The sequence below is a fragment of the Rutidosis leptorrhynchoides genome, chromosome 9 (assembly GCF_046630445.1).
Source record: "Rutidosis leptorrhynchoides isolate AG116_Rl617_1_P2 chromosome 9, CSIRO_AGI_Rlap_v1, whole genome shotgun sequence".
NCBI lineage: Eukaryota > Viridiplantae > Streptophyta > Magnoliopsida > Asterales > Asteraceae > Rutidosis > Rutidosis leptorrhynchoides.
This window is the reverse complement of record NC_092341.1, coordinates 287,359,062-287,503,240: the sequence shown is the minus strand read 5'-3', so window position 1 is coordinate 287,503,240 and position 144,179 is coordinate 287,359,062. Positions and strand designations below refer to the sequence as shown.

Sequence of the window (144,179 nt, the reverse complement as noted above, 5' to 3'; positions counted from 1 at the left end):
CCCAAACCACCGAACCTTATTTCTAAATTAGTGTTAATAACTTATTCATAAGTTCGTCTAAATCACTTGTAGTGTTGAAGCTTAATTTATATCAATAGAAATAACCTTCGCTATTTATATCTAACAAATTAAGTGAATAAGGGTTAAATATCTAATCATATAACAATGGTTCTTTTAGCTAGGCTCAATGTTAAAAATACTTAAGTTACATTTTAATATTTACGAATGATAATAATCCATTTCACTAGGGCTCTACATCTAAACAAACATTATGGGAATTTACTAACTAATCATGATAATGATACGGGAGTAAAAATAATAATACATAAACATAAACATAATAATAAGTAACAATGACAATAATAAAAATGAAAGTAACAAACTTACAAAAGGTCTTCAATTTAATGATTACAAATGGTAGAAAATGGAAATGAAAGCACCCGTACACTCGAATAATAATACCATTAATCACGAACAATACCACTTAATATTGAAACTATCTAACTTGAACTTGGAATTTAATACAGTACGAAAGTAAAAATAAATGATACGGATTAACTGGAAAATAAATTGGAAGTAGTATGTTGACTGAATTTTGTTATGTATCCTCTACTGTCCTAAACTACTACTACTTCCTAATTATTATTGAAAAACTAATTATTATTGTTACGTGTGTAACAATACGCGGAACGCGTAAATATTTGGCCAACTTCAGATTCAACTTTCACGTGGGTCGGTCAACTTTTAAGAAGAATAATAATTCCTTTTGTGCTGGATCCAGACTTCAAAGGCCACACTTTTAATTCTATATTAGCAAATGGATTAGTAGATGAATTGAATATACTACTTTATACCACTAAGGGGAGCAGTTAGCACACTATTGATTAATCTATCAATACTTTGATAGAGGAGCAGGTCAGTGGAATGTTTTAAAAAAACAATCAACTCTTCTCAAAAGAATATATATTACGGAGACAGATACAATACAAGAGAGACAGTACACAATTCACAGTTCCAAAATTCCATATACATACATACTTACAACACAAGTACGCAGAGGTTTTTAGAGAGAGATACTACAAAATTATTAGTCTTTTATTTTATCAAGTACTCTGTATTAGTATTATTTTCAGTTCCAAGTTCAATTTTTGGGATAGTTTTTATATTAAGGGTGTATTGTTCGTGATTAAGGGTATTATTGTGCGAGTAAAAAGGGTGTTATTATTGTAATTTTCTACCGCTTGAAGTTAATGAAAGTGAAGATTTTCGTAAGTATACTCCATTAAAATTATAGTTATCAATTTTTATCGTTATTATTATGTTTGTATATTTATATTTTTATGTTTACCTTAGTATAATGAGTAGCTAAATTTCCCTAGTGTTTGCTTAGATGTAGAGCCCTAGTGAAATGGATTGTTATCATTTGTAAAAATTAAAATGTAACTTAAGTATTTTTAACATTGAGCCTAATTAAAAGAACCATTATAATATACTTGGATATTTAACCCCTGTCACTTAATTTATTAGATTCAAATAACAAAAGTTATTTTTATTTATATAAATTAAGCTTCAACATTAAAAGTGATTTAGACGAACTTATGAATAATTTATTAACACTAAATTAGAAATAAAGTTCGGTGGTTTGGGTAATATCACTAGTCATATAATAGTGAAATTGTAAAAAGGGAAACCGTTATGATTTGGGTTTTGGCGAAAGTCAAAACTGGGTTGGGTCTCAATTTAAATACTTGGGAAATAGTAACTATCTAAAATAAGATCCGATGAAAATTAGACTTAATTTAGCTAGTTGAAACTTTATTTATTCGAAAGAAAAATATAAAGTTTTATACTAACATTTTAAATAAGAGCTTAAACTTAAAACAATCCATGGATCTAGAGGTGACACATTTAAGTAAATACTCCCATTTATATATTGTAAAATAATAATTATTATTATTATTTACGTATTATTATACACTTAAATTAAATATATACATCAAAATACTCAAATTTGTACCAGTACTATTTGTCACATCGGATATATCATATGCGGATCGTGTAGAAATCACGCGAAACGTGTACCTTAAAAACTATACGCGGAACGCGTATAGTTGTACGCAAAACGCGTACGTGTAATATCAGCACTGTTCCGAATTTATTTAAATGTCAAGGTTTTAAATTAAACCTTTTATTATTAATTTTAAAGTAAATAATTTATAATTAGTTTAATTATTATAATTTCCTATAATTCATCTTTAATTTAATTAAAACTTGTTATTTAGTTAATTTAAATAAATTTGTATTAGAATTTATTGCTCAAAACAAAATTCTAATCAATTAGTTTTATTAAAAGTTATTATATTATTAATTATCATTTAGTAATAAACTTGTTTTATCACAATTAGTATAGTTTCAATTAATTCACTTTTTAGTTAATAATTATAAATCATGTAATTTTGTAATTTTAATTAATAAGTAGTTCAATTAAATTAAGAATAAGTTATATTTTATTATTATTATTTTATGCTAAATATAAATTCCTAATCCAAAACCCCCTTTAAATAAGTTTAACTTCAAAGACTATTAAAAACCATTAAACACTGTCTCCCTGTGGAACGAACCGGATTTACCAACAAACTAAACTACGCGAATAGGACTAGTTGCCTATATGTGTAAAATCAACCTGAATTCATTAAAATACCACATATACAATAAATCAATTCGTGTAACAAAATAACTCAAATCCGTTCATAAATAAAGGTATTGTTTCAGATCATCAACTTTTTATCACCGCTGCCGGGGAAGCGGTTTTGTTTAAAAGATTTTAATAGACTTTAGGTTATTCGTCCTTCTAAGGAATTCATTCCTAGAAAAGCTTTTGGTGTTATGATTTCATAAATAGAAATTAATGCATGAATTTACGTTCCTCAAACACTGAATTAACTCCTCCATATCCTGAACCCGAAAGAGAATTTCACGAACGCTTAAGAGCTCAAGAAGTAGAATCACTTTCATTGGATTCTAACTCTGAACCAGATATTCAACCAATCATAGAGCCAGTTATTAAGGAAGAAGAAGAGATGGCTGTTACAAATCAAACGATGGAAGCATTAATGAAGGCGACAAGAACAGGTCAAGGCCACGCAATTATTCAACCTACGATGACTGACGGTTTTGAAATAAAAGGTCAATTCCTTCACATGGTGACTAATACATGCCAATTAGGTGGAGCTCCAAATGAGGATGCTAACGAGCATCTTCGTAAGTTTGTAAGCATTTGCAAGCTATTCAAAATTAAGGATGTCTCCGATGAAGTCGCATGTTTGAAAATCTTTCCATGGTCCCTAAAGGACGATGCAAGAGATTGGCTAGACGCATTACCAGAAGGTTATATCGAAGACTGGAATGATATGATGGACACGTTTTTGTCAGAATTCTTCCCTGCTTCAAAAGCGGCCAAATTGCAAAGTGATATAAATCACTTCAAGCAAAAGTTTAACGAGACTCTTTATGAAGCTTGGACCCGATTCAACAAAATGCTTAGGGTATGTCCTCAACACGAGTTGAATACATTCCAAAAAGTCTAAATATTCTATAAAGGAGTCAATGTGGCTACTCGAAAGGATATAGATGTTGCAGCAGGAGGATCAATCATGAAGAAAACACCGGAAGATGCTCATACAATCATTGCCGATATAGCAGCACATTCTCATAATTGGCATCAAGAGATAGAATTCTCTAGATCATCAACCGTTGCTAATATCGAAAGCAATGATGAAATTGCTTCTTTAAAAGTTCAAATGGCAAATCAAGCAAGGCAAATTGAGAAAGTAACTAAGGAAATGCATGCTATCAGGGTAGGATGTGAACTGTGCCAAGGTCCCCATCTTACTAGAGATTGTGATAAAACAACGATGGAAGAGCAAGCGAATTTATTAGGTTACTTGAAAAAGGTGAAATGAATTTCAACGATTTTCCAGCAATAGAAGCAAATAACTGAAAATATCCTCCAATTAACAACTATCAAATAGGAGGACCTTCAAGTTTAAACAATAATTACCAAGGAGGAAATCCGGTTTACCAAAATAATCGGAATTTCCCAAATCAAAATCAAAGAAATGCACCACCAGGTTACAATAATCTAAACAACCGAAATCAACCTCAACGAATTTATCAAAATAATTTCCAACACTATCTACCACAACCACCACCACAAGCACTTATACAACCACAACCTGAAAAGAAATCCGGTTTAGAAGATCTCTTGAGGGATTTTATGGTTAAACACGAGCAAACTGCGGAAATTCAAACTCAGCAAATTCGAAATCAACAAGCTACGATTCATAATTTAGAAAGAGATGTTGGAAGGATCTCACAGTTACTATCAGAGAGGCCACCAGGCGCTCTCCCCTCAAATACTCAAGTGAATCCCAACAATAATCAAACAAGGAATGAGCATGTAAATGCTATAACTACTAGAAGTGGTTTAACTGTTAACCCAGAAACTAGTAAGTCCTCAGAAGTTCCTTTGTCTCCTTCTATTTTACATGAACCTATTGATATAGATGAACATGTTGAGAAAGAACAAGATACAGATGATCCACCTGAGATCATATCGAAGAAAAGTGAAGAACCACCAGTGAAGGTGCACAAGGCACCTATTCCATACCCGAAGGCATTAAAGAAAGACAAACTCGCGAGCCAATATCAGAAATTTGCAGATATGATCAAGCAAATTAGCATTAACATGCCACTCGCGGAAGTTCTTAGGGGTATGCCAAATTATGGAAGGTTTATCAAGGATCTCATAGCCGATAAAGGTAAATATGAAGAAGTTTCAACCACATTCCTCAATGAGGAATGCTCAGCAATTTTGCAAAAGCAAAAGATGCCACCGAAACTTGGAGATCCTGGTAGTTTCATTATTCCGTGTCTAATGGGAGATTCAGTAATGTACAATGCATTAGCTGACTTAGGCGTAAGTATCAATCTTATGCCACACTCCTTGTACTTAAAACTAAACCTAGGTGATCTAAAACCAACTATGATGTGTATACGCCTAGCCGATAGAACTTTTAACTATCCTATTGGTATTGCCGAAAACCTACCGGTTAAAGTTAATCATTTAATCTTTCCTACCGATTTCATTGTCCTTGAAATGGAATAAGATAGTAAGGTTCCCCTAATTCTAGGGCGACCTTTTCTAAATACCGCTGACGCGATTGTGCGTGTTAAAGATAAAAAGCTTAGTCTAGGTGTAGGGGAAGATAGAGTTACCTTAAATATAGATAAAGCTATGAAACAACCTACCTTCTCCGATGACGAATGTTATAAGGTAGACATTGTTGATTGTTGTGTCGAAAAAGAATTGCAAGAATTACTAAATATAGACACCTCGAACTTCACCCCAATGAGTGAAAGTGATGAATTCGATGTAGAGCTTGAACTTGACGAATTGTTGAAAGTAGTCATCGATGAAGATTGCTGTGAGGAAGAAATTCCCAAGGAAGAAGAACCCTTTGAAGAAATTACCGATGGTAATAGGTTCCGAATAAAATCTTCCTTGGAAGAACCGCCAACCTTGAAACTTAAAGAACTTTCGGAACATTTGGAGTATGCTTATCTCCAAGGTACGTCACAATTACCTGTTATAATTTCAACAAAACTTTCCAATGACGAAAAGAGTAGGTTAATGTCCGTTCTAAAAACTCATAACAAAGCAATTGCTTGGAAAACAACCGATATTCCAGGGATTAACCCCACTTATTGTACTCATAAGATTCTAATGGAAGAAGATTTTAAACCCGTGGTACAAAGACAACGAAGGTTAAACCCTAACATGAAAGAAGTTGTCAAAAAGGAGGTTATCAAGTTACTTGATGCCGGGTTAATATACCCTATATCCGATAGCCCATGGGTTAGTCCTGTTCAAGTGGTACCTAAGAAAGGGGGTACAACTGTTATTCTTAATGATAAAAATGAACTCGTTCCTACAAGAACAGTCACTAGCTGGAGAGTCTGTATAGACTACCGTCATTTAAACGACGCCACAAGGAAAGATCATTTCCCTCTTCCTTATATTGACCAAATGCTAGAACGTTTAGCGGGAAAAGAGTACTATTGTTTCCTTGATGGATTCTCCGGTTATTTTCAAATTCCCATTGATCCAAAAGACCAAGACAAGATAACTTTTACTTGTCCATTTGGTACATTTGCATACCGACGAATGCCGTTCGGATTATGCAACGCGCCTGGCACCTTTCAAAGGTGTATGATGGCAATATTTCACGACATGATAGAAGGAAGTATGGAAGTCTTTATGGACGATTTCTCTATTTTTGGAGACTCCTTCGATTCATGCCTTTCAAACCTCGAGCGAATGTTAATTCGTTGTGAGGAATCAAATCTTGTTTTAAATTGGGAAAATGCCACTTCATGGTGAAGGAAGGCATTGTTTTAGGACACAAGATTTCTCGAGATGGAATGGAAGTAGACAAAGTTAAGATCGATGTAATCTCAAAGATTCCTCCTCCAACTAACGTTAAAGGAATTCGTAGTTTCTTAGGTCATGCGGGATTCTATCGACGATTCATAAAGGACTTTTCCAAAATCGCTCGACCCATGACTAAACTTCTTGAGAAAGACAGTACATTCGACTTCAATGACGAATGCTTACAAGCTTTCTCCATTCTAAAAGATAAACTTACGAATGCACCTATCATAGTATCTCCCGATTGGTCCAAACCATTCGAACTAATGTGTGATGCTAGTGATTTCGTACTAGGAGCCGTTTTAGGACAACGCCAAGATAACAAATTTCAACCAATATATTATGCAAGTAAAACATTAACAGGAGCACAATTCAACTATACAACTACAGAAAAAAGAACTCCTTGTAATTGTATTTGCTTTTCATAAATTTAGATCATATCTTATGTTATCCAAAACAATTATTTTTACCGATCATTCAGCCCTAAAGTACTTATTCAAGAAACAAGATGCAAAACCTAGATTGATACGTTGGATTCTTCTCTTACAAGAATTTGATATAGAAATCAAGGATAAAAAGGGTGCTGAAAATCTCGCTGCTGATCACTTGTCTCGTCTTGAGAATCCCGACCTAGAAAAACTAGATGAGTCAGTTATTCATGACACTTTTCCTGATGAGTTTCTAATGATAATAGAAACCGAATTTGAAGTTCCATGGTTTGTGGATTTTGCAAACTATCTCGCTGAAGGAGTGTTAATTAAAAACCAAACGTACCAGCAAAAGAAGAAATTCTATTCTGATTTAAAATTTTATTTCTGGGAAGACCCTAATCTTTTTCGAATAGGAGCGGATCAAGTTATCCGCCGATACGTATATGGTAAAGAAGCTCAACAAATATTGGAGCACTGTCATCATGGTCCAGCGGGTGGTCATTTCGGACCTAGCTATACAGCTAAGAAGGTCTTTGAATCAGGTTTTTTTTAGCCAACCATTTTCAAAGATGCACACCACATGGTTAAAACATGTGATGCATGTCAAAGATCCTGTAACATCTCAAAAAGGGACGAAATGCCACAAAAAGGCATTCTTGTATGTGAAGTATTTGAAATTTGGGGTATTGACTTCATGGGTCCATTTCCCGCATCGAATAAATGCAAATACATCCTTGTGGCAGATGACTATGTTTCTAAATGGGCCGAAGCAAAAGCTTTACCCACAAATGATGCCCGTGTTGTTGTCAGCTTTCTTAAAAATCTATTTTCACATTTTGGGATTCCAAAAGCATTAATCAGTGATCGTGGAACTCATTTTACAAATCAATTACTCGAGAAAGTACTTAAAAAGTACGGAGTTAATCATCGTTTCTCAAATTCTTACCACCCTCAAACAAGTGGCCAAGTTGAAAACATAAATCGAGGTCTTAAACGAATTTTAGAAAGAACGGTTAAAAATAATCCAAAAATATGGCATCGAAAGTTAGATGATGCGCTTTGGGCATTTAGAACTGCATTCAAAATGCCCATTGGTACTACACCTTTCCGATTAATTTATGGTAAGGCGTGTCATCTACCTGTCGAAGTTGAACACAAGGCATATTGGGCTCTAAGAGAATGTAACACCGACCTTGTGGAAGCCGGAGAAAACCGATTCTTACAACTTAATGAATTAGATGAGTTAAGACTACAAGCTTATGAAAACTCTAAAACATACAAAGAGAAAACTAAGAGATGGCACGATGCGCGATTAAAAGAAAGAAAAGAATTTGGACAAGGGGATAAAGTATTAGTTTTCCAATCACGTTTTAAGTTTTCACCTGGGAAGCTTAGATCCCGGTGGACTGGGCCATATATAATAAAATAGGTTTTTCCATCTGGATATGCAGAGTTATATAGCAAAGACGATGGAACTTTCAAGGTGAACGGTCATCGACTCAAATTATACTTTGAAGGAATCAATACTACGGAAAGAGACGAGATCACCTTCTACCCTAAGGACAAGTAAATTCAGGGTAACTTTAAGGTTTTTCAACTCCATTCTCGAACTTTATTTTCATCTTTAAGAGTGGGGTTTGTTCGGTCTTTCCCTAGCAGACCCTAAAGAACTAGTCTTCTCCCTCCATTCTACCTTTTTAATTTCTTTATTGTTTTTATTTATTATTTATTTTCAAGATGCGCAATCAACATGTCTATAACCATTTCCTTTTGATGTGCGATAAAATTTTACCAAGGGATGTGGTATTAGATATAAAGAATAGATGCAATCAGGCGAGTAAAGAAATGAGACAAGAGCTTAATGAGAAAAATTATGCAAAAGGCAAATCAAAATCAGCTAAGAAACGACGAGCGCGTCATTTGGGCAAGTGTGTAAAATGTGGAAAACCAGCTCATTACGGAAATTGCCCAAAGAACCAGACGGACTCTAATTACGAGTACGTAACCTTGTGCCGAGAAGGACCTTTTAAATGTTCAGAGGAAAACCTTTTAAACTAACGAGGTTACGCCTACGAAGCGATGGGGAGCAAAATGATGCGACTCCACTACGACGCGAGTCAACGCGGTTTCACAATCTAATTCTTTTTCTCACCAATTGTGTGTTTGTGCATTTTTGTGTGTTTGTGAATTTTTGTGTGTTTATGATTTTGGTGTGTTTTAGTTTATATTTGTTTGTTGTGTGTTTTATAAATAAGGTCTACCATTTAAAATTGATAAACCTTGAGTTTGGCCTATTTTCATTGAAAACGATAATGTTAAGTGTAACAACTGAATTGTCGTTCTTCAAATTGCACGAAATTTATTGTTGGATTCATAATATATCTTTTAAATAGTAAACCACAAAAAAAAAATTAAAATTAAAACTACTAAAAATATACTTTTTTTTTATCAATAACCGTAAAAATATATAATTTGTGAACTTTGTCGTGGGTAATGATAGGTGTAACAACCGAGATTATCTCTACCTAGTTGATAGGAAACAAAGTTTTAAGTTTGAAAATTAGTTGGTTTGAAAGTATATATATAAAAAAAAATTAGAGTGTATTTTAAATTCATTTAATTTTTATTTTTCATGTACTTGTTTTAAAATTTTAAAATATTAATTTTCTTTTAATTTAAAATTTTAAAAAGAAAAAAAAATAGAGTGTTTTGTTTTTAAGATGTTTTTGAAAAATATTAAAAACTTTAACTTTTAAAGCATTAAATTTTATAAATTGAATTTTAAAATTTATAAATGGATAAAGACTAGGTATAACAACCGAAATTTCCGTTACAACAAATATAAATTTATAAAAGATATTTTAAAATTTTAATTACTTATAAAGTTGAAAAAAAAAGAACTAACACTTACGCTAAACGTGTAGAATATACACGAAACGCGTAAAAATAAAATCTACGCGGAACGCGTATGTCTACTCGAAACGCGTAATTCCAAAACCAGAAACATATCCGATCGACCAGGCACTTGTTCTTCACACTCTACCTTATTTTATTTTTTTCAGCTGTGGACGAAAGGAAAACCCAAAAACCCCAAAAATCACACCCAAAAACGAAAGTAACACTCTCAATCTCCCCCAATTCTTCCACCTTTCAACATGCCGAGATTGGTAAGGGTCCTAAACCCATTTTTACCACTTGTTTTTCAACTTTTTCAATTATTATTTTTATGGCTTTAATCCGAATTAATGCATGATATTGTTGAATTTTGCTTGATTAATGCTATATCTATGTTGTTAGTGTGATGTTAAACTCGATTAGCATAAGAATTTGATGTTTAATTGATTATTGAAAAGTTAGGGTTTGTAGAAATTGGGGAAATTGAGGAATTGCTATTGAATTGTGTCATTTTAGGTCTAATTAGATGTTTTTAAATGTTTTGATAGTAGTAGAACCTTTGAACATAAGTTTGATTGTTTGATTTTGTGATTTTAACTTTAGTATAAATTTGATAATTTTTGTAATTGTCATGAATCAAGTATGGATTGTAATGATGATTAGGAGCTGGAATATACGCAATGTGATTGAATTGGATTATATATGCTTAGATAATTGCGTGTTTCCACTTGTGAATTAAACTTTGTTTTTGAAACTTGATTTATGATTATGAATTTTTGATTTATTGTTGTTTGTTTTAATTTTTAGAAGTAAACTGTTGTTGAAATATTGATTCCTGTGGTGTTGAAACAAGCTTGTATGTTGAGTATGAATTCTTTCTTAACATTAACATTAATATACCTAATTGGGACGATTCTCTTGTTTTAAAATGTTATGCAGGAATTATTTAGAATGAGAGTTGTAAACCAACAGCAAGGGGAAGAACAAGTAACACCGGAAATGGAACAACAACTTCAGAACCTGCACCCTAACCTGAGATTTCCTTATGATTTACCTAACCGATTACAAAAGGTTAAGGACTTACTTTCTCTGGTCAATAGAAACATCTCTCCAGTATACATTGTGGATTGGACTCCCTTAGGACACCCAGTCAACTTAGATGAACAAATAAGGGGAATTTTAAACCAAAGCTTTACAAACGAATTTGGAATGACTTTGGTTTTTAATGATTTTGAGAGGTTGTTTAATTTAAGTAGCCCTGTATATAGAGAATGGTGTTTAGAGTTTTATTCTACCGTTAGAATGAGTTTACACCCAGAAACTATCAATGACCTTAATTTTCTACAATTTCGACTGGGTGGGGTAGATAGAAGTATGTCCCTAAGCAACGTGACTGATGCATTAGGAATTTACACCATTGAGGAGATGTTGGCTCCCGGTTTTAGGGAGTATATTTTTACAGGGGCTAGATATACAGGAAATTATGATTCTTCGAGAGTCTGGCAATCTTTTACTCGAAGGAATACATATGAGCCAGGCCAAGAATCCTACCTAAAGATCACTGATGTTCGCTTTAGAATAATTCATAAATTTATAGCGAACACAATAAACCAAAGGTCATTTAGTAAGGCAGATAAAATTAATTATATCGACCTTTGGTATTTAGATGCGATCAGAGATAGGGATACATTTGTTAGTATACCCTATGGAGTTGCTTACTTTTTGGCCCATGTTGGTAAAGGTGCTAGAGGGACAAGTGACATGTCGGGGGGTCACTACATCACGTGTCTAGGAAACTGGTTCGAACTCGACCCGAGTGAATCAGAACCTCCAATCTAACCGGTAGATCAAGCTGTTAAAACTTTAGGATTGGAGGTGTATAGGACGGCAAAGGCTATAGACGTGAGGGGCGCGGTACGTAGTTTAAGGTAACAAGAAGTTGTTGCTCCCGCTCCTATAGAGGAGGATGAGGAACCCGCGAGGGAAACTAGGAGGAGACGAAGACAGCCAGATCAGTCTAGTTCATCTAATGCAGGTATTTCTGATTTCGATATGCTACAAAATTCGTTTGATTCATTGAGTTTAGACGTAAGAAACTCATATGAAACATGGGGACAGAGATCAGAAAACCAATACACTAGTTTGTCTTGACAGTTAGGGGATGTAAGGGCAACCCAATTAGATCAGGGAAATATTCTAGAAAACATCCGCTACAATCAGAGGGGCCAGGGAGCACAGTTAGAGTGGGCGCATCATCAGGCATGTTTATACGTAACTAACCCATAGACTTACACACCCCCAGCCTTTCCTTCATACCCCCATTGGCAAGCACACAGTGACCCTCTACCTCCACCTTATGACCCCAATGCTGCCCTAGCCACAAGTCAGGAAGCCTATAGGCATTTTTACGAGGAACAACGCCTAAATGAACAGCGGCAGCAACAGCAACGGGAACAGGAAGATCAGGGGGCCCTGCATGGTCTTTTTTCTAGTTTTCTTTTTAGTTTTAGAACAATTTATTTTGTATTTATTTGTATAAAATAATTTTTATGGTGTGTTAATTATTTATTTTTACTTTCATTTTTTTTTATTATTTAAAAAAATTTTTAGTGTGGGGTAAGAATTTTTGTACTACTACAGTACAACCCCATCTCGTGTGTGATTAACATATTTTGTTGACAGGTACTTACGATGATGAGATTGACATAACGAAACACGAAAGTATTATTGTGATAAAAAGGATTAGATATGCTCATACAATCAGCATTTTACATTGTCCAATTACTTAACAAAGGAAGTTCCAAATTCTTTACACTGTTTGTCCTCTCAAATTTATACATTTAATCTGATTTTATGTAATGAGGGCGTTACATAATCTTAAGTGTGGGGTAGGGAATATATAAATTCTCGAGAACTTATAACTTGGTGGTTTTTATGAAAAATTTTGAAAATTTTTAAACAAATATATTTAATCAATTTTTAAGGTAATTACGAGCAATTAAAGATTAGGTGTCAAAAACTGAAATTATTGTCTACATACATTAAAAATATATAAGATTATTTGATTAAAACCTATAAAAGAAAACCAAGTATAACAGAATTTATAAACCCATATTTTAGGAACCATTTTTCACATGTTTCTATGAAGTTTATTGCAGATATCATTGCTTTGGAATGTATAAACCTGAATATCCCATTAAGGAAGTAAAGTCTTCCAAAATGACACACTTGCTAACTTATGTTAGAAGATGTAGTCCAGAACAGCTGTAGGTTGACGAAAAATCTTGAAAAGTCATCTCTATTATCGGCTGGAAATCCACCTCACCTCAGCATCGAACAGGGTTTTTGGTGGTCAGACTTATCCTAACCATGAGATGGATCTGTCTCGTACAATGGGGGGGCACATTAAAAATTAGCTTTTAAGACTAATGAATCTAATCCCCAGATGGAAGATCTCCGTAAAGATCAACCGCATCTATGTTTGACCGCGGTCAACATACATATGCCATAACAAATTGAGGTGTGCAAACTCATGGTTCACCGATGATATTTGGACACGATATAAGTTTTTTCTAAAACTTATGCTATTTTATGAACTATATTGTGTAAAACCATTTTTAGGACATTAGGTTTCAAGTTCCATGATACTTCAATTATGGGGGCGGATAGCTTGCTAATCGCCGACTGAGAGTACGGTTTTCAGTTACCCTCGACCGGAATTTGAGGTTAAAATCGGAAAACGTGTCTAGTATAAAAACTAGCATGACATTTTTACAAATTCATAAAACGTTTTCACAAGGTCCAATTTTCCCTAAGGATCCAAATTTTTAAACCTTCATTACGAGTTTCAACTTTGTTTCTGTTGTCAGAATTTCATTTCGTGTGGTATGCGTGTGATCCAATAAATATTGTGTAGTGTTTCCAACTTATTCCATATAGCGTGTGTTTCATTTCATGTAGCGTGTGTTTTGTGTGATTTAATGTTCGATATGAAAAAAATATGTAATGTTCCGATTCTATTTAGAAGATGTAATTGCTTGAGGACAAGCAACGTTCAAGTGTGGGGTATTTTGATATTGCTTTAAACATACATATATTTCGACGCAATATCATTTATATTTCATAGTCTTTTACCATTTACGAAGACATTCAATTGTATATTTCATGAGAAAAACGACTAAAGTAAACACAAGAGTAAAGACCGAAGAAAAGAGAATAAACGTCGATTTAAACCAAATATTTATCGAGAAAACGTTTATCCAAATTCAAGAACGAAGAAGACCGAAGAAAAGAGTTAAAACAAATCGTTCAAGTTAATATATGTGTACAAGGGATCAACAGAAAACATTAAAATGAAAAAAATTGTTGTTTACTCTTACGCGAATCGCGTAAGGATCCACGCGGAACGCGTAATGTTGTGACCGTTTTCAAGATTTAGGCTAACTGCTACGCGAAACGTGTGTAACAATACGCGGAACACGTAAATATTTGGCCAACTTCAGATTCAACTTTCACGTGGGTCGGTCAACTTTTAAGAAGAATAATAATTCCTTTTGTGCTGGATCCAGACTTCAAAGGCCACACTTTTAATTCTATATTAGCAAATGGATTAGTGGATGAATTGAATATACTACTTTATACCACTAAGGGGAGTAGTTAGCACACTATTGATTAATCTATCAATACTTTGATAGAGGAGCAGGTCAGTGGAATGTTTTAAAAAAGGAATCAACTCTTCTCAAAAGAATATATATTACGGAGACAGATACAATACAAGAGAGACGGTACACAATTCACAGTTCCAAAATTCCATATACATATATACTTACAACACAAGTACGCAGAGGTTTTTAGAGAGAGATACTACAAAATTATTAGTCTTTTATTTTATCAAGTACTCTGTATTAGTATTATTTTCAGTTCCAAGTTCAATTTTTAGGATAGTTTTTATATTAAGGGTGTATTGTTCGTGATTAAAGGGATTATTGTGCGAGTAAAAAGGGTGTTATTATTGTAATTTTCTACCGCTTGAAGTTAATGAAAGTGAAGATTTTCGTAAGTATACTCCATTAAAATTATCGTTATCAATTTTTATCGTTATTATTATGTTTGTATATTTATATTTTTATGTTTACCTTAGTATAATGAGTAGCTAAATTTCCCTAGTGTTTGCTTAGATGTAGAGCCCCTAGTGAAATGGATTGTTATCATTTGTAAAAATTAAAATGTAACTTAAGTATTTTTAACATTGAGCCTAATTAAAAGAACCATTATAATATACTTGGATATTTAACCCCTGTCACTTAATTTATTAGATTTAAATAACGAAAGTTATTTTTATTTATATAAATTAAGCTTCAACATTAAAAGTGATTTAGACGAACTTATGAATAATTTATTAACACTAAATTAGAAATAAAGTTCGGTGGTTTGGGTAATATCACTAGTCATATAATAGTGAAATTGTAAAAAGGGAAACCGTTATGATTTGGGTTTTGGCGAAAGTCAAAACTGGGTTGGGTCTCAATTTAAATACTTGGGAAACAGTAACTATCTAAAATAAGATCCGATGAAAATTAGACTTAATTTAGCTAGTTGAAACTTTATTTATTCGAAAGAAAAATATAAAGTTTTATACTAACATTATAAATAAGAGCTTAAACTTAAAACAATCCATGGATCTAGAGGTGACACATTTAAGTAAATACTTTCATTTATATATTGTAAAATAATTATTATTATTATTATTTACGTATTATTATACACTTAAATTAAATATATACATCAAAATACTCAAATTTGTACCAGTACTGTTTGTCACATCAGATATATCATACGCGGATCGTGTAGAAATCATGCGAAATGTGTACCTTAAAAACTATACGCGGAACGCGTATAGTTGTACACGAAACACGTACGTGTAATATCAGTACTGTTCTGAATTTATTTAAATGTCAAGGTTTTAAATTAAACCTTTTATTATTAATTTTAAAGTAAATAATTTATAATTAGTTTAATTATTATAATTTCCTATAATTCATCTTTAATTTAATTAAAACTTGTTATTTAGTTAATTTAAATAAATTTGTATTATAATTTATTGCTCAAAACAAAATTCTAATCAATTAGTTTTATTAAAAGTTATTATATTATTAATTATCATTTAGTAATAAACTTGTTTTATCACAATTAGTATAGTTTCAATTAATTCACTTTTTAGTTAATAATTATAAATCATGTAATTTTGTAATTTTAATTAATAAGTAGTTCAATTAAATTAAGAATAAGTTATATTTTATTATTATTATTTTATGCTAAATATAAATTCCTAATCCAAAACCCCCTTTAAATAAGTTTAACTTCAAAGACTATTAAAACCATTAAACACTGTCTCCCTGTGGAACGAACTGGATTTACCAACAAACTAAACTACGCGAATAGGACTAGTTGCCTATATGTGTGAAATCAACCTGAATTCATTAAAATACCACATATACAATAAATCAATTCGTCTAACAAAATAACTCAAATCCGTTCATAAATAAAGGTATTGTTTCAGATCATCAATCATATTAAGATATATTAATATATCATAATATCATGATAATATAATAATTTAACATCTCAATATATATAATAAACAATAGGTTAACAACATTAAATGAGATCGTTAACTTAAAGGTTTCAAAACAACACTTACATGTAATGACTAACGATGACTTAACGACTCAGTTAAAATGTATATACATGTAGTGTATTTAGATGTATTAATATACTTTTGGAAGACTTCAAGAAATATATCAAAACACTCATACTTAACGAAAATGGTTACAGTTACTTTCCCATTCTTTTTTCATCAAGAATTCTAGTCGTATTCATACTCGTATTATACACAGCTTCTAGACGTACTTACTATGGGTATATTTTCATGACCCGTCCTAATCCATCCGGACGAAGTCCATATTGATTATTAACGATTCACAACAGTTGATTACATCGCGAGGTACTTGACCTCTATATGACACATTTTACAAACATTGCATTCGTTTTGGAAAGACAATCTTTCATTACATCTAAAGTTGATGACATGCATACCGTTTCATAACATATCTTACTATAATTGATTTAATAATAATCTTGATGAACTCAATGACTCGAATGCAATGTCTTTTGAAATATGTCATGAATGACTCCAATTAATATTTCTAAGATGAGCAAAAGCACAGTGAAAGATTTCTTTCGTACCTGAGAATAAACATGCTTTAAAGTGTCAACTAAAAGGTTGGTGAGTTCATTAGTTTAACATAAATAATCATTTCATAATTTTAATAGACCACAAGATTTCATATTTCCATTTCTCATAAACATATGTCCCATGCATAGAGACAAAAATATCATTCATATGGATTGAACACTTGGTATTCGACATTCACAATATGCATATAAGAATATCCCCATCATTCCGGGATCCTCCTTCGGACATGATATAAATTTCGAAGTACTAAAGCATCCGGTACTTTGGATGGGGCTTGTTGGGCCCGAAAGATCTATCTTTAGAGTTCGCGTCAATTAGGGTGTCTGTTCCCTAATTCTTAGATTACCAGACTTAATAAAAAGGGGCATATTTGGTTTAATAATCCAGCCATAGAATGTAGTTTTAAGTACTTGTGTCTATTTCGTCAAATATTTATAAAAACAGCGCATGTATTCTCAGTCCCAAAAATATATATTGCAAAAGCATTTAAAAAGGGAGCAAATGAAACTCACCATATTGTATTCTGTAGTAAAATACATATGACAAAACTGAACAATGCAGGGTTGGCTTCGGATTCACGAACCTATATCATTTGTATATTTATTAATACACATAATTGTAATCGAACAAATTTATTTGTTATATTTTAATTTATATAATATATATTTAACTTGTGTATATATTCAAAATGATTAAGATTTATGTAGTTATATATCCATATTCATATACATAATTGTTTAGTGTTATTTTAAAATCAAAAGTTTGTTATTTGTAAGTATTTATATAGATAATATTTATAGGTTTGATATATATATAGTTATGTAAAATATTGATATAATTATAATATATATATAATAGATATATTTTATGTACAAAGTATTTATCTACTTAAAAGTTAGTTTTTGATAATACTAATGAATTACTATTGATAATACTGATAATAACGTTATTAATAATAATACTAATAATGATGTTGTTAATACTTAATAACGTTACTTAATCAAGATAATAATAATAATATTAATCATAGTCTTTATGTTAACATAATGATAATAATGATAATACATCTATTACTAGTTAATAAATGTAATAATAATAATAGTAGTAATAACAACGTTCTTAGTTATAATTATAATTATAATTATAATTATAATAATGATATATGATAACTAATGATAATACTAGTAATAATAACAATAATACCAATAATTTTAAAACGATACAAGTCTTAATTTTTAATGATCTAATACTAAACTTTATTATTCTCATAAAAGTAATAAGGATACTTCTAAATATTATGATTAATAACAATTATCATAATAATAATAATAACTAAGAATAATAATAACAATAATAATAATAATAATAATAATAATAATAATAATAATAATAATAATAATAATTATAATTATAATAATAATAATAATTATAATTATAATTATAATAACAATAATAACAATTATAATAATAATAATCATAATAATAATAGTTATAATGAAATAGAGATAAAAATATATACCATTTTTAAAGGCTTCATAAAAAGAATTGCTCAAGATGAGGCTCGAACCCGAGACCTCCCGCAAACACGCAAACCCAATTAACCATTCAGCTATTCTCGTTTTTTCTGATTTCATATCCTTTTAATTATTTAAAACCTGTAATCTTTTCTGTTTACTTTCATCTTCATCACCTTCAAACCCAGACTGCCCCATTTAAAAACAATTATAACAGCAATTTAAGGACTTGATTCATAAATGAAATTGAAAAGGAAAAACGTATTTTTGTGATACTTTAATCAATTAGATAACAGAAAGGTTGTGCAGCAGAAAGAAAAAAAAAATATACTCGTGAAGAACACTAACAAACTCAAATTCTGATTTCAAAATCTAGACACTTTTAGATTAAGGTTATAACATGAAATAGATTATAAATACTTCCTAGAAACTTTCTATAACCTCAATTAAACTTTACACATTAAAACAGATTCGAATTTCACAAAGATCACTTCGTTTGACTTTTTGTTTATAAACTTTGACTTTAAAATTACGATTGAATAAGAAGAATTGGAATATGAAATTTTGCAAAGAGATCGTTCATAGGATTCCTAACAAAACTGTTATATTACATTTTGTAATTAATTTTGAAATAAAGCTTTTCAGAAAAATAAAGCATGAACAGTACACTAACTGGGTTCTTCAGCTTTTCAATTTTAATTTGATTAAATAGAAGTTGTTAAAGTGTTTCTATGGTCTGTAGAGGATAATATGAAGCTGTATGATGTCATTTAACAACTAGATTGGATTTATTAATCCAATTAAACTCGACAGGATTAATCAAATCAGAGAAAAAGAAACTAAAATAAGAATAAAAGGACACAACCCTAACAGAATTTGTTTGATACCTAAGTGGATTGGGAATCAATTTGTACGAATGATACAGTTACATATCGAATTTTAGGGATAAAAACACGTTCAGTTACAGTTGATGGTTACGTGAATTAGATTACTGCTTCCAATTCCATATATAAGATTTTATTTATGAATATTATTACTAATTTATAATTAATTATTAGATTTATATTAATAATAATAACTTAAATAAATAATTACTGATTTTCTTAAAATATATCTATCTGCATATAACAGTATATATATTGTATATATACGTATATATATATATATATATATATATATATATATATATATATATATATTTCTATATATGCATATCTATTATATTTATATATTTATTTTTATAAATTATAATTAATATCATTAATAAATATAACTAGAATAATAATACTCTTAATAATAATACAAACTTACAATAATATAATAGTAATAATAATATTACTAATGATAATAATAATAATAATCATCATAAGTGTATAACAATAATAATGTTAATAAAACTATTTATACTAATATTAATAATAATAATAATATCAGTAATAATAATATATCAATTTATATCTACCAACTTATTCATACCAATATTCATATTAATTATAATTATAAATATAACTATAATTAAACTTGCATTTGTATTTAACATATTAATATTACATTTTATTAATTATGAAATTTTTTATTAATTTAATCATGATTACATTTATTGAATATTTAATATTTATATGTATTTTACATATATTACAGTATAATTATTTTGTGTTTTATTTTACATATTTGATTATAGAGTTTCAATTATAATTTAATATTCCTAAGCATTGTATATACCTACATATGCATATATAGATACATATTTATTTACACACAATGTTCGTGAATCGTAGAGCGCAGTCAGAGGTTAAAAGGTAATTGTTTACATGAGTATATTTTCAAACTTTTCGAGACTCAACATTACAGATTTTGCTTATCGTGTCGGAAACATATAAAGATTAAAGTTTAAATTTGGTCAGAAATTCCCGGGTCATCACAGTACCTACCCGTTAAAGAAATTTCGTCCAGAAATTTGAGTGAGGTGGTCATGGTTATCAATAAAAATGTTTTCATGACGAATATGAGTTGATAAATAGAGTTTTATCATTATTGAGTAATATGGATAATATGATTAGATTAATCGAATCGTATGAATGAAGCTCTCACAAAAGATCGAGACGAAGAAATGGAGATTTTCCATAACTTTTGACGTAGTCGCGATTGAATTTAGAAAATAAGGTGCGTCTTAACTTTTGACGTTGTCTTGATTGAATTTCGAAATTTAAGGGATTTAAGGAAAATCTTGGAAATCTATAAGATCTGATTCTTCGGGATTTAAGGAAATTAAGATCTCTTTAATTAAATACGATCATCTGCCTCGATTGCTCTGTCTGATATTTCCAATATAAATTTACCTTTTCCGTTCCATTAGTGTTCACCACTTCTATACTAAATTCCTAAATTCAAAAGACTGTGAAAATGTTTAATCCAGTTTTAATCCTTGTCCTTATCCTTACTATCGCATCAATCATTATCCTTTTTCATCTACCACCAAAGGAATCTGCTTACTTCTACTTTGCCCTTGGGGTTATAGTGCATTTTAATTCTCCCGTGTCTTTATGTTGCGATCAACATTGATATACACGGTTTGTAATTTATGTGTTGTTATTGGGCTTTATATCTGCCCTGATATTTCGAAGTCCTTGCTTCTGTTTTCTATAATCATCGACATCCACAGTTAATGCTTTCTACTATTTGTTGCGAATTATACTCCAATTTCTATTCCGGAGTTTTGTCCCTTCGTTTCTTCTTCTTGCGGTTAGGCATCTCTTGTAATGGTCCAGAATTGGCAGATATAAATTTCAGAATGAACATTGTTAATGTTCTAAGAAGGGAATGGTAATGGCACGATCTTGATTGGTTAAATTACCAGAATACCCTGGAAAAGACCGAATCATCAAGAAATATTTTCTTGATATTTTAGAGGTTTAAATATAATACAAGAGTCGTGTAACATGACACATGATGACGTTAGAGTCTGTGAATCATCACTTTCCATTTAGAAACTCAGCATGACTTACTGTATGAAAGGACCCGTCCTAATCCACCTGGACGAAGTCATCAACATTTGGTCCCATTACGATGATCGCCTCCAAGTAATGTCCTTATATTGAGCAAATGTACAGCGAAAGACTTAATTCGTACCTGAGAATAAACATGCTTTAAAGTGTCAACCAAAAGGTTGGTGAGTTCATAGGTTTATCATAACAATCATTTTAATATGTTAATAGACCACAAGATTTCATAATCATAAACATAATACACTCGCAAGTGTATGTAAAGCATTCTAAGTGGTTGAGCACTTGGTAACCATACTTAACATTTAATCAACGTCGCATATTCCCTTTATTATGAAATCTCACTACACCGTACCAAGTGTAGTCACCAAAAATGAAGTACTGTGCAACCGTTGAATACTGGTCGTCCAGTCCGGTTGGGGTTGTCAGGCCCGATAGATCTATCAACAGGATTCGAGTTTACAATACCCATGTAAATAGTAGTTACCAAGCTACAGGAAAATATGCCAGTGGTACAACTCAACGTAGAATATATTTTTAAGTACTTGTGTCTATTTTGTAAACATTTATAAAAGCAGCGCATGTATTCTCAGCCCAAAAATATATATTTCAAAAGCAATTAAAAAGGGAGCAAATGAAACTCACTTTTGCCTTGAAGGTATTTAATTCGACTTGGTCTCCGATAGATATCACGAACCTAACCATATATATAATATATCAACATATTTTCTTTTTAAGTAATTGTTACATATATATATATACTTTTAATACTTTTAATATTTTCTTAATCCGTAGTTAGCAGTCCGATGTTAGTGGTCCATAATTAGTTGCTTAAATAAAATAAATAAAGACCCCATTGTATTCGTATTGATCAGAATTAATCTCGACCCATGGTACCATGTTGTCAAATGATGTGTTGCGTACATAAAGTACCGTGTTGTCAAATGACGTGTTGCGTACAATCATGAGGTCTTATGATTAATCTTCTCGTGTTGTTTACGGGTGGTCCTGAAATATATAAAATCAAATCATAAGTAATTATATATAAAATATCATATTAATTAGAAAAGATATGATTAATTTACTTTTTCTCCAAATATTTTCGTAGCTAAACTAGCTTCGGATACCCAATCTTGTTTTAGTCGTAGTTTCTTCATTACAACTCCGTTTTTGTTGGTTCAACTTGCCACTTCCTTGGATCGAGTCAAATTTTAAGAATATGAACTGAAAATACCTTAGTTTGTATTCGAAATCATAGGTTATAGGTCAAACTTTGGTCAAACTTATGAAAGTGATCATTTTCCATCATAAAAACTACATTTAATGATCATTTTTCTAAAAATACTTACACTTTGAGTTAAATCATGAAATTTTTATGTGTTAACATATTCATAAGAAATATTATTTTTCCAGAACATGAACTTCCAATTCAAAGTTCAAGATGGTTTTTAATTATCCAACCCAAAACAGCCCCCGGTTGCACTCCGACGACGTAGATTTAGTTTTTAAGATGTTCTTTGTAAAACCAAGTTATATCTTATTAGGTTAGCATATCATTATGATATATTACAGGTCTTGAAGTGTTTTAAAAATCAAGTTAGAAGGATCTATTTAGTTTGCGAACATGTTTGAAATCATTCAAACTATGTTCTTGTTGTTAAAATTTTATACCACAAAATAAGATAGCTATATGAATATAAATTGAATAAGATTATGAACAAGGTTACTACCTCAAGTTACTTGGACAAAGTTACTGCAAAAGATAATAAATAATCTTGGAATAAAAGAGTGGTGGAGTTAGATCAAAAGGTTAGAAGTAAACTTCTTCAAATGGGTGGTTATTTTGATATGTTCTTGAAAGAGTTTTCTTATGGTGTTTAAGGCTTGTAATTGAAGCTAAATGATGGGGAAAATGCTTGGAGATGATCAAGTATGAAGTTAGGAGTATTTTGAGAGAGAAATGAGGGTGTAGGTATGAGAAAATGGAGTGAAGAAATGGTGTTCATTTATAAAAACATTTTTAGTTTATACAGAAAGAAAAGGATTCCTAATTTTGTTTTCTTACTAATAATTCATACTACTTGACAAATTCTAGTTACCTCATATCTAGGGCAGTAATAATGTTGATTAGGATGTTGATTTGATGTGTATATACCAATAGTAAATACGTATAGAAGCTGGGTATGATACGGGTACATATACCCTAGATATACGTATAGAAATCTTGAGGAAACGGAACGAGAATTCAAATATAGCTATCTTTTGTGAATATACTTATATTTTTTTATGTATTTAAGTCCTTAAAAAGTGATTAAATACATTATATATACGATACATGTATAAGCATTATAGATTATAAGTATATATATCAAAGAATGTTACGTATAGTTATCGTTTTGAAAACTTAAGTTAGTAGTTTCAAAATATACTTATAACTCATTGTCATTAGTACACAATGAGATGTTAAACCATCCTTAGATCATGTTAAATATATATAAATACATATATATACACAAACGTATAATTATCGTATGTTATATAGTTCGTGATATCATTGGTCATATTGGACGGTCAAACGTTGTGTAAAACTCTTTTCAAAAACACAAGTCTCAACAATTTGGATTGCTTATCATGTTGGTATGGTTTAATTTATGTAAATATTAATCTCATAAGTATAATTTGGTCAGAAAATTTCGGGTCATTACAGTACCTACCCGTTAAAGAAATTTCGTCCCCGAAATTTGATAGAGGTTATTATGGATAACAATAAGAAGGTTTTCATGACAAATATAAGGTGATAATGGAGTTTTATCATCATTGAGTAATGTAGATAAAACGATTCGATTATGCAAAGAATATAAATGAGACTATCGTAAAAGAGTAAGATGAGTAAAATATATTCGTCTTAACCGATGACGTAGTTATGATTGATTTCCGGGATTTAAGGGATTTAAAGAGAAGCTTACGTAATAAGATTTGGTTCTTTGGTGATTAAGGAAATCAGGATCTTCTTTGATTATATGCAATAATCTGTTTCGATTGCTCTGTCGGATATTTCACTATAAATTCATCCCTTCGTTTCCTTATTTTCCACGGCTCACACCTTCTACTCTTTCTCCCTTGATTCTTACTTTAAAGCATTTATCAATATGCTCCATCCAGTCTTGATTCTTGATATACACCTAACTTTTATATCTGTCATTCTTCTTTTTCATCTACCACCAGAAGAATCTATTTACTTCTACTATACTCATGTGTTTATAGTGTTTCTAATTCTCTCGTGTCTACGGTTTGTGATTTCAGGGTTATTATCGAAGTTTATATTCTTCATTATTTTTCGGAGCTTCATGCTTTCATTTTCTCTTCCCGACTTCGAGTCAAGCGAGTAATGGTCCGGAATTCGTAGATATGAAATTCAGAATGAACATAGCTAATGCTCTAAGAAGAAAATGGTAATAGAACGATTTTGATTTGTTAAATTACCAGAATACCCTGGAGAAGACCGAGTCATCCAGAAAAATATTCTCTTGATATGTTTAGAGATTAGATAGAATGTAAGAGTCATGTAAATGGCACATGATGACGGTACTGTGAATCATCATGCTTCATTAGAAACTCAGCATGACTTACTGTAATATAATGACATTGATCAAGTGTCATTATATTATACTAATCCATGCTTCAGTTCCCAACACTACTTCAAAATATTCATATTTTAAACTCGAAGGTTTCAGAATTTAGAAACTAACACAATTTCTTTTATGTTGCAGATATTACGGGGAGATAAATGATCTCAGATAAGAATAGTTGTGAAAATATCGCCAGAAATATGGAGGATATTTATAATAGAACATACGAGAATATCTTAGAATTTCTAATATCAATGGATGATGAAGAAGATTTGTCTGTGAAGGTTTAGAATGAGAAATAAGATGTTTACTAACGATTTCAGCAGGCACGGAATCATTTGGATTCTTTGAAGGCAAACTTATTCTTTGTGATTTGTCCACGGCTTTCTTCATAGTTTCACATAATCCGCTTTTCGGTACTAAATTTTCTATCGAGCGTTCCTAACACTCCTTTCTTTATCATCAAACTTTTGGCCAGTAAGATCATCTACAACATGCTGCTTCGTCAGCATTTTCAAAGTTAACTGATCTGGGTCATCGGTTATCAAACCGAGGTAGTTTCAGGAGAATTGTGTTTTTATAATGATTAATCGCTGATGGTAATATTGTGGAATATAAAAGGTTCCCCAGTAACAATAAAGAGTACGCATATATATCGCGGTTATAATAAAGTTGTTTCGGATGAAAAGTTGGAGTTGACTTGCTGGAGTTGTGACAAAATTAGCTACTTTGGAAAGGGATTGCAAAATGATCTTCGGTAATAACAATGTCAAAGGAACTAGAACAGATACGTGTCAAACGTTTACTCAGTTTCTGAGGGTTTTTCAGGTGCATAACTATATGCATCAATCTTTTCTTCCGTAGATGAAGTGCGGTTGGTTTATCCTCTCGATTGAGGTGTTTTTAAGAATCATGATAGATTTGAACGCTGATTGTAATCGTCGAGATACAATGAGGTTTAAGATGAAATCAAGTAGCAATCTTGAAGAAATGTTTAGTTTCATATGTTATAATCAATATTTTAATTCATTTTAATTGTCCAATGTCATTAGTCCACAGTCGATAGTCCACAGTAACAGTCCAATAGTTCATATATAGTTTAATATATAATATACTAATTAATTAATACGTGTCGTGACCCGTATACCTCTCAGACTCGATCACAACTCAAACTATATATATTATTGTAGAATCAACCTCAACCCTGTATAGAGAACTCGATCATTATTGCATATAGAGTGTCTATGGTGATTCCAAATAATATATATAGATGCGTCGATATGATATGTCAAAACATTGTATACGTGTCCCGATATTTAAAGTGCGTAAAATAATTACAGAAATTAAATGACGATAAATAAAAGTGCGATAATTAAATTGCGATAAATAAACTGCGATAAATAAAATGTAATCAGTTAGCTAGGAACAGTTAGCTGGAATAGTTAGCGTGGATTCTTAACAAAATTTTTCATAGTTAATTTGTTTGTTTCTAACAGATTTTATTTTGTCATATGTTTTCTTCATATGCCACTTGTTAGATTCTGGGAAGTCAAAATCCAAATATGAAATTGAATGAAAATGGTTATTCTGCAGTGAACGGATACGTATATCGGTGGTTGTAAGTAGGATAGTAAATGACTGTTGAATCAGCTTCGACGAATGTACAATGTAACTTATTAAGATGAAATCTAATTATTCCTCGGGTATTACCTACCCGTTAAAAAAAAATTTCACCATTAATATTTTGTACAAAATAACTTTTTATTACAATCTTTATGAAAACATATATACATATATATTTTCTTCAGATGAAATCATGAATTTAATGAGTTAATATGATATTAATCTCATTTGCTTTTCGGTTTGAGCTAGAATAAGAAATCTCTAAAACTTTTTGAAACCACATATTCTTCGCAGAATATCAATGAAGTTATGGATCAATACTTCATCGTTCATTATTGTTGGTACTCCTTGGTATCTATGGTGCGTATGATGTTGATGTTTGTGGGACAGATTATGATGTCGAGACGTGTGATGCGGATGTTGTTTGTTAGTGGTGGTGATGGTATTGTTGATGTAATTGATGGTGGTGCTGCTTATGCTGCTGATGGTGTTTGCAACCTTCGCACCATGTTCTCCAAAGCCGTCACACGAGCGCGAAGTTTGTTAACTTCTGCTAGTACACCGGGATGATTGGCGGTTGGAGCGAGCGAATGAACAAGATTTGTAATATGGGATAGTATATAATCGTGACGAGATACTCTAGAAATGAGAGAAAAAATGGTGTTTCGAATAGGTTCGCCGGTAAGTGCTTCAGGTTCATCGCCAAGAGGGCAATTTGGTGGATGGAATGGATCACCTTCTTCTTGTCTCCAGTGATTTAGTATATTACGAACCCATCCCCAATTCATCCAGAATAGATGATGGGAAATTGGTTGATCCATTCCGGTGACGCTGCTTTAGGAGCCCGAATGGAAATCCATATCGGCATAACTGTCGGAATCTGAAGAATTCGAACTAGATGCGGAATCCATCTTGTATAATGGGGAAAATGAATTTTTGGTATGGAATAGATTATAAGAGTTAGATTTGGTACTCTTCAATACATAATTTACATATGTATATATAATACCAAAATCCCGTAAATTACGGAAAATCTTTGAAAAGATATCAGTCAAAGTTCGCAATAACAGATATGCTAAGATAAGAATTCGTCTATACACTATCAATGCAGTAAATGCAGTAAAACGTGTCTAGACTTATGAATGATAAGCAGGTAATTTCCTAAGGATGATAAGCAGATGATTTACGACTAGAAATGATAAGCAAAACTTTTGACATGTAGGCACGGTCGAAGTCCAGACTCATTAATGCATCCTAACAACTACTAGTTAGACACACTAATGCAAGACCTGGTTCGCTACGACCACCGCTCTGATACCAACTGAAAGGACCCATCCTAATCCACCTGGACGAAGTCATCAACATTTGGTCCCATTACGATGATCGGCTCCAAGTAATGTCCTTATATTGAGCAAATGCACAGTTAAAGACTTAATTCGTACCTGAAAATAAACATGCTTTAAAGTGTCAACCAAAAGGTTGGTGAGTTCATAGGTTTATCATAACAATCATTTCAATATGTTAATAGACTACAAGATTTCATAATCATAAACATAATACACTCGCAAGTGTATGTAAAGCATTCTAAGTGGTTAAGCACTTGGTAACCATACTTAACATTTAATCAACGTCGCATATTCCCTTTATTATGAAATCTCACTACACCGTACCAAGTGTAGTCACCAAAACGAAGTACTGTGCAACCGTTGAATACTGGTCGTCCAGTTCGGTTGGGGTTGTCAGGCCCGATAGATCTATCAACAGGATTTGCGTTTACAATACCCATGTAAATAGTAGTTACCAAGCTACAGGGAAATATGCCAGTGGTACAACTCAACGTAGAATATATTTTTAAGTACTTGTGTCTATTTTTTAAACATTTATAAAAGCAGCGCATGTATTCTCAGCCCAAAAATATATATTGCAAAAGCAATTAAAAAGGGAGCAAATGAAACTCACTTTTGCCTTGAAGGTATTTAATTCGACTTGGTCTCCGATAGATATCACGAACCTAACCATATATATAATATATCAACATATTTTCTTTTTAAGTAATTGTTACATATATATACACTTTTAATACTTTTAATATTTTCTTAATCCGTAGTTAGCAGTCCGATGTTAGTGGTCCACAATTAGTTGCTTAAATAAAATAAATAAAGACCCCATCGTATTCGTATTGATCAGAATTAATCTCGACCCATGGTACCATGTTGTCAAATGACGTGTTGCGTACATAAAGTACCGTGTTGTCAAATGACGTGTTGCGTACAATCATGAGGTCTTATGATTAATCTTCTCGTGTTGTTTACGGGTGGTCCTGAAATATATAAAATCAAATCATAAGTAATTATATATAAAATATCATATTAATTAGAAAAGATATGATTAATTTACTTTTTCTCCAATTATTTTCGTAGCTAAACTAGCTTCGGATACCCAATCTTGTTTTAGTCGTAGTTTCTTCATTACAACTCCGTTTTTGTTGGTTCAACTTGCCACTTCCTTGGATCGAGTCAAATTTTAAGAATATGAACTGAAAATACCTTAGTTTGTATTCAAAATCATAGGTTATATGTCAAACTTTGGTAAAACTTATGAAAGTGATCATTTTCCATCATAAAAAACTACATTTAATGATCATTTTTCTAAAAATACTTACACTTTGAGTTAAACCATGAAATTTTTATGTGTTAACATATTCATAAGAAATATCATTTTTCCAGAACATGAACTTCCAATTCAAAGTTCAAGATGGTTTTTAATTATCCAACCCAAAACAGCCCCCGGTTGCACTCCGACGACGTAGATTCAGTTTTTAAGATGTTCTTTGTAAAACCAGGTTATATCTTATTAGGTTAGCATATCATTATGATATATTACAGGTCTTGAAGTGTTTTAAAAGCCAAGTTAGAAGGATCTATTTAGTTTACGAACATGTTTGAAATCATTCAAACTATGTTCTTGTTGTTAAAATTTTATACCACAAAATAAGATAGCTATATGAATATGAATTGAATAAGATTATGAACAAGGTTACTACCTCAAGTTACTTGGACAAAGTTACTGTAAAAAATAAGAAATAATCTTGGAATTAAAGAGTGGTGGAGTTAGATCAAAAGGTTGGAAGTAAACTTCTTCAAATGGGTGGTTATTTTGATATGTTCTTGAAAGAGTTTTCTTATGGTGTTTAAGGCTTGTAATTGAAGCTAAATGATGGGGAAAATGCTTGGAGATGATCAAGTATGAAGTTAGGAATATTTTGAGAGAGAAATGAGGGTGTAGGTATGAGAAAATGGAGTGAAGAAATGGTGTTCATTTATAAAAACGTTTTTAGTTTATAAAGAAAGAAAAGGATTCCTAATTTTGTTTTCTTACTAATAATTCATACTACTTGACAAATTCTAGTTATCTCATATCTAGGGCAGTAATAATGTTGATTAGGATGTTGATTTAATGTGTATATACTAATAGTAAATACGTATAGAAGCTGGGTATGATACAGGGTATATATACCCTAGATATACGTATAGAAATCTTGAGGAAACGGAACGAGAATTCAAATATAGCTATCTTTTGTGAATATACTTATATTGTTTTATGTATTTAAGTCCTTAAAAAGTGATTAAATACATTATATATACGATACATGTATAAGCATTATAGATTATAAGTATATATATCAAAGAATGTTACGTATAGTTATCGTTTTGAAAACTTAAGTTAGTAGTTTCAAAATATACTTATAACTCATTGTCATTAGTACACAATGAGATGTTAAACCATCTTTAGATCATGTTAAATATATATAAATACATATATATACACAAACGTATAATTATCGTATGTTATATAGTTCGTGATATCATTGGTCATATTGGACGGTCAAACGTTGTGTAAAACTCTTTTCAAAAACACAAGTCTCAACAATTTGGATTGCTTATCATGTTGGTATGGTTTAATTTATGTAAATATTAATCTCATAAGTATAATTTGGTCAGAAAATTTCGGGTCATTACACTGTAATATAATCACGTTGATCAAGTGTCATTATATTATACTAACTCATGCATCAGTTCTCAACATTACTTCAATAACATTCATATTTTAAGCTCGAAAGTTTACAGAATATATAAACTAACAGTTTCTATATGATGTAATACTGATAGCACGAAGAGATTAATGATTTCAGATAAGAATAGTTATAAAAATATCTCCAAAATATGGAGGATATTTATAATGAGAGCTACGATAATATCTCTGAATATCTAAGATCGGAGGATTATAGAAACTATTGTATGCAAGGGTTTAGAGTAAGAAGCAAGATATTCACTAAAGACTTTAGTAGATATTGAATCATTTGGATTCTTTGAAGTTAAACTTATTCTTTGTGATTTGTCCACGGCTTTCTTCATAGTTTCGCATAATCTGCTTTTCGGTACTAAATTTTTTATTGAATGTTTCCAATATAATGATACACAGGAAGCACGAAGTGGTATATAATTTCGGACGAGAATATTTATGAAAATATCCTCAGAGATATCGAAGATATTGATGATGATATTTTGGAATTTCTAAGTTCGATGCTTGATGGAGAAAGATTTTCCGCAATATTTTAACATGACTTCGGAGCAAGATATTCACTAAAGATTTCAACGAATCCAGAATTATCTGGATTCTTTGAATATAGGGTATGGTCCTTGTATTTGTCCTTGGTCTCCTTCATGGTTAACTCTATCCGTTTTCCAGTTCCAACGTTTCTGAGCTTTTCCAACATATTATTCTTTATCATCAAACTTTCGATGATTAAGGTCATTTACGGTTGTCTACGATTTCTGCTGCTTCGTTCAGCTTTTTCAACATTCAGAGTATTGATTTGTAGACTGAGTGCTTTTCAGAATTTCAGAATGAAAGATCATAATTCTAAGAGATAAATGTTATACATATAACGGTTGATGTAGATATGCTGTGAGTTTCAAAATACTAATTGCTGATTCCCAGTAATTGGTATGGCAGTTCTCGTTACAAGATGCGGACGAGTATATGATAGGGTTTCAATGAATAAATATAATGATTTATCAAAGAGATTTAAGCCAAGAAGCAACGAGGTTGCTGGTACATCTGCTGGTAATATGGTGAAATATAAAAGAATTCTCTGGTATCAAAAGGGTAATCGTATATATCAGGATTATAGTAAGGCTACTTCGAATGAAAAGTCGAAGTTGACTTGCTGGAGCTGTGACAAAATTGGCTACTTTGAAAAGGGATCGCAAAGTTATTTTTGCTAATAAATGCCAAATGATCTGACGCGGCTACGTGTTAAACTTTTACTCATTTGCCAAGAGTTTCTCAGGTGCAATACTATATACATAAATCTTTCCTTCCGTAGATGAGGTGCGGTTGATTCATCCTCTCAATTGAGGTGTTTTCAAGAATTATAAAAGGTTTGAACGCAGATTGTAATCATCAAAATACAAACGAGGTTTTAAGATGAAATCAAGTGGAAAACTTGAAGAATTGTTTAGTTTCATATGTTATAATTAATATTTTAATTCATTTTAATTGTCCAATGTCATTAGTCCTCAGTTGATAGTCCACAGTTAGCAATATATAATATTCGAATTAAATAATACTTGTCGTGACCCGTGTACATGCCTCAGACTCGATCACAACTCAAAATATATATATTATTATAGAATCAACCTCAACCCTGTATAGAGAACTCGATCATTACTGCATATAGAGTGTGTATGGTTATTCCAAATAATATATATGTATGCGTCGATATGATATGTCAAAACCTTGTATAAGTGTCCCGATATTTAAAGTGCGTAAAATAAATACAGAAATTAAATGACAATAAATAAAGTGCGTAAAATAAAATAACAGAAATTAAATGACGATAAATAAAATTTGCGAGAATATAAATTGCGATAATTAAACTGCGAAAAATAAAATGTAATCAGTTAGCTAGGAACAGTTAGTTGGAAACAGTTAGCATGGATTCTTAACAAAATTTTCATCATAGTTAATTTGTTTATTTCTAACAATTTTTATTTTGTCCAATGTTTTCTTCATTATGCCACTTGTTGGATTCTGGTAAATCAAAATCCAAATATGAAATTAGATGAAAATGGTTATTCTGTGGTGAACGGATTCATATATCTGTGGATATAAGTAGGATAGTAAATGACCGTTGAATCAGATTCGTAGAATGTACAATGTAACTTATTAATGCGAAATCTAAATATTCATCGGGTATTACCTACCCGTTAAAATATTTTCACCATTAACAGTTTGTACAATAAAAATTTTAATTACAATCTTTATGAAAACATATATACATATATATTTTCTTCAGACGTAATTATGGATTTAATGAGTCAATGTGATATTAAACTCATCAGATTTACGGCTAGAACTAGAGTACATAATCTCTAAAACATTAGAGATTACATAATCACCATGAAGGATGAAGATAGTTTATGTAGAACGATTCGTAGAACGATGGTTATGCTTGAGGTATAGATTGCTAGGTTGAGACGTGTGATGATGTTGTTGTTGTTGATATTGGTTATGCTGCTGGTGCTGCTGATGGTGGTACTGTTGTTGTCGGTGCTACAAATGTTGTTGGTGCTGAGGTTGGTGATGATGTTGGTGTAGTAAGTATAGCTTGTAGATCATGCACCATTCTTGTCAGGGTTTCTATCATACCCTCTATCATTTCTATCCATCCACTCATCTGATTCGATAGATCTTGATTATCAATTCAAAGTTCCCTAACTTCTTCTAATATTCCTCTTCGATTGGTATTCAGAAGTAGAGGTTGAATATTTTCTGAGATTGCAGTAATGCGACCTTTGAGGCGGAATATTTTAGCAAGAAGGGTGAATACAGTGTTGCGAATAGGTTCACCGGTGAGTACATCATTTTCTTTGATGTTAGGAGGTAATTTTGGTTCAAGGTAGGGCTCGCCTTCTTCATTTCTCCATCGAGTGAGTAAGTCTCGGACCCACCCCCATCTCCTCCAGAAAGAAAAATAACTAAATGGTTGAGGCACTTCTGTTTCATTGACTTCGGAGTCTACTTCAATATACATCTCGAAATCGCTTCTGGAACTAATGGAATCCAAGCTAGGTGTAGGATCCATCTCTCACGATCAGTTAAACGGTTTTGATATGAAATGATTTTTGAATATCGAATGATATTCTAATTATATATAGAATATCTATACATGCTTCCAAAGATCCCGTGAATTACGGAGAAAATTAAGGAAACGTGTCAGATAAGGTCTACAGTGACAGATACGCTAAGATATGGATTTTGTCTATACACTATTCATGCAATCATTGCAGTAAGATGTGTCTAGACTAAGAATGATAAGCAGGTAATTTCCTAAGGATGATAAGTAGATGATTTTTGACACGAAATGATAAGCAAAACTTTTAACATGCAGACATGGTCGAAGTCCAGACTCGCTAATGCATCCTAACGACTTATCAGTTAGACACACTAATGCAGACCTGGTTCGCTAAGACCACCGCTCTGATACCAACTTTCATGACCCGTCCTAATCCATCCGGACGAAGTCTATATTGATTATAAACGATTCACAACAGTTGATTACATCGCGAGGTACTTGACCTTTATATGACACATTTTACAAACATTGCATTTTTTTTGGAAAGACAATCTTTCATTACATCTAAAGTTGATGACATGCATACCATTTCATAACATATCTTACTATAATTGATTTAATAATAATCTTGATGAACTCAACGACTCGAATGCAACGTCTTTTGAAATATGTCATGAATGACTCCAATTAATATTTCTAAGATGAGCAAAAGCACAGTGGAAGATTTCTTTCGTACCTGAGAATAAACATGCTTTAAAGTGTCAACCAAAAGGTTGGTGAGTTCATTAGTTTAACATAAATAATCATTTCATAATTTTAATAGACCACAAGATTTCATATTTCCATTTCTCATAAACATACGTCCCATGCATAGAGACAAAAATATCATTCATATGGATTGAACACCTGGTAATCGACATTCACAATATGCATATAAGAATATCCCCATCATTCCGGGATCCTCCTTCGGACATGATATAAATTTTGAAGTACTAAAGTATCCGGTACTTTGGATGGGGCTTGTTGGGCCCGATAGATCTATCTTTAGAGTTCGCGTCAATTAGGGTGTCTGTTCCCTAATTCATAGATTACCAGACTTAATAAAATTGGGCATATTCAGTTTAATAATCCAGCCATAGAATGTAGTTTTAAGTACTTGTGTCTATTTCGTCAAACATTTATAAAAGCAGCGCATGTATTCTCAGTCCCAAAAATATATATTGCAAAAGCATTTAAAAAGGGAGAAAATGAAACTCACCATATTGTATTTTGTAGTAAAATACATATGACAAAACTGAACAATTCAGGGTTGGCTTCGGATTCACGAACCTATATCATTTGTATATTTATTAATACACATAATTGTAATCGAACAAATTTATTTGTTATATTTTAATTTATATAATATATATTTAACTTGTGTATATATTCAAAATGATTAAGATTTATGTAGTTATATATCCATATTCATATACATAATTGTTTAGTGTTATTTTAAAATCAAAAGTTTGTTATTTGTAAGTATTTATATAGATAATATTTATAGGTTTGATATATATATAGTTATGTAAAATATTGATATAATTATAATATATATATAATAGATATATTTTATGTACAAAGTATTTATCTACTTAAAAGTTAGTTTTTGATAATACTAATGAATTACTATTGATAATACTGATAATAACATTATTAATAATAATACTAATAATGATGTTGTTAATACTTAATGACGTTACTTAATCAAGATAATAATAATAATATTAATCATAGTCTTTATGTTAACATAATGATAATAATGATAATACCTCTATTAGTAGTTAATAAATGTAATAATAATAATAATAGTAGTAATAACAACGTTCTTAGTTATAATTATAATTATAATAATAATGATATATGATAACTAATGATAATACTAGTAATAATAACAATAATACCAATAATTTTAAAACGATACAAGTCTTAATTTTTAATGATCTAATACTAAACTTTATTATTCTCATAAAAGTAATAAGGATACTTCTAAATATTATGATTAATAACAATTATCATAATAATAATAATAATAATAACTAAGAATAATAACAATAATAATAATAATAATAATAATAATAATAATAATAATAATAATAATAATAATAATAATAATAATAATAATAATAATAATAGTAATAATAATAATAATAATACTTATACTAATTATAATTATAATAACAATAATAACAATTATAATAATAATAATCATAATAATAATAGTTATAATGAAATAGAGATAAAAATATATACCATTTTTAAAGGCTTCATAAAAAGAATTGCTCAAGATGAGGCTCGAACCCGAGACCTCCCGCAAACACGCAAACCCAATTAACCATTCAGCTATTCTCGTTTTTTTCTGATTTCATATCCTTTTAATTATTTAAAACCTGTAATCTTTTCTGTTTACTTTCATCTTCATCACCTTCAAACCCAGACTGCCCCATTTAAAAACAATTATAACAGCAATTTAAGGACTCGATTCATAAACGAAATTGAAAAGGAAAAACGTATTTTTGTGATACTTTAATCAATTAGATAACAGAAAGGTTGTGCAGCAGAAAGAAAAAAAAAATATATACTCGTGAAGAACACTAACAAACTCAAATTCTGATTTCAAAATCTAGACACTTTTAGATTAAGGTTATAACATGAAATAGATTATAAATACTTCCTAGAAACTTTCTATAACCTCAATTGAACTTGACACATCAAAACAGATTCGAATTTCACAAAGATCACTTCGTTTGACTTTTTGTTTATAAACTTTGACTTCAAAATTACGATTGAATAAGAAGAATTGGAATATGAAATTTTGCAAAGATATCGTTCATAGGATTCCTAACAAAACTATTATATTACATTTTGTAATTAATTTTTAAATAAAGCTTTTGAGAAAAATAAAGCACGAACAGGACACTAACTGGGTTCTTCAGCTTTTCGATTTTAATTTGATTAAATAGAAGTTGTTAAAGTGTTTCTATGGTCTGTAGAGGATAATATGAAACTGTATGCTGTAATTTAACAACTAGATTGGATTTATTAATCCAATTGAACTCGACAGGATTAATCAAATCAGAGAAAAAGAAACTAAAATAAGAATAAAAGGACACAACCCTAACAGAATTTGTTTGATACCTAAGTGGATTGGGAATCAATTTGTACGAATGATACAGTTACATATCGAATTTTAGGGATAAAAACACGTTCAGTTACAGTTGATGGTTATGTGAATTAGATTACTGCTTCCAATTCCATATATAAGATTTTATTTATGAATATTATTACTAATTTATAATTAATTATTAGATTTATATTAATAATAATAACTTAAATAAATAATTACTGATTTTCTTAAAATATATCTATCTGCATATAACAGTATATATATATTGTATATATACGTATATATCTATTTCTATATATGCATATCTATTATATTTATATATTTATTTTTATAAATTATAATTAATATCATTAATAAATATAACTAGAATAATAATACTCTTAATAATAATACAAACTTATAATAATATAATAGTAATAATAATATTACTAATGATAATAATAATAATAATCATCATAAGTGTATAACAATAATAATGTTAATAAAACTATTTATTCTAATATTAATAATAATAATAATAATAATAATAATATCAGTAATAATAATATATCAATTTATATCTACCAACTTATTCATACCAATATTCATATTAATTATAATTATAAATATAACTATAATTAAACTTGCATTTGTATTTAACATATTAATATTACATTTTATTAATTATGAAATTTTTTATTAATTTTATCATGATTACATTTATTGAATATTTAATATTTATATGTATTTTACATATATTACAGTATAATTATTTTGTGTTTTATTTTACATATTTGATTATAGAGTTTCAATTATAATTTAATATTCCTAAGCATTGTATATACCTACATATACATATATAGATACATATTTATTTACACACAATGTTCGTGAATCGTAGAGCGCAGTCAAAGGTTAAAAGGTAATTGATTACATGAGTATATTTTCAAACTTTTCGAGACTCAACATTATAGATTTTGCTTATCGTGTCGGAAACATATAAAGATTAAAGTTTAAATTTGGTCGGAAATTCCCGGTCATCACATATATACCAATAGGAACTAGCATGGGATCCCACTCTTCATTATGTCATGCATGACTAATCAATTTTAACTTCTACCATGAACTAGTCAACTAACTAGAACTCCTTTTAACCCCACTCACCACTTACCACTCATCATTCACTCCATTTCACTTCCAATTCTCTTTCTAATTCTCTCTCAACAAACACACACACACACACACACACACACACACTTATGAACGAATTTTTCTAGTAGCTAATCATCATCTTCATGAAAAATTACTTCAAGAATCAAGCTATAATCATCTTAGGAAGGACACTTCAAGAACACTTCGAAAATCCTTTCAAGTTTACTAGTTTACTTCCAAGCTTTCTAATCCATTCCAAGTAATCATCTAAGATCAAGAAACCTTTGTTATTTATAGTAGGTTATCTTTCTTATTCAAGGTAATATTCATATTCAAACTTTGATTCAATTTCTATAACTATAAACTATCTTAATTCGAGTAAAAATCTTACTTGAACTTGTTTTTGTGTCATGATCCTACTTCAAGAACTTTCAAGCCATCCAAGATCCTTTGAAGCTAGATCATTTCTTGTCACTTCTAGTAGGTTTACCTACTAAACTTGAGGTAGTAATGATGTTCATAACATCATTCGATTTATATATATAAAACTACCTTATTCGAAGGTTTAAACTCGTAATCACTAGAACATAGTTTAGTTAATTCTAAACTTGTTCGCAAACAAAAGTTAATCCTTCTAACTTGACTTTTAAAATCAACTAAATACATGTTCTATATATATATATATATATATATATATATATATATATATATATATATATATATATATATATGATATGCTAACTTAATTATTTAAAACCGGAAAACACGAAAAACACCGTAAAACTGGATATACGACGTCGTAGTAACACCGCGGGCTGTTTTGGGTTAGTTAATTAAAAACTATGATAAACTTTGATTTAAAAGTTGTTCTTCTGGGAAAATAATTTTTCTTATGAATATGAAACTATATTCAAAAATCATGGTTAAACTCAAAGTGGAAGTATGTTTTCCAAAATGGTCATCTAGACATCGTTCTTTCGACTGAAATGACTACCTTTACAAAAATGACTTGTAACCTACATTTCTGACTATAAAATTATACTTTTTATGTTTAGATTCATAAACTTAAGTTCAATATGAAACCATAGCAACTTGAAACACTCAAAACGGATTTAAAACGAAGAAGTTATGGGTAAAACAAGATTGGTTAATTTTTCTTGATTGTAGCTACGTGAAAATTGGTAACAAATCTATATTAATCATATCCTAGCTAACTCATTTTGTATTATACATGTATTCTAATATATTATGTAATCTTGGGATACCATAGACACGAATACAATGTTTTGACATATCATATCGACCCATCTATATATATATTTCGGAACAACCATAGACACTCTATATGCAGTAATGTTGGAGTTAGCTATACAGGGTTGAGGTTGATTTCAAAATATTATATATACTTTGAGTTGTGATCTAGCCTGAGGCTTGTATACACAAGGTCGTGGATTGATTCGAGATAATATAATTTGCTTTATTTTCTGTACATCTAACTGTGGGCAACTAGTTGTAGGTTACTAACGAGGACAGCTGACTTAATAAACTTAAAATATTAAAACGTATTAAAAATGTTGTAAATATATTTTGAACATACTTTGATATATATGTACATATTTGTTATAGGTTCGTGAATCGACCAGTGGTCAAGTCTTACTTCCCGACTAAGTAAAAATCTGTGAAAGTGAGTTATAGTCCCACTTTTAAAATCTAATATTTTGGGATGAGAATACATGCAGTTTTAAAAAATGATTTACAAAATAGACACAAGTATTGAAACTACATTCTATGTTGAATCGTTATACCGGATATCGCCCTTGTTGAACTTGGTAACCTAAGAATTGGTGTTTATTATAATTGCCACCAATTGACGCGAATCCTAAAGATAGATCTATGGGCCATTGACAAGCCCCAGTTAGAGAATTTGAACTGCTTTAGTACTTCGATATTTATATATGGGGATATTCTAGATGCATTTGTTAATGTCAGTTACCAGGTGTTCAACCATACGAATGATTTTTATGCAGATTGCATGTTATTGAAAGATGAAATCTTGTGGTCTATTATTACAATTTGATATATAGGTTAAACCTATAACTCACCAACATTTTTGTTGACTTTTAAATCATGTTTATTCTCAGGTGATTATTAAGAGCTTCCGCTGTTGCATGCTAATATATGGACAAGATTTGGTGTCAGCATGCTTGTATAATATTGTTTAAAACTGCATTCGAGATTTACTTTGTTGTAACATATTAATATTGTAAACCAATATGTATTGGTAGTGTGTAAGTGTGATATTTTTTAGATTATCATTTCTGATAATCTAGGTGGTGTCCTTTTAACCTTGTCGATAAAATAAAGGTTATGGTTTGTTTTAAAAACGAATGCAGTCTTTGTAAAACGTCTCATATAGAGGTCAAAACCTCACAACGAAATCAATTAATATGGAACGTTTATAATCAATATGAACGAGACATTTCAATCTAGACGAATACATTACATTTGGTTACATAGCGAGGTACTTAACCTCTATATGATACATTTTACAAACATTGCATTCGTTTTTAAAAGACAAACTTTCATTACATCAAAATTTGACGGTATGCATACCATTTCCATAATATATCCAACTATAAATGTCTTAATAATATTCTTGATGAACTCTACGACTCGAATGCAACGTCTTTTGAAATATGTCATGAATGACTCCAAGTAATATCTCTAAAATGAGCAAATGCACAGCAGAAGATTTCTTTCAAACCTGAGAATAAACATGTTTTCAAGTGTCAACCAAAAGGTTGGTGAGTTCATAAGTTTATCATAAAATAATAAAATTCATCATTTTGATAGACCACAAGATTTAAATCATGCATGGTACAAATGGGCTCGAATCCTACACCCACCTGTAATGTACATGCGATATCTTTTAAAAACAGTACACCTTTCTCGTGTACGTAATCCATTTTTCATAAATCTTAGTAACCGTATACATATCTCATGCACAAAAACTAATACACATAAACTGTATATAAAAATCATTCTCTCCATACATAACATTCACATCAATTGGTGGCAATTATCATGTCCACATAATTCAATGGTGGCAATTATCATGTCCACATAATTCAACGGTGGCAATTATCATGTCCACAAAATTCAACGGTGGAAATTATCATATCCACATAATTCAACGGTGGCAATTATCATGTCTACGTAATTCAACGATGGCAATTATCATGTCTACATAATTCAATGGTGGCAATTATCATGTCCACATAATTCAACGGTGAATTATCATGTCCACATAATTCATTCGAGGAATGTTTTGCTTTTGTCTATCTCGTCTAACATTTATAAAAGCATTTCATGTATTCGCAGTTCAAAATCTATTTCAAAATCATTTAATAAAGTAGTTGTAAAAATAGCGCATGTATTCTCAGTCCCAAAAATGTAAAGAGTAAAAGGGAATCAAATGAACTCACGATACGATATTTTGTAGTAAAAATATGCATACGACGATACTGAACAATGCAGGGTTGGCCTCGGATTGACGAACCTATATCATTTATGTATATATTAACACATATAATTGAAGTCAAATAATTTATGTATTATTATTAATATAACTGTTATTTTAGTAATTCATGTGTAAATATATTTATTTTATATTCTTTAAATAATTAATTTATAAAATATAATTTTATTAAGTATATGTTATGTAACTAACCTTTATTGTAATAATAATAATAATATTAATATTATTATTGATAATAATAATAATATAGTTGTATTGGTAAAAGTAATAATAATGATAGTAATAATATTCAAAATGATAAAATATTTATAATAATGTTAATACTAATAATGATAAAAATAATAATAATGATATTTTTAATAATAATATTAATTTTAATAATAATAATAATAATAATAATAATAATAAGAAATAATAATAATAATAATAATAATAATAATAATAATAATAATAATAATAATAATAATAATAATAATAATAATAATAATAATAATAATAATAATAATAATAATAATAATAATAATAATAATAATGGGTAACAAGTAAACTACCTCATAGAACTAGCCCTTAAAAAAAATGCCCAAGTCCGGGTTTGAACCCGCGACGTCCCGCTAACCCAATAACGCCTTTAACCATTCCTTTGTCACCTCATTTCTGATTTAATTGATACACCAAATCTATTTATTCTAATTCAAATGTCTGTCTTCTTCTTCTTCTTCTTAAAAAAAATGCCACACCTCGAGCTCGAACCCGTGACCTCTTGTTAAAACCAAAAAATCCTAACCCATGAACCACTTAATACCTTCTTGGAATTAATCGCCTACTTATTAATTTCCCCTCTCAAAGTTATTTATCATTTTCATTATCATCACCTTTATACACCATCGATCCTAATCTATTACTAACATAAAATCATACTCGCTAGATACTCGGTTCAAACCAAATAGATCATAGCCCAACAAAATAATTCCCGACCCAAATTACCAAAACCCAGTTCACGGCCCAACTGTAAATATAAACTCCCAGCCCACTAAAGAACTTAAACATAGTGACCCAATTCTGATTTAAATGGGTCCAAAGTTTAATTCGGTGCCTGAAGCAGAAGTCGAAATCCAAAAATAATAATAAGGGTTTCGGTGCTTGTAACTTTCCACCTAACTAGCACTCAACATTATCATCATTATGTCCCAGCTCTATCATTGTCCACTTACATACAATCAATATATATAAACGGCTTGTGGTTACAGCAACTCTCATAAATCCTTTCAATTATTTATCAAGTGTGCTTCTTGGGTTTGGTTCGATGAAACTGGAAAACAGAAAATATTTATATCAATAAAGTAAATAGATGAATCGAAGAAGTACAGGCGAGCAAGCAGTAGTAGGTTAATCGAATGAGAACGGTGGCGGTTTTTGGCGGTTTAATGATGGTTCTTTGGTTTGATTGTATTCGTCAAAAATAATAATAATAATAATAATAATAATAATAACAGCCCTTTGTTTTGTGATGACACGGAAATTTCTGATCAAATTTAAACTTTAATCTTTATATGTTCCCAACACGATAAGCAAAATCTGTAATGTTGAGTCTCGAAAATTGTGAACTACTTTCATGGATGCATTTAACCTATAACTATTCCCGACGATTCACGAACCATTGTGTGTAAGTAAATATGTAAATAAACATATATAAATATAAAGTTTGATATATACTAATTGTTATAGTATTATTATTACTAATATTATTATTATCATTAGTAATATTAGTATTAATATAATGAATATTATTATTATTAATAATATGAGTGTTATAAATATTTTAGATATTATTACCATTATCATTAATAATAACAATGCTAATATAAATTATTATTATTATTAATATTATTATTATTATTATTATATTATAAAATTTTATTACTATTGTTTATAACATTAAGTGTATTATTATTATGGTTATATTTATTAATAAGATTAATTAAAAGTTATAAATATAGTATTATAAATAAATGAGATATACAAATACTGATATAGATACAGATATATGAAAATTTTTATATACAGGTTATGTTCAAATAGGAATACAAATACAGAATACAGATATATACATATGGATACAAATACAGATTTCATATATTTTATGAATAAACAAATAGGATTAAATACATGTCTATAGATCACGTATTCAACTTCCTTTCATTATCCAACTATGCTGTAATTTGTCCTCTGCTTTTAAACTGATTTGAATGATTCAATTAAGTCATGTTAATAAACAAATGCTGTTAAGGGTCGACATCACTTTATTTATTTTACTTCTGACAGAAAATTCTTGTAGAGCAAATCCAACTACAAAACAAACTATAATTGATTCGGTTAAGCTAAAATGATATCACTAAAATTCTATGTAACCATCATAGATATCTATCTCCTTATTCTGTATTCGTTTTTTTTTTCCAACATCACCCACGAACACACTCATTACCTTATTTTCTGTTTCAAACGAATTCAAGCAACCACCACCTCTGACTTGCTTCCTTCTTCGAGGACCACAACACACCACTTGTAATCACCTTGCACCACCATTGGATCACCACGAGTTTGTTACAATCCATCATCGACCAAACCATTACCTATACCCTTCTTCTCTCAAATGATCAAACGACCACCACAACAATCAAAACCCACCTCATCACCTAAGAACACGATATTAATAATAAGATAAACCTGCCACTGTTTTAAAAAGTATTTATCATCTCCTCATTATTCATCATTGATCACCATAAAAATCCTCCTTCAAACCACCATACCCGTCACCTTCTCACCTCTCTATCCTCACTCTCTCTTCCTTTTTTTTTCTTTTCTTTTTCTTTTTCTTCTTTCTTGTTTGAAATTCACGAAGAAAACCGCCACCCATGATGAACTACAATTTGCTGCACCTCCCATTCGATTGAATAATAAAGGCTGCTGCTTGTTGTTGTTTCTGTGATCAAACTACCGCATAAAAATCACAAACACTCATCTTTGTTATTTGTTGTTGTACCGTTGATTAATTTACCCAAACAACCAATGATTCTACTTCTATTTTCATGAATGAACTACTACAATCTTTTTCTGATCTACAATTCCTGCTGCTACTAACTTGTGTTATATGTTTGATGGAACAAAAGCAAGAAGACAATAATGAATAACGGATGATAGATAATGATGATAATTGATACACGATAGGCGAACCCACAATAATTTAAAGATCAAGTGAGAAAAAGAGGAGACAGGTTGAGTGGGTATGATCGTTCCAGCTGTAGGCAACTGCATAAAAAAATACATAAACACTGAATCCCTTGTGTGCTTTGTTACTAGTAATCGGAACCCTTATTTAACATTGGGCCACCATATATATTCAGTTTTCTATTGGGCCATAGGGATTTAGTTATTTCCTACATGGGCCATGTTCATATATATGCTATTGGGCCAGAAAAGAATCAGTCCTAGATGGATTGCTGTATGATATTAATGAAAACGAAAACTAGGTTGAGGAAGTTAGGGTTATGACGAGTTATGGATTTATGGGTTGCTTTTAAATCAGAAAAACAGTCTCGGTGTAATGGTTAACCGTGTTGACAGGGTAGCGAGGGGTCTTGGGTTCGAGCCCGGTTCAGGGCGTTTATTTTAGGACAAGGTAGTTCCCAATTTTTATTATTTTTATTTTTATTATTATTATTATTATTATTATTATTATTATTATTATTATTATTATTATTATTATTATTATTATTACTATTATTATTATTATTATTATTATTATTATTATTATTATTATTATTATTATTATTATTATTATTGTTATTGTTATTTGTTATTAGTATTATAACTATTGTTATTATCATTATTAATACATGAACAAAGTATCATTTATTATTATTATTATGATTATGGTTATAATTATGATTATTATTAGCACTATTATTAAGTATCCAGTATTATTATCATTATTATTATTGTAAGTATTATTATTGTTAATAACATTAGTATTATCAAGATTAGTATCGTTATTAATAAAAAGTATTATTTTTACAACTATATTAGTATTGAAAGAATCATTATTAGTAAAACTATCATTTTATTTTTATTATTAAAAACATCATTTTTAGTAAAATTATTATTATTATTAAAGTTATTATCTTTATTAAAATTATCATTTTTTAAAATTAACATTTTTATTATTATTATTACTATTATTACTATCATTATTATTACTATCCTTAATCTAGTATTATTGTTAAATTAACAAATAAAGGATCTTTATATAAAAATATATTTAATACACATAACTTAACTATATTAATATTTTTATTTACTTAAAATATATAAAATGAATATATTTAATCAATTAATGAAACCTATAAGTTATTAATATAAAATTAGATCACTAATAATAATGTACTTATATTTTGTTCGATTACGATTATATAATTTAATAGATATACAATTAATATAGGTTCGTGAATTCAAGGCCAACCCTATACTTGTTCAATGTCGTTCTATGTATTTTTACTACAAAATACAGTATGGTGAGTTCATTTGATTCTCTTTTTACTCTTTACATTTTTGGGACTGAGAATACATGCACTTTTATAAATGTTTGATGCAATAGACACAAGTACCTTAACTGTATTCTATGAAAGAATTATCTGGGATTGGGGTTGATTATTATGAGACGCATTAGCCCCCGGTTTCCGTTAGAGCGTGTGAGCTACCGAGTTGGGTGGATGGTTTATTATTTACCACATTTTGGCACCGGTTGGCCTATAATTTATAAACATGTGTTCAGCCGTGGGGTGTAAAGATCGGCACAGAGGTTCTATATTTTGAAGGCACACGTATTCAGCCGTGGGGTGAAAGACCGGCACAGATGGTTACTATTATATTTTGAATCCTCACCAGGTGTTCTTCATATGAAAGATATTTTTTTGTGCGGTTGGAATGGGACTTTTGCACGTTTTATAATATTTAAAAATCTTGTGGTCTATTAAAATGATGAAAATGAAATGATTACTATAAACTGATGAACTCACCAACCTTTTGGTTGACACTTAAAAGCATGTTTATTCTCAGGTTTGAAAGAAATCTTCCGATGTGCATTAGCTCATTTTAAGGATATTACTTGGAGTCATTCATGACATATTTCAAAAGACGTTGCATTCGAGTCATTGAAGTTCATTAGAGATTATTAAGTAAATGACGGATTAGGTCATTTATAGTTGGATATTATGAAATGGTATGCATACCTGTCAACTTTCGATGAAATGAAAGTTTGTCTTTTAAAAACGAATGAAATGTTTGTAAAATGTATAATATAGGGGTCAAGTACCTCGCGATGTAATCAACTGTTGTGAATCATTTATAATCGATATGGACTTTGTCCGGATGGATTAGGACGGGTCTTCACAGTTGGTATCAGAGCGGTGGTCTTAGCGAACCAGGTCTGCATTAGTGTGTATAACTGATAAGTCGTTAGAATGCATTAGTGAGTCTGGACTTCGACCATGTCTGCATGTAAAAATTTTTACTTATCATTTAGTGTCGAAAATTATTTTCTTATCATCCTTAAAGTCTAGACACGTCTTACTGCCTCTATTACATAGACAGTGTATAGATAAATTCATATCTTAGCGTATCTGTTATTGTTACCTATGCCTGACAGCTTCCGTAGATTCTTTCGTAACTTATGGGATTTTAGTATTATATATGCATATGTAAATTATGTATTGCAGAGTACTAATATATATCCTATAATCTATTTCTTATCGAAAATCCTTCATCTGATCGTATGAGATGAATCCTCAATCAGTTCGAGTCCCTCAGATTCCGATAGCTATTTCGATAGTTATTCCGACAACTATTTCGACATGGACGTTCACCTAAGCTCCGGAAGAAGCGTCACCAGAATGAATCAGCCAATCATCCATCCCCAATTCATCTGATGAGTTCGTAGTTGACTTAATCAATAAAGATAAGAATAAGTCGATCCCTTTCACCAACTGAATTCACCTCTTGGTAAAGAACCTGAAGCACTCACCGGTGAACCAATTCGAAACAGCATATTCTCCCTCATTTCCCGGATATCTTGCCATGATTATATACTATCTTAAATTCTGAATCTTATTCATCCGCTCGTTCCAACCGCCAATCATCCCGGAGTAATTGAAGAGTCAACGAGCTTCACGCTCGAGTAATCAATTTGGAAAACATGGTGCAAAATCTACCAGCTTCAGCAACATCACCGGCACCAACAGTACCATCAATAACAGCACCAGTACCATCAACAATCCATGCTTCAATATTACCATCTGTACTTCGAGTATGATCTTCGTTCTACGTATCGTTCTACCTCATTTATCTTCGTTCGACATGGAGAATATGTAATCTCTAAAGTTTTAGAGATTATTTATTCTAATTCCAACCGAAAACTAAATGAGTTTAATATTATATTAACTCATTAAATCCATGATTACATCTGAAGAAAATATATATGTATATATGTTTTCATAAAGATTGTAATTAAAAATTCTTTTGTACAAACTGTTAACGGTGAAAATATTTTAACGGGTAGGTAATACCCGAAGAATATTTAGATTTCACACTAATAAGTTACATTGTACATTCTTCGAAATCTGATTCAACAATCATTTACTATCCTACTTACAATCACCGATATACGTATCCGTTCACCGCAGAATAATCATTTTCATTCAATTTCATATTTGGATTTTGATTTATCAGAATCTAACAAGTGGCATAACGAAGAAAACATTTAACAAAATAAAATTTGTTAGAAACAAACAAATTAACTATGAGGAATTTTGTTAAGAATCCACGCTACTGTTCCTAGCTAACTGTTCCTAGCTAACTGATTATATTTTATTTATTGCAATTTAATTATCGTAATTTTATTTATCGTCATTTAATTCCTGTATTTATTTTACGCACTTTAAATATCGGGACATGTATACAAGGTTTTGACATATCATATCGACGCATCTATATATATTATTTGGAATCACCATAGACACTCTATATGCAGTAATGATCGAGTTCTCTATACAGGGTTGAGGTTGATTCTACAATAATATATATAGTTTGAGTTGTGATCGAGTCTGAAACATGTATACGGGTCATGATACGTATTAATTAATTCGAATATTATATATTAAACTATATATGAATTATTGGACTATCAACTGTGGACTATCGACTGTGGACTAATAATATTGGACAATTAAAATGAATTAAAATATTGATTATAACATATGAAACTAAACAATTCTTCAAATTTACCACTTGATTTCATCTTAAACCTCATTTGTATCTTGACAATTCCAGTCGGTGTTCAAACCTTTCATGATTCTTGAAAACACCTCAATCGAGAGGATGAACCAACCGCACTTCATCTATGGAAGAAAAGGTTAATGCATATAGTTATGCACCTGAAAACACTCGGAACCTGAGTAAACGTTAAACATATATCTGTGTTAAATTTTTTTGGCATTGTTATTACTAAAAATAACTTTGCAATTCTTTTCCAAAATTAGTCAATTTTATCACAGCTCCAACAAGTCAACTTCGACTTTTCGTTCGAAACAACCTTATTATAACCTTGATATATATGTGTGCTCTTTTATCGTTACCGGAGAACCTTTTATATTCCACCACATTAGCAGTAAACTTACCAGCAACTTCATTACTCAGTAACTTAAGTCACTCCGAAGAACCATATTAATTTTTCATTAAAACCCTATCGTATACTCATCCGCAACTTGTAACGAGAATTACCATACCAATTACCGGGAATCAGCAATCAGTACTTTGAAAACTCGCAACATGATTACATCAACAGTATATGTATATATATAACATTTATCTCTTAGAATTATGATCTTCCATTCTGAAATTCTGAAAAGCACCCAGTCTGTGAATTAATACTCTGAATGTTGAAAAAGCTGAATGAAGCAGCAGAAACTGTAGACAATCGTAAACGACCTTAATCTTTAGAAGTTTAATGATAAAGAATAGTATGTTGGAAAAGCTCAGAAAAGTTGGAACTGGAAAACGGATTGAGCTAACCACGAAAGAGACCAAGGACAAATACAAGGACCAAACTCTGTATTTAAAGAATCTGATGATTCTGTTTCTGATGAAATCTTTAGCAAATACCATGCTTCCGAATCTAAACCCTTACGGATAAATCTTCTTCATCATCCATCGATATTAGAAATTCCAAGATATCATCGTATCTTTCATTATAACTATCCTCCATATTTCTGAAGATATTTTTATAATTATTCTTATTTGAAATCATTAATCTCTTCGTGCTATCAGTATTACATCATATAGAAACTGTTAGTTTCTATATTCTGTAAACTTCAAGCTTAAAATATGAATGTTATTGAAGTAACGTTGGAAACTGATTCATGAGTTAGTATAATATAATGACACTTGATCAACGTGATTATATTACAGTAAGTCATGCTGAGTTTCTAATGGGACGTGATGATTCACAGATCCTAACGTCATCACGTGCCATGTTACATAACTCTTTCATTCTACTTAACTTCTGAACATATCAAGAAAATATATTCTTGATAGTTCTATTCTTAGTGATTCTGGTAATTTGACAAATCAAATCGTGCTAATACGTTCTTTCTTGTTTAGAACATGATGTTCATTCAAAAATCCATACTTACAAATTCTGGACCATTACATGCGGTGCTTAATCGCAAGAAGAGGAAACGAAAGAATGAAGCTCCGACATAGAAATGGGAGTATAAATCACAGCAAATAAGAGAGAGCATTAACTGTGAATGACAATGATTATAGAAGACCGAAGTGGGGACTACGAAATATAAGGGAGAATATAAATCCCAACAACAACACCTAAATTACAAACCGTGTATATCAATACGTATTGCAACGTAAAGACACGGGAGAATTAAAAACACTATAACCCCAAGGTAATAGTAAAAGTGAATAGATTGTTCCGGCGAAAGATGAAAAAGAAGAATGACAGATATGAAAGTTAAGAGTATATCAAGGATCAGGACGGGATGGAGCATATTGACGAATGTCTTAAAGTATGAATTGAGGGGAGAAGAATAGAAGGTGTGAGTTGTAAGGAAACGAAGGGGGTGGATTTATAGTAACATATCCGACAAAGCAATCAAAACGGATGATCGCATTTAAAGCGGATCCTAATTTCCTTAATTATCAAATAACCAAATCTCATCACGAAGATTTTCTCCAAATCCCTTGAACTCCGAAAATCAACCATATCTACATCAAAGGATATGACGAAACATTATTTTCTCATTTCACTCTTTTGTGATAACTTCACTTATACTCTTCGCGTAAACAAATTGTTTTATCTATATTACTCAATGATGATAAAACTCTATGTATCAACTCATATTCGTCATGAAAACATTTTTTATAGTTAGCCATGACGACCTCGATCAAATTTCGGGACGAAATTTCTTTAACGGGTAGGTACTGTGATGACCCGGAAATTTCTGATCAAATTTAAACTTTAATCTTTATATGTTCCCGACACGATAAGCAAAATCTGTAATGTTGAGTCTCGAAAATTGTGAACTACTTTCATGGATGCATTTAACCTATAACTATTCCCGACGATTCACGAACCATTGTGTGTAAGTAAATATGTAAATAAACATATATAAATATAAAGTTTGATATATACTAATTGTTATAGTATTATTATTACTAATATTATTATTATCATTAGTAATATTAGTATTAATATAATGAATATTATTATTATTAATAATATGAGTGTTATAAATATTATAGATATTATTACCATTATCATTAATAATAACAATGTTAATATAAATTATTATTATTATTAATATTATTAATATTATTATTATATTATAAAATTTTACTACTATTGTTTATAACATTAAGTGTATTATTATTATGGTTATATTTATTAATAAGATTAATTAAAAGTTATAAATATAGTATTATAAATAAATGAGATATACAAATACTGATATAGATACAGATATATGAAAATTTTTATATACAGGTTATGTTCAAATAGGAATACAAATACATAATACAGATATATACATATGGATACAAATACAGCTTTCATATATTTTATGAATAAACAAATAGGATTAAATACATGTCTATAGATCACGTATTCAACTTCCTTTCATTATCCAACTATGCTGTAATTTGTCCTCTGCTTTTAAACTGATTTGAATGATTCAATTAAGTTAGGTTAACAAACAAATGCTGTTAAGGGTCGACATCACTTTATTTATTTTACTTCTGACAGAAAATTCTTGTCGAGCAAATCCAACTACGAAACAAACTATAATTGATTCGGTTAAGCTAAAATGATATCACTGAAATTCTATGTAACCATCATAGATATCTATCTCCTTATTCTGTATTCGTTTTTTTTCCAACATCACCCACGAACACACTCATTACCTTATTTTCTGTTTCAAACGAATTCAAGCAACCACCACCTCCTACTTGCTTCCTTCTTCGAGGACCACAACATACCACTTGTAATCACCTTGCACCACCATTGGATCACCACGAGTTTGTTGCAATCCATCATCGACCAAACCATTACCTATACCCTTCTTCTCTCAAATGATCAAACGACCACCACAACAATCAAAACCCACCTCATCACCTAAGAACACGATATTAATAATAAGATGAACCTGCCACTGTTTTAAAAAGTATTTATCATCTCCTCATTATTCATCATTGATCACCATAAAAATCCTCCTTTAAACCACCATACCCGTCACCTTCTCACCTCTCTATCCTCACTCTCTCTTCCTTCTTTTTTTTTCTTTTCTTTTTCTTTTTCTTCTTTCTTGTTTGAAATTCACGAAGAAAACTGCCACCCATGATGAACTACAATTTGCTGCACCTGCCATTCGATTGAATAATAAAGGCTGCAGCTTGTTGTTGTTTCTATGATCAAACTACCGCATAAAAATCACAAACACTCATCTTTGCTATTTGTTGCTGTACTGTTGATTAATTTACCCAAACAACCAATGATTCTACTTCTATTTTCATGAATGAACTACTACAATCTTTTTCTGATCTATAATTCCTGCTGCTACTAACTTGTGTTATCTGTTTGATCGAACAAAAGCAAGAAGACAATAATGAATAACGGATGATAGATAATGATGATAATTGATACACGATAGGTGAACCCACAATAATTTAAAGATCAAGTGAGAAAAAGAGGAGACAGGTTGAGTGGGTATGATCGTTCCAGCTGTAGGCAACTGCATAAAAAAAATACATAAACACCGAATCCCTTGTGTGCTTTGTTACTAGTAATCGGGACCCTTATTTAACATTAGGCCACCATATATATACGATTTACTGTTGGGCCATAGGGATTTAGTTATTTCCTACTTGGGCCATGTTCATATATATGCTATTCGGCAAGAAAAGAATCAGTCCTAGATGGATTGCTGTATGATATTAATGAAAACGAAAACTAGGTTGAGGAAATTAGGGTTATGACGAGTTATGGATTTATGGGTTGCTTTTAAATCAGAAAAACAGTCTCGGTGTAATGGTTAACCGTGTTGACAGGGTAGCGAGGGGTCTTGGGTTCGAGCCCGGTTCAGGGCATTTATTTTTAGGACAAGCTCATAAGGTAGTTCCCAATTTTTATTATTTTTATTATTATTAATATTATTAATATTATTATTATTATTATTATTATTATTATTATTATTATTATTATTATTATTATTATTATTGATTATTGTTATTGTTATTTATTATTAGTATTATAACTATTGTTATTATCATTACTAATACATGAACAAAGTATCATTTATTATTATTATTATTATTATTATTATGGTTATAATTATGATTATTATTAGCACTATTATTAAGTATCCAGTATTATTATCTTTATTATCATTATTATTATTGTAAGTATTATTATTGTTAATAACATTAGTATTATCAAGATTAGTATCGTTATTAATAAAAAGTATTATTTTTACAACTATATTAGTATTGAAAGAATCATTATTAGTAAAACTATCATTTTATTTTTATTATTAAAAACATCATTTTTAGTAAAATTATTATTATTATTAAAGTTATTATCTTTATTAAAATTATCATTTTTTTTAAAATTAACATTTTTATTATTATTATTACTATTATTACTATGATTATTATTACTATCCTTAATCTAGTATTATTGTTAAATTAACAAATAAAGGATCTTTATATAAAAATATATTTAATACACATAACTTAACTATATTAATATTTTTATTTACTTAAAATATATAAAATGAATATATTTAATCAATTAATGAAACCTATAAGTTATTAATATAAAATTAGATCACTAATAATAATGTACTTATATTTTGTTCGATTACGATTATATGATTTAATAGATATACAATTAATATAGGTTCGTGAATCCAAGGCCAACCTTATACTTGTTCAATGTCGTTCTATGTATTTTTACTACAAAATACAGTACGGTGAGTTCATTTGATTCCCTTTTTACTCTTTACATTTTTGGGACTGAGAATACATGCACTTTTATAAATGTTTGACGCAATAGACACAAGTACCTTAACTGTATTCTATGAAAGAATTATCTGGGATTGGGGTTGATTATTATGAGACGCATTAGCCCCCGGTTTCCGTTAGAGCGTGTGAGCTCCCGAGCCGGGTGGATGGTTTATTATTTACGACATTTTGGCACCGGTTGGCCTATAATTTATAAACATGTGTTCAGCCGTGGGGTGTAAAGACCGGCACAGAGTTTCTATATTTTAAAGGCACATGTATTCAGCCGTGGGGTGAAAGACCGGCACAGATGGTTACTATATGAAAGATATTTTTTTGTGCAGTTGGAATGGGACTTCTGCACATTTTATAATATTTAAAAATATTGTGGTCTATTAAAATGATGAAAATGAAATGATTACTATAAACTGATGAACTCACCAACCTTTTAGTTGACACTTGAAAGCATGTTTATTCTCAGGTTTGAAAGAAATCTTTCGCTGTGCATTAGCTCATTTTAAGGATATTACTTGGAGTCATTCATGACATATTTCAAAAGACGTTGCATTCGAGTCATTGAAGTTCATTAGAGATTATTAAGTAAATGACGGATTAGGTCATTTATAGTTGGATATTATGAAATGGAATGCATACCTGTCAACTTTCGATGAAATGAAAGTTTGTCTTTTAAAAACGAATGAAATGTTTGTAAAATGTATCATTTAGGGGTCAAGTATCTCGCGATGTAATCAACTGTTGTGAATTGTTAATAATCGATATGGACTTTGTCCGGATGGATTAGGACGGGTCTTCACATGTTGCACAACCCTAGTAGCGATGGTGGTTTAGTGGGAGGAATAGAGGGAAAAGAGGAGGAAGAAGGTGGTGGATGTCCTCGGTTGGCTCAACAGAAAAAAATAAATCGTAGTAGCAGAAGGTTTCAGTAAAAGTGGGGTGATTTGTGGTGGTTTGCTATGGTTTAAATACAAGACCAAAACAGCTACAGTAACAGTCTTAATGTGGAGTTAATGTTCTAGTAAAACAGAAAAACTTACAGTAACTTTACGGGGGTTGTGATGGTGGTTTCAATATGGTGGTTTGTGGGTTGTTGTTTAGGTTTCTGGACAGGAGTACGAAGAAAATAAAGGGTTGGCAGGTGTTATGAGTGTTGATGATTAAATGAAAGTGAGTGTCCTTGAAGTGGTTTAGGGTTTAAGTCGAAGTGATCGTGTAGCAGTGGTGTCGAGTGTTTGGAAGTAAGGTTGTTCATGGTGGTGATGGGTTTGGTTTTGTGTTGGTGATCACGGTGTCGGTTCATCAAGAAGAAAATAAAAAGGTATGTATATACATATTATGTATGTGTGTTTCATTTATCTCTTTGTAAGTCTAAACTCTTGTATATATCTATCCTATAATCTTATGTGTACATATTTATATGAATATAGTATATATGTAATGATTATAATAATGTAAATCGAATAATTGAATTTACAACTTGATATGATCGATTTGTTTGCATTGTGAAGGGATTTGGACGTGTAACAAGAATCAGACAGGAAGGACAGGAGATTTCAACCATGAAGAAAAAGGATAGGAAAAACAATTTAACAGACAGTGAAAGCTAACACTTTTCGTACAAATTTTATGTTTCTTTATTTTCAGATAAAAGCGAATACATATAATTGATATCGATGGTGGAGGAACTCGAAGGACTTCTTCCAATATGAAGAGATTGTCGACTGTTTTCTAGCCAATAGAAATGTCGACACAGAATTACGATAAGAGCAAGAAGACAGAAAGAAAAATGGAGCTGAGAGTGATAGCAAATTGATTCGTACAAGTTACAGATATCTAGCCGACAAATTACCCAGTTTAGATAATGATAGCGAAACTAATTTTGATTCCTATATGTATAAATACGTAATTATCTGTATTATATATATATATATATATATATCAATGTATTTTGTATGTGTATATGTATTTATATATATCTGCATTTATATACTTGTTCATATAACTGTATATGTAGGTATATATATATATATATATATATATATATATATATATATATATATATATATATATATATATATATATATATATATATATATATAATTGGTAAATTTTGATAATTAACAAGTATAAATATATTAATACTATTAATAAAACTAATAATATTACTAATAATAATAATTGTAATTTTTGATAAAGAGATTAGTAATAATAAATAATAATATGATAATAAATTTAATTAATAAAAGGATAATAATAATTTTATTAATGATAATAATAATACTACTAGTTATATTACTATTAATATTATAAATGATAATAATAACGATATAATATTTTATACATATCAAATTTCATTTTTATATAATAATATTATTAATACTGATGTTAATATTAATATTTATTTTAATGTAAGTAATACTAGTATAGCAATTATATTTTAACTTATAAGTAATTTTACTATGTTTAGATTTCATATTATTAACTATGTAATATTTAACAACTATATAATAACATATATTGATTATTTATATCTTATATATATTACATTATACAAATAAAAATAGTTATACAAGAAAATCATATATATTTATATACATATTTATTTACAAACAAATTGTTCGTGAATCGTCGGGAATGGTCGAAGTTAAATGAATGCAAGAAAACAGTTCAAAAATTTTGAGACTTAACATTACAGACTTTGTTCATCGTGTCAAAATATATTAAATCGTATCGAGACTTTGATTTAAAATTTGACGAAAATTTCCGGGTCATTACAATATTATGGTAAGTCATGCGGAAGTTCTGATGGAACGTGATGGGGGTAATGCTTGATCAACATTACCATCACCACGAACCATATTACTTGACTCATTTTCATCACGAATCATGTTACTTGATTCGAATTCATCATGAAACCGAACTTGGCCCGAGAAGAGCATTCATAAAACTATCTGCGTATCTATCTCGAAGAAATCTTTAATCTTATCTTCGATGAAACATTCTTAGATGACTAAAATCTTTCTATTAAGAATCTAAGTTCAAATCTAGTACTAAAACATTCTCGATTTCAATTCCAACTGTCACCACTCAAATTTCGGGATGAAATTTCTATAACGGGTAGGTACTGTAACGACCCGAAAATTTCGACTAATTTTAAACCAAACTCTCAATACGATTTAATATTTTTGACACGATAAGCAAAGTCTGTTAAGTTGAATCTCAAAATTTTTGAACTATTTCATATATTCAATTGACCTTCGACTATTCTCGACGATTCACGAACAATTACTTGCAAATAAAAATGTATATATTTAAATATTTATATACATAATAACATGAAATATAATTTAAAATATCATATGATTTAATTCATTTGTGTAAAATAAAATAATATATGATATTATTATTGAAATATATCTATATATATAAATAAGGTATATTAAAAATAAGTATGAAATGATTATAATACTCGTTTGATGATCCGATTGATATTAAGCAAGTTAAAATCAAACTTATGTGATTTTAAAATAAACGGTGATTCAAAAATGAGTTATATAACTTATAGGCTTATTAAATATGTATTTAGGAACTATTTGTTAAGTTTTAAAATTTTTTTTATTTTACCTGGAATCGAGCGTGGACAGTGAGTTAATTTTTATTTAATAATTTTAAATAGTTAATGATCGAATTTTATACTATAATGACTGAAATAAATAAATAAAAAATTACTGTAAAAATATGGGATTTTTTCTGAAGACTTTTATCCGCCACTGAATTAATCACGGAGAGCGATATAGCACTCCGTGAAAACTGTCGGCACAATATTACAAATGTTTCGATGGCTATGCTGTGGATGCATGTTTTTAATTCATGAAAGATATTTATTATTATTAAATGATTTAAGAATTCTTGTTTTCTTCCCTCACATATAATATCATACGGAGTTTATATATCTACATATTCATCTTACTGAATTCATCCACCCCGTCATCACTTGTTTTCTTTTGCTCTTTTCTTCTTTACATATCCCACTTGCTCTTTCTCCTTTGACATAACCAAGAATTCACAACTTGCAACACATCTATTTTTCTTTTGATTAAATAACCAGTGTTCCTATTTTTCTTCTTATTGACCAACAACAAAACCCATTTGCATATTGATCAAGAAAATAACCAACATTACATGATACACCATTTCAACCTCATCACCCTCGCCACCTCCCATGACCACCCTATCACCACCCTGCACAACCACCATGAACAACCCGGCACAAGCATGAACCACCTTATTCTCTTGTTTCTTTTCTTGATCGAACCCACTGCTACTCGTTATGTTTATGTTTTTATTCGAAAACAACTTCACCTTCACAAACCACTCTCTACCGCCACCTCTTACCTCCGGTAACCACCAACAAGAACATTTACTCACCACCCTCTCTCTCTCTCTCTTATTCCCTCTAATAACCGCCATCGAATGAACCAAACCCACCATATTTGTCACCTTGAAACAACCCACATCCACCACCATCGTAAATCAATCACCACCACCTTCACCCCATAATCACCATGTTCGCCACCATGAAGCCATTCGGAAACCACCATCCATTATTCATTGTTTCGTTTCTGAATATAACCGAGAACTCACCACCTCCTGTTTAAACACCCCACGAAAACCATCACTAAAACCCACCATTATTGAACACCCACTACTATTCATCATCACCTTCGTAAACCACCACAACGAATCGTATGTTTTTGCTGCTATTTTGTTACGGTTTCTGCAGAAAAACAACACCATAAAACTTATTGAGTAATCGGTATTTGATCCTGTATTTGGATTTTGCTTTTGTCATTCCACCTACAACAATAACGTGACATTTCTTATTAAATTCCTTCTACCAATTAGAGGCCCAACAGAGATTATTATTATTTAGTTATGGCCCAACTAGAATTATGATTTAACTACCGCTGGACAAATCTGTTTCATCACTTCGTTTTTTTTATCTATGATCGTATGGTGGCAAAAGATCATAACGAACGATGATGATGATGGACTTTTACAATAGAAGATGATGATGATGACTCTATAATAATAATGATGATTATGGCATAAGATGATGATGTCGAATTGATTCACTGAGGAAGAAGAAATAAGGGAAAATAGGGAAATAGAAGTTAACTAAAATTAATATGGGGCTTATATCAGAAAAACAAGGACAGCTGGATGGTTTGTGTGGGTGTCGGGGTAGCGATAGGTCGGGGGTTCGAGCCTGGGTCGAGGCATTTTTTTTAAAAGCCTATTTCTTTGAGGTTCGTAAATTCGAGGTCAACCCTGCATTGTTCAGTTCAATCGTGTGCATATTTTTACTACAGAATATCGTATCGTGAGTTTCATTTGATCCCTTTTTACTTACTTTTGAAATATATATTTTTGGGACTGAGAATACATGAAATGCTTTTATAAATGTTTGACGCGATATGACACAAGTAAAACATTCCTCAAATGAAATTGTTACCGAATATCACCCCTATTATTATTTAGCTTGGTAACCTAAGAATTAGGGAAAGACACCCTAGTTGACGCGAATCCTAAAGGTAGATCTACGGGCACTGATCAGCCCCAGTCAGAGAATTTGAACTACTTTAGTACTTTGAGGTATATATATATATATATATATATATATATATATATATATATATATATATATATATATATATATATATGTACAGATGTGTTAATCCTGTATTACGGACTGAAAGTTCTATTTATTTTGGGGATATTCTTATGCGCTTTATATGTTAAGGTCGGTTACCAAGCAAGGATTATATATAGAGAGAATGATTTTTATACACAGGTTATGTGTATGTTATTTTGTACACAAGATATGTGTACGGTTATTAAAAATTGCGAGGCAACCTACGGGGGAGAAAAGGATACGAACCTACTCTGCTAAGCATTTATGAAAAGTGATTTCGTACACGAGTTATGTGTACTGTATTTAAAATATTGCATGGTATCTTACAGATGGGTATAGGATACTGATAACTCCTAAATTATACAGTTTTTTAATAACATTTTGAGGAGTTATCTTAGTATTTTAGAGTCATTTTAACCTCAAAACATGCTAAAATGGGTAAAAATGGGAAAAAGGTATTTCTAATGATTTTATCAAAGTTATGTATCAAACAGGATCAAAAACACAGCAAATTGCATAACGGCTTAATAAAGCCGCCGGCATGGGTTCAAGGAAGCCGCCGGCTTTGGAGTCACATGTGTAGAATGTTTCAGAATCTTTGTAAAAGTGAAACAAATTGTTGATCAAAAAAAAGGCAAAGGAAGCCGCCGGCTTGGTACTGAAGCCGCTGGCCTAGCTGACACGGTTTCTCAACTTGTTGATCAAGTTCAAGCAAAAATGGAAACAAAATCAAAAAGATTTGACGAATCTACGAAGCCGTCGGGCTCTTCTGAAGCCGCCGGCTTGAGTATGACGGTTAAAAGGTTCTAGCTTGTGGATTAAGTTTAACTTGCAAAAGGAGTCACCGACTCAAGGCAAGCCGCCGACTTCCCAATGAAGCTGCCAGCTTGGCCACTGAACTTAAACTGTATAAATACAGGCCTCTGGTCTCAGTTTTCATATGTATTAGTTTTCAGAATTCAATAATTCTGGATAGGTAATTTTTTAGGGTTTTTCTCTAAACTCTTAGGTTAGATTTAGTCTTTGTAATCAAGATTCAAGTTTTAATTCAAGTTATTTTACATCTACCTTCTTTTTAAAGTATGATTATATCCTTATTTTATTGTTTTATTTATCTTATTTACTGTATTCTTTTCTGTTCGTCTTCTGCTATGAACTAAACGTTCATAGTAGTTACGTGGACGAAGATTGAACTTCATCTGAGAATCAGATGAAGCCGCCGGCCTCAACCCGAAGCCGCCGGCTTTGTGACAACCCGAAAATTTCCAACCAAATTTAAACTTTATCTTTATATTATTCCAACACGATAAGCAAAGTTTGTTAAGTTAAATCTCAAGAATTTTAAATTGTGTTCATACATTCATTATAACCTCGACCAAATTTCGAAGATTCACGAACCGTTATGTATAAATAAATATGTATATATATGTATATATATATTATAACTTGAGAATATTAATAAAGTATTAAATGTATAATATTTTACATGAACGTATTCGTTTCAATATGTTTATCGATGAAATTAGAAGATAATATCAAATGATTGATTTATCAGATACATTGTGATATGATTACGGGTCTATGTTATGAGGTCCACTGTGATTTAAGAAATCTATTCTTTTTGAAAACATTCGGAAAATGGTAAAGTGATTTATAAGTAAGAACGTGGAGTGTAAATAACTTAGATGTTGGATATCGACAAGTTAAGTAACTCGACATTTTTCATTAAGATGATTTCATACGTTTATTTAACCTTTGAACTTTATCCCATGCTTCACCAACAGACTGTAATTTAAAAACTTGAAACCTATTATGAATATATATGATTCTACTTTTCTAAAACGTTTTATGATATAACGATTTCCATTATTTTAACCTTTAAACAAAATGATTCTTAAATATATTTAGTTTTTGAAAACAAAATTATCATATTTATTTGATTTAGTTTCAAACGTACAAAAACGTTTTCAGTTTAAAAAGAACTTTATTATTAAAAAGTATATAACTTTTATAAATATCTAGAACCACTTTTGACAACTCATTACTTAACCAGTATGATAAAGATAACGATATTTATATTTTATTTTATTAAATATATATAACGATTTAAACTAATATTATATATATTTATACGCGTATTATACGTACATAGTTTTATACTTTTACTATACTTAAACTTTACCTTTACTTTATTTTTACTTTACTTTAACTTTAATAATTCATACTTTAATAATTCACTTTAATAATTCAAAAATCTATTATAAATAGAATTCAATAGGTTTCATTATTTCATAGAAACTTGAAAATATTTTTCTCTAAACTCTCTCAATCGATTTACATATATATACTTACTCCGTATTATTTCAAGATATTATTAGTATACATAAAATATTACGATGGAGTGCTGTCCGAGTGATTTTGAAATTGTTTTTCAAGCGGGATAAGGCTAAGGAAATTATGGGTTATAGCTATGGAGGTTATGGGTATGGTTCGGGAGTATTGCTCGTGAGTCAAACTAGTGTTTATCATCTCCGTTGCATCTACGTACTTTTCCTGCAATATTGAATCTCAATATTGATACGTGAGCACTCATAACTTAACTTTTATATATTATTAGTGTATCCTTGACTAGTGCTCTAGTATATAGGATTATGCATGCTTATACGTTCATTATTGTCGTTAGATAGGTTATGTCAAATCTTGAATTAAATACATATGCTATTAATATAAGGTATATGATATGCATTTCGTTGGAAAGCTAGAAAAAAATTGAGAACTTTTCATTTAGATATCGAATGGTTTCGATGAATGGTTTAGAAGTTATAATCAATTGAATTTTTGTATTATTATTAAAAATGATTATTATTATCGTCGTTATTATCGTCGTTATAATCTAATTATTATTATTATTATTATTATTATTATTATTATTATTATTATTATTATTATTATTATTATTATCATTGTCGTTATTAATAAAAGATATTATTGTTATTTTTATTATTATTACTATCGTTATTATCGTTAAGGTTATAATTAGTATTATTATTATTATCATCATTCAAATAGTTATTAGTATTATCATTAATATTATTATTATTAGTATTATTATAATTAAAACTAATATTAGTAACATCTAATTATTATGATTACTATTACTATTATTAATATGAACGCGATATAAAAGACGACTAAAAGCTATTAAACGAAGCGATTAGGAAATAATGAGTATGAGTATCATGATGAAATTAATATATTGTAAGATATTGATTTAAAGGAAAAATATCGTTTTCATTATTTTACTATTATTATTATTAAAAGTATTATTAATATTAAAACTATCATTTTTACTAAAATTATTATTTTTAATAAAAATATCATTGTTAATATGAAACATCATTATTATTATCATTTTAGTACTATTGTTAATAAAAATTATCATTTTATTATTTTTAGAAAATATAATTATTGTTATTTTTATTAGTAGAATAATAATAATTATTACAAAACAATACAACTTTTACTTATTATTATTATTATTATTATCAATATTATTTTATCAAATAAATATGTGATACAAAGATATTTTACTACGTATAATATAATTACATTAATAAAACATATTATATTATTTTTATGATATTAAATGAACTTTATAAATTTTATTACTTAAGATATATAAAAGTATATTTTTATTATATAAATTTTAATATAAAATTTTATTTATTAATAAAAGAACTATATTATTTACTTCAATAAAATCTATTAAAAATATTTAAATAAATAAAACGACTATATTTAAACTATATAATAATCATGTATAAATTTTGGAAGACATTTTGGTCAATATGACTTTTGTTGACTTTTGCATATTTAGTCTCGAGCATTAGGATTGTGATACACTACGACTTGACCTAAATTGTTAGACAGATATTGATCAAACATATAAATATATATATATAATTAATATAGGTTCGTGAATCCAAGGCCAACATTGCACTTGTTCAATGACGTCATATGTATTTTTACTATAAAATACAGTATTGTGAGTTTCATTTGCTCCCTTTTTAAATGCTTTTGCAATATATATTTTTGGGACTGAGAATACATGCGCTACTTTTATAAATGTTTTTCGAAATAGACACAAGTAATCGAAACTACATTCTGTGGTTGGATTATCGAATCGAATATGCCCCTTTTAGCTTGGTAGCCTAAGAATTAGGGAATTGTACCCCTATCCTAAAGATAGATCTATGGGCCTAACAAACCCTATCCGAGGTACGGATGCTTTAGTACTTTGATTTTTATACAGACGAGAGGATTCTGTTTTGGGGATATTCTATATGCATCTTGTTAATGTTGGTTACCAGGTGTTCACCATATGAATGATTTTACCTTAATGCAGACGAGAGGATTCTTCTTGAGGATTATGTTTATGAAAAATGAAAATCTTGTGGTCTATTATATTATTGGAAATGAGTTTACCTTTATGCAGACGAGAGGATTCTGCTATTGGAAGTATGTTTAATAAAAATTGTGGTTTATTAAGATAATGGAAATGAATGATTATGATAAACTAATGAACTCACCAACCTTTTAGTTGACACTTGAAAGCATGTTTATTCTCAGGTTTGAAAAAAATCTTCCGCTGTGCATTAGCTCATTTTAAGGATATTACTTGGAGTCATTCATGGCATATTTCGAAAGATGTTGCATTCGAGTCATTGAGTTCATCAAGATTATTATTAAGTCAATTATAGTTGGATGTATTATGAAATGGTATGCATGCCGTCAACTTTAGATATGAATAAAGTTTGTCTTTTAAAAATGAATGCAATGTTTGTAAAATGTATCATATAGAGGTCAAATACCTTGCGATGTAATCAACTATTGTGAATCGTTTATAATGTATATGAACGGGTCCTTTCAGGCTTCATGGGAAGGAAGCCGACGGCTTCAGTGCTTCATCTGTACAGTTTTTGGTTCTTTTCCAGATCTGTATGGTCGAGTTTCTGTGATGATATTTGAACTATTTTGAATCTGTTATGCTTTAATACACTTGTTTGCCATGCATAATGATTAAATAACATGATTTTAGGGTTTATTAGTACTTGATCCGATGATCTATTATTCGATTCATGCTACTTGTTTAGATCTAGTCCATCAAACTTGTTAAATTGAATTGCATGCAACTAGGTTAAACAGCATAATAGTGATTAACTTGTTTAATTGGAATTACACTTATATAATATAGTTTGATATTGTTAGGCTTAATCGAGGATCCTTTGTTTGGATGTGTTTAATTAATGATTACATGAAAACTAAGTAGTAATTGACTTTCAGCTAGTAATTTGAGTTGATCTGCTTAATGTTTAATAGCTTATATAATTTATCAGTCTATTTGCATGTTGATCCACATCATAAGGTTGATATGTATCATGTAATTGAATTGAATGCTAAGAATTGAGATATTAGTCATGCACATCACATGTCTAGTATATGCTTTAAGTCCTACTCATTAAATGATATGCAACACTTGTCTTAACCTGCTTAGGGATAATAATTAGTCTATGATTGTTATCTTGATTTGTGTTAATATAAGTTATGAAACTTGCCTAATATGATTCTCGTATGAGTTATGTAGTGACCCGAACTTTTCCATGTTTTTATATATTAAATGAAATTGATATTTACATGATTAAATATTTCCAACATGTTAAGCAATCAAACTTGTTAAGACTTGATTAAATGAAATAGGTTTCATATAGACAATTGACCACCCAAGTTGATCGGCGATTCACGAACGTTAAAACTTGTAAAAACTATATGATGACATATATATGGATATATATATAGTTAACATGATATTATGATAAGTAAACATATCATTAAGTATATTAACAATGAACTACATATGTAAAAACAAGACTACTAACTTAATGATTTTGAAACGAGACATATATGTAACGATTATCGTTGTAACGACATTTAATGTATATATATCATATTAAGATATATTAATACATCATGATATCATGATAATGTAATAATTTAACATCTCATTTGATTTAATAAACAATGGGTTAACAACATTTAACAAGATCGTTAACCTAAAGGTTTCAAAACAACACTTACATGTAACGACTAACGATGACTTAACGACTCAGTTAAAATGTATATACATGTAGTGTTTTAATATGTATTCATACACTTTTGGAAGACTTCAAGACACTTATCAAAATACTTCTACTTAACAAAAATGCTTACAATTACATCCTCGTTCAGTTTCATCAACAATTCTACTCGTATGCACCCGTATTCGTACTCGTACAATACACAGCTTTTAGATGTATGTACTATTGGTATATACACACCAATGATCAGCTCTTAGCAGCCCATGTGAGTCACCTAAAACATGTGGGAACCATCATTTGGCAACTAGCATGAAATATCTCATAAAATTACAAAAATATGAGTAATCATTCATGACTTATTTACATGTAAACAAAATTACACATCCTTTATATCTAATCCATATACCAACGACCAAAAACACCTACAGACACTTTTATTCTTCAATTTTCTTCATCTAATTAATCTCTCTCAAGTTCTATCTTCAAGTTCTGAGTGTTCTTCATAAATTCTACAAGTTCTAGTTTCATAAAATCAAGAATACTTCCAAGTTTGCTAGCTTACTTCCAATCTTGTAGAGTGATCATCCAACCTCAATAAATCTTTATTATTTACAGTAAGATATCTTTCTAATACAATGTAATACTCATATTCAAACTTTGATTCAATTTCTATAACTATAACAATCTCATTTCGAGTGGAAATCTTACTTGAACTTGTTTTCGTGTCATTATTCTGCTTCAAGAACTTTCAAGCCATCCAAGGATCCGTTGAAGCTAGATCCATTTTTCTCATTTCCAGTAGCTTTATCCAGAAAACTTGAGGTATTAATGATGTTCATAACATCATTCGATTCATACATATAAAGTTATCTTATTCGAAGGTTTAAACTTGTAATCACTAGAACATAGTTTAGTTAATTCTAAACTTGTTCGCAAACAAAAGTTAATCCTTCTAACTTGACTTTTAAAATCAACTAAACACATGTTCTATATCTATATGATATGCTAACTTAATGATTTAAAACCTGGAAACACGAAGAACACTGTAAAACCGGACATACGCCGTCGTAGTAACAGCGCGGGCTGTTTTGGGTTAGTTAATTAAAAACTATGATAAACTTTGATTTAAAAGTTGTTATTTTGGGAAAATGATTTTTCTTATGAACATGAAACTATATCCAAAAATCATGGTTAAACTCAAAGTGGAAGTATGTTTTCTAAAATGGTCATCTAGACGTCGTTCTTTCGACTGAAATGACTACCTTTACAAAAATGACTTGTAACTTATATTTGCGACAATAAACCTATACTTTTTCTGTTAATATTCATAAAATAGAGTTCAGTATGAAACCATAGTAATTTGATTCACTCAAAACGGATTTAAAATGAAGAAGTTATGGGTAAAACAAGATTGGATAATTTTTGTTGTTGTAGCAACGTGAAAATTGGTAACAAATCTATATTAATCATATCCTAGCTAACTTATATTGTATTATACATGTATTCTAATATATTATGTAATCTTGGGATACCATAGACACGTATGCAAATGTTTTGACATATCATATCGACCCATGTGTATATATTATTTGGAACAACCATAGACACTCTATATGCAGTAATGTGGGAGTTAGCTATACAGAGTTGAGGTTGATTCCAAAAATATATATACTTTGAGTTGTGATCTAGCCTGAGACGTGTATACACTGGGTCGTGGATTGATTCAAGATAATATATATCAATTTTTTCTGTACATCTAACGTTGGACAACTAGTTGTAGGTTACTAACGAGGACAGCTGACTTAATAAACTTAAAACATCAAAATGTATTAAAAGTGTTGTGAATATACTTTGATATATATGTACATATTTTTTATAGGTTCGTGAATCGACCAGTGGCCAAGTCTTACTTCCCGACGAAGTAAAAATCTGTGAAAGTGAGTTATAGTCCCACTTTTAAAATCTAATATTTTTGGGATGAGAATACATGCAGGTTTTATAAATGATTTACAAAGTAGACACAAGTACATGAAACTACATTCTATGGTTGAATTATTGAAATCGAATATGCCCCTTTTTATTAAGTCTGGTAATCTAAGAATTAGGGAACAGACACCCTAATTGACGTGAATCCTAAAGATAGATCTAATGGGCCTAACAAACCCCATCCAAAGTACCGGATGCTTTAGTACTTCGAAATTTATATCATATCCGAAGGGTGTCCCGGAATGATGGGGATATTCTTATATATGCATCTTGTTAATGTCGGTTACCAGGTGTTCACCATATGAACGATTTTTATCTCTATGTATGGGATATGTATTGAAATATGAAATCTTGTGGTCTATTGTTACGATTTGATATATATAGGTTAAACCTATAACTCACCAACATTTTTGTTGACGTTTAAAGCATGTTTATTCTCAGGTGAATACTAAGAGCTTCCGCTGTTGCATACTAAAATAAGGACAAGATTTGGAGTCCATGTTTGTATGATATTATGTAAAAACTGCATTCAAGAAACATATGTCGATGTAATATATTTCTATTGTAAACCATTATGTAATGGTCGTGTGTAAATAGTATATTTTAGATTATCATTATTTGATAATCTACGTAATGCTTTTAAAACCTTTATTGATAAAATAAAGGTTATGGTTGTTTTAAAAATGAATGCAGTCTTTGAAAAACGTCTCATATAGAGGTCAAAACCTCGCAACGAAATCAATTAATATGGAACGTTTATAATCAATATGAACGGGACATTTCAGTTGGTATCCGAGCGTTGGTCTTAGAGAACCAGAAAATTTGCATTAGTGTGTCTTATCGAGTTTGTTAGGATGCATTAGTGAGTCTGGACTTCGACCGTGTTTTCTTTAAAAATGATTGCTTAACATTTTTGTTGGAAACTATATATTTTTAACATGTGAATATTATGTGATATATTAATCTCTTAACGTGTTTGATATTATGTGATAGATGTCTACCTCTAGAACAAGTCCTATTGACTCACCTAATAATAATGAAGAGTCAAATGTAAATTGGAATGATTCGTGGACTGATTCACAAGTTCCTGAAGAGGAACCGGAAGAAGAGTCGGAACCGGAAGAAGAATCAGAACCGGAAGAAGAAATAGAACCAGTGGGAGGAAATAATAAAACGGTTAAGTAGAAGAAAATCCTCAACCAACCGACCAAAGTTAATTATGGTCAATGGTGTTTTCGCCAAGGAAGCAAAGTATTGGGAGGATTACCAATTCTCCGATGAATCGGATCCCGACAAGGATTCCGATGATGTTATAGAAATTACCCCAACACAATTTAATAAGGCAAAAGAGAACAATAAGGGAAAGGGCATAAAAATAGAGAAATTTGATTCCAAACACGATGAACTTTATATGTATCGTCAACACCCGTATTTCTTAAGTTGTGTCAATAACTCGGGAACCTCTAAACCTCCAGGTTTTTCTAAACCAATGTGGAAAACGACGGCTCGTATTAGGGGAACATCATATATCCCTAGAAAATTGGCAAAACGAACCAAAACCGAAGAAGAAGAAATGAGTGAGTCGGAATAAGATAGTTGTATTCGTGTGGTGTAATATATGTAATATAGTGTGCTTATGCTTTATGATATATGTAAAAAAATTGCTTGTATTAATAAGTATTTTTTTATGAATCTAACTCTTGTCTATTTTACAGTATAAAAACACAAAATGGATAGACAACCCAATATTTTAAGAGACCTACCCGGAGACATGATTGATGATATCTTGTCTAGAGTCGGTCAGAATTCCTCGGCAAAACTATTTAAGGCGAGATCAGTTTGTAAGACATTCGAAGAACGTTCCAAGAATGCCTTGATTTATAAAAGGCTTTCGTTTGAAAGATGGGGGATATCACATTGGGAAATCCATAAGTTACGATGTGTTTACTTTGACGCATATATTGCGGGGAACCCAAATGCTATTTTACGCAACGGGTTAAGAAATTATTTTGACTCAATATATCCGAATATAGGACTTCGTGATTTAGAAAAAGCGGCTAACATGCAACATAAAGAAGCATGTTATGCTTACGGGTTAGTAATGTTCGCTTCTCACCAAAGTGAGAACAAGAACATCGGGCTACAACTATTAAATAAAACGTTCCCACAAGTGACGGAGTCGGTAATTGGGGTAAGAAATGAGGTTTTTAGGTTATTACGAGACTGTTGGTCATTACGTAACCTTCATCCTTTTGACGACGTTACAACACATTGTCTTACTATCGGTCACAACGGTTATGTTCCACAAAACTAAGGATGGGAAGTGGTATTAGTAAAACCAGAATGCATGACTTGTTTCTGGACGTATGAATTACGTGTCTTTATTGCCTTTGCTGAACGCCTTATTTATTAACTAGAATTATCTTCGCAACTACTTTGTATCAAAGTTTTATGTGCTATATTTCATGCTATATGTTAAAAAAAAAAAAAAAACGGTATTGTAAGTTTGCAAGTTATTGTATAAAGGTTTGAATATGATATTTTTTTTTTGTGATTAGTTTTTCATATAGAATTGTAGTAGTTGAAATGGTATGTTAGCTACTAAGTATGAACTTAACGGGTAGGTACTACCCGAATTAAAGAGTATAAAATGCTAATATGAAGAAAGAGCTTTTATAAATAAGTTCATATTACGCTACGAAATACTATTGACTACTCTTGATATTCTATATGATTAACTCGTTTCATTTGACTATTTTGAAGGAAATGGCACCGACTACTCGACACACCTTGAATATGAGCGAAGAGGAATTTCGTGCCTTTCTTGCTTCAAACATAGCCGCAGTACAGGCTGCGCTACATACCAACAATAACTCCGAATCTAGCAATGCAGCTAACGGCGCAAGAAATCGTGTAGGATGCACCTACAAAGAATTCACTGCCTGCAAACCTTTTGGAATTTGATGGAACTGAAGGACCGATCGGATTGAAACGGTGGACCGAGAAGGTCGAATCGGTGTTTGCCATAAGTAAGTGTACTGAAGAGGACAAAGTGAAGTACGCTACACATACCTTCACAGGTACTGCGTTAACATGGTGGAATACCTATCTAGAGCAAGTGGGACAAGATGGTGCTTACGCACTACCGTGGTCAGCATTCAAGCACTTGATGAACGAGAAGTACCGTCCCAGAACCGAGGTCAATAAGCTCAAGATAGAACTTAGAGGGTTACGAACCCAAGGATTTGATATTACCACGTACGAAAGACGATTCACAGAATTGTGCCTATTATGTCCGAGAGCGTTCGAAGATGAGGAAGAGAAGATAGACGCGTTTGTGAAAGGATTACCGGAAAGAATCCAAGAAGATATAAGTTCACACGAGCCCGCCTCCATACAACAGGCATGTAGAATGGCTCACAAACTAGTGAACCTGATTGAGGAAAGAATTAAAGAACAGGCGGCTGAAGAGGCCAATGTGAAGCAAGTCAAAAGAAAATGAGAGGAAAACAGTGATAAGAATCACCAATACAACAACAACAGCAATTACAACAATAATCGCAACAACTATCCCAACAATCGCAACATCAATCGCAACTACAACAAACGGCCCAACAACAACAACAACAACAACAACAACAACTACAACAATCATCCCAACAACAATAACAACCGCAACAACAACAATCAGAAGCAGCTATGCCAAAGGTGTGAAAAGTATCACTCGGGGTTCTGCACCAAATTTTGCAACAAGTGTAAAAGAAATTGTCATAGCGTGGCGAAGTGTGAGGTCTACGGACCAGGGGTTAACAGAACGAAAGGAACAAATGGTGTCGGAACGAGTAATGGCGGAGCAAGTAGTATCGGAGCAAGTTATGCCAATGTAGTTTGTTATAAATGTGGAAAACCGGGCCACATTATTAGAAATTGCCCGAACCAGGAGAACACGAATGGACAAGGCCGTGGAAGAGTTTTCAATATTAATGCGGCAGAGGCACAGGAAGACCCGAAGCTTGTTACGGGTACGTTTCTTATTGACAATAAATCTACTTACATTTTATTTGATTCGGGTGCGGATAGAAGCTATATGAGTAGAGATTTTTGTGCTAAATTAAGTTGTCCATTGACACCGTTGGATAGTAAATTTTTATTCGAATTAGCAAACGGTAAATTAATTTCAGCAGATTATATATGCCGGAATCGAGAAATTAAAATGGGTAGCGAAATATTTAAGATTGATTTGATACCCGTAGAGTTAGGGAGTTTTGATGTAATAGTTGGCCTGGACTGGCTGAAGAAGGTGAAAGCAGAGATCGTATGTTATAAAAATGCAATTCGCATTGTACGAGAAGAAGGAGAACCCTTAATGGTGTACGGAGAAAAGGGCAACACGAAGCTACATCTTATTAGTAATTTGAAGGCACAAGGTTGCTATGCTGTTCTAGCACACGTCGAGAAAGTACAAACTGAAGAAAAGAGCATCAATGATGTTGCTGTCGCAAAAGAATTTCCCGATGTATTTCCGAAAGAATTACCGGGACTACCTCCACATCGATCTGTTGAATTTCAAATAGATCTTGTACCAGGAGCTGCACCAATAGCTCGTGCTCCTTATAGACTCGCACCCAGCGAGATGAAAGAACTACAAAGCCAACTGCAAGAACTATTAGAACGTGGTTTCATTCGACCAAGCACATCACCATGGGGAGCTCCTGTTTTGTTTGTCAAGAAGAAGGATGGTACATTTAGGTTGTGTATTGACTACAGAGATTTGAACAAACTTACCATCAAAAACCGTTATCCACTGCCGAGAATTGACGACTTATTTGATCAACTACAAGGCTCGTCAGTTTATTCGAAGATCGATTTACGTTCTGGATATCATCAAATGCGAGTAAAGGAGGATGATATTCCAAAAACTGCTTTTAGGACGCGTTATGGTCATTACGAGTTTATGGTTATGCCGTTCGAATTGACTAACGCACTAGCTGTGTTCATGGACCTTATGAACCGAGTGTGTGGGCCATATCTTGACAAGTTTTCATTGTTTTCATCGATGACATACTTATTTACTCAAAGAATAATCAAGAGCACGAAGAACATTTGAGAAAAGTGCTAGAAGTATTGAGGAAAGAAAAACTGTACGCTAAGTTTTCAAAGTGTGCATTTTAGTTGGAAGAAGTTCAATTCCTCGGTCACATAGTGAACAAAGAAGGTATCCAGGTGGACCCAGCAAAGATCGAAACCGTTGAAAAGTGGGAAACCCCAAAAACTCCGAAACATATACGTCAATTTTTAGGATTGGCTGGTTACTACAGAAGATTCATCCAAGATTTCTCCAAAATAGCAAAACCCTTGACTGTATTAACGCATAAAGGGAAGAAATTTGAATGGAAGGATGAACAAGAGAAGGCGTTTCAATTATTGAAGAAAAAGTTAACTACGGTACCTATATTGTCATTGCCTGAAGGGAATGATGATTTTGTGATTTATTGTGACGCATCAAAGTAAGGTCTCGGTTGTGTATTAATGCAACGGACGAAGGTGATTACTTATGCGTCTAGACAATTGAAGATTCACGAGCAAAATTATACGACGCATGATTTGGAATTAGGCGCGGTTGTTTTTGCATTAAAGACTTGGAGGCACTACTTATATGGGGTCAAAAGTATTATATATACCGACCACAAAAGTCTTCAACACATATTTAATCAGAAACAACTGAATATGAGGCAGCGTAGGTGGATTGAATTGTTGAATGATTATGACTTTGAGATTCGTTACCACCCGGAGAAGGCAAATGTGGTAGCCGACGCCTTGAGCAGAAAGGACAGAAAACCCATTCGAGTAAAATCTATGAATATAATGATTCACACTAACCTTACTACTCAAATAAAGGAGGCGCAACAAGGAGTTTTAAAAGAGGGAAATTTAAAGGATGAAATACCCAAAGGATCGGAGAAGCATCTTAATATTTGGGAAGACGGAACCCGGTATAGGGCTGAAAGAATTTGGGTACCAAAATTTGGAGATATGAGAGAAATGGTACTTAGAGAAGCTCATAAAACTAGATACTCAATACATCCTGGAACGGGGAAGATGTACAAGGATCTTAAAAAACATTTTTGGTGGCCAGGTATGAAAGCCGATATTGCTAAATATGTAGGAGAATGTTTGACGTGTTCTAAGGTCAAAGCTGAACATCAGAAACCATCAGGTCTACTACAACAACCTGAAATCCCGAAATGGAAATGGGAAAACATTACCATGGATTTCATTACTAAATTGCCAAGGACTGCAAGTGGTTATGATACTATTTGGGTAATAGTTGATCGTCTCACCAAGTCAGCACACTTTCTGCCAATAAGAGAAGATGACAAGATGGAGAAGTTAGCACGACTGTATTTGAAGGAAGTCGTCTCCAGACATGGAATACCAATCTCTATTATCTCTGATAGGAATGGCAGATTTATTTCGAGATTCTGGCAGACATTACAGCAAGCATTAGGAACTCGTCTAGACATGAGTACTGCCTATCATCCACAAACTGGTGGGCAGAGCGAAAGGATGATACAAATGCATGAAGACATGCTACGAGCATGTGTTATTGATTTCGAAAACAGTTGGGATCGACATCTACCGTTAGCAGAATTTTCCTACAACAACAGCTATCATTCAAGCATTGAGATGGCGCCGTTTGAAGCACTTTATGGTAGGATGTGCAGGTCTCCGATTTGTTGGAGTGAAGTGGGGGATAGACAGATTACGGGTCCGGAGATAATACAAGAAACTACCGAGAAGATCATCCAAATTCAACAACAGTTGAAAACCGCCCAAAGTCGACAAAAGAGCTACGCCGACATTAAAAGAAAAGACATAGAATTTGAAATTGGAGAAATGGTCATGCTTAAGGTTGCACCTTGGAAAGGTGTTGTTCGATTTGGTAAACGGGGGAAATTAAATCCAAGGTATATTGGACCATTCAAGATTATTGATCGTGTCGGACCAGTAGCTTACCGACTTGAGTTACCTCAACAACTTGCGAATGTACATAACACTTTCCACGTCTCGAATTTGAAGAAATGTTTTGCTAAAAAAGATCTCACTATTCCGTTGGACGAAATCCAAATCAATGAAAAACTTCAATTCATTGAAGAACCCGTCGAAATAATGGATCGTGAGGTTAAGAGACTTAAACAAAACAAGATAAAGATTGTTAAGGTTCGATGGAATGCTCGTAGAGGACCCGAGTTCACCTGGGAGTGTGAAGATCAGATGAAGAAGAAATACCCACATCTATTTCCAGAAGATTCGTCAACACTTTCAACAGCTTAAAATTTTGAGACGAAATTTATTTAACGGGTAGGTAGTGTAGTGACCCGAACTTTTCCATGTTTTTATATATTAAATGAAATTGATATTTACATGATTAAATGTTTCCAACATGTTAAACAATCAAACTTGTTAAGACTTGATTAATTGAAATAGGTTTCATATAGACAATTGACCACCCAAGTTGACCGGCGATTCACGAACTTTAAAACTTGTAAAAACTATATGATGACATATATATGGATATATATATATATATATATATATATATATATATATATATATATATATATATATATATATATATATATATATATATATATATATATATATATATATATATATAGTTAACATGATATTATGATAAGTAAACATATCATTAAGTATATTAACAATGAACTACATATGTAAAAACAAGACTACTAACTTAATGATTTTGAAACGAGACATATATGTAACGATTATCGTTGTAACGATATTTAATGTATATATATCATATTAAGATATATTAATACATCATGATATCATGATAATGTAATAATTTAACATCTCATTTGATTTAATAAACAATGGGTTAACAACATTTAACAAGATCGTTAACCTAAAGGTTTCAAAACAACACTTACATGTAACGACTAACGATGACTTAACGACTCAGTTAAAATGTATATACATGTAGTGTTTTAATATGTATTCATACACTTTTGGAAGACTTCAAGACACTTATCAAAATACTTCTACTTAACAAAAATGCTTACAATTACATCCTCGTTCAGTTTCATCAACAATTCTACTCGTATGCACCCGTATTCGTACTCGTACAATACACAGCTTTTAGATGTATGTACTATTGGTATATACACACCAATGATCAGCTCTTAGCAGCCCATGTGAGTCACCTAAAACATGTGGGAACCATCATTTGGCAACTAGCATGAAATATCTCATAAAATTACAAAAATATGAGTAATCATTCATGACTTATTTACATGTAAACAAAATTACACATCCTTTATATCTAATCCATATACCAACGACCAAAAACACCTACAGACACTTTTATTCTTCAATTTTCTTCATCTAATTAATCTCTCTCAAGTTCTATCTTCAAGTTCTGAGTGTTCTTCATAAATTCTACAAGTTCTAGTTTCATAAAATCAAGAATACTTCCAAGTTTGCTAGCTTACTTCCAATCTTGTAGAGTGATCATCCAACCTCAATAAATCTTTATTATTTACAGTAAGATATCTTTCTAATACAATGTAATACTCATATTCAAACTTTGATTCAATTTCTATAACTATAACAATCTCATTTCGAGTGGAAATCTTACTTGAACTTGTTTTCGTGTCATGATTCTGCTTCAATAACTTTCAAGCCATCCAAGGATCCTTTGAAGTTAGATCCATTTTTTTATTTCCAGTAGCTTTATCCAGAAAACTTGAGGTAGTAATGATGTTCATAACATCATTCGATTCATACATATAAAGCTATCTTATTCGAAGGTTTAAACTTGTAATCACTAGAACATAGTTTAGTTAATTCTAAACTTGTTCGCAAACAAAATTTAATCCTTCTAATTTGACTTTTAAAATTAACTAAACACATGTTCTATATCTATATGATATGCCAACTTAATGATTTAAAACCTGGAAACACGAAGAACACTGTAAAACCGGACATACGCCGTCATAGTAACACCGCGGGCTGTTTTGGGTTAGTTAATTAAAAACTATGATAAACTTTGATTTAAAAGTTGTTCTTCTGGGAAAATGATTTTTCTTATGAACATGAAACTATATCCAAAAATCATGGTTAAACTCAAAGTGGAAGTATGTTTTCTAAAATGGTCATCTAGACGTCGTTCTTTCGACTGAAATGACTACCTTTACAAAAATGACTTGTAACTTATATTTCCGACTATAAACCTATACTTTTTCGGTTTAGATTCATAAAATAGAGTTCAATATGAAACCATAACAATTTGATTCACTCAAAACGGATTTAAAATGAAGAAGTTATGGGTAAAACAAGATTGGATAATTTTTCTTGTTGTAGCAACGTGAAAATTGGTAACAAATCTATATTAATCATATCCTAGCTAACTTATATTGTATTATACATGTATTCTAATATATTATGTAATCTTGGGATACCATAGACACGTATGCAAATGTTTTGACATATCATATCGACCCATGTGTATATATTATTTGGAACAACCATAGACACTCTATATGCAGTAATGTGGGAGTTAGCTATACAGGGTTGAGGTTGATTCCAAAAATATATATACTTTGAGTTGTGATCTAGCCTGATACATGTATACACTGGGTCGTGGATTGATTCAAGATAATATATATCAATTTTTTTCTGTACATCTAACGTTGGACAACTAGTTGTAGGTTACTAACGAGGACAGCTGACTTAATAAACTTAAAACATCAAAATGTATTAAAAGTGTTGTAAATATATTTTGAATATACTTTGATATATATGTACATATTTGTTATAGGTTCGTGAATCAACCAGTGGCCAAGTCTTACTTCCCGACGAAGTAAAAATCTGTGAAAGTGAGTTATAGTCCCACTTTTAAAATCTAATATTTTTGGGATGAGAATACATGCAGGTTTTATAAATGATTTACAAAATAGACACAAGTACGTGAAACTACATTCTATGGTTGAATTATCGAAATTGAATATGCCCCTTTTTATTAAGTCTGGTAATCTAAGAATTAGGGAACAGACACCCTAATTGACGCGAATCCTAAAGATAGATCTATTGGGCCTAACAAACCCCACCCAAAGTACCGGATGCTTTAGTACTTCGAAATTTATATCATATCCGAAAGGTGTCCCGGAATGATGGGGATATTCTTATGTATGCATCTTGTTAATGTCGGTTACCAGGTGTTCACCATATGAATGATTTTTATCTCTATGTATGGGATGTATATTGAAATATGAAATCTTGTGGTCTATTGTTACGATTTGATATATATAGGTTAAACCTATAACTCACCAACATTTTTGTTGACGTTTAAAGCATGTTTATTCTCAGATGAATATTAAGAGCTTCCGCTGTTGCATACTAAAATAAGGACAAGATTTGGAGTCCATGTTTGTATGATATTATGTAAAAACTGCATTCAAGAAACATATGTCGATATAATATATTTCTATTGTAAACCATTATGTAATGGTCGTGTGTAAACAGTATATTTTAGATTATCATTATTTGATAATCTACGTAATGCTTTTGAAACCTTTATTGATAAAATAAAGGTTATGGTTGTTTTAAAAATGAATGCAGTCTTTGAAAAACGTCTCATATAGAGGTCAAAACCTCGCAACGAAATCAATTAATATGGAACGTTTATAATCAATATGAACGGAACATTTCAAGTTATTCGTTCATGTAGCTGCTTTTATTTATAATTGTGTAATTTAAATCTTTATTTTCTTGCTTTATATTTTGTTATATTGTTTATCTTAAATCATCTCTTTCCTAAGAGATAAGAATCTATCCCATAAAACACATAAAAATATCCTTAGTTCTTTAATAAGAGCTAAGATATAAACAACTTATAACGCATCTACGATCTCTTGGGACGATAACCTAAAATACTACCTTTGATCGGGTTTTATTGCTCGTTAGAGTGTTAAAAGTGTAATAATAAGGGTTATATAAATTTAAGAGTTTGAAAGGCAAATTAAGCACTGCACACTTTTGCACATCAGATACGGACCCATTTGTGCCAAGCATTTAAACCTTGTGGTCTATCAAAATCACTGAATTTTATTGTTTACGATAAACCTATGAACTCACCAACCTTTTGGTTGACACTTTTAAAACATGTTTATTCTCAAGTATGAAAGAAATCTTTCGTTGTGCATTTTCTCATTTTAAAGATATTACATGGAGTCGTTCATGTCATATTTAGGTCAGTACCTCGCAATGGGACCAACTGTTGAAGACTTCGTCCAGGTGGATTAGGACGGGTCACTACAGTTTAGCAGTTGAATTCTGTGCTTAAGACTTAGCGTGAAAATACCCAGATATTGACTGTGGTGCCGAGGTCTGTGAAGCATTGGTTGAAATGTAAGTTGTTTGTAATGGAGCATGAACTCCTGAGAATGACCCAATAGTGGAAGAAGCAGCTACAGTACCAAGTCTCTTTCTCTTAGCTTCAACTTGAATATCTTTTTCCATCAGCTTGGATGTAAAGGCTATCAATGTTAATGTTCGACCAGATGCAATGTACCTGTTCTGAATCTGTTCAATCTCAGTATCCCATCTTTCAGTAAGACCATCTTTCAAAACCCTGATAGCCTTGGTATCTGACACTTTTGTTCCATAATCAGTCATTTCAGAGACAAGTAGCCGGTATCTCTCCAAAGTCTGTCCAAGAGTCTCAGAAGGAAGAGATGCAAATACTCTCCATTCATCCTTTAAAACCTTACCCTTAGTGGCACGATAAGTTATCGTACCCTCTGTGGCTGACTGAAGAGCAAGCCAAAGGGTGTATGAAGTCTTGTTTCAGTTCTTGAACTGCTGAAAGATTTCCTTAGACAGTGCATGTGTAATCTGTGCATAACACCTACATTCCAAATTATATTGTTCACGCTCAACAGGATTAAACTGTGAAGTTTTCTTTGGTTCACCATCTACTCCATCTGGCCACACATACTCATTTTCTATAAACTCCCATAGCCTAGAGTCAATACCATTCAAATATATCATAAACCGGGCTTTCCAGTCCAAAAAGTCTTTCAGATTATCGCCTTTTGGAACCTTATTGAAAGTTCCAGACTCACTTTCGAAAAGTATTGATTTTTGAAGTCCAAGAGCAATTACTAGAGCACTGTATTCATTAGCCACTTACTCATTAGTGTCTGACATTCTGATTAAACAAATTGGATTAAATGTAAATTAAAATTCTGATTAAAAGACACACGGTCGGTTGTCTAAGTCACATGGTCGGTCGTGTAGGTCACACGGTCGAGTGTCTATATCACACAGTCGATTGTCTAATAAAATTTTGGCAGCACTTCGTTACAGTTGTTCACTTTGGTATTACTACTCCCATGGTCGATTGAAGCACTTACTTGGTCGAATGTCAAGACTCACACGGCCGAGGGTGTTCTTGACAGTAGCAGGTCATTTTTTAGGGTTTTCTAGAGGAAAATTGATTTTTCGATCGATTTTTGACGAGATCACCTAAACTAAGACGTAGGAAACTTTGCTAGACACACCGAAAACATGATTTGACGCAAAATACTTATACTATAACATAAAAACACAGATCAAATTGTAAAAACAAGTAAAAACACCAAAAATCAAAAACTTGACCTAAAAACGATTTCGATAAGCGAAACCATAGACTCCAGCTCTGATACCACTTTGTAGACGTTGTTTGGACAGATCTTAGGTCACTTATGATCGTTACTAGAGGCGGAATTCACTAGAAAAGATTAAACTGAGATTTTGCGTTGGGTTCAAATTGGTCAAACCTAGGGATTAATCTAGATTAGAACAAAGCCTAAACGATGGATTTCGGTGGTAATCGGTGTTAGGGATTGAATGAAACTTATGACAGCCGATTAGGGTTATTGGAGTATGTAACCTCAATAATGAGGCTTAAACCCTTATATATACTGCATGCCAGACACACTCGATCGAGTGTGTTACACATTCGGTCGACTGTGTCACACAGTCGGTCGAGTGTGAGAACACACTCAGTCGACTGTGTATTGTAATGACCCAACCCTCGTTAATCCAAAAACACGACAAAAAAAAAATTCAGTTGCAGTACATCTTGACAGTGTTCAGGATTCTGGACGGCGTCCAACCTTTTAGGACGGCGTCCTAATGAAATAAATATTTCTGTCCCCCGGGTCCAACTTACGTGAGCGGAAAACCCGCTTCCCGACACTTTTAAACGAAACCACTTTTACAACATGTCAATATATGTAAAACTAAAGGAATTCCATGATGAAAACAAGTTTTACAACACCAGGCCCACAACGGCCGTCTTACGAATTTCGTTCAAAATTACAAGTTTCGACCAAAGAGTTTAACTTCCAAACGACACCTAGAGCATGGGGTTTGGGATTAAACTACCCAAATCTTGATCGAACTTCAAAAGCTATAACTTCCAAAAACGTCCCCTAACCAAAACAAATGGTATACCACTAATCCAACCGAATACCTTTGCCTTTATCCAAGCCCGAGCCTAAAAAGATAAACAACGAGATGGGTAAGCAAAGCTTAGTGAGTGCAACAATTATACCTACGCATATATAACCCATCTATTTGCAATCACCCCCACCAAATACCTCATACGAACTTGTAACTCAAATAGCATGTCATCATACTCGTAATACTAACAAGTTGTACAATATCACAAAACCGCATTAGCATATACTCAACACAATATATATAATATGCTCAACAATCAATAAACCCAATATGGTTAACCATAAATGCTATGGTGCTACCGGCTCGTGGTTCACACCATGCGCATTTGAGTCATACTCCTTTATAGTGATACCGGCTCGTGGTTCACACTTTGGCGGTACCGGCTCATGGCTCACACCTTGTTTTATAGTGCTACCTGCTCGTGGTTCACACTTCATTTTATAGTGCTACCGGCTCGTGGTTCACACTTTGTTTTATATTGCTACCGGCTCGTGGTTCATACTTTGATGCTACCGGCTCGTGGTTCACATCGCGACACTCGTCACATACATGTTATGGTACTACCGACTCGTTGGTTCATACCATAACATTTACAAATAAATATGCCATATACATATACGTATAGTTATTCCACTCACCTTATAGTCTTTTGTGAAAGTTAGCCGAGCTTGCAACCTTCAATATAACGTACCTATTACATTAGGCACATAATCAATCACACAATCAAGTTGGTCAACCAACTCACCCATCAACCTAGCGTCATTTTAATCCTTGGTGCAATTTCGACCCATTTGCACACTTAACCCTAATATTGGGTTAACTTCGCCAAAACCCTAATGCTAGCCAATCATGGCCTTAATACACTTTTTAACGCAAGGTTATCGCATTTTTACACTCATAAGATAAGTTAGGTCATCAAAGACTCGTTTGACCCATTTCAAGGTTTACACACCCATTCGGGTCACCACATACCCAAATAGCACCCACTTACATAACATCTAGGTGTGCTAGTAGTTAACTAACCAATTTAAGACTCATAAACACATTTAACATTTCAAAACCCTAGGTTAGTCATCTTTAAGTCCTCATGCCCCAAACTTACCCAAAAACCCCCAAATCACTAACAAATGGGTTTTATGTTCATCATTAACCCAAACCCTAACCCTTAAACAATTAAAATAAGGAAATCAAGGTTAAGACTTACCACTATAATCAAAATGTAGCTAGGGACTAGCTGAACAACTTTAAAACACGCGCTTTGACCCGAGTCAACCTTCTTCCTCCTCGATTTGAGCTTTCTCACACAAGAATCACTCTCTCTCTAGAATTGAAGTGGAAGGATGAGGTAGTTGAAAGTGGAGTCAATGAGGCTCCTAGAACTGATCTTGTGGCCTTAGATTTGTCCAACAAGTGAAAAGATGAAACTACCCCCATTAAATATCAAAAAGCAACACAGCTGGCCCGCCAGTTCATCTGGACGGTGTCCAGGATTCTGGACGGCGTCTAGCCCTTTACAATTGGACCGCATCCCACATATTTAGATGGCGTCCCAACCATCTGGGAAAACAGGATCTTACAACTCTCCCCCACTTGAATCGGATTGCGTCCTCGCAATCCAAGCCGCTTGACAAGCAGGAAGGTACACCAAAACAAACTCCTCGGATTCCCATGTAAACTCGGAACCCTTACTATGACGCCATTGGACTTTAAAAGTCCTCACCTCTTTGTAACGCAACAATTTGACTTTTTCATCAAGGATGGCCATTGGTTCCTCAACATACTCTAACTTGTTGTTCAAGGAAATCTCGTCCAACGGCACCCACGCCATGTTATCCGCAAGACACTTACGGAGGTGGGAAACATGGAATGTGTTATGAATCCCCGCAAGCTCTTCGGGTAACTCTAGTCTATACGCGACCTCACCAACACGGTCCAAGATCTTAAAAGGGCTAATAAATCGAGGAGCTAACTTTCCCCGCTTTCAGAACCGAATAATAACCTTCCATGGCGACACTTTAAGCATCACCATGTCACCTTCTTGGAACTCAATCGGTCACCTCTGTTTGTCGGCATACGAATTTTGTCTATCTTGAGCCTTTTTCAAATGAGTCTGAATCATCTCAATTTTACTATTCGTCTCTAAAACCAAATCGGTACTCCCGATTTCCCTTTATCCCACTTCACCCCAACAAATTAGAGTTCGACACCTTCGCCCATAAAGCATCTCATAAGGTGGCATCTCGATACTAGTATGATAACTATTATTGTACGAGAATTCCACCAAAGGCAAGTGCTCATCCCAACTACCACCGAAATCAATAATACACACCCGTAACATATCCTTCAATGTTTGATTCGTACATTCGGTTTGACCGTCCGTTTGAGGATGGTACGTCGTGCTCAATTTCAATTATGTACCCATATCTTCATGAAACTTTTCCCAAAACCGAGATGTGAAACGAGTATCTCGATCCGAAATAATAGATATAGGAACCCCATACCTTGATATCACTTCCTTGATAAACATCTTAGCCAAAGTCTCCGACGATATCGCTTCCCGAATGGGAAGAAACAAAGCACTTTTCGTCAATCGATCAACTACCACCCAAATCGAATCAAACTGGGTTCTCGCCATCTTTGGTAACTTTGTAATGAAATCCATGGTAATGTGCTTCCATTTCCATTTCGTAATTTCTAACGGTTGCAATATACCATACGGGTTTTGGTGTTCGGCCTTCACTTGCAAACACGTGAAGCATTGCTCAACATACTTAACAACATCACGTTTCATGCCGGGCCACAAATACTATTTCCTTAAATCAAGATACATTTTCGTCGCTCCCGGATGAATGGAATACTTGGACTTATGTGCTTCATCAAGTAGCACTCTTTGATAATCCCCCATCTTAGGCACCCACACTCTTCCTTGAAATGACAACAAACCATGCGGGCCTAAGGTAATAGACTCCTTTTGCCCCACGATTCGTTCTTCATGCTTGTTGTTAACGAAAGCTTCAATTTGAATCTCACCAAGCTTTACAAGAAAATCGTTAGTAATAATCATGCGTAACGATCCTACTCGTATCGCCGGATGTTGACTCTTTCGACTTAACGCATCCGCGACCACATTCGCCTTACCCGGATGATAAAGTATCTCACAATCATAGTCTTTTACCACATCCATCCATCTACATTGACGATAATTCAAATCTCGTTGATCAAAAAGATGTTTCAAACTTTTATGATCCGGATAAATCGTACACTTACAAGTAGTGGCGCCAAATTTTCAACGCATGAACCACCGCCGCCAATTCAAGATCATGAGTTGGATATCTCTTTTCGTGTTCCTTTATTTGTCGAGAGGCGTAAGTGATGACTTTACCTCTTTGCATTAGAACACAACCGAGCCCATTTAAAGAAGCATCACAATAAACTGTCATGTCTTCTACCCCTTCCGGCAATACCAACACCGGAGCTTGACACAACTTCTCTTTCAACAATTGGAAAGCAATTTCTTGCTCGTTCTCCCAATTAAATCTCGCGTTCTTTCTCGTCAACTTCGTCAAAGGAGACGCGATTTTAGAAAAGTCTTGGATAAACCGACGATAATAACCGGCCAATTCGAGAAAACTTCGGATTTCCGTAGGCGTAGTCGGTTGTCCCCAACTCTTCACCGTCTCTATCTTCCCCGGATCTACTTGTATACCCTCTTTATTCACAATATGACCAAGGAATTGAACTTCCCTTAGCCAAAATTCACATTTGGAGAGCTTAGCATACAACTTCTCTTCCGCAATGTCTTCAACACACCGCGCAAATAGTGTTCATGTTCCTTCATACTCTTCGAATAGACAAGTATGTCGTCAATGAACATGATTACCGACTTGTCCAACATAGGTTGGCACACTCGGTTCATAAGATCCATGAATGCCATCGGTGCATTTGTAAGACCGAAAGGTATAACTACAAATTCAAAATACCCGTAACGCGTTCGAAAAGCCGTTTTCTCAATATCTTCCTCACGGACCCGCATTTGGTGATAGCCGGACCGTAGGTTAATTTTTGAGAAATACGTCGTACCTTGGAGTTGGTCAAACAAATCGTCGATCCGAGGCAATGGATAACGATTCTTGATCGTCACTTTGTTCAACTCCCGATAATCGATGCACATCCGCATACTACCATCCTTCTTCTTCATGAATAAAACCGGAGCGCCCCATGGAGAAGCACTCGGTCGAATAAAACCCTTCTCAAGCAACTCTTGGGTTTGATTTAACAACTCTTGCATTCCCATTGGTACTAAACGATAAGGAGTTTTAGTAATGAGAGTAGCACCCGGAACCAACTCAATGCGAAATTCAACTTGTCTTTCCGCCGGAACACCCGGTAATTCATCCGGAAAAACATCCTCGAATTCATTTACCACCGGAATTTCACGAATGGATGGTGGCTCTTCACGAGTATCAACTACACACCACTAGTAAGAAAACGACGTGCCCGTGCAATAGTGCATAATGGCACAAGTCTCCTCTGTTTCTCGCCATGAATAATTATCTCTCCCCCACTTGGGGTCTTCACACGAATAGACTTTTCATGGCATGAAATATCGGCTCTATAACGATCGAGCCAATCCATACCAACGACGATATCAAATTCACCCAAAGTCATCGGGATAAGATCAATTTTCAAAGTTACGGCACCAAACACAATATTACAATCATTACACACATCAACCCCTAGCACCATCTTACCATCCGCTATTTCAACTTCTACCGGATGACTTAACTTAGCTAGCGGTTTATCAAGCTTAGACACAAAACGCGGAGTCACAAACGATAAATTAGCACCGCTATCAAATAGTATCCTTGCCAGATTAGAGTTAACCATGAAAGTACCTGAGACAACTTCATTGGATTGCTTGGCTTCATCATTCGTCATCAAATAATTTCGTCCTCTAGCCGTACCCGCTGCCTTCTCTAACCGTTTAACATGATCGGTGTTCAAATCGGGACACTCCGTCCTTCGATGCCCCTCCTTTTGACAATTGTAACAAGTAAGTTTGTTCGGCGCCTTGGTACAATCACGGGCCATGTGCCCCCTTTGATTACAATTAAAACACTTGGGCCCGTAACTCAGAGTACCACCCTTCTTCACACTATTTACACTTTCGGAACCTTTCTTATACTTTTTTTTGAAAAGTTCGAATGACTTGAACCTTCAAACTTTCTCTTAGAAAAAGAGAAATCACTTCTTTTTGGAACTTCCGGTTCAAAACCCCGAGCCAACTCATACAACTCTTCAAAAAACTTAGCCATTCCCAGACTAATCTTACGTTTTAACTCATCGCTCAAAGTGCGATAGAAATCTAGCATCAACATTCGGTCATCACCGACATACTCTGGACAAAAATGAGTCTTTGAAAAGAATGTAGACTTGAGAGTAACCAAGTCCATAGAACCTTGTCTCAAATCGCGCAACTCGTCCTGGATTGTGTTTAGGTCGGCTTGAGTTTGATATTCAACAAAGAGCTCCTTTTTAAACTCCTCCCACGTCAAGCTCATACATTGTTCTTCCCCATACAATTGAATTTTATCATCCCACCACAACTTCGCCTCTTCTCGCAACATGCTAGAACCGTACCTCATTTTCTTCTCGGGAGGACATTCTATGGTACGGAAGGCCCCCTCGATGTCGGAAATCCAACACGTGCTCTTCAACGGATCTCTCACTCCATTAAACATAGGAGGTTGAGCATCCTTGAAATTCTTGTAATGGAAGTCTCGCCTCCCATGTCCACCATTACCATCACCCCCTTCACCACGAGGATAAATATTTCTAGCTTCTAATGCCTCTTCGATCGCGGCATTCATTCGCTCATTAATTAAATCGGTCACTATCCCATCGACTGAGTCTTGGAAGACCTTTCGGACGTCCTCGAGAAATTCCACTTTTTGCTTTTTAAAGATGGCCTCAACTTTGGCCGTGAATTCGGAGTCCTCGCTCGGGCCTCCATTATCGGTGTCAGGTCCGTTTCTCGTCTTCATTCTATAAAACGGAAATAGGTTAAACAATGAAACGAAATGACAAGATACATATACCACACCGCCCCATCTCGCTCAACAATCGTCGTACATCGCTTGTTTGACACGATTTGATCCCGTAACAATGGTAGCTAGTCATTGCTATGCGAGCACATCACATTAACTCGCTAGTACAACGTCTATCTCGCTTGATGATTGCAAACACCTCACAAAACAATTATAACGAAGTTAGTTCACCTAAACCTAGGCACTAACCAATCCCGGTCCGACCCATCTCCTACAAGTCCCGCATAAAGCGCATACACAATAAAGTCTAAGTCTAGGCACCTATCACAAGTAGCCTAAATCCCTTAGACCATGCTCTGATACCACTTGTAACGACCCAACCCTCGTTAATCCAAAAACACGACAAAAAAAAATCAGTTGCAGTACATCTGGACGGCGTTCAGGATTCTGGACGGCGTCCAGTACTGAAGGCCTGGACGGCGTCCACCCTTTTAGGACGGCGTCCCAATGAACTAAATATTTCTGTCCTCCGGGTCCAACTTACGTGAGCGAAAAACCTGCTTCCCGACACTTTTAAACGAAACCACTTTTACAACATGTCAATATATGTAAAACTAAAGGAACTCTATGATGAAAACAAGTTTTACAACACCGGGCCCACAACGGCCCGTCTTACGAAATTCGTTCAAAATTACAAGTTTTGACCAAAGAGTTTAACTTCCAAACGACACCCAGAGCATGGGGTTTGGGATTAAACTACCCAAATCTTGATCGAACTTTAAAAGCTATAACTTCCAAAAGCGTCCCCTAACCAAAATAAACGGAATACCACTAATCCAACCGAATACCTTTGCCTTTATCCAAGCCCGAGCCTAAAAAGATAAACTACGAGAGGGGTAAGCAAAGCTTAATGAGTGCAACAATTATACCTACACATATATAACCCATCTATTTGCAATCACCCCCACCAAATACCTCATATGAACTTGTAACTAAAATAGCATGTCATTATACTCGTAATACTAACAAGTTGTACAATATCACAAAATCGTATTATCATATACTCAACATAATATATATAATATGCTCAACAATCAATAAACCCAATATGGTTAACCATAAACGCTATGGTGCTACCGGCTCGTGGTTCACACCATACGCATTTGAGTCATACTCCTTTATAGTGCTACCGGCTCGTGGTTCACACTTTGGCGCTACCGGCTCTTGGTTCACACCTTGTTTTATAGTGCTACCGGCTCGTGGTTCACACTTCATTTTATAGTGCTAACGGCTCGTGGTTCACACATTGTTTTATAGTGCTACCGGCTCGTGGTTCACACTTTGATGCTACCAGCTCGTGGTTCACATCGCGACACTCGTCACATACATGTTATGGTACTACCAGCTCGTTGGTTCATACCATAACATTCACAAATAAATACGCCATATACATATACGTATAATTATTCCACTCACCTTATAATCTTTTGTGAAAGTTAGCCGAGCTTGCAACCTTCAATATAACATACCTATTACATTAGGCACATAATCAATCACACAATCAAGTTGGTCAACCAACTCACTTACCAACCTAGAGTCATTTTAACCCTTGGTGCAATTTCGACCCATTTGCACACTTAACCCTAATATTGGGTCAACTTCGCCAAAACCCTAACGCTAGTCAATCATGGCCTTAATACATTTTTTAACGCAAGGTTATCGCATTTTCACACTCATAAGACAACTTAGGTCATCAAAGACTCGTTTGACCCATTTCAAGGTTTACACACCCATTCGGGTCACCACATACCCAAATAGCACCCACTTACATAACATCTAGGTGTGCTAGTAGTTAACTAACTAATTTAAGACTCATAAACACATTTAACATTTCAAAACCCTAGGTTAGTCATCTTTGAGTCCTCATGCCCCAAACTTACCCAAAAACCCCCCAAATCACTAACAAATGGGTTTTATGTTCATCACTAACCCAAACTCTAACCCTTAAACAATTAAAATAAGGAAATCAAGGCTAAGACTTACCCCTAGAATCAAAATGTAGCTAGGGACTAGGTGAACAACTTTAAAACACTCGCTTTGACCCGAGTCAACCTTCTTCCTCCTCGATTTGAGTTTTCTCACACAAGAATCACTCTCTCTCTAGAATTGAAGTGGAAGGATGAGGTAGTTGAAAGTGGAGTCAATGAGGCTCCTAGAACTGATCTTGTGGCCTTAGATTCATCCAACAAGTGAAAAGACCAAACTACCCCGATTAAATATCTAAAAGCAACACAGCTGGCCCGCCAGTTTATCTGGACGGCGTCCAGGATTCTGGACGGCGTCCAGCCCTTTACAATTGGACGACATCCCACATGTTTGGACGGCGTCACAACCATCTGGGAAACAGGATCTTACATGTATGCAGTTTAACTTATTGATTGTTTAACTAATTAAGCACGCACAATCACAGACATAATCAATAGTCACAACGATACAATATTACATGACCAAATGTATTAAAACGGTAAACTATCTACGACTGGGGATTACATGCACCAACACATCAAACCACCATTATACCACCAAATTCTATTTGGGACACGCACACTCCTATCACATTCTTCGGATAAGCAGACTTTCGATACAAGGTCTTCAACACTACTTTCCAGAACTAGAAACCAATCAATCACCTACACTGTCAATGTTGTTCAAACCCCCAAAGCAACTCCGATCTCCTCTCAGCCACGACTTTTGATACCGCCTGAATCAAACATCCGGGTCACGTCGCTCTTCCACACCAGAGGGAAGGAAGTCTTTCGACATCGAAACCGCTAAGTTTCAACCCGTTCTCCAGTTACTAACATGGTCCATCTCGGTTTCTTGCACCACTATCTTCTTACACAAGAAGATCAATTGAAGTATGAGAAACTTTAATTACAAGATTCTTTCCTGAGACAACACCGCCTCACCCATCACTCTAGACACGTCCAATCCCGTCAAACCCGTGTCAACGATCACTCTTACAGAATTTCTGTCTATCTTTGATTTTCTTTTCCAGCAATAAAAAAACCCCAATAGACGCTTTTGTAGACTATTCATCAAGGTACCCAATGAGACGCAATTACCACCTTGAAATCTGCCACATTTGAACTTTTCCCACTTTCACGCTGGTACACTAACCTACCTCATAGCTATGAATTTCACAAACATGTCTTTTCATTCCCAAGCACGCTCCCACTGTACGAGTAAGAAATAAATTGCGGCTACCCGAGAAGATTATGGTTCATACCATGGTCAGTTGCAAATCTCTTTGTCATTCGAGGGTATACTTGCAGCATCCAAGTACCCCTAGTGTTATAGGCACTAATATTGTGAGGACTGGAGACCAACGTCGCATAACCGTCTCCATAACTCTCACTAGTCATCAAAATCCCACTAGCTCGGTGTTTCCCTCGGTTAACATAAACACATCGAGTTCTCGACACCCTCTAGAAAGCTCAAGTTGCAGGACTTACTGAAATATCCACTTCTACCATCACCTAAAGATTCCTAATTGGTCACCCCGAAGAAAAACCGCTTGCTTTGTTGTACCAATGTCAACCAAACCCAAAGCGTCAGTCGAATGCTTCATATCCGACAACTTCAAACCAATTCTTCAGTGAGAGAAGCTCTAACCCTGCCCACATATTCCATATACTATAGAATATTTGACTAAATACATTAGTTGACCCGTTCAATAATCTGATGTTGGACTTTGGTTTGCAATCCAACAAACCTCCCCTCAAACCGTAGTCAACCAGGCCTTCCCTTCAATGATAGTCCAGATCATCCCTAATTTAGTACATGCCGCAACCTCGGAACACAACTTGACTGGGACCACATCAAGTCGACTTACGGTACAAGGCTCCAAAATTAACTCATCCACTGAGGGTGTGCAACCTTCACGATAACTCCCACTGTCGATTTCCAAATGAATGTCCTCACTGTTTATTACTTGGCCGCCCAAACCTGAAAGAAACCACCTCTTATTTGTTTCTTCCCCATATCCGATGCATGACTTTGGTTTGCACCATAACAATCCTCCATTTGTTAGAAACTCTAATACCACTTGTTAGGAATTTGGTAGTGGACCCTCAGAAGAATATGTGATTGTGGTGCTTCAATCACAACAGTCGCATTCAACAAACGAATAATAACAAGCATAAACGATAAAATAAATATAAACGACACAAGAATTTAACGTGGTTATATCCCAACTCCAAAACACATAAAAGGGTTTACTCCACGGGCGCAAACCGTAGATTTTCTACTATTAATTATGTGCATCATTTTCCCTCTTTAATTGAAGAACTCAAGAACCGGTAAAGAATAAGCGATGGACCTTCCTTTATACGTGTTTCGAATTACACATTACAACGAGGCTAGGGGTTACAATTTATAGAAAGAGTTAAACTTGTCCACCAAGTTAAACTTGTCCTTCTAGCAAAAGACATTCTATAAATATCTATTACTTGCTCCATACTCCATTCCTACTAGAAGATTTAATTAAGGCAACAGAATCTCTACGACTTGTTCACCAAGTCAAGCTCCCCACAATTTTTCCACCAAGTCAAGCTCCTTACGACTTGTGCACCAAGTCAAGCTCTCTTCGACTTGTTCTTTTGATCAAATTCTTCACACCTTTAACAATCTCCCACTTGAAGACTTTGAGCAAACTCTTCACTATAAAAAATTTATGCATTAACTTGTGATACATTTGTTGACTTAGTGATAGTTATTTTTAGAGAATGAGTAGTTACATTGAATGTACAAACATAATTAACATGTCTAAATATCTTAATGACAACTCTTAGGGTTGCCATTAGAAAACTTCTATTAATAATTCTGTAGATTTTAATCATCTCTAAAAGAATAAAAAATATATGTGATGCTAATGAAGCCATATATGGACCAACATCACCATCAATAAGAAGACTTGTTTTTATATACCCGGAAAGACATTTCTATAAAGAGGTCTTCCACTTTACTTAACTATAATAACATAATTCTAATTCTAATCAATAATAAGAATAATAATTTTTATTGAATATTACATGATGAAAGCTAACAAGTATACTTTTGGTTTATTGATTTCCATAGGAATCAATATAATATTGTTATCATACATAATAATTCTGTATCATAGTGGAAGTAATCAGTTTATAGAGAGACAGTGTTCTTTGAGTTGGAGTGAAAAAGCAGCAGCAGAGGCTGAAGCGGTTGCAGCCATATCGTGCTCGGGCCATGGCCGAGCGTATCTTGATGGTCCTGTTAATTACGAACAAAGTGAAGGTCAAGTTCGACCTGTTTGCGAGTGTTATGATTGTTATGGTGGTCTTGATTGCTCGATTTTGTCACCCGAATGTCCTGCTGATGCTGATAGGTACATAGATCTTTTTTTACTTGTTCATATTTGAATAATTTCATATTCAGTCAGTTGTATACTACTGTAGTATTTATGAGTTATATGATATTAACAGAGAACTAAACTCAATTATAGATAAACTCAAAGAATCTTCAAATTTACATTAAATAATATGTCACGATCAGTGTTTGATCAATGAATATTCGTAAACAGATATTCTATGATGAATATTCTTAGACAAATATTTATCGATGAAAAATATTACGTGTACGTTATATTCTTTTTTTTATCGGTGCTAGGTACATGTCCCATTTGTTATTTTTATAGTTATATTTAAGTTGTTAAATATTACTGTATTACAGTTTTAATACAGTATATAAGTTCTTAACTATTAGTAGTACATTTTAGTTTCAATTTTCAATCTATATCTCACCTTCAGTTAAAGTTTAAGATTCTAGCTTTATTCTTTATGGGTTAAGTAGTAGTTTTCATTGGTTTAGTTTTCAATTTTTTAAGTTTATTTAGTTTGGTTTTTTCATTTTTAAAAATTTTAGAATCAACCAGAAACTAATTTCAAAATATCATAACCGAAACCGGAAAAAAAAACGAAACTAAAAAGGAAATAAAAAATAATAATAATAATAATAATAATCATAACTTAACTAAAACCATCATAAATATCAATTTTAAATTCGACTTTTGATTTCTAAAACGGTTTAGGATCTATATACATTAATTAGCTAATATAATATTAGTCAAATTCGATTTTCGGTTTAACTGAATTCAAAAAAGTAAAATCGAAAACCGAATTCAAATTTGTACATCGAACGGAAAAACCGAATTCAACTCCGTTTTTATTTTTTTTTTATTTTCATCAGGTTCGGGTTTGAGTTAAATGGTTTAAAATCAGATATTAAACACCGCTAAGCACTGCAAATAGAAATATTTGAAAATGATAATACAGTAGGACACAAGTTGTTACTATCGTTATCCAAATGAGATGATAAATTATGATATGATGATGCAGTGGGGATCCTATATTCTTGGAACCATTTTGGATGGAACACGCAACTGAAAGTGCAGTGATGATATCAGGGTGGCATCGTATGAGTTATCGATACGTTGACTACACAACAATGTCATCAGAGTTAGAGAAATACATCCGTAAAATGCATGCGATCGTCGGGAATGCAATCACAGAAGGACGATATTTGGTATTCGGGATCGGATCATCTCAACTCCTTAATGCAGCCGTTTACGCCCTTTCTTCCGATAACTCTTCTTCGCCTTCCAATGTCCTCGCTACCATCCCATTCTATCCGGTATTTATATTTAATGCTACTAGGCCGAAGGTCATTTCTAGGGTCGTCCTGTTAGTTTTATGAACCCCATTTATTAATAAAATAATAATTAGTACCTTAAGTTTAGAGATTAATTGATAATGAATTGAAAAATGTTGACGTTGAAATCGAGGCGGAGACACGAAAGACAATTCGAGAATGTGTCAGCTATTTTAGGATTTATATATTTTGATTTTAATTTTTAAACCTTGATAAATAAATGGTCCAAATATATATAGTGTTGAGCTATATTTTTTTGGCTAATTTGAATATTGGGCCCTATACAAATGCACTGCATATCTTGCACACCCCAATATCTGACTATGAGATCCTTTTCGAAAGCGGACTCTTTACCTTCCGCTATAGGAAAGAGAACATCTCGGGACGACATTTCTTTGTCCTTTCTAGATGACATGTCGTTCGAAATGACCTTTCCGACGACATGTCGTCCCCAATTTGTCATTTATTCCAGGGTGAAGTACATCATACCACCCCATACCCCACACACGGGAGATTATGTATTGATTTTGTTATTGTTGTAATGTTATCTTTGAAACAATTAACTCTGGTCAGTCATATGCTATGATCATTTGTTGTTTCCTACAGATGTATAATGCTCAAACGGTCTTCTTTCATTCGGAGAATTTTCAATTTCAAGGAGATAGTAATACGTGGATATTGAACAACAATAACAACAATATTCCGACAAATAACAAGAATGTGGTTGAATTCGTAACTTCACCAAACAATCCTGATGGTGAATTGAAGACATCCGTGGTTCTTGGAGCAAAGACGATATACGATCATGCCTATTTTTGGCCACATTTTACACCTATCCCAAGTCCTTCAGATCGTGATCTCATGATCTTTACCCTTTCAAAACTCACTGGCCATGCCGGTACTCGTTTTGGGTACATACTTTATACGGTTAATAATTCATAACACGTGTAATGTAATGTAATACATATCGTCATCATAATCATCGTATTATATGTACGTATGAATAGGTGGGCGGTTATAAAGGATAAAGATGTATACGACAAGATGCTAAACTATATCTCAGTGGCTGATATGAGCATATCAAAAGACACCCAATTAAGAGTTCTGCAGCTGTTAAAAGTAGCAGTTAAAGATCACGGAAAACCACTTTTCGAATTTGCTTATGATAAAATGAGGGACCGTTGGGCGAGGTTGACTTCCGTATTCTCCAAGTCAACAAGATTTTCATTACAACATAGACATCCTCTGCACTGCAGTTTCTTCAACCAAACTAGGCTACCATCTCCAGGTCACTCATCTTAACTTACTTCGGTGTTGTTTGTATTTCATTTTTCAGATCTTATTATGTCTTATGTCTGTGCGCCCGCAGATGTTTGTTTTTCCGATAACATAAGATAAAACAATGTCTTCCTTTGTCTGCAAGTCTGCAGATTTAGAAATATGTTTCTCAATATTACAGAGAAAAAATAAACAGTTTTTGATGTTTGGCACTTTGGCCTACATTATCTCGAGACCACATCTTCTCTACTAATGTGGTTTACAAATCTTCGGACAAAAATATTTTAAAAATCAAACACCGCCTTCAGTTCTCCCATACAATGTATGAAATATGATGTTTAATAAACGTTATATTGTTAATTAAATGTAGCCTATGCTTGGGTAAAATGTGAGCGAGAAGAAGATCAGGATTGCGGGAAAGTACTAGAAACAGATGGAAAAATAAAAGGTCGTAGTGGAAGCATCTTTAGTGCAGGGGATCGATGTGTCCGGTTAAGTCTCATTAAGAGTCAAGACGACTTTGAGTTGCTTCTGAAACGACTCACACAATTAGTCGCTCTTGAAAATAATATCAATGGTGGCGCAGTACAGATAATGTGAATGGCTCATCAAATCGAACATTGATATAGTGTGTATTATTTCGACGAACATACAAGATTAAAAGAGACGGGTCGGTTATGTCTATTAACCGCTTGTGCTCGTGTAGTATAGTTAAGACTACAGGTGAACAAAAAAACCGGATCCGAAAAAAATCCGAAAAAAAATCCGAAACCGGATCTTGTCAGATCCGGATCCTGTCAGAACCGGATCCGGTTCCTGGATCCGATCCGGATCCGACCGGATCTAGCCGTTGCCCCAGAACCGGATAAATACCGGATAAAAACCGGATTTTATCCGGATTTTTGAAAACCGGATAAAAACCGGATTTTTTTTTTTTTTTTTTTTTTTTTTTTTTTGCTGTTCGAAAATCAAAAAAAAACTAGCCGTTTGGAGCGTTTTTTTTGCAGTTTTTTGAACTTTTTTTGACCATTTTACCCCTTCAAGTGTAGTATAAATAGATGGTATTGGGTTTTGGTTGAAAACACACCATCTAATTCTCTCTATTCTCTCTAAATCTCAAAAAACTCTATAATTACACTATAATTACTCACTAAACTCTACTTACTAATCCTATAATGGATAACTCACAAGCATCCGCTTCCGATGCCGCTTCCGTTGCCCAATCTTCACAACGTTATACCAACAACGATGTTCGTACGATCAAAAATACGAGTCGTAAAGGCGACGTTTGGGCTAATTTCGACTTGTGCGTGATGACCGATAATCAAGAAAAAGCTCGTTGCAAGAGATGTGGTAAGTTCCTAGGTGTTTCGGGTAACTCTACTTTAAGAAAACATCTTGCAAAAAGTTGTTCGGGGGCCGCTCAAGACCCGACACAACCTACACTTGGTCGGGATGGTTCGATTTTTGTATACGATCAAGAAGCTCTTCGTCAAGATTTGGCAAGGTTTGTCATTCAACAAGGGCTTCCTTTCAACCACTTCGACAATCCAAAGCTTACGGAGCTAATTCGCAACCGACTACAACCGCGATATGACAATGTAAGTCGTACTACTCTTAGACGTGACGCTTTTAAATTATGGAAAAAAGCTAAAAATGATATAATTGAAGGTTTTCGAACATATAAACATAAAGTTTCTATAACTTGTGATGTTTGGACCGCACCACACGGAACGACAAATTCTTATTTAGCCGTTACCGCTCATTGGTTCCATCCCGATTCGTGGTTATTAATGAAACGGACTATCGCTTTTAAATTATTTGCTTATCCGCATAATGGTAATAATTTAAGAAAAATTATACAAGACACTTTGACTGAATATAATTTAATCGATAAAGTTTTTACTATTTCGCTAGATAATGCTTCTAATAATACTAGTGCCATGGATATGTTAAAAATACGAATGCAACCGGTTTTAAATGGTGCGTTTATACATACACGTTGTGTTGCTCATATTATAAACTTGGCCGTTCAAGATTGTTTAACTTATTGTAGTTCGTTAAAAGATAAATTTAGAAAATTATTAGTAACGATATATCGTACGAGCAACGAACGACATAAAAACTATAAAAATTTTGTTAAAAATTGTAATGGCACTTGGTTAGGTCCTTATTTTGATAATAATACTAGGTGGAATTCTACTTGTCTTATGTTTGAAAATATATTACGACAAAAAGAAACTTTAATCGGTTTTAATAATAGACTAATTAGAAAGGGATATTCCGAACCGATTGATAACGACGAATGGGATGACTTGGAAGCATTAACAAATTTTTTACAAGTTTTTAAAGAGGCAACGACAAAAGTTTCGGGTGTTTATTACCCAACTAGCTCACTAGTTTTACAACAACTTTATATAATGACGGAAAAAATTAACGAATTTGCGAACTCAAATAATCGTATTTTTAGACAAACCGTTTTTCACATAAGAAAAAAACTAAAAAAATATTTTGGAACAATACCCAAAGTTTTTTTATTTGCGGCCGCTGTTGACCCGAAAATCAATTTTAGTGGGGTGGAACTTTTGATGACAACAATATATCAAAATTTGGATTGTATTCATGGTCCCGAAGACGCCGAACCCAACTATATAAACAACCAAATATTCGCATTTAATGACACCTTTGAGCAATTATTTTCAATTTATGCAACAACTTATGGTCGACAATCAAACCCAATTGTTGACCAATTTGAGAGCGGATCATCTTCTCGAAGGGCCCGAGACCTTAATATTACTCTTTTTAACCAATTACGTGAAGACGCTTCAAAACGTGCCCGAACATCGGCACCCACAAGCGAGTTGGGAAATTACAAAATTGGAAACTTTGCACTAAACATGAATCCCGAACAATTTCACAACTTTGATGTTTTGGCTTGGTGGAAAACAAAAGAAGACACCTATCCAATATTATCCGCTATGGTTCGTGACTTATTAGCCGTTCAAGCCTCAACCGTAGCTTCCGAATCGGCTTTTTCTCTTAGCGGTCGAATTATTTCGGAAAGAAGGTCAAGACTTACCCCCCAAGCCGTGGAAGTATGCGTATGTTTGAAGGATTATTTGGACGGGGTAGATAGGATACAAGATCAAACGTCATTAGAATGTCCGTTAGATAATGACGTTGAAGATTTTATAGAGATGGAAGAAATAGAAGCGGGATTATCACCTTCATCAACCGAAGGAAATACCGAGACCGAAGTGGAGGAAGGTGAATATGATCCCATTAACATGGAAGAATATATTGCAAATTACCAACGAACATTTGCGGTTGATGACCCCGAATTTGAAGCAAGTGAAGACTATTTCGAACGACGAAGGCAAGACGAGTAGTCGAGTAATGTATAATGGGTGATGGCAATGCCGAAGCTCAATATACTTTGCTCGTAATACATTATCGGGTGATGGCCATGCCGAAGCTCGAATAATGTATTAACTTTTGTATACTTATAGTTGTAACTTGTATCGTTCAAATAAATGTATTGTTATTGTTATTTATATTATCTTTAGTGGTTAATCATTTGAATAAAAATGTTGTTGTATTATTTATAATTGTTGTAGCGTTATATATTTTGTTTATATTGATTATATTATTGTTGTTCAAAAGTTATAAAAATCGAACCGGTAAAAATATAACCAGTAAAAAACAAAATCCGACAAAGATCTTAGTCCGAAAAAAATCCGGTCGAGATCCGAAAAAAATCCGATTCCGAAAAAAAATCCGAAAAAAAACCGACCCCGAGAACCGGATCCGGAACCGGAACTGGATCCGGAAAAATCCGGATTTTTTTTGTCCGGTTTTTTTAAATCCGGATCCGGTCCGGATCCGGTTTTTGTGCACCTATAGTTAAGACAGCTTGCTGGTTTGATATTGTTCAGGTAATCTTATCTCGTTGCCTAGCATGTAAAATGTACTATAATCTTGATTAATTAATTCACATGTGTAAGTAATACCTAATAGTTGATTAATTCACTACCCACATACTACCCAATTTTCAGTAACCAATAATAAGAATAAACGGTATCAATCGTATAAATTTATCATTCTGCACTACATTAAGATGCAAAATATATTATACAGATAGCAAGGAACATTTAGCTTCACAGGGATCTTCATATCAAATGGGAGAAAAATAACAAAGCATATGCTAAAAATATGATAATAATTTAATTAAAAGAGGATAAATCTTGTGTTGTGTAGGCGAAATTGCGACTATCAACTAACTCTCATCGATTCTATGCAATACGCTTAGACCTTATCACCTGTACCTGAAGTTTCCTTATTGGTTTTGGGAAGCGAATAGGCATGACGTTCTTTACCACCTGGTTTTGAAGATGCATTGCCATACCAAATCATGCCTACTATGGCTATTATCATCCCGACAACCACATGAAGATTCAAACCGTCTCGCCCAAAAAATGTGAACCCGAGAATCAAAACAAGTATGGTTTTCATGTGGCCCAGGACTTGAAAGGAAACAGCAGTGAATCTTCCAATGCAGATAAATTGGCTAAGATTTGTCCCTACTGCAATTGTGCAGGATATGAATATGAAAGCCTGTGCACAGGTAAATAAATCCATATTAATGGGTTGGACTTGCACTGAATTCCGTGATGAGCAATGATATCAATGTTACTGAATATCTAAAGATAAAAATAAATAAGTGTACTATTTTAAATTACAAGAAATGGATAACATCAGAAGCCAATGATTGTTGCAACAAATAGAAAGATAAAAAAGTAAGTGGACTTGTCAACCAAAATAAATGTAACATACCTTTACAGTGATGAAGGGGTAATAAGGTTTTTAAATATTCAATTAACATTGTTATCATCGCTCATCAGGGAATTACTTCAAATATGTCATGGTTTGTATTTACAATTTCCGGTGTGTATTCCGCGAATTGGTTACTTGATCAAAAACGAGTCCGTTGCAACAATTCTTTCCGCCTTTCATCATTTGAACTATTTATAAATTCCAAAGTTGATGGATATGTAAAGAAAGCAAAATCGGTGGAATAGGTTTTGGATACAATCACTCTTTCGTTAGCTTGATAGATTTACAACTTAAAAAGAATTATTGAACTGCATTCGAAGATCGAGTAGCTTCAAATGAACCTGGATAATCCTGATGTGATCGAAGACATTCGAGAAATATCCTATAAAATCATCAACAAATTACACTACATTGTAGGTTTCATCGAGATGCTTCAAGGCTTCACAGAGAAAATTTATTTGCTTGAAGCTTCTTTGTACCAAGGAGCATCTAAGTCCATTTGAAGTTTCTCAATCTTCTAATGTATTTCCATAATTGTTTCTAAGTTATAAATCTGCCAAGCTAACGAAACAGTGATAATTTCCAAAACATGTTCCACCGATTTTCCTTTCCTTACATATCCATTAACTTTGGAATTTAAAAATATGTGAAATTCAAATAATGGAAAGAAAGAAGTGATTATTACAACAAATTCGTTATTGGTCGAGTAACCAATTAGCTGAATAAACAACCGAAGTTGTAGATCTTACCCATTACGTTTTTTAAACACTCAATAAGTTCTAATTGAGTGATGATACAATGCTACTTAATATTTAAAGAGCTTATTACCCCTTCACTCCTTCATCATTGTAAACATTTATTTTGGTTGACAAATCTACACTTAATTTTTTATCTTTATATTTGTTGTAAAAATTGTTGGCTTATGATGTTATTTGTTTCTTGTTTTTATGACGAGCAATGATAACAATGTTACTGAATATTAGAAAAAGTATCCATCCTAGTAAAAGTATCCATCCTACGGCTCTAGTTATTGAGTCGACAACAAGCGTCGATTTATTGACGACTTGACTGACTCTTAGAGCCTAAAGTAAATTTCAAACAGGATTTAAAACCCATGGAGATTTGACTTTACCATTTTCATGGCGTCTCAATTTTATTTTTAATTTTATTTTATTTTTTAAAATTTTTTTTTACTACTTATTGGCCGGAGGTCCACTCGGAAGCAATCTCTCTAGCCGTCAAATAGAGAGTGGGATGATTTTTCTCTACTTTTGAGACTGTTTTCACTCTGGGTGGAGAAATGACTTGTCTTTATTCTCGGATAAGGGAAGGATTGTCTACATCTCACCTCCCCATACACCACTCATGTGGTATTGGGTTTTGTTGTTGTTGTTGTAAAAGTATCCATCCTGTTAATCGGTGATCTTACCAGGGTGGAAGTGTGAAACACCTTTTCAATTTTTAATAACTTAAAAGCGGACCGTGCAATTGGCTTGTTAATAGCCGAATGTTTGACAAGGTACATTAGCATTGCTATGTGATGACATCTATAGTTCACGAGAAAATAGAAATTTGGATATATTGAGGAAAAAATTGACTAATAATTCATTATGACAAAAACAATTCTGGTAACAACCATTCATGCAGTCTTGTAGTAATTCTTTTCTTTATTAGAAATTTTGCAAAAAAGGTTTTTTTCCTCTTTTTTTAGTGTAAGCAAAGTTTGAAAAACGTGACAATTTACTTTAACAATATCCCCTTCAAAATCAACTGAGCTATGCACGTAAATTGAACCTAGGATTCCTAAACTTCTTATCCCCTTGTTCTAGTCTAACCATTATTACTACTACTCCGTATTAGCATAATGCTTTTACTTAGGAGCATTGTTTTTCTTATCATGCTTTAACTATATGAATTTCTTGTATCTGCCAGTTATTTACAATGTACACATGTTAAATGTGAATGCTAAACCACAAATAATGTAACTGACAATAATCAGACATCAAAGTATATGATAGACCTGTAGATGAAATGATGGTACACTTACCATTGATGCTAGATCATATTTAAAAGCGTCTACTCTCTTGTTTGTCAACCAGTAATCCAGAAACGGCCCCAATAGTAGAAGAGATCCTGCCTGGATAGGTGCGGTATGGCCCAACAGATTGAAAGAACTTAACGAGTATTTCCTTTGAAGATAATGAACATACTGTACAATACAGAACAAGTTAAAAGTAAGACAACTTGAAAACTTAAATCACTATAATTCATTAATATCTAATATCTAATATTCTAATATAATTATAAGAAATGAAGTAAAAGAAGTATTTACATATTGTTGAAGAGCTGTAGTCCATACTGCGATAAAAGCAGCAACAAAACCTTTAGCATTAACACTAACATCAGTAACAGTGCAAACTGCAACACCTAGAAGAACAACCATTATGCTCAGTTTTGTGTCCCTTGAATACCGGACTTTATCAAACGCAACTTCGAACAAGCATGAAACCGGGATCATACTCAGCTTTGCTATCTGACATAAATGACAGTTAGAATAAAAAATTATATTATATAAATATAAATATAAATAAAGTAGACATAATTCAAAGGATCAGTTGGAAATGATATACCTGATAGAATCCAACTGAGTTCCACATCAGACTAACATTCATTCCAACAATGGAGAAATTAGCAAATAGGACAAACTTGATAAGTTCGGGAGTGGGCAAATGGGATGGTTGAATGTAACCCAGCCATCTAAGAGCAAGCGTCATCAATGTGGTAGTTACAAAATGCAATCCGGTTAACGTTGTTGCTGCATACATACAAACGTATATTATTATATAATATTTTTAGTAATAATATAAGATCAGAGATACAATAATACATATCGCAAATGCACTAGTAAAATATTAGTACCAAAAGTGAAACCATATGTGGCCATTAGTGCTTTATTGACGATGATGATCCCGACAGATGTAACTATATTGAACATCCATGCTGCAGCGTCTACTGCTGCCTTCTTATCCGCCTTACTCGATGGAGGCATATTCACTATTTATCGCTATTATACTTGAACTTATTTATTTATATATATTAGTGTTCCTTTTAACTCCTTCAAGTCACACTGATAATGATACTTTGCAATTCAATATTAGCTTCTGGCTCAGTATAATTTCTCCTGCAAAAAAAAGAACATACAAATATTTTTTAAAAATATAATCAAACACTCATTTTATAATGTAGCAACAATCACAATCACACTAAAGTATAAATTATGGAGATTGAATTTATATTGATATGGAGTACTACAAATTTAGCTTAGGGCATATACAGCAGGCTGCAATTTAATTAATAATCGTCAACAATTGAATGTAACAACAGCTAATGCGATTAATTCAACATAAAACTAATCAACAAATTGAGATTTAAACTGATATAAGTGCAGATCGATTGGTAATAAGATCGATGTAGATGTATATGTATATGTATATGTATATGTATATGTAAATGTATATACATACATTGCACAAATGAAATGAAATAAATTGGATCAAGCGGTTTTGTCATACAGAGAATTAGTTACAGATCTACAAACTTTTCAGTTTGATATGAGAATTTTAGTCAGTTGTATGCTTGATTGAATTGAATAACATGAAAATAGTAAATACGGACCTTTAAAATGAACAGAAGTAAATGAATCCGGATCACCGGAAAAGAAACCCTTAATTGCTTGTTTGCTTACTTATTGAGCAGAAACTGTTTAACGGTGTGTTTGTGCTCGCGTGAGAGCGCGTGGGGACTTTCGATTTGATAGACAGACAGACTTGAATGGAATTAGAAACGGAACTGAAATGTTTAGCCTTTAGAGGGTCAGGGTCAGGTTCAGGGTCAGAGTCCGACCCAATAGCACATATACACTTGGCCTCTCTTTTTTTTTTTTTTTTTAATCCTATGTTTTAAATTTTTTTTTTTTTTTTAAAAAACGAAAAACTTAAATATAATGTATCTACTTATCAAAAATGAATGGACCCTTCAAAATATACGAAACAATATCGACCCACAAAATAACGCCTGGCGCCTAGAAAGTCTAAAACAAACAAACTGATAACTATCTAAGAGCGAGTCGAAATACACACGGGGTAAACCGGAACTTAATACAAAGAAACTAACCAAACACCTAACTAAAAACACCGCACAAAAAGCATACCAAATAAGGAACAAACCACACCAAATGATAACCTATGATCATGCTTAAAAAAGTGTCTTCGACTTGCTTGAAAGTAACCGCCTTGAGCAGAGGCGGATCCTCCTTTGGGTGTAGGAGGGTCATGGTCATCCTAGAATTTTGGGCTACTAGTGGACTTCTATTAATATTCTATGGGCTAAAAACTTTTTTACTCTATTGGGCCATCCAAAACTTCATTTATGCATATTTTACTCTATTGGGTCATCCTAGAAAAAAATTTCACCTTCCGCCACTGGCCTTGAGAGTGGGGTTATTACATGTAAGATTGTGGCCGGATGGATCTTTTAATTTGTGAGACAATGACTTTGATATCGATTTCGTAGAGTCGATTCAAGACCTCTCTAAAAGAGACTCGGGGCGATGACTTTCTTGGATGTTCTCCTGCTATGGATCCGGATGTCGTCATATCGATATCTACCGTGTCCAGATTGTCTTCGGATATATCCTACTTATCTCGTACGAGGAAGAAGGTTACATATCAACAGGTGGATGACAAATTCCAAAGGCCGATAATGAAGACCAAAAAGTGAACACGTCTTGCAGATAAACAGCGCGGCAAGTGAGGGTTTGTTTGGTTTGTGTGTGTGTTTGTGTGTGTGTTGTTCGGTTGTTTGTTTCTGTGTACTTCAATTTGTAATCTTTGTGTTGATCTTGTTTCAGTTTGTGCGGGTAGTTGTTAGTTGTCTCGCTTTGTGTTTTGATTAAGTTTTATATGGTTTAGGCGAGTCTCAGTTTTAGATATATTTTAGATTCCTTGTGTTGCTTTCTACTTTCAAGGCTCGTCGAGTCTTTTATGCATTTCTCGTTTTTGATGCGCTTTAATTTTTCATGAAACTTTCTTATATATTTATTGTTATTTTTAATCATCTTAAAACACTGGCTAACTAAAAACCGTTCATTTAACCAAATATATATTATATATTAATTATATATGCATTAAATGAGAAAAAAAGAGTGCACCTAACTTATCTTTTAGCATAGACACTTGAAATCACATTTCTTTTACAAACATAAATATCATGCAACACCTCCCAGAAGGAGCACTTGTACGCACACACTTATTTCGCCTGTGATTTTCAAAACGCGTTTTGTCATTTAAGCATAAGTATTACCTTATAATCTTATGATCACTCATGTTAATAGGAGATGTGAGATTTGCATATAGTGTTACATATCAGACATGTGCTCTCTTTAAAAACCGTACTTTATCGCCGAGAGAGCTTCGGCCTTAGCTTTTGCAAAACTTCTTTTCCTTTCTTTTTTGCACAACATCTTCTGTTATAGTGTCCAAACGCGAGAGAACTGCATAATTTAATTAACTCGTTCACTCATTGTCGTACTTCTTAATATATATATATATAGCCAAAAGTTCAAACGAGAACCATAAAAAGGGGCGAGAACCGCGAGAACTATTAATTTATTAAGATTTTCACATGTGAACAAATTGAATCACCCATAAATGTTAATAGAGAGTAAGAATGGACATACAATAATTTGAAAAAACTTATAAATTACCTATAGAATCAAATATATAGTTTTCTGTTCACATGTGCATACTTAGTTGTGTAACATGTGAACACTTTATATAATTAATGTTAGTGCATATTTTGTAATCCCTAGTTCCATGAACTTTAACGTTTTATTCGATCATGTTGTAACCTGTAATATTGTTAAACGTTGATTGTCGATGTGTTATTTTATATTTGTAAACGTTTAAATATGATTCGTAATATTATTCGACAGTCGGCCGACTGACATGGTCAGTCGGCCGACTGTCATTCACTGTCGACCGACATAGGAACTGAGGTATTTAAGCCTAATTAATCTTCATTAATTAAAAAAAAACAACTCAGCACATAATACATACACGAAAACACTTCTTGGTCGAGTCTCTCTCAATCTTCATGTCCAAATACCACAGAATGTCAGTCTAGGCTTCGTGTTTATCAAGATCTAGTCTTGGTTTGACTTGTACGAACCCGAAAACCCATAGATATTCGTTTAAGCTCTTTCTATTGTTATTCCGCCTCTAGATCGTGTTAGGTTGATTCTAAGATCCTCTCTCAGCGTCTACAAAGTGGTATCAGAGCTATGGCTTGCTGAATCAATTGTTTTAAACGAGTTCTTGGTATATTTTTGGGTCAAAAAATTGGTTTTGGATTGAATTTTGTATACTTTTACGTTAAACCTTTGGTTTTGATTCTGGCTCTGAAAGAAACTACAGTCGACCGACTTAGGAGACAATCGACCGATTTTCGTGTATTTCGACCGATTGTCGTTAGTTCGACCGATTGTCTTTAAACCGACCAACATATGATAAACCGACCGACTTAAGTTGTAAACCGACCGACTTAAGTACTAAACCGACCGATTGAAGGAACATCGACCGATTGAAAAAGTACTACCATTTGCCTAAATGTAAACAGAACTTCGACCAAGTAATCATTGACAGTCGACCGACTGTAGTTGTTCATCGACCGACTGTATCTGTTCATCGACCGACTGTCACCAACAGTCGACCGACTTAGGATCATATTCAACCTTAATCAAAATTTAAAATGTCTGATCAGGCAATGGCAATTACTTCCGGTGTTCAAAACATTTTACTATCTGATAGTAGTGCCAATCGTGCTCCTAGACTTGATAATACAAATGATTACATTAGATGGAGGGCTAGGTTCATGAATTACATTAGAGGCCTTGATCCTAGAATGTGAGATTTGATACAACATGAATATAAAGAGCCTTTAGGTACTGATGGTAATAGTAAAAAGTATGAAGATTATAGCGTGACAGAAAAAGAAACATATGCCTTAGAATGTAGATGTTATGCTCAATTGACCCAGGGTTTAGACGGTGATATTTATCATCAATATCAAATGCACTTAACTTCATATTCTCTTTGGAATGCTATTAAGATAGGTGTCGAAGGAAATAAGGCGTATCGTGAAAAGAAAGCTAAAGTAATCAAAAGTGAATGGAAAAGGTTTGCTGCTCTAAGTCATGAAACGTTAGAAGAGACAATCATTCGTTATCGTCATCTTGTCTCTGAATTGGGTAACTTAGGTGTAGAAGTTACAGAACAGAAAGCTATCAAACAATTAACAGATGGTTTACCACACAAGTGGGATGCGTTTATTGAACAGATAGAAGACAGAGCTTCGTCTGCTGGTGAATCACTGACCCTAGATAAATTCACATCAAAATTGATGGTAAAGGACTTGGATATGGAAACCAAGAAGAAATGTCTTGAGGGTCAACAGAGTCCTATAATTTACAAAGCTGGTACTTCTGGATTGAGCAATGTTCATGCTCCCTTACAAACAGCGTTTGTTTCTAATGATAGTGCTATAAATAGATCACAACCTGCTCAAAATGTGATGTTTCCAACCCAAGTAAATAAGCCTAGTAGTACAAATCAGTCCACCATTAGACAGGAGCCAAAAACTATAGTTCTTAACACTGAGAATTTAAGAACTAGGCCCCTTTTAGTTGTAGAGGAAGATATGGCTTTAGTTGCTTTGGTAGTTAATTCTTATAATGAAATGGTTGGTGGTCAAATTGGTAATGCCCATTTAGAAGCAGAAGATTATGAGCAGATTGATGAGGATGAACTTGAAAAGATGGATATCCTCTGGGCTATGGGTAGTGTGATTAGACGAGCGAAGAAATTTCTGAAAAGGACAGGTCAACAGAGCTTAGGTGTTACTAGAGATACTAAGTTAGGTTTTGATATGTCAAAAGTGAGATGTTTTAATTGCAATGAGTTAGGACACTTCAAAAGAACATGTACCAGGCCACAGAAAACTGGTTTTCACAACCCATTTCACAATCAGTATAATAAGACAAAGGTTAATGTGCCAGTTGAAACAACGAGCGGTGATACTATCAGAAATGATAAAGCAAAAGGCTTAATTGCAACATATTCAGACGAAGGTTGTGATTGGACAGTATTTGCTGATGATGAAAATCATGCTAACGTTGTTAGAATGCCTAAGACCGAAGAAGAAACTGAAAGTGAGAAACAAGAAAGAGAGAAAGCTGGTTGTATTGGTACTGCGAATGAATGCATGTGTTACATCTGCAAGATGGAAGCAAGAATTGAGCGAACTTATGCAATGATCAGATATGTTAGAAGAGGTGTTCTTAACAAGAGAGTGTATGAGAAGTTCAAGTACGCAATGCACAATGATGGAGATGTATGGACGGATTACAGTAGTTCGTCTTCATCAGATGGAGAAACTATTGTAATAGATGATGTCAAGATTTCAGTTGAGTTGAATAATTCTGACTGTTCCAGTTCTAGTTCAGAATCTGAACCTGAATCAGAGACTGAAGAAAAGCAGTATGCGTTCATGGCAAACACATCAAGTGACTCTAAGGTACAAACTGAATTTCCTTTGGTATGTAACGATTGTGCTGATCATAAGTTAGAAATTGCTAAACTTGAATCCATAGTTTCTAAGCTGAATGATATCCCCTTAGGATGTATATACTGTCCCGAAGTAAAACAGGAACTTAGGATTGTTAAAGCAGCTTATCTTGAGGTAAAAGGCCTATACGAGACTAATTTAACTCAGTTTAACAATAAAAAGGAATTTAGAGAGACAATCAAAACTCTAGAAAATCAAGTTCATGATTTAAGAGCTACAATTTCAGGTGACCAAAAGGCCATAATGATGTACTTAAATCAACTTGAATGTGCTAAGAGAGAAAAGGAAGAGTTTAAGATTAAGTATGAGTCAGAAAAGGCTAGAAATGACACTTGGCAGCGAATGTCATATGTCATTGACTATACTGTCTATAACAAGAATGATGGTAAAAAGGGTTTAGGTTATAAAGAGTGTCCTCCTCCTCTTAGGAATGAGTACATTAATAAACCTTCTGATTCTTGCCTTAGTGAAATCCTAAGTGTTAAGCCTGTAGAGAATGAAAAATCAGATAGCACTAAGCCAATTGTTGAAGACTTAGCTGAGGACAGTAAATCTGATTCAGAGTATGAAAAAGTTTCAGAGTTTGTGACACCAAAATCCAAACCAATTACTATCCTGAAAAATCCATTGAATGCTAGTAAGGCTAGTGAAAGCGGACAACCCACACCTAGAAAACAAGTAAACTCTAGGAACGCTAATGGAAAGAAAATATTTCAGACACCTGTCAAGTATCAGCAGGGACTCAACCTAGATAAAGAATATGTTCTTACACAAGCACCTAAAGAACTATTTAATAAAAGGAGCCCTAATACTAACAATGTGCCTAAATATGTGCATCCTAACCGTCGACCAGGCTTGAAACATCATGTTGAGAAGCCTATGTCACCCATGAAACAGTCTTTTCCCAATAAGCATCTGAGTTCAAAAACACGTACAAAAGAAACTCAAAACTGTAATAAATGTGGGAAAAAGGGTCATTGTGCTGTTAACTGTCAACAGCGTTGGAAAACACCAAAAAGAAAATCTGACACTGAAACGAAAACTACACACTATGCTTCTAGTTCCAGTTCCATAGGTACTTCAAGTAATAGTTCAAAAGGTTTTTATAAACCAAAGTCAAATTCTATTGCTAATTCATCCACAAGGGTACAGTCAGGTGTGAATAAAATTTTTCAAACGAATGACTATTATGAGAAATCTGTTGGTAAACGTACCATTTGGAAGCCTAAAACCGAGACAAAGGTTGTTGACAAGTCCAATGATCCATCGGGATCAAAGGGTCAATGGATGGATGTGCAAGTTATTGGTGTCGATGGGAAACCCACTGCCATTCGGGCATGGGTGTCCATCTCAAACTAACTTCTTTTCTTGTTGTGCAGGTCGCCTACGATCCGAGTAGAAATACCTGGATTGTTGATAGTGGGGCGTCCCGGCACATGATAGGAAATATGTCCTTACTTTCTAATGTCAAATCAGTAAATGGAGGATCTGTTTCTTTTGCAGGAGATGAAGGAGGTTTTATTACAACTCAGGGTGTGATTGCTAATGCTAATGTTAGTTTTGATAAAGTGAATTTTGTGAAGCAGATGTCAAATAATCTGCTGTCAGTTTCGCAAGTAGCAGATAAAAAGCATAAGGTTGCTTTTGATGATCAAACATGCTATATTTTGAAGAAAGAGTATGTAATACCGGAAGAGATGATTCTTATGACAGCTCCCAGAAATAAAGATTTGTATATTTTGGATATGTCAACAGCCCATGTTAAAGCTGCAACAGGTCATCAAGCTTTCATATCCAAAGCTACAGAACAAGAATCAATTTCATGGCACAAGCGTATGGGTCATTTGAGCTTGAGAAAGATGAACAATCTTGTTCATAATAATATGATTGAGGGAGTAAATGTTAAGAGTTTTCAAATTCCTGAAGGATGTCTTCCGTGTAAGAAAGGGAAACAGACTAAAAAGTCACATGCAACAAAGAAACATCATTCAATTGTTGTTCCTCTAGAGTTGTTACATATGGATCTTTTTGGTCCGATTAATCGAACAAGCATCTCTGGAGATTCATATTGTTTGGTGGTGACTGATGAATACTCACGATACTCTTGGGTAGTGATGTTAAAAAAGAAGTCTGACACGTTTGACAATATAAAGTTGTTGTTTTTGAAGCTGGAATCTTTGTACAAGTTAAAGGTTAGGAAGACTCGAACAGATAATGGTACTGAATTCAAGAATCAGCAGATGGAGAGTTTCTGCAATGAGAAAGGCATTCAACAACAGTTCAGTCCAGCTTATACTCCGTAATCAAATGGTGTTGCTGAAAGACGTAACAGAACGTTAGTAGAAACTGCGAGAACTATGTTAGCCGACTCAAGTTTACCGGTTAACTTCTGGAGTGAAGCTGTGGCTACAGCATGTTATACAATGAACCGATTGTTAGTAGTCAAAAGACATGGAAAAACTTGCTATGAATTGCTACATAAAAGGAAGACTAACATTAAACATTTCGAACCCTTTGGTGCACCGTGTTCAATCATGATACGAGATACTGGAGGAAAATTTAATCCTAAGGCTGTTCTTGGTATATTTCTTGGTTATGGGAATCCAAACAAAAGAGTTTTCAACACTGTATCTAAACGTGTTGAAGAACATTTCGAAGTAGATGTTCAAAGAAATGCTGCTATTCTTGCTGGGAAAGGTTTTTCATGGCAGTTTGACTATGAAAATTTGTTTGATTCTTTTGGTCTTCCGTCTGTTGCTACTGATGATGAAGTTATTGCAAGATTACTGAATGAAATGCAGACGTCTCCATCACAAATGGTTCCGAAATCTCAAACGGCGCCACAACATCACCCAGTGCCGCAACAACAACTTGTTCAAGATGATGAAGAATCCGGTGATTATCAAGATGATCCATCTTATGATGGATCTGATTCTGAAGAGGAGTCACAACCTATAGACAGTGGCGAAAGTGTTCATAATCTGCCACAAATTGTAGAAGTTCAGGAAGAACAACCAGAACCTGAAGGTGTTCGTAGATCATCACGAACAGTTGGCCTACCTCGACACTTAGATGATTTTATTGTTGATTCGAAAGGAGTTTCTGGAGCACCATCAAATGATGCCTCAACGTCTGAAAATCAGAAAGCTTCAACTGAGAATGTTAAGCAAGCTTTCTATTCTTCACTAAATAGGTCAGGCAAACTCTTCTTACATGCATATTCATGCTTTGTGTGTCAAATTGAACCAAATTCTGTTGAGGAAGCTCTTCTTTATGATGATTGGGTAAATGCCATGCAAGAAGAGCTTTTGCAATTCAAGCATTTAGGAGTATGGAAACTAGTGACTCCGCCTCATGGTTGCAAACCTTATGGGCTTCGATGGGTATGGAAGAATAAAAAAGACGAGCAAGGTATTGTAATTCGAAATAAAGCTAGATTGGTTGTGAAGGGATATCAGCAGATCCCTGATATAGATTATGATGAAGTATTTGCACCAGTGGCTAGACTTGAGGCAATTCGAATATTTTTGGCATTCGCATCTTTTAAAGGCTTCAAGGTCTATCAAATGGATGTCAAAAGCGCCTTTTTGTACGGGACTCTCAATGAGACCGTGTTTGTTAAACAACCACCGGGTTTTACAGATCCACACTCTCCAGAAAAGGTATATCGTCTAGAAAAAGCACTGTATGGGCTTCATCAAGCTCCAAGAGCGTGGTATGGTACGTTGTCCAACTATATGATTGATAATGGTTTCAGAAGAGGTGTCATCGATCAGACACTTTTCATCAAAGAAAAGGGCAAGCATATAATGCTAGTACAGGTGTACGTGGATGATATTATCTTTGGATCTACAGATAAGACGATGGTGGATGATTTTGAGGAGGTAATGCAGAAACGGTTCAAGATGAGTTCAATGGGAACTATCAAATTCTTCCTTGGTATTCAGGTTGTACAAACAAATCAGGGTATCTTTTTACATCAGACAAAATATGTATCAGATATTCTGAAAAGATTCAAAATGGAAGATGAACGTCCTGCAAGGACGCCGCTATCGGTGAATCACGGGATTACACTAGATAAGGAAGGTGATAAGGTTGATCAAACCTTATATAGAGCCATCATTGGTTCATTGATGTATCTAACAGCGTCTCGCCCTGATATCATGTTCGCAGTTTGTTTATGTGCTCGCTATCAAGCAAATCCGAATGTACATCATTTGCTTGTGGTGAAAAAGATTATGCGTTATTTAAAGCAAACTCCGAATTTGGGCCTATGGTATCCCTGTGATAATGATTTTGTACTGACGGCTTATAGTGATTCCGACTATGGTGGATGCAAGAAAGATTTTAAGTCAACATCAGGAGGTTGTCAATTCCTTGGAATCAGACTAGTTACATGGCAGTGCAAGAAGCAGACAGCAGTGGCCTTGTCCACTTGTGAAGCTGAATACATTGCTGCAGCAAGCTGTGCATCTCAGGTTGTGTGGATACAACAGCAGCTTCGTGACTACGGTTTGCATATTTCTAACACTCCTATTTTTGTTGATAATACTGCTGCCATAGCTGTTACGAAAAATCCTGTGAATCACTCTAAGACCAAACACATAGGGATTAAATATCATTTTATTCGAGACTGTTATGAGAAAAGGCTAATTGATGTTATCCAAATTGGCACAACTACGCAAAGGGCTGATCTTTTCACAAAAGCTTTTGATAAACCACGTTTTGATTTCTTGTTAACTGAGTTAAGTGTCAAAATATTGTCAGATGTCGTTCCTGACGAAGAGACCAACGAGTAACTTCACTTTATGTGTTCTGCTTGCATAGCTGTATATACTGTGTGGTTATATTTCTTTTCTTTCTGATTGTTTCTGTGTGTTTAAAATCCAAAAACCAAAAAGATTTTAGATTTTTAGTATTTTAGGGGGAGTAATGGATGCAACATCAGATATTCAGAAAATAAAAAAAAAACGATTTTGATCTAAATAAAAATGGGATACAGACTTAATCATAGAATGAGATGATCATAATCACAATCATGTAAATATCTTGATAAGGAACTCATGGAAAGGTTTACAGCGGTTGAGGGTAGTCACTTAATTACCACAGGTGCATACTTTAAAGAAAATTGTTGAGGAAATCAACAAAAGGTGAGGGTATCCCCTATCATGACGTATAATCTAGAAACACATGATGTAGAATATCCCCAAGCAAATTCCAAATTGCTGCACCATTGAGTCTCACGACTAATTGGGATATTCAAGCGATCAATAAGCGTTGAAAAATATTCTGATTGACTGTGCATACCGACTTCTATCAAACTTTAATTCTTGAATCATACCTAAACTCCAAAATAGTAAGTTTATCTCAGTGAGAGTGTCTTTCCTGTGAACGGGTTGAAAAGTGTGGTTCTATATTACAGACAGTCCATGAATGAATGATTTAAGTTAATTGATACATAAATGAAGAAAAGAGATCTTCATCGCAAGGAAGTCAATTCGAGAACTAAATCAAAGTCAAGACTGCAATGTGTTGTTTAAAAAAAAAAAAAAATGACACATTGCATATCAAGTTATTATATCATGAAAACAAAAGTGAAATCATGGAAGACGAAAATATCAAGGTCAAGATAATGATGAAATCGAGAAGAGAAGTCTTTGCAAAAATACAAATGAGTGTGAAGATTACCAAGAAGAACTTAAATCATTCATACTTCAACAAAACCATTCTATTGGACTTATTATCATTGTCTGTGATATGGGACTGTACCCATTAAGGCCTAGACAGTGAAAGATATTTTCAGAGAGATATTCTGAATACTTACTTATTAAGAAAGCTACATCTTTCATTCCGTTTCCTCCGATAACTTTAATAATAAAGAAGGAATGAGATTGATAGCAGTTGGTTGATTGCACGATTGATAGAATATTGAATATACTATGAGATCCATCAGAATCATATGAATTGAAAAGTATACGTTACGATAGAAGCTAATGGCTGACAGGGATATTCCAAAAATTACTATGAGAATCTTCCTGTTCAATTAGACCTATCGTATGTGCTTGTGGTAACGGAAAGCGTCAATAGACTTGTGCTCAATTGACTACCTAATAAATCGTGCGATCTCAAATGATGTCTAAGTCAACGATTGAATCTAACATAGCAATATGTTAATGTAATTAATTAACTTGATCATCAAAATGTCTAAGAGGAAAGTCTGTAAAAGTTTAATGAATCTAGAAACCATGTTAAAATCTTTTCTCTGTTATTGTTTGCTTTTACTTGTGAAATTTTGTGTACATACTGTTGCCTGAATGTTAATTGAACATGTATACATTTTGATAATTTAGCTTCTTTAGGTTTATGACTTACAGAAACTGCTTCCTGTAAATAACATGTTTTATGCCATACAATCTTGGATCTTTCTTAACCTTGATCATTGACTTTCTGACATGAATTGTACTTCATTTGCATTGTTATTGTGAAATGTTTTAAAATCCTAAAAACTACAAAAAGATTTTTCAGTGTGTTGATATTTATTTTGAAAAATACAAAAACATTTTATTTGTTTGCTTATGTGAATATGTGTATATTTCCTTGAAGTTACAAATAGTGTCTCGACGTCAAAAAGAAACGAACTACACATCTCAAATCATAAACTTGTTAAAGTCTTCAAAACGAAAATATTTTGCGTGTAAAATCAGCCAGTGGATGTGAATAGAGGGAATTATCGGGGGTTATGTATCGAAAAATAATTTTTTAATTAGGAGGAGACAGTCGACCAATTTGTACTATAAGTCGGTCGACATTGAACAAAAATCGACCGACTTACTTGCTTGTTACATATGTCGGACGTTTGTCACGTGTATCGACCGATTGTCACATATGTCGGTCGACATAATCACTTAGTCGACCGATTGTCGAGCTGGGTATAAAAGGCCCTCAGACGGCCGATGTTCTTTATTTCGTGCGATTGTGTTGATTTACCAAAAAATTCAGATTTTGTAAGAAGGAGTTTTTGATCGTGTTTTTCTTATACAACTTTGTTTCGTGATTCCAGCGCCGTAATCCAATCGAGGTAACTCCTTCAAAATCGAAAGTTATTGAGGTTTCTTGCTTATTTTTTTTTTTTGATTCGTTTTGTGTTGTTTAGGACTTGTTAATGTTAATTGTTGGTTAGATAATGTAAATCGGCCTCCTCTGTACTTGTATTAGTCATTGATTGAGACAAAACCACATTAAATCGACGAATTTGTGTTCCGATCTGTGTTTTGTTTCGTCGTTCAGTCGACCGATTGACCTCCTAAGTCGACCAACTTACCTTATGCCGGGCGACTTTACAAGTCGATCGACTTGTATAAATGTCGGTCGACTGTCCTTGAAAATCGACCGAATTACATAGTATGTCGACCGACTGTTGTTTCCTGTATTTTTTTATGGTTTTCGATTTAACGCTTTTCGATTATTGTATATATGTTTGTATGGCAGAATAAATGGCTCAACTAGGTAGTCCAGTGAACGAAGACGTACATGAGGAAGAGGTGATTCTGTCCAAGAATCTTCCAGGCCTGACAGCAAGCGAAAATGCCAATCTAGAGGCATGTCTAAACGAGGAAGGACCTGAAGCAAAGGAAGGCTTCGTTGATATTATCAAATTCTTGAAAAGGTCCAGGATTCATACTGCAATAACTCTAGAATGCAAGGCATACTACTCACACCAACGAGAATTCTGGAACAATGCTTCTATCGTCACTGAACAAGGAAGAAAGGTGATACGAAGCAGCGTTGGTGGTACAATTGTAAAGATCTCGGCACAGACAGTTCGTGAAGACTTAGGTTTTCCAGATAATGATTCTATGCCAGTCACACTGAATAGAACTAAGGTCCGAAGGTGTCTAGTAAGATGTGGATACTCTGGTGATCCAATGAAAGGAGCTGTTAAGAGAACTCGATTATGTCATCAATACAAATACCTAACTTTGGTGTTGTTGAGATGCATGAGTCCAATGGTAGGCAGTTTTGATGAGCTGAATGAGACTTATAGCTCAATGTTTGCAGCACTAGTTCTTCATGCGGACTTCAACTTCTCCGAAGTAATTTTCAGAAGCATGTTGGTGAACGTGAAAAAGAAGAGCCACTTAATGTTTCCTAGGTTCTTGCAGGTGATGATTGAAAAGCAAGTGCAAGGTTTGAATAAGGTTTGGGAGGATGAGATTAAGCTGAATCATCTGAACGATTTGACTTTCAATCGAGTCAAGCAAAAGAGAGGTCCGGATGAACCATTCAAGAGATTGGTTGGCCACCTCGCAAATGAAAACTATGTATGTCCACCAGGTGCTGCCTGTCGTCATGAGAACAGTACGTCTGGTAATGAAGATGATATCGTCGCAGTTGGTGAAGACGATCAAGAGGTTAATCAGCCACCGCCAGTTGTTCCAATTGAACAGATACTATTTGATGAAGACGATGAAGGAGATGACCTTGACCCTGATCAATTCGAGCTGAGAAAGCGAAAACAATCTGAGGGTCCTTCGGTTACAACAAAGCCGAAGCAGAGGCGCATAAGATTCATTAAGAAGGCAAAAAGGACTGAGTCGTCCTCCGCTACTGAACAGCGACAATCACAGCAATCACAACCACAACGAAAACCTTCAGCTGCTACTACTCAAGAAACACGTGCTGAAACTGATACAGGAGTTCATGCTGCTGCATCCACGACTGCTATTACACAAGATGCTGCGGTTTCTATATTAAGTGAGAAGGTTGTCAATATGGCTTCTGAATTTGAAAAGTTTAAAGAAAAAGCTGATGAACGAGAGAGAAGAAAGGATGCTGAGATTGCCAAACTGACCAAGCAGGTTGAAGATCAACAGGTTGAATTGAAGAAGTTACAAACTAAGTTTGATGCTCAGAATTTTCTGATTGTAAAGGCTGAGACTACAGCGAACAAGGCACTTTCGAAGGTGCTTGAGTGGGAAAATAATTTCGATATTGAGGCTGTTGATCTCGAGGAGGATATAGACTTTGGTAATTTTAACGATCAAGGCGAGGATGAGCTAGGTTTGGATATTGCTAAAGGCACAAGCGAGAACCCACTGTCAGTAATTCCTCTAAATATTGATTATTCTTTACGTGATTTTTTGGCAAAGCAGGATCGTCTGAATCACTCAGTTGTATTTGATGATTTAGAAGAAGGGGAGATCCCGCCGGATCTAAGCGCTGAGGAGCAGGCCGAGCTAGTGCGTCAAGAGCAACAAGCAAGTACTTCAGCTGACGCAACTGCTAGCTCATCTTTTGAGAATCGTTACGATTCTAGTGATGATTTTGAGGAAATTGTCGTAAGTAATGAAAACGACAAAGATTTTGATGAAGTAATTATTGAAGATGAACCAATAGGTGATTTTCCAGAGTACGAATGTAATAACGATAAAGATCTACCTACATTTCAAGACTACTTCAAAATGAATGAAGAGCTTCTAAACCGTAAATGCGAAGAAAAAGAAAAGACCAAAGATTTGCCTCCAGGGTTTTTACCGGTCAAGATAAATAAAGAAAAGATAGAAGTTCTAGAAGCTGAGTGGAAGATCATGTTGAGGATCAGAAAATATTGTGAGAAGCCAGCGCCGGAACCTGAATGGATGAATTACATTAATAGATCGGCGAATCTTTTGGCTAAAGGAAAAATAATTGCGTGGGCCTACATTAAAGAGTTGAATATATACGCAATAAAGAAGGAGTACGGAGTGGATTACATCAAACATGGATACGAGTTCACGTCTCTACCGTACTTTGAATTTATGCAAGTGGCTAGGCTCAAAATGTTATATAGGGATTATGACGGAATTCCTAATATTGTCTGCAAGAAGATAAGACACTCGTACTTGTCAAAGAACTTTGAGGGATTCAGCCCTCAATTTCCCACAATCACTTATCGAACAAACAAGAAAACGGGCGAACGAAGAAAGATTGTCAAATACAAGCCAGTAAATTATATGAGAAAGGTTCCTGTGATGAAAATGCCGCAGAACTTTAGCCCACGTTTTCGCTGGTGGTACTACGATGAACGCTCAGATGAGGCAGTCATCGTTTTGGACAAATTGAAGGAAGATGAGACAGACTCGATACGGGTTTTAGATCCCGTTTGGTTGAAAAATTGCTGTGAAGCTGACATCTTCACATTGTACTACAATCGGATGCTGTACAGGCCAGAAAATAGAGTTCAAGCACAACAGTACATTCGTGTTGCAAAGGTTTGCTATTTGAATAATATGGTTACAGATCCGTACAGAGATTGAAGCAGATCGAAGACTTATGAGGAACTAGGTCTTAGGGGGAGTTTGAGTAACATCACCATCAGCCCGTAGTATGATATTGTCCGCTTTGGACACAAGCCGATCACCGACGGGCTACCCGCACACGAGTACAACCCCGGATCGCACTTCTACCTCACGGATTTGCTTCTCGAGTAAACACCCTCAAAACGCGTCATACCAGAAGAGGTATCCACACCCTTATAAGGAGTGCTTTGTTTTCCTCTCCCACCGATGTGGGACGAGTCTGTTACAACTCTCCCCCCCTTCGGGACACTGCGTCCCCGCAGTGCACATCGATGCGGGCCCTAGCTCTGATACCATAAGTAACATCACCATCAGCCCGTAGTATGATATTGTCCGCTTTGGACACAAGCCGATCACCGACGGGCTACCCGCACATGAGTACAACCCCGGATCGAACTTCTACCTCACGGATTTGCTTCTCGGGTAAACACCCTCAAAACGCGTCATACCAGAAGAGGTATCCACACCCTTATAAGGAGTGCTTTGTTTTCCTCTCCCACCGATGTGGGACGAGTCTGTTACAGTTTGTTAGTGCATATTTTGTAATCCCTAGTTCCATGAACTTTAACGTTTTATTCGATCATGTTGTAACCTGTAATATTGTTAAACGTTGATTGTCGATGTGTTATTTTATATTTGTAAACGTTTAAATATGATTCGTAATATTATTCGACAGTCGGCCGACTGACATGGTCAGTCGACCGACTGTCATTCACTGTCGACCGACATAGGAACTGAGGTATTTAAGCCTAATTAATCTTCATTAATTAAAAAAAACAACTCAGCACATAATACATACACGAAAACACTTCTTGGTCGAGTCTCTCTCAATCTTCATGTCCAAATACCACAGAATGTCAGTCTAGGCTTCGTGTTTATCAAGATCTAGTCTTGGTTTGACTTGTACGAACCCGAAAACCCATAGATATTCGTTTAAGCTCTTTCTATTGTTATTCCGCCTCTAGATCGTGTTAGGTTGATTCTAAGATCCTCTCTCAGCGTCTACAATTAACAATTTAACATGTAATTTGTGGTAATGAACATATATTTGTTAATGATATGTGTAACATCCCGCGTTTTTCCTTTAAAATTTATTTTTAACACTATATTTTTTTTTTAAATAATATCTTTCGTTATTTAAATTCGTAGTTTTCGTTAACTAACGTTCTTAATATTTCTGTTATTTAATTATAACATCTCTCGGTTACTTTAGCGTTTTTTAAAATATTCGTTCGGTTAATTCACGCACCCGCTTTGAAACTTGAGGGACCGAAGCTGTCAAGTGGGCAAACTAGTTGACTAGGTCAACTAGTCAACCCACCATTCTCATCCATTCATTTCCATCCACCTTCCACCTCCTTTCTCCTCCTTTTCTCTCTAGTTGCAAGAACAACCATAACACCCAATTCATTCAATCATCATCTAAATTCGATCTAGGAGGCCAACATCAAAACAAATTACATATTCGTGATCCTCTCTTCATCCTCTACATTTTGGTACCAATTTCATCTCGTTTGGGTAACATTTCTAAAACTCTAGATTTCTCTAAATTCGTGTTTTTGACTTAAAATGATGTTATTTAGTGTCTATGGCTCATTGTGATGTCGTGTATGTAATTTGTATGCTCGATCTTGTTATTTGGTGTAACTAGCATGAACACTTGAAATGGGTTAGTTTAATCTTTGATTTTGATTGATTAAATGTTGTTAGATGTTAAACCCATTGTGTTAAAAGTGTTACTAGCATCGTTAGTTTCGTTTTGGTATGTTGGATGATATGAAAACCTTGCGTTAACATGATTATTGATTTTGTGATTCTTGATTAGGGTTTGATGAACTTGAAATGAACTTTTGATACTTTGGATGCCATGAAATGTTGTTAGTAAGTGTTTAGTTGTAATGCACGTTTCATTACCTTCAAACGGCATATCATATGTGTGAATTGGATTCCCAAAACTTAAAATGCATTTGATGAACTTGAACTTTGAAAATAAACCTTTATTGATCAATTGACGAGTTTTCGGTTATTGTAATTGATGTTTTTGCTTGGTGAAAAATAGTTAGTTGTATTCCTTGTCAAAATACCTTTCCAACGATATAAGATACTTGTTTTGGATGTTTACGGTTTAGGATTTATGGGTATTGAAGTTGGATTCGTGCTTGAGTGTGAAAACTGCCAAAATTCTCTGCACAGGTAATGGCGCGGCGCGCCATATACCCGCGCGGCGCGCCAAAATGGTCTGTCCAATTTTGTCGATTTTTGAATAATGTTTGCTATGCTACACACCCCCGATCAACATGAAACTTGGACAACATGCTCATATATGATTTCTAAGCTCATGAAAATAGTTCGGGACCCGACCCGACCCCATTGACTTTTTCGTTGACTTTGACCAAGTTTGACTTTTAGTCAAACTTAACAAAACACTTATGCAATCGCTCTAATCTTATTTTATATTTGATTCTTGCATGAAACTTGACAATTTGATTCACATGCTATATAATCGAGTCGTAACGAGCCATAGGACTAATTGAACACATTTCACCCGACCTTGTGTCGTAACCAGTAAATTGATACAACTTACTTGTTTAGGTCAAGGCTAAGCAACTTTCATGCACACGTTTACGTTGTGAAGTACTTTTATACTCGTGCACTCGAGGTGAGATCATAGTCCCACTTTTTCAACAACTTTTATATTTTTAAATCGTGGGCTGAGAAACATATACGTTACATACTTATATACATTTCATATGTATATATACCTTTCATACTTTTATACATCGAACACGAATACGAATACAAAGATACGGAGGAGTTTGAACGAAAACCCTCAATTCAATTATCATTAATTACATCAGATGGTGTAAGCGAGACTATGTTGTGTGGATCCATACGGGTTTGACTAACCCTCATTCGGACGGTTCGCTACCGTTAAGCGAATGAAATATATTCTGGTACGGTGTATGTTCTAACACTTTTATGCTGAGGTAAATGATACGGTTAAGCTTTGATAATTGGGTGCTCGGTAAACAACAATACTTATGGAATTCAAACGATTCGGAAAATCGACTTATACTATAACTTGTGGTTCAACTTATTTTACTTACATACTCATTTACTAAACCTATGATTTCACCAACGTTTTCGTTGACAGATTCTCTATGTTTTCTCAGGTCCTTGAATGCTATATGATACATGCTTCCGCACTCTTTTTGATACTTGCTTGGATGTCGAGTATACATGCATATTTGGAGCCCTTGACTTGCTTTTAAATTGTGTCGCATAGGTTTCAATTGTACGTTAAACATTGTAATGTAACTAGTCGTTGAACTACTTTTGTAAACTTGAAACGTCCTTTACATTTGAAATGAATGCGACATATTTTTGGTCAAACGTCATCTTAAGGACTTATGACCACGTAACGGGACCTAAGTAGACGGCGCCGTCAATGACGATTTTGTCGGGTCGCTACAGATGGTATCAGAGTGTTGGTTGTAGGGATTTAGAGTTCATTGGTGTCGACCCCGAGTCATAGGGTACATTAGTGAATCTAGACTACAACCGGCATATAGACTGAAGTAGGAACTACTTGACTATTTGTGCATTATACTCGAACACTCCTATCATATCTAACTCTTATTCGATCTTGATATCACGTTGTTAAATTTGATTGACAAGCCACCTTGACTTTATGAAGTAACGTTAAATGCACATGTGAATCAGGGTAATATAATTTCCCGGATTATATTACGGTGGTTCACATGGACGTTCCGACATTATGACATAAAGAATTTAAGGCGGGTTAAGGAAATTTTCTCTTTATCCTTATTCCATATCACGGTTGGTATTATTGAGAATACTAACCAACGATATTCTTGTGTCTTGAAGGAACAATGGCTCGTCGACGCGCTCCTCCCGAAACTCCCGAACAAGCTCTACAACGAATGATAGCCACCGCCGTGGATGCGGCCATGGCCGGTCACTCTTCCAACAACAATAACAATAACAATAATCACAACTACAACAACAATGGAGCCGGTAATTCAAACGAAGGGTGCTCCTATAAGAACTTCATGGGGTGCTAACCTCACACTTTTGATGGAACCGGGGGACCGGTAGTGCTCACCCGATGGTTTGAGCAAATGGAAGCCGTCTTTAGCATAAGCGGTTGTCGGGACCAAGACAAGGTCAGATTTTCCACTCACACCTTCGCCGGTATCGCTCTCACATGGTGGAATACGTATGTACAATCGGTGGGTATCCACGAAGCCCACGCTCTCTCTTGGGTCGACTTAAGAGGAAAGATGATCACCGAATACTTCCCGCGCGAAGAGACCCGCAAGCTTGAACACGAGCTAAGAACTTTAAAAGCGGTCGGGAATGACCTAAAGGCCTATAATCAACGATTTTCTGAGCTAGCCTTGATGTGCCCAAATCTCGTGAGTACCGAGTCTCTAAGGGTTGAGCTGTACATGGATGGTCTTCCTAAGAGCATCAAACAAGGAGTAATGTCATCCAAACCCGCTAATCACCAAGAGGCTTTGAATATGGCCCGCCAATTGATCGAAACAGTGGACGAAATTGAGGTGTCGGCATATAAAGCCGAGGATAAGTCGGGTGGCAACAAAAGAAAATGGGAAGCCCCCGAATTGAGCAACTACAACAACAACCCCGCCAAGAAGCCTTTCACCTCCAACGACAAGAAAGGCTATGCCGGAAGTCTACCATCTTGCAACAAATGCCGCAACCGTCATTATGGTGAATGTGGTAAGTTAACTTGCCACCGGTGCCAAGGAAGTGGTCATACGGCCAACGATTGTAGGAGTGTCGCCGCCGTCGCCCAAAAGGCGCCCAATGCACACCGGACGGGCGTTTGTTTCGAATGTGGCCAACCGGGTCATTTTAAGAATGCGTGCCCGGAGAAGAAGACAAACCCCAATACACGCGGCCGTGCTTTCAACATTAACACCGAGGAAGCCCGAGATGACAACTAGTCAAGGGTACGTTTCTTCTCAACAACCCTTATATTTCATGTTTATTCAATTCGGGTACCGTTAGACGTTTTATAACCAAGGCCTTGACTCGTACTCTTTGCACACCACCATATCCCCTAGACACTACCTATGCCATTCAAGTGACCGACGGAAAACTATTACGTTAAACTTTTTGGGTGGAGAATTTGAATTTTGACTTGACACCTATAGAACTAGGGAACTCAAAACCTATTCGTTAAGAAGAAAATGATCCCTTACATGTGTATAGATTATCGTGAACTAAATAATTTCCGGTTAAGAACCGATATTCTCTTTCCCGTACCGATGACCTCTTGATCAATCACAAGAATTCCGTGTGTATTCCAAAATCGACCCCCATTCCGGTTATCTCCAAAACGGTTTTCAAAATTCGTTACGATAGTTATGAATTTCTTATAGTGTCGTTCAGTTTAACAAAGGCTTCCTCCGTATTCATGGGCCTGATGGGCCTGATGGGTCGCTACATATGTAAACTTATCTAGACAGATCTGTCATCATATTCATAGGTGATGTTTTAACCTATTCAATTCAAGCAAAGAAGAAAACGAACAACATCTTTGTCTTACGCTTGAACTCTTGAGGAAAGAGCAACTCTATACCAAAATCTCCAAGTGTGAACTTTGGTTAAACAAAGTCCAATTTCTAGACCATGTTGTTAGTGGTCAGGGTATTACAATAAAATCTCGCAATCGAAGCCACACGTAATCGGGAAACCCTCACAACTCTGACTTGTATTCGTAAAATCTTAGATCTCGCTGGTTATTACCGAAGATTCATTTCCGACTTCTTCTCGCGTTGTACGATCTTTAACCTCGTTAACTCACTAAGAGAAATTTAAACCTCTCCATTCCCGAACCTTGACCGTGATTATTCACACCAACTTTGCTAGCTAAATTCGTATAGCACAAGATGGAACCAAAAATGGAAATATTTCTACTTGAACGCCGGAAGGGCATACTCTCTCGACTCGAAATCAAGTAAACTGAAATTCGTCATTTTACACGAAGAATTTGAGTACTTAATCATGGATTCAATCAACCTTCTCGTCATCACGTACCACATTACATAACTCTGTTATTTCACCGTTACCGTCTAGTATTACTACTCAACTCCGAACTATACAACTACGTGTACTATCTCGTTTCCCACCCCGTCTCAACATTTGACCACTAGATGCGCGATGTGGCTACCTCAAGACATAAACTCATCCTATTCTAAGTTCTCATTTCACTCCTATCTTTTCTTTCGTACTTCCGTATAAGGAAACCTTTATATCTAAATCCTCAACGAAGAAAGAGACTCTTCATGTATTACTAGTATTCACCGCGAGGGGGGGCCCAGACGAACATTTTCAGTAGCCGATAAGAAACTTGTCCCAACAGACGCTTTCGAGCCCTAACTAACTTGTTCGAACATATCTTAATAAATTCTATTCCAACACGGTGTACCATTGTCAATTATCCCAGATTGAAATACTCGTTTCACTTCTAGTATTACAAGAAGCCTTGGGAACACGTTTAAACATGAGTACCACGTATCATCCGCAAACTGACGGAACAAGCAAACGCACGATTCAAATCTAGGAAAGAAAGGTTACCAACTCGTATTGTCGCTTTTAGTTGATTCCTCTCACTACGGTAGTTATCATTCGTGTATTAACGCCGCACTTCCAAAACCCTATGTGACCGCAAATGTTATACCCCTATTCGTTGGACCAAAGCATGTGGCAAGCAAATCACCGAATCCGAAATCATTCAAGAAATGACCGTTGAGATAGTTCATGTCCGAGAAGGGCTCTAGACGGCCCGTAGTCGCCAAAAAGGACTATACCAATGTTAGGCATAAACCTTCCAAATTCCCAGCCAGCAATTGTGTAATATTGAAAAACCGCACCTTGGAAAGGTGTAATCCGTTCGGGAAATCAAGGGAAGCTATATCCGCAATATTGATCCTTCTAAAATCTTGGGGCGTATTGGAACCGCCTCCTACCGTATAGGTCTCCTGACTCAATTAAGGTTTCCGTTTACCTTACATTTCGTGTAACAAACTTAGAGACGTATCCTGCGTAACAGGAACGTGCTATCCTTCTAGATAAACTTACTATTGATGACAAACTCCCCTTCGTGGGAAAACCGGTTGAAATTGTGGATCGAAAAATCAAGCCTTAATACAACGTGAAATCCCGAATGTCAAAGTTCATGAGAATGCCCAAGGACGTATCTTCACTTATTCATAGCATTGACAACGTAAGGTCTCGAGTAAGAGACATCGACTATTACTTCCAACTAAATTTCGGGACGAAATTTCTTTTAAGGTGTAGGTAATGTAACATCCCGCGTTTTTCCGTTAAAATTTATTTTTAACACTATTTTTTTTTTAAATAATATCTTTCGTTATTTAAATTCGTAGTTTTCGTTAACTAACGTTCTTAATATTTCTGTTATTTAATTATAACATCTCTCGGTTACTTTAGCGTTTTTTAAAATATTCGTTCGGTTAATTCACGCACCCGCTTTGAAACTTGAGGGACCGAAGCTGTCAAGTGGGAAAACTAGTTGACTAGGTCAACTAGTCAACCCACCATTCTCATCCATTCATTTCCATCCACCTTCCACCTCCTTTCTCCTCCTTTTCTCTCTAGTTGCAAGAACAACCATAACACCCAATTCATTCAATCATCATCTAAATTCGATCTAGGAGGCCAACATCAAAACAAATTACATATTCGTGATCCTCTCTTCATCCTCTACATTTTGGTACCAATTTCATCTCGTTTGGGTAACATTTCTAAAACTCTAGATTTCTCTAAATTCGTGTTTTTGACTTAAAATGATGTTAGTTAGTGTCTATGGCTCATTGTGATGTCGTGTATGTAATTTGTATGCTCGATCTTGTTATTTGGTGTAACTAGCATGAACACTTGAAATGGGTTAGTTTAATCTTTGATTTTGATTGATTAAATGTTGTTAGATGTTAAACCCATTGTGTTAAAAGTGTTACTAGCATCGTTAGTTTCGTTTTGGTATGTTGGATGATATGAAAACCTTGCGTTAACATGATTATTGATTTTGTGATTCTTGATTAGGGTTTGATGAACTTGAAATGAACTTTTGATACTTTGGATGCCATGAAATGTTGTTAGTAAGTGATTAGTTGTAATGCACGTTTCATTACCTTCAAACGGCATATCATATGTGTGAATTGGATTCCCGAAACTTAAAATGCATTTGATGAACTTGAACTTTGAAAATAAACCTTTATTGATCAATTGACGAGTTTTCGGTTATTGTAATTGATGTTTTTGCTTGGTGAAAAATAGTTAGTTGTATTCCTTGTCAAAATACCTTTCCAACGATATAAGATTCTTGTTTTGGATGTTTACGGTTTAGGATTTATGGGTATTGAAGTTGGATTCGTGCTTGCGTGTGAAAACTGCCAAAATTCTCTGCACAGGTAATGGCGCGGCGCGCCATATACCCGCGCGGCGCGCCAAAGTGGTCTGTCCAATTTTGTCGATTTTTGAATAATGTTTGCTATGCTACACACCCCCGATCAACATGAAACTTGGACAACATGCTCATATATGATTTCTAAGCTCATGAAAATAGTTCGGGACCCGACCCGACCCCATTGACTTTTTCGTTGACTTTGACCAAGTTTGACTTTTAGTCAAACTTAACAAAACACTTATGCAATCGCTCTAATCTTATTTTATATTTGATTCTTGCATGAAACTTGACAATTTGATTCACATGCTATATAATCGAGTCGTAACGAGCCATAGGACTAATTGAACACATTTCACCCGACCTTGTGTCGTAACCGGTAAATTGATACAACTTACTTGTTTAGGTCAAGGCTAAGCAACTTTCATGCACACGTTTACGTTGTGAAGTACTTTTATACTCGTGCACTCGAGGTGAGATCATAGTCCCACTTTTTCAACAACTTTTATATTTTTAAATCGTGGGCTGAGAAACATATACGTTACATACTTATATACATTTCATATGTATATATACCTTTCATACTTTTATACATCGAACACGAATACGAATACAAAGATATGGACGAGTTTGAACGAAAACCCTCAATTCAATTATCATTAATTACATCAGATGATGTAAGCGAGACTATGTTGTGTGGATCCATACGGGTTTGACTAACCCTCATTCGGACGGTTCGCTACCGTTAAGCGAATGAAATATATTCTGGTACGGTGTATGTTCTAACACTTTTATGCTGAGGTAAATGATACGGTTAAGCTTTGATAATTGGGTGCTCGGTAAACAACAATACTTATGGAATTCAAACGATTCGGAAAATCGACTTATACTATAACTTGTGGTTCAACTTATTTTACTTACATACTCATTTACTAAACCTATGATTTCACCAACGTTTTCGTTGACAGATTCTCTATGTTTTCTCAGGTCCCTGAATGCTATATGATACATGCTTCCGCACTCTTTTTGATACTTGCTTGGATGTCGAGTATACATGCATATTTGGAGCCCTTGACTTGTTTTTAAATTGTGTCGCATAGGTTTCAATTGTACGTTAAACATTGTAATGTAACTAGTCGTTGAACTACTTTTGTAAACTTGAAACGTCCTTTACATTTGAAATGAATGCGACATATTTTTGGTCAAACGTCATCTTAAGGACTTATGACCACGTAACGGGACCTAAGTAGACGGCGCCGTCAATGACGATTTTGTCGGGTCGCTACAATATGAACATTAATTAACATTTGCACGTAATTTGTTGAATATAAATGCATAAAAACTGAGAAATTAAAAAGTTCTCGCAGTTCTCGCCTTTTTTGTGGTTCTCGTTTGAACATGCCCCCTATATATATATATATATATATATATATATATATTGTTATTATAAATAATGAAATAGAAATGAAAAAAACTGAAATGAAAGTATGGGCTAGGCACAATTGTTATTTGTTATAAACCCGAAATTATAGAGCACAATTTTGATTTTGTTTAATTTAATTTTACGTACTTACGTCTCCCGACAAGTTTCGATGCAGGTAGTGGCCAGTGGCGGAACTTGAACCCGGACACAGGTGGAGCGAATGTAAAAATTTAATAAAAGTTTCAATGCCAGGAGGTTAAACACTAAAAAAAAAACCTTATTTTTTAGTAAATAAAAAATAAAAAATTTAGTGTAAATTTTTTTTTTTTTCAAATCCGGAGAGGGCGGGCACCCCCTCCGGATATAACTAAGTTCCGCCCCTGGTAGTGGCGGAACTTGAACCCGACTACAGAGGGGGCGAGTCTAAAAATTTAATAAATTTTTCATTGTCAGCAAGGGCAAACAATAAAAAAAAACCTTATTTTTTGGTTAATTTTTTTTTTAGTGTAAAATCTTTTTTCCCGTTAAATCCATGAGGGACGGGCGCCCCCTTTGGAATACCTTATGTTCCGCCCCTGATTCGTCTTTGAACTCTCAGCTGTACATTTGAACTCGATGCAGGAGTATGTGTTTTCTCTCGATCTATTACGTATAATTAATTATTATATTATCTATTTATTTTTTTATTACGCAGTATATTCATAGAAATACTTAAATTTGTTTGGCACTCAATTCGTCGTTTGACTGGCAAATGAGATTCCTTTAGCTCCTTACAATCATATTCCATCTTTTAACTTTAATTCATCAAAACAACCATTATTATTCTTCAATCTATTTAATTATCAACATTAAATCATGTGATTCTTATTTCTTCTTTTGGCGTGTTACAACTTAATTCATAAAAAGATGGTCACCAGATTTCAAAATGTAGCATTTTGGTTTATTTTGTTTACCATGTATTTGGCATGTTGCTTGTTCTTCATATATATAGACGTACAGACTAGTATCACTATGCATTTCAAAACATATTCATTTCGAAGTACCTATTTTTTTAATCTTTTGAAATAAATAAATAGATTTACATAAGCGTGCAAAATGAAAACTGATGCAAATTTTCATCAAGGCTTTGAAGTTTCGGGAGACTTGTCTTCTGAACAAGTCCCCTCCACATTTTTTGACGACGATGGCCGTCCCAAAAGAACCGGTAATAATAACATTATAACTTGCACCTTATCACTAAATATTCAAAAATTCAAATTTGAAATAAAAGTAGAATGTTCTTTATTTGTTCTGTTTTGGTTATATTTTGAAAGTGGGATACATATATATTCATACGTGCAGGAAGTCTTTGGAGTGCTAGTGCACATATAATCACAGCGGTAATAGGGTCAGGTGTGCTAGCATTGGCGTGGGCGACTGCACAGTTAGGTTGGATTGCGGGACCCACTGTTCTGTTCATGTTTTCGTTCATAACGTATTACTGTTCTTGCCTTCTTGCGTCATGTTATCGCACTGGTGACCCGATTACTGGAAAGCGAAACTATACTTACATGGAAGCTGTCAAGTCAAATCTTGGTGTGTACAATTTAACTACTAATTGAATCTATTCAACTTAAATTGAATCATATTGTATCTTTCTAATATGATAAATTTTCAATTTGGTTATATTAATAACTCAGGTGGATTCAAATTCAAGATATGTGGCTTCATTCAGTACTTCAATCTTACTGGAACTACAATTGGATACACAATTGCAGCCTCTATTAGCATGGTGTATGTATATGTATATATATACTTATTATTATGTGATACTAATTAATTAGTTATAATCATTATTTTCATGGTAGCTAATGGAGTATTATTTTATTTATGGTAATTAAAATGAAGGTCAATAAATAGATCAAATTGCTTCCATGAGAAGGGACATGATGGTGCATGTGGAGTATCAGGAACTCCATTTATGGTATTATTTGGTGTTGTTGAAATTTTGTTATCTCAAATACCAAATTTTCATGAGATTTCATGGCTTTCAATGGTTGCTGCTGTCATGTCCTTCACTTACTCCGCCATTGGTCTCGCCCTTGGAATTGCCAAATTTTCTGGTACAATATTATATACGGAGTATTATATACATATACATATACATTTTAATATAAATATTATTGTATACACGAATGATAACTATAGCGGTATCAAGGTGTCATTTCTACCATGAGGTTGAGAGTACAAAGAGGGCGTCTTTGAGGTGTGCGCAATAGACAATGAAACAAGGCCCAAAAATTTGAAATGGCCAAAATTCTAAAATCCTTTAATATACTTGTTTTGTTATCGGTCAAGTAGGGGGGAAAACTTATAGCTGAAAAAACGTTAATTTATTAATATATTCATTCAAAGGGAATACTTTTTTTGTCAAAATAACGATAACATTAAAAACAAAGTCTTTTCATCTATAGATAAAAAGACGAACAAAGATACAGACTAAACAAAAGCACTGCAATACTCGGAAGCAGAAAAACGAACCCCATCACTAAAACAAAGGGCAAAAGCTAATTAAAACCGAGCTTTGAGCAACCGGATCACTAAAACGAACCCGAAATAGTAACTAATAGAAGACCCAATACAAATAATCCCAGAACTAACCGATCAAAGGGAATACTATACTGTCTTTTTCTCTTCAATTATGAACTGGTATATAGTTTTTTATTTTTAATTATTTAATGTTGAATCCATAGAAAATGGGAAAATCAAGGGAAGTTTAAGTGGTATAAGTGTTGGAGAAGTTACTCAAACACAAAAAATATGGAGAAGCTTCCAAGCATTTGGTGCCATTGCTTTTGCCTACTCTTACTCTACTGTCCTCATTGAAATTGAGGTAAATTTTAAACTTCTTTAAATTTCGATTTATCTTAATCTAATTGTGATTAACTATATTAAAAACAGGATACCATCAAAGCCACACCAAAATCAACAGAACAGAAGACAATGAAGAGGGCGACATTAATAAGTGTAATAACAACAACAATGTTCTACATGCTTTGTGGGTGCTTTGGTTACGCGGCTTTTGGAGACCATGCACCCGGGAACCTTCTAACCGGATTTGGATTCTTCGACCCTTTTTGGCTTGTCGATATTGCAAATGTCGCTATCATAGTCCACCTTGTTGGTGCATACCAAGTATTTGCACAACCTATATTCGCCTTTGTTGAACAATCTGCTACAGAATACTTCCCTAAAAGCAAATTCATAGAAATAAACGTGTTCGGTTTCAAACTCAATTCATTTAAAATGATTTGGAGGACAATGTTCGTTTGTATGACCACAATTGTTGCTATGTTGATGCCGTTTTTTGAAGATGTTGTTGGGATACTTGGAGCTATCGGGTTTTGGCCGCTAACAGTTTATTTTCCGGTGGAAATGTACATTGTTCAAAAGAAGATACCAAAATGGAGTAAAAAGTGGATTTTGTCACAAATGTTGAGTGTATCTTGTCTTGTTATTTCAATTTGTGCTGCTGCAGGGTCTATTGCTGGTGTGATCAAAGATTTGCAGGTTTATAAACCCTTCAAGACTAATATGCACTGATCGATTGATCGATCAAGGTTTAATTCGACTCGCAAATGTCAAGAAACATTTGTGGGACTTGTGCACATAAGAAAGTTAAGGAAATGAAACCAGAGGTTCCATATTTTGTTCTTGATGTTTATAATGTACTCAACCTAAAGGCTTAAACAACAAGCTATTTGTCTTGTTTATTTGTGCTTTTTAAATTTCCGCCCTTGTATTCATGCATTTATATAATGGAATCAACTTCATGAGTGGTGTTTTGGTTTTGTCACGGGTGGATGGCTCTTTGCTTGCGCAACAACTGCCACCTGACATGTCTTTCAAGTTCTGTTTTCAATACCTTTTGGTTCTACCGATTAAGGCAACAGCAAGTATCGATTCATTGGCGTTTTGACTGCCGCTTGGAGCCTATATTGAATCAGGCAGACTTTAAACCCATGAAAATATGATTCATCTATTTTCATGACGTCTCATTTTTATTTTTATTTTTATTTTATTTTTAATTTTTTTTTTTGTCGGAGATCCTCACAGAAGCAATCTCTCTACCCTGGAGTAGAGAGAGGAATGGCTTTCTTTTCTGGTGGGTAGAGAATTGTTTCTCGACTCGTGGTTAAAGAAACGACTTATCTTCTATTCTAGGGTAGAGGAAGGATTGTCTACATCTCACATCCCCATACCTTGCATGTGCGGGATTGAGTATTGTTGTTGTAATAATGTAATATGGTGGCCAATTTGAGTTTTTCGTCATATGAATTGGATTTCTACTTTTTATTTTAAATTAGATAACGAATGCCCTTAACACTTTCGTTATAGTCATCCGTTCAGTTTTGTTTTTCTCAGTTTATTTAATTTTAACATTTACAACCTTAACCGCACAAGCCTAGAATTTAGTGACAAAATTGAAACCCAATCGGAAATCGAAATCAAATTTTATATGAACTAAATCAAAAACCGAATTAGAATTAGGTTATGTTTCGATAAAACCTAATTCAAATTTCAAATTATTTGCTACTTCTTTCACATGATTAACATGTAACCTATTACTAATAATCTACACAACTATCATGCTAAATTAGTTAATATACAAAATCAAAGGAATATACAACAAAAATAACATTGTGTGTTTTATTTAACTTTCGTGTTTTGTCATTTTTGTTCTTTAGGTTGCTAGATTGATTTAGTTTGGTTATCTCTTCTCGCTTTTATTGCGTTTCATTTTCTTCTGTATTTCAGTTTCTTGGTATCTTTTGCTAAAAATTCCTTTTCGGTTTCTTTCTATCTTTTGCTAAAAATTCCTTTTGGTTATTTAGTTTTTCTGAAGAAAAAAAAATACAACATAATATACAAAATAGTTAAACACGGACCCATCCCCAGTTGACTCGTTGTAATGTGAAACGACCCGTCCTAATCCATCTGGACGAATACATTACATTTGGTTACATCGCGAGGTACTTGACCTCTATATGATACATTTTACAAACATTGCACTCGTTTTTAAAAGACAAACTTTCATTTCATCGAAAGTTGACGGCATGCATACCATTTCATAATATATCAATCTATAATTGACTTAATAATAATCTTGATGAACTCAACGACACGAATGCAACGTCTTTTGAAATATGTCATGAATGACTCCAAGTAATATCTCTAAAATGAGCAAATGCACAGCGGAAGATTTCTTTCATACCTGAGAATAAACATGCTTTAAAGTGTCAACCAAAAGGTTGGTGAGTTTATAGGTTTATCGTAATCAATCATTTCAATATTTTAATAGACCACAAGATTTTCATTTCCATTTCTCATAAATATACATCCCATACATAGAGATAAAAATCATTCATATGGTGAACACCTGGTAATCGACCTTAACAAGATGCATATAGAATATCCCCATCATTTCGGAACTCCCTTCGGACATGATAAATTCGAAGTACTAAAGCAGTTCAAATTCTCTGACTGGGGCTTGTTAGTGCCCATAGATCTATCTTTAGGATTCGCGTCAATTAGGGGCCAGTTTCCTAATTCTTAGATTACCAGACTAAAAAGGGGCATATTCGATTTCGCTAATTCAACCATAGAATGTAGTTTCAATTACTTGTGTCTATTTCGTAAATCATTTATAAAAACAGTGCATGTATTCTCAGTCCCAAAAATATATATTGCAAAAGCATTTAAAAAGGGAGCAAATGAAACTCACAATACGATATTTTGTAGTAAAATATGCATATGACGGCACTGAACAAGTGCATGGTGGGCCTCGGATTCACGAATCTATATCACGTATATATATTAACACATAATAATATAAATCAATTAAGTTTATATATTTTGTTATGTATTAAGATTAATATTCTTATATACAATTTTATTAATACTTATAATACATTATGATACTTATTTGATATTTAGTTAATGTTATATCAATAATATTAGTTAAAACATAATTTTATGTAATATTAGTATACTTTATGTAATATATATATATATATATATATATATATATATATATATATATATATATATATATATCTTTGGTTTTGTAAAATTAATAATTGTAGTATTACTAGATTAAGGGTAATAATAATAATGATAGTAATAATAGTAATTTTTAATAAAAATGATAATTTTACTAATAATGATAAAGTAAAAATGATATTTTAGCAAAAATAATATTTTTAATAATAGTAATAATAATGATAATACTAGTAATAATTTTTATAAAAATAAGATTAACAATAATAGTAATAATAATAATACTGATAATTATAATAACTATAAAACTAATAATTTTACTACTAATGATAATTATGATACTAATTTGTAATAATAATACTAATGATAAAGTAATAATAATGAAAATAAATAATAATAATGATATCTTTAATACTTAATAACAATAATAATAATAATAATAATAATAATAATAATAATAATAATAATAATAATAATAATAATAATAATAATAATAATAATAATAATAATAATAATAATAATAATAATAATAATAAACATAAAAATGAGTAAACTACCTCAAAGTAAAGGCTTTCAAAAAAAAAATATTGCTACATGCCGGGCTCGAACCCACGACCTCTTGTTCCACACAAACAACACTAACCATCTGTGCTGCTTAACATTTCCTAATATAACCCGGATTTAATTCGTTATAACTCGTCACTTCATCATCCTCATTTAAATTTTCTCGTCTCCTTCATTAATGATAAGTGAGCTTATGGACGTTAGGCCAAACTTATTAAATGGGCTGATCCAACAGAGATAAAATCCCTGAGTTGTAGTTTATTGGTTTCTTTATGTAATTAAAAGTAATGGGTGTAGTACTCAATACAGCCGTTAGGGTGTTTTGGATTTGTGCTGCTTGAACCGTCAACCGAACAAAGGATCATCATCATCATATTCATCTTTGACATCATCATCATGTACATCTCCACTGCTCACGATCATCGTTCTTTCCCTGCATCATCATCATTGTTATCGTTATCTTCCTACTTTATCATCATCATCGTGAATCGTCACGATCATCATCATCTTCAATATAACTCACCATCATCTTCATCATTATACTGTAGCGTCATCATCTTCCATCTCATCGTTACTCATCATTCTTGAATCTTCATCGTCATCTCATCACCATATCATCATCATCGTTTTCTTTATTTGCAGTTGAAACGCGAATGTATCCAGAAGCAATAACATCACAGAAACGATATTGATTGTGGTGGTTGTGACTAGGAATATATATATAGTCATAGCAGTAGCTGTAGTTTAGCGATGGTGGGTTGTCACGAAGAAGTTTGTAGAGAGAGAGAAGTGGTTCAAGGTGATGGAAGGTTGTTTCAACGGTGGAGGTCCATGTTTCGAATAATGAAAGAAAACAGAAAACAGAAAAACAACAAAACGCACTGTAGTAGTAGTGGTTCAAAGTGGTGATTTTATGGTAACGGTTTGGGGTGGTTTTGGGTTTAGTCGTTTGAAACAGGAATTAAAAGATATAGCAGGTTAGTAGCAGTTTGATGAAGATGTGGGTTTAACTTTGGTGTTTGTTTTCAATGGTGTAATCGAAGGTGGTTTCGTGGTGGTGGTTCACTAGGGTGGCAGATAGAAAATGGTGGATCATGTGGGTGTGGTGTTGGTTATTGGGTAGTGGTTCAAGAGTGGATGATGGCGGTTGTACATGGTGTTAGTGGTTACAACCGAGAATAGCAGCCAAGAAGAAAAGAGGTGTTTGGGTCACGAGAACAAAAATAATAGAAGTATCAGTAGTAGTGTTTGTGATGGTTTCTAAATCATGTATGTATATGTTATTATATATATATAAGTGTAAAGTGGAAGAACAAACACAATAACATATGAATTCATTTAAGTTAAGCACAGTATGCACACAGTAAAGCCATCGCTTAATTGGATTATTGTGCCGACAGTTTATCACGGATATTATATCGTACTCCGTTGTTACACAGTGGCGAATAAAAAATACTCAGATAAATCCCATATTTTTAAATTAACTATATTTATTTATTTTGATCATTATTGTATAAAATTCAATCATTAATTTAATAAATAAAAATTACATTAACTGTCTCTCTCGATTATGGGTAAAATATGAAAAATGTTGAAATTTATTAATTAGCTTCTAAATATACTTTTAATAAGCCTAAAATTTATATGGCTCATTTTCGGATCACCGTTTATTTTAAAATCACATAAGTTCGTTTATAACTTGTTTATTATCAATCGAATGATAATTGAGTGTTACTATCATTTTCCAAATAAATTCGAAACTATATATGTATATTAAATACACTTTATATAGATACTTTTTAAATAATAATCATTATAATATCCTATTTTTATTTTACTTTACATAAATAAATTTTAGTAACAACAATATACAATATTTATATTTCCAATTATTTATATATATATATATATATATATATATATATATATATACACACACACACACACATAACAATTAATTGTTCGTGAATCGTCGAAACTGGTCGAAGGTCAAATGATTTCATAAAATAGTTCAAAAATTTTGAAATTCAATTTATTAGACTTTGCTTATCATGTCGAAACCATATAAAGATTAAGTTTAAATTTGGTCGAAAATTTCCGGGTCGTCACAGTACCTACCCGTTAAAGAAATTTCGTACCGAAATTTGATTGGGATGGTCATGGTTGACAATAAATATGTTTTCATGACGCATACGAGCTGAAAATTAGAGTTTTATCATCAGTGAGTAATATGGACAAAACAATTCGTTTATGTGAAGAGTACGAGTGAAGCTATCACAAAATAGTTAAATAAGAAATAAAGATTTGTCTTATCTTTTGACGTAGTCAGGTTTGAATTCCGGAATTCGAGGGATAGAAAATCTTTATATTCTAAAAGATCTGATCCTTCAGAATTTAAGGAAATTTAAAATACTCTTAACTTAAATGCGATGATCTGCCTCGATTGCTTTGTCTGATAATTTCACTATAAATGAACTTCTTTCGTTTCATTATTTTCACAACTCTCATCTTTTATACTTCAATTCATATTTCCAAAACATTGCCAAATTATCAGAAGTCACTGGGAAAGATAGAATTTTCAAGAAAATATGTTCTTGATTTGTTTAGATATCAGATAGAATGTAAGAGTCGTGTAACATGGCACATGATGACGTTATAGTCTGTGAATCATCACGTTCCATTAGAAACTCAGCATGACTTACTGTAATATAATCACGTTGATCAAGTGTCATTATATTATACTAACTCATGCTTCAATTCCCAACACTACTTCAAAAACATTCATATTTTAAATTTGAAGGTTTCCGAATTTAGAAACTAAAGTAGTTTCTTTTATGATGTAACACAGATAGCGCGAAGAGGTAATTGATTTCGGATAACGATAGTTATAAAGATATCTTCAGAAATATCGAAGATATTTATAATGAAAGATATTATGATATCTTAGAATATCTAAGATCAGAGGATGATGAAGAATATTGTTCACAAGGGTTTAGAGTAAGGAGCAAGGTATTCGCTAAAGACTTCAGCAGACACTGAATCATTTGGATTCTTTGAAGGCAGGTTTAGTCTTTGAGATTTGTCCACAGCCTCCCACATGGTTTGCTCAATTCGTTTTCCAGTTTCAACTTTTCTGAGCTTTACCAACACACTATTCTTTATCATCAAACTTTTGACAGTTACGGTTGTCTATAGTTTCTGCTGCTTCATTCAACTTTTTCAAAATTCAGTGTATTGATTCGTAAACTGGGTGTTTTTTAGAATTTCAGAATTGAAGATCAAAATTCTAAGAGGTAAATGTTATATGTGATGTGTCAAGACGTAACCTTTAAAATATAGACAATATGCTTAATAATTAACACATAATACAGGCAACTAAAACCCGATCATGCAGTAACTAGCAAGTAAATTGACCAGTTCGATCCACAGGAAGAAGTTTGTTTTAAGGATTTTTACAACGATTAATTATTCTAAAGGGGGTTTATGTTTGAAGTTGTATTTTCGTTTAACGAAACAGTAAATAAATATAATGAATAACAAAAATGAGAATGCGGTGTTTACTTCTATGCTTGATAAATGACAGGGATTGTTCTTTTATAATTAAAACTGTTATGTGATAGTTACAATAGAGTAGTTTATATCAATTTCACAATTTCTATAAACTTAAGAGCTATGTTTAATCAACAAGATTCTTTCGTGGTTGAATTCACATAAAATCTAGTTTACTAAGATCACTCTAAGTAAACTACATGATTGTATATCCTAAATATCGTTCAATTAAAATCCTATACTCACATATAGGTGGCTAGATCACTAGGTGTTGAAGTATAAGCTATGGTCTTTGATAAACTCACATAAACCAAGTCATAACTTACATAATTGAACTAGGATACAAGGATGATTACAACAATGGATCTTTTGGAAGAACATGGCGATTTAGATTGATTAACTAACTAGATCCAACCCGGTTAAACTCACATGAAACCTAAATTACAACAATCACTTGAGGTAATTTCATAACTATGTTGCTTTGGAACTTATTCAATTACCGAATTAAACACATAACAAAATCACTTAAGTTTATGCATCTAATCGTCTAGATTACTAGGTGTATTGAAGTATAGATTGTTTTCCTAGTTAACTCACATTAATAGGTTTGCAATCTATATAATTGAAGTAATGAACTAAGCAAGCATAACAATGGTTCTTGTAGTTGGACTAAATAATTTAATCAATCAAACATATATATATATATATAACTAGCATAACATCAAAGTATAGAACAATCCCAAGCCATAAATCTTACATTGAAGCAAACACACAAGGCTTTTAGCCTAACATAATCATAATAGAACTAATGGAACAGTAAATACAAGTTGAATTCATGTTTAAAAGATATAGAACAATAATACCAATAGTGATGAATGATCCTAGCTTAATCTTGATGTTGAAAGAGTGGAGATTACCTTGTAACCTTCCTTGAGCCTTGAAAATCGTACTAGAACTGAGGGAGAACGTAATAGTGAAGGTGTATGAAGTATGTAACCAAAGGCTCCATTAAATAGGCTCAAAAAGTTAGGTAAAATGGCCAGAAATTGACCAGATGCGCCGCATCTCTTTGGGATGTGTCGCATCTCTTTACGTTCAGTAGATTCCAGCTCGATTCTGCACTCAGGACTATCGGTGTAGTGACCCGAACTTTTCCATGTTTATATATATTAATTGAGATTGATATTTACATGATTAAATGTTTCCAAAATATTAAGCAATCAAACTTGTTAAGACTTGATTAATTGAAATATGTTTCATATAGACAATTGACCACCCAAGTTGACCGGTGATTCACGAACGTTAAAACTTGTAAAAACTATATGATGACATATATATGGATATATATATATAGTTAACATGATACTATGATAAGTAAACATATCATTAAGTATATTAACAATGAACTACATATGTAAAAAACAAGACTACTAACTTAATGATTTTTAAACGAGACATATATGTAACGATTATCGTTGTAAAGACATTTAATGTATATATATCATATTAAGAGATATTCATACATGATAATATCATGATAATATAATAATTTAAAATCTCATTTGATATTATAAACATTGGGTTAACAACATTTAACAAGATCGTTAACCTAAAGGTTTCAAAACAACACTTACATGTAACGACTAACGATGACTTAACAACTCAGTTAAAATGTATATACATGTAGTGTTTTAATATGTATTTATACACTTTTGAAAGACTTCAATACACTTATCAAAATACTTCTACTTAACAAAAATGCTTGCAATTACATCCTCGTTCAGTTTCATCAACAATTCTACTCGTATGCACCCGTATTCGTACTCGTACAATACACAGCTTTTAGATGTATGTACTATTGATATATACACTCCAATGATCAGCTCTTAGCAGCCCATGTGAGTCACCTAACACATGTGGGAACCATCATTTGGCAACTAGCATGAAATATCTCATAAAATTACAAAAATATGAGTAATCATTCATGACTTATTCACATGAAAACAAAATTACATATCCTTTATATCTAATCCATACACCAACGACCAAAAACACCTACAAACACTTTCATTCTTCAATTTTCTTCATCTAATTGATCTCTCTCAAGTTATATCTTCAAGTTCTAAGTGTTCTTCATAAATTCTACAAGTTCTAGTTATATAAAATCAAGAATACTTTCAAGTTTGCTAGCTCACTTCCAATCTTGTAAGGTGATCATCCAACCTCAAGAAATCTTTGTTTCTTACAGTAGGTTATTATTCTAATACAAGGTAATAATCATATTCAAACTTTGGTTCAATTTCTATAACTATAACAATCTTATTTCAAGTGATGATCTTACTTGAACTTGTTTTCGTGTCATGATTCTGCTTCAAGAACTTCGAGCCATCCAAGGATCCGTTGAAGCTAGATCTATTTTCCTATTTTCCAGTAGGTTTATCCAAGGAACTTAAGGTAGTAATGATGTTCATAACATCATTCGATTCATACATATAAAGCTATCTTATTCGAAGGTTTAAACTTATAATCACTAGAACATAGTTTAGTTAATTCTAAACTTGTTCGCAAACAAAAGTTAATCCTTCTAACTTGACTTTTAAAATCAACTAAACACATGTTCTATATCTATATGATATTCTAACTTAATGATTTAAAACCTGGAAACAAGAAAAACACCGTAAAATCGGATTTACGCCGTCGTAGTAACACCGCGGGCTGTTTTGGGTTAGTTAATTAAAAACTATGATAAACTTTGATTTAAAAGTTGTCATTCTGAGAAAATTATTTTTATTATGAACAAGAAACTATATCCAAAAATTATGGTTAAACTCAAAGTGGAAGTATGTTTTCTAAAATGATCATCTAGACGTCGTTCTTTCGACTGAAATGACTACCTTTACAACAACGACTTGTAACTTATTTTTTTGACTATAAACCTATACTTTTTCTATTTAGATTCATAAAATAGAGTTCAATATGAAACCATACCAATTTCATTCACTCAAAACGGATTTAAAATGAAGAAGTTATGGGTAAAACACGATTGGATAATTTTTCTCATTTTAGCTACGTGAAAATTGGTAACAAATCTATTCCAACCATAACTTAATCAACTTGTATTGTATATTATGTAATCTTGAGATACCATAGACACGTATACAATGTTTCGACCTATCATGTCGACACATCTATATATATTTCGGAACAACCATAGACACTCTATATGTGAATGTTGGAGTTAGCTATACAGGGTTGAGGTTGATTCCAAAATATATATAGTTTGAGTTGTGATCAATACTGAGATACGTATACACTGGGTCGTGGATTGATTCAAGATAATATTTATCGATTTATTTCTGTACATCTAACTGTGGACAACTAGTTGTAGGTTACTAACGAGGACAGCTGACTTAATAAACTTAAAACATCAAAATATATTAAAAGTGTTGTAAATATATTTTGAGCATACTTTGATATATATGTATATATTGTTATAGGTTCGTGAATCAACCAGTGGCCAAGTCTTACTTCCCGACGAAGTAAAAATCTGTGAAAGTGAGTTATAGTCCCACTTTTAAAATCTAATATTTTTGGGATGAGAATACATGCAGGTTTTATAAATGATTTACAAAATAGACACAAGTACGTGAAACTACATTCTATGGTTGAATTATCGAAATCGAATATGCCCTTTTTTATTAAGTCTGGTAATCTAAGAATTAGGGAACAGACACCCTAATTGACGCGAATCCTAAAGATAGATCTATTGGGCCTAACAAACCCCATCCAAAGTACCGGATGCTTTAGTACTTCGAAATTTATATCATATCCGAAGGGTGTCCCGGAATGATGGGGATATTCTTATATATGCATCTTGTTAATGTCGGTTACCAGATGTTCACCATATGAATGATTTTTATCTCTATGTATGGGATGTGTATTGAAATATGAAATCTTGTGGTCTATTATTATGATTTGATATATATAGGTTAAACCTATAACTCACCAACATTTTTGTTGACGTTTTAAGCATGTTTATTCTCAGGTGATTATTAAGAGCTTCCGCTGTCGCATACTTAAATAAGGACGAGATTTGGAGTCCATGCTTGTATGATATTGTGTAAAAACTGCATTCAAGAAACTTATTTTGTTGTAACATATTTGTATTGTAAACCATTATGTAATGGTCGTGTGTAAACAGGATATTTTAGATTATCATTATTTGATAATCTACGTAAAGCTTTTTAAACCTTTATTGATGAAATAAAGGTTATGGTTTGTTTTAAAATGAATGCAGTCTTTGAAAAACGTCTCATATAGAGGTCAAAACCTCGCAACGAAATCAATTAATATGGAACGTTTTTAATCAATAAGAACGGGACATTTCAGTTGGTATCCGAGC

At 33.3% G+C, this 144,179-nt stretch overlaps 3 protein-coding genes across 3 annotated transcripts; 2 read left to right on the top strand and 1 right to left on the bottom strand.

Annotated features, from left to right (window-relative positions):
* The first annotated feature begins 92,881 nt into the window (after window positions 1-92,881).
* LOC139868837 (tryptophan aminotransferase-related protein 4-like) lies at window positions 92,882-96,471 on the top strand. The gene is made up of 5 exons (XM_071857180.1): window positions 92,882-93,271; window positions 94,281-94,575; window positions 95,200-95,504; window positions 95,601-95,881; window positions 96,242-96,471. The coding sequence occupies exons 1-5, from the start codon at window positions 92,943-92,945 to the stop codon at window positions 96,469-96,471; spliced, it is 1,440 nt and encodes a 479-aa protein (XP_071713281.1). The 5' UTR covers window positions 92,882-92,942.
* Window positions 96,472-99,979: 3,508 nt separating this feature from the next.
* Window positions 99,980-104,517, bottom strand: LOC139866538 (UDP-rhamnose/UDP-galactose transporter 6-like). The gene is made up of 6 exons (XM_071854792.1): window positions 104,380-104,517; window positions 103,624-103,885; window positions 103,335-103,519; window positions 103,037-103,237; window positions 102,752-102,913; window positions 99,980-100,485 (listed from the first exon to the last, which is right to left on the bottom strand). Exons 2-6 carry the CDS (start codon window positions 103,751-103,753, stop codon window positions 100,177-100,179), a joined length of 987 nt encoding a protein of 328 aa, XP_071710893.1. The 5' UTR covers window positions 103,754-103,885; window positions 104,380-104,517; the 3' UTR covers window positions 99,980-100,176.
* A 26,203-nt stretch (window positions 104,518-130,720) lies between these two features.
* LOC139868836 (amino acid permease 4-like) lies at window positions 130,721-133,207 on the top strand. The gene is made up of 6 exons (XM_071857179.1): window positions 130,721-130,829; window positions 130,967-131,200; window positions 131,305-131,398; window positions 131,513-131,727; window positions 132,358-132,497; window positions 132,566-133,207. Exons 1-6 carry the CDS (start codon window positions 130,721-130,723, stop codon window positions 133,205-133,207), a joined length of 1,434 nt encoding a protein of 477 aa, XP_071713280.1.
* Window positions 133,208-144,179: the final 10,972 nt, after the last annotated feature.

Coding starts and splice junctions, on each gene's coding strand:
- LOC139866538 (XM_071854792.1), bottom strand. CDS start 103,753: ATGCCTCCATCGAGTAAGGCGGATAAGAAGGCAGCAGTAGACGCTGCA. Junction 102,914..103,036: donor CTACAGCTCTTCAACAATAT/GTAAATACTTCT, acceptor TGTATTGTACAG/TATGTTCATTATCTTCAAAG. Junction 100,486..102,751: donor AATATGATCTAGCATCAATG/GTAAGTGTACCA, acceptor ACCTGTGCACAG/GCTTTCATATTCATATCCTG.
- LOC139868836 (XM_071857179.1), top strand. CDS start 130,721: ATGAAAACTGATGCAAATTTTCATCAAGGCTTTGAAGTTTCGGGAGAC. Junction 131,201..131,304: donor AGCTGTCAAGTCAAATCTTG/GTGTGTACAATT, acceptor TTAATAACTCAG/GTGGATTCAAATTCAAGATA. Junction 131,399..131,512: donor GCAGCCTCTATTAGCATGGT/GTATGTATATGT, acceptor ATTAAAATGAAG/GTCAATAAATAGATCAAATT.
- LOC139868837 (XM_071857180.1), top strand. CDS start 92,943: ATGATGAAAGCTAACAAGTATACTTTTGGTTTATTGATTTCCATAGGA. Junction 95,505..95,600: donor CATGCCGGTACTCGTTTTGG/GTACATACTTTA, acceptor ACGTATGAATAG/GTGGGCGGTTATAAAGGATA. Junction 95,882..96,241: donor AACTAGGCTACCATCTCCAG/GTCACTCATCTT, acceptor AATTAAATGTAG/CCTATGCTTGGGTAAAATGT.